This window comes from Tursiops truncatus, chromosome 13 (genome assembly GCF_011762595.2).
Source record: "Tursiops truncatus isolate mTurTru1 chromosome 13, mTurTru1.mat.Y, whole genome shotgun sequence".
NCBI lineage: Eukaryota > Metazoa > Chordata > Mammalia > Artiodactyla > Delphinidae > Tursiops > Tursiops truncatus.
Genome location: NC_047046.1, coordinates 65,438,168 through 65,582,346, shown reverse-complemented (window position 1 = coordinate 65,582,346; position 144,179 = coordinate 65,438,168). Strand labels below are relative to the sequence as shown.

The window sequence follows — 144,179 nt, the reverse complement described above, 5'->3', positions numbered from 1 at the left end:
AAAGTTATGGGAGAACCTCTTAAATTTATACTTTCCTCTATGTTTCAAAATTAGCATTTCTTTGTTATATAGCTCTTGTTCCCTGCACATCTTCCCAGCAGCCCCCCAAGCCCAGGCTCTTATGCCTTAGGTTAAGTTATTTGGGCCCTCAAGGCTCATGAGTGATAAAAGTTATTTTCCTCTGAATAGATTTCATTGTAGAACATTCTCTGGCTTTCCTTAAGAACAAATGAGGAACATGTTATTTGGCTGTCAGCCATCCTATTATAGTATTTAAATCTAATTCTTCCATAGGCACACATGGGCCAGGTGTGATATTCCCTGCAGCAAGGCAAGGGAAGGAACCCAACGCCAAGCCTGACATATCTCCCCTTCCTCCCATGACAAACATTTCCAGGTGCAAGTCACAGGGTGGTTATGGGGGTCAAATGAAATTATTAATATGCAGAGTATTTGTGAACCATGAAAAGCTGTATGAGTGTAGGTCATTGTTGTTATTATTGCTCTACAGAGAAGCCAAAGTCTAAAGTGGATACTCTGTCCCATTTCACTTTTCTTGACTCCAGGCCATTGAGAAACTCCTCAAGTAAAGCACTGATCCTGGAACCTGGGTATCTGAGAGGAGAAGCAGGGGAGAGTGAGCCGCTCTGGACTGTGGGCCGTGGTGGCTGAGGGCAGGAACAACAGCGCTGTCCTAGAGCCGCCATTGCCGAAAGGGGGATGGTTGATGAAAAAGAGCAAAGGGGCTCCAAATGCTGCTGGGACATGAGTGAATCAGGGATACTCTGAAGCCATGTGGTGAGGAAACAATGCAAAACAGCCTTGCTTGGAGTCAAAACTGTGTGACAGTGACCTTCTGTGTTCACTCACATGGCCACCACATCTTGAAAAGAGCAAGAGTTAGTTGCTCATTCATTCCACAGGTATTTCCTGGACCCTTGCTATGTACATAGTAAATTCTAGACACGGGTGAAAATAATAAAGCGATCTTCCGTTCATGGTTTCACCCTGAAGGGACTCAGAAGTCAGTAGAAAAGCTAAATGGTTTGACACAGCAGAATGATGAGGTCACAAGGCAGTAGGAGACAAGTGACAGGTGAGGTCTCAAGAAAAGCGCTAGAAGTTGAAAGAGGGAGAGATGATTTGGGGCTAGAGGTCAGGGGAAGCTTTTGTTCGGGAGATGCAAGCTGACCTTGAACTTGAAAAATGCACCAAAATTAAACAGAAGAGAGGGATAGTCCAGACGTAGGGGACAGGGAGAGCACAAGCAAAGGCAAGGAAGCAGGAACTACTCTGGGATGTGGAGGCAGTGGAAGGGGTAACCTTACTCTCCGAGAGGCTTTGAGTAGGGAAACAATGGACATCAAGATCAGAGAAATAACTGAGGTCTTGTTTGCCTCCTGGAAAGTGTTTTGAAATGCCGCGGCGGCTAACCCTGCACATTCAACCACGTGAAGCACGGACATGGTGCCCGTCTCTGGGCCACCGCGTCCGCTCTGTGGACGACATGTGAGAAGCAGCCTCTGGGGCAGCCTGGGAGCACCAGGTGGGTGTTTGCAGCTGTGGTCGGTGGGAACAGCCAATGCCACAGGAGCAACTGCAGGCAGGAACGTGACTTCCAGATTGGAGAGCACAGGTCAAGTCCTTTCAAATCCTAAAGAAGTCCCTGCAAATCCTAATGTTAATCACGTGACAGCAACCTACGTCCACCTCACTGCATCAGTTCCAGAACCATTTAAGGCAAATGAATGACATCTCATCAGCAAAATTAAACATGTCCTCTGAGCCCAGATGTAGTTTCCTCTTTCTTTGGTCTCCTAAACAGTGCCTAGCACAAGAGTTAAACCACATAATATTTAACAATCATTATTTATTAAGGTAGATGATGTGAAGGAGAAGTGAGGGGAAACAGTTGATCAAAGTTGGATCTTCCCATCCTTATTTCTTTACCCCATCCATTATGTGTGTACTCAATGAATCTGCTCCTCCTCTGTGCCCTGGTCATACCTCATGGACATTGCCAGTCCTAAGAAAGCTAATGACAATATTTAGCTTCTCTGTCTCTGTGTTTCTCATCAACCATCATGAATTCTGCCAACACTCAAAGCCTATCATTCTTTTAGGCAAAGACACACTGTTAAGATGCCTGTGAAATGGTGCAGTAGGAAACTCCAAGAGACAATCTCTCTACAAAAACAGTGAATAAACTGGGGAATATTGTCAAAATCAATTTTATTGGAACTCTGGGGACTCGTCAAAGGTTTATAGCAGCCAGCTGAATGCTTAAACAAAAAGAAGGTGGCTGAATCTTGGTAGGAAATCTTTGTAACATTTTAGCTTATCCTGGCTCCATCCCCACCTCCCTGGATCGGCTGCAGTCTTGAAGATGGAACCTTCATTGCCGGTGTGGGCTCCTGGGGCTGGATATAGAGCAGATGTTGTGCTCAAATAACTGTGGTTGTTTGGTTTCACCTGAATGGTGGCTCCCTGAACTGGCACAAAAGGCTTGCTTTTTTTTTTTTGCCTGGATTGGAACTCTCACAGAGTGGAGAGGCAGCTAAAGGGTATTTGTCAGAAACACTTAAAGGCAAATGGATTAGCCACTGCTGCCAGGGGAAGGGGTAACAGTTGGCGCACAATACACATACCAAAGAGCTTGGGAGGAAAGGATGGAGAGTGAGATACTTTAGGAATAAGGGCTTTGAAAAGCTCCCACATATTCCTGGGAATCGAAGGCCACACACATGCCCAGGGCAGGGCGTATGTTCAGAAAAGACCTGAGAAGGCTTTAAGCTTTCACCTCTGGTTGACCTTCAGGTTCTGCAGAAGCAGGAAGTGAAGGCTAAGGCAGGGTTGTAAACTGCCCAGTGCACAGTGGGTAGCATGCCCCAACACACACACACACACACACACACACACACACACACACACATACACACACACACACACACACACACACACACACCTGCAGAGACCTGGATATTTTTCTGTGTTTAATTCTGGGCATTTCAGGAAATCTGTTGAATCACTAGCTGACAATTAAGCTAATCAAACTTCAGTGGCCACACATGACAAACAATAGGGCTTTTTTTTTTTTAATTAGAAAAGTCACAAAACAAACAGTAACCACAAGTATCAACATGAAACCCTGTGAGGAAGGAAGAGAATCCCATTTCTAGAGTTGGCCCATTATGACATTCAAGATGTCTAGTTTTCAACAAAAATTATGAAGCATGCAAATAAACATGGGGAAGAGAAGATAGGGAGTGACTACTTAAAGGGTACAGGATGATGAAATGTTCTGGAATTAGTTAGTGGTGATGGTTACACAGCATTTTGATTTTACTGGAAACCATGGTATTGTACATTTTTAAATGGTTAAAATTGTGACTGTTATATGAATTTTACCTCAGAAAAGAAATAAATAAAAGGCTCATAACAAAATGGATTCTTAAGCAGTATGCTGGGGCTTTGCTTTGATACAGTTTAATGAAGTCATTTTTCTAAATTTCCTCAGCTATTCCCCTTTTGTCTTTAGACACACACCTCAGTAATCCCAGGTCAGCTAGGATCGCTATATAAACTGGTCTGTAGTTGGAGGCCTATTTCTGGGTGGCATTTGCCCATGGGTCCTGACGGCGGATTCAGACTGTCCCATGAAATGCATGATTTTTTCCAACATCTCCCAAATGCAACATGTCCAAAACCCACCCCGATTTCTTCCCATACTTGTCCTCCTCCATCACCCTACCTCAGCAAAGGACATTTCCCCATGCCATTTTGGATAGCTTGTTTACACCTTATCCAGTTAACACCCATGTCTGGATATTTAACCTCCTAAATGGCTTTCGGATCGATTTACTTCTCTTCATCACCACTACCACCACCTTCATTCAATATGTCCCCATTCCTTATCTGTACTGTTTAATAACAGATGCCCAGCTGGCCTCACCACATGTTCTCTTGACTCTTTTCAGTCTGTTTCCCCTACTCTATCCATGTGCATTTTTAAAATGCTAATCTAATTATTTCACTCCCCCATTTAAAGCCTTTAATTGGCTTCCCATTGCTCTTAGAATAAAATCCTCAAGTGTTGCAATGGTCTGCGAAGTCCTGTGTGACCTGGCTCTTGCCCACCTCACCAGCCTCCCCACTGAGTCACTGCACTCCTCATGGAAACTTCTCTCTGTTTCCCACTACCTCAGGGCAATCATATACATGCTCGTGTCTTTCTAGAACATTCTATGTCCTCTCCTTTCTGCACTTACCCAGTCCTACTCATTTTCAGAGCTCAGATGAAAGGTCACTTCCTGAAGGAAGTCTGCCTGGCCCTCCCAGGCTTGGAGGAAGTCCCCCAGTGAGGGCTAAGTGCCCAGGCATCCTCTTCTATAGTACATCATACTCCTACCATACCTGCGATCAAGTGCTCAATATCTGACCCCCCACTAAATATGAGACCCATGAGGACAGGTACTGTCTTATTCAGTGCTGTAGCCCCAGTACCAATCACAGTGCCATGTGTACGGCAGGGGGTTCCTATCTATTTGTGGACTTAATATTATGGAATGCAATTAGGTCTTACCAATAGCACCTTACTAATCAGTTGGCACCTTAGTAAGAATGAGCTGACAGCCTGCCAGGGAAAGAATGTAGACCAGGTGTGCTGCTAGCTCTATGCTACTTATCGCAGGACCAGGGTGGGGCCATGGGAATTGGGATGGGGCATCCATCACCAAGGAACCCTATTCTGAGCCAGCCAAGCACACTCAGGATCCTAGAGGAATGTACGTATGAGCAGTCCTTCACTCCTCATTTCATTTCAGTGTCCTATTACAGCACACACAGCCTTCCCAGGACAGTGGAATTTAGGGAGTGGATTATCCATTCTGTTCAACTTGACCTCCCAGACTGTTCAATCAACTCAGAGTCTTTTCTCTAGATTCTCAGGTTCCCCAGGTGGCCACCCCCTTGTCAGGGGCAGAGAAACATCTGGGCCTGGAATCCTCCCTGTTTCTCTCCTAACTCCTTTCCCACAGCCTCTGAGTCATTTTAAATTCCTTTGTTCCTCCTATAGTCCCCATCCATCCCCAGTCCACTCTGGAGTCCCATGTCCTCTTGGGGTTGGTTGCCAGTGTCAGCTGTCAATCATTCAGCTTCATCCACAATCACTACCAGGTGGGGTCCAGCAGATGAGAGACGTAGAGAGAGGAGGGGAGAGGTGACAAACCCTCATCATGATCTAACCTCAGGGAGAGATATGGGTAAGCAATCAGATCACCCATCCTACCAGGGTTAACCCCCTGCCAGTTTATTTCCTGGACATTATAATGCTAAAGAGAATGTCTCTTTTCTATCTGCCTCTAGTTCTATCACGAAAGACCTCTCTGTTATTTTAGCTTCAGTATGTGCCAGGCAGGGTCCCCAAAAGTGGGATAGAAAACCTGCAAAGACCAGGCACCAGAAGGAGTGGCCACAGTGAGGGGAAGTTGGAGCTAACACAGGAGATGGAGGGCAGCTACAGACAACCTTCATCAACCTCACAGGTTTTCTAAGAGTTTGACATAATTCTGGTTTTCTTGCAGAAAACAGGTATCAAGGAGGGGTACTGCAGAATTGTTTCCATAAGCTGTCTGAAACTAAAAATGATGTGCGGGGAATGGCATTGAGCAAATAGACTCCCAATTCTTCCCATTCGCTTCGATTTTCTCCATCAGAGAGAACAAGCCTTGGACTGCAAAGGGCAGAACAAACATGGGTGAGGCCAGGTAGTCAGGGATGAGTAAAGAGCATGTCTGGAAAGTGATGAGCTGGTCCAAGCACCTCGAGCCTCCCAGCCTAGGTGGGCTCCCTCCTGGGGAAATAAACGAACCCATGAACGAGATGGATCAGCCCCAGTCATAATTTCTGAGGACGTTTGAGAAGGGGAGAGGTGCTAGAAGACTAGAAACAGGCTGGGTTTGATGTCAGTTCAGACTGTTAAAGGCATGGTTTGTGGTCACTGAGTGTAAAGGAAGGAGTGATCGCAGGACCTGAATAGAAACCCTAACCTCATTTTCTTCCTTAGCAGGGATACTGGGCTGGAAAACAGGATAACACAGCTGGTGATGCATCTGGGTTTCTGCAAAGTATTGGACGCTATGAACACCTAAGAGCATCCACGCAAAACATCTGCACCATCGCCACCTGGAGGTAGAGTTCCAGAGACATTCATCAGGGCTCTTGCTTCAGCCTGCTCCTGTCCCCAAACTGTCACCATGAAATTTAGCTATCCTTGCACTGAGCCCATATTTGTTTATATTTCCCAAAGGACAAAATAGAATAAAATTATAGGATGAATATAAAGTCCTATACTTTGGTCTGAAATACCAAGTGCACATCTATAACACAAGAAAGATGTGATTTAGCTAGAGTGGCTCTTTAAACCTCTTGAGAGTTAATGATGATTTGCCTCATTCCGAAAGGATCCTCACAGCAAGTGCTACTGTTGGATGGCATCTCAGTGTCGCGTGACCTCTGCTCCCCCTCCAATAAGTTTCTATTAAATTTATCATCAGGTATCAAGGGATCTGCAACCTGCTCTCCATTCACGTACAAAGTGTTTCCCTGAAGAGCTTCAAAGTGAGCTGATTTCCTTTCTCAAGGACAGGGCAGGGGTACCTCTGCCTTTTGCATTTTGTCATCCAATGGCTGGATCAAAGTTAAACAGCCAAGACTTCACACCAGAGGGAACAATGGAGAGAAGTCACATCTAATTAAGCCCCTTGTATTGGTACCTGTCCTAAGAGCTTCAAAGTACACCCAGCTCACTTGAGCCTCCTCCGTACAATCCTGTGAGATAAGCCAACCAGGTGTCTCCAGCTGACTGATGGGGGATCAAATAGCCTGAGAGAGGCAAAGGCTCTCCAGCTTCTCAGCATCGGAAGGGGGCCTGGAAACCAAGTGGCAACGCCAAGTTCAGCTCACTACAAATGAAACTGTACCGCATGTATGTGTGCATAAAAACAAATAGTTAAGGGCTTCCCTGGTGGCGCAGTGGTTGGGAGTCCGCCTGCCGATGCAGGGGACACGGGCTCGTGCCCTGGTCCGGGAAGATCCCACATGCCGCGGAGCGGCTGGGCCCGTGAGCCATAGCCGCTGAGCCTGCGCGTCCGGAGCCTGTGGTCCGCAACAGGAGAGACCACAACAGTGAGAGGCCCGCGTACCGCAAATAAAAAAAAAAAAGGACAGCTTAAAATCAGATCTTATGAAAGCATTCCCCGTGTATTTAATTTGAAAGCTATTAATTATTCATATTTAACAACTGTTAGCTATTTATAAGAGCCTATTATGTATCAATCACCGCTCCTCGGTGGGGGAGGTGAAAGAAAAGGAGTAGATGGAACCTCAGCCTCAAAAGGCCCTCAGATGTCAGGAGCCCAGATGATAACCTTGCCGGGTCCTGAGTAGGTCCTGAGTAGAGGCTGTGAGCTGGCAGAGAACAGAGTTCACCCGTGCATGGTAGAATTAGGGTTGGACAAAACTTTATAGATATTATCTACTCTGGTTGAATTCTTTTTTTTTTTTTAACATCTTTATCGGAGTATAATTGCTTTGCAATGTTGTGTTAGTTTCTGCTGGTTAACAAAGTGAATCAGTTATACGTATACCTATATCCCCATATCCCCTCTCTCTTGCAACTCCCTCCCACCCTCCCTATTCCACCCCTCTAGGTGGTCAAAAATCACGGGGCTGAGCTCCCTGTGCTATGCAGCTTCTTCCCACTAGCTATCTGTTTTACATTTGGTACTGTATATATGTCCTATGCCACTCTCTCACTTTGTCCCAGCTTACCCTTCCCCCTCCCCATGTCCTCAAGTCCATTCTCTATGTCTGCGTCTTTATTCCTGTCCTGTCCCTAGGTTCTTCAGAACTTTTTTTTTTTTAGATTTTAGAATACGTTATCTGTTTTTCTCTTTCTGACTTACTTCACTCTGTATGACAGACTCTAGGTCCAACCACCTCATTACAAATAACTCAATTTCATTCCTTTTTATGACTGAGTAATATGCCATTATATATATGTGCCACATCTTCTTTATCCATTCATCTGTCGATGGACACTTAGGTTGCTTCCATGTACTGGCTATTGTAAAAACAGCTGCAATGAACATTGTGGTACGTGACTTTTTTTGAATTATGTTTTTTTCAGGGTATATGCCAAGTAGTGGGATTGCTGGGTCGTATGGTAGTTCTATTTTTAGTCTTTTAAGGAACCTCCATACTGTTCTCCATAGTGGCTGTATCAATTTACATTCCCACCAGCAGTGCAAAAGGGTTCCCTTTTCTCCACACCCTCTCCAGCATTTATTGTTGGTAGATTTTTTGAAAATGGCCATTCTGACTGGTGTGAGGTGATACATCATTGTAGTTGTGATTTGCATTTCACTAATTATTAGTGATGAGCAACCTTTCATGTGTTTGTTGGCAATCTCTATATCTTCTTTTGAGAAATGCCTGTTTAGGTCTTCTGCCCATTTTTGGATTCAGTTGTTTGTTTTTTTGATATTGAGCTGCATGAGCAGCTTGTATATTTTGGATATTAATCCTTTGTCAGTTGCTTCATTTGCAAATATTTTCTCATATTCTGAGGGTTGTCTTTTCGTCTTGTTTGTAGTTTCCTTTGCTGTGCAAAAGCTTTTAAGTTTCATTAGGTCTCATTTGTTTATTTTTGTTTTTATTTCCATTTCTCTAGGAGGTGGGTCACAAAGGATCTTGGTGTGATTTATGTCATAGAGTGTTCTTCCTATATTTTCCTCTAAGAGTTTCATAGTGTCTGGCCTTATATTTAGGTCTTTAATCCATTTTGAGTTGATTTTTGTGTATGGTATTAGGGAGTGTTCTAATTTCATTCTTTTACATGTAGCTGTCCAGTTTTCCCAGCACCACTTATTGAAGAGGCTGTCCTTTCTCCACTGTACATTCCTGCCTCCTTTATCAAAGATAAGGTGACCATATGTGCATGGGTTTATCTCTGGGCTTTCTCTCCTGTTCCATTGATCTATATTTCTGTTTTTGTGCCAGTACCATACTGTCTTGATTACTCTAGCTTTGTAGTATACTCTGAAGTCACGGAGGTTGATTCCTCTAGCTCCATTTTTCTTTCTCAAGATTGCTTTGGCTATTCAGGGTCTTTGTGTTTCCATACAAATTGTGAATTTTTTTGTTCTAGTTCTGTGAAAAATGCCATTGGTAGTTTGATAGGGATTGCATTGAATCTCTAGATTGCTTTGGGTAGTATAGTCATTTCTGCAATATTATTCTTCCAATCCAAGAACATGATATATCTCTCCATCTGTTTGTATCATCTTTCATTTCTTTCATCAAGGTCTTATAGTTTTCTGCATATAGGTCTTTTGTCTCCTTAGTTATGTTTATTCCTAGGTATTTTATTCTTTTTGTTGCAATGGTAAATGGGAGTGCTTCCTTCATTTCTCTTTCAGATTTTTCACCATTACTGTATAGGAATGAAAGAGATTCCTGTGCCTTAATTTTGTATACTGCTACTTTACCAAATTCATTGATTAGCTCTAGTAGTTTTCTGGTAGCATCTTTAGGATTCTCTATGTATAGTATCATGTCATCTACAAACAGTGACAGATTTACTTCTTCTTTTTCAATTTGGATTCCCTTTATTTCTTTTTCTTCTCTGATTGCTGTGGCTAAAACTTCCAAAACTATGTTGAATAATAGTGGTGAGAGTGGACAACCTTGTCTTCTTCCTGATATTAGTGGAAATGGTTTCAGTTTTTCACCATTGTGAATGATGTTGGCTGTGGGTTTGTCATATATGGCCTTTATTATGTTGAGGTAAGTTCCCTCTGTGCCTACTTTCTGGAGGGTTTTTATCATAAATAGGTGTTGAATTTTGTCGAATGATTTTTCTACATCTATTGAGATGATCATATGGTTTTTATCCTTCAATTTGTTAATATGGTGTATCACATTGATTGATTTGTGTATATTGAAGAATCCTTGCATTCCTGGGATAAACCCCACTTGATCATGGTATATGATCCTTTTAATGTGCTGTTGGATTCTGTTTGCTAGTATTTTGTTGAGGATTTTTGCATCAATGTTCATCAGTGATATTGGCCTGTAGTTTTCTTTTTTTGTAACATCTTTTTCTGGTTTTGATATCGGGGTGATGGTGGCCTCAAAGAATGAGTTTTGGAGTGTTCCTCTGTCTGCTATATTTTGGAAGATTTTGAGAAGGATCGGTGTTAGCTCTTCTCTAAATGTTTCATAGAACTCGCCTGTGAAGCCATCTGGTCCTGGGCTATTGTTTGTTGGAAGATTTTTAATCACAGTTTCAATTTCAGTGCTTATGATTGGTCTGTTTATATTTTTTCTTCCTGGTTCAGTCTCAGAAGGTTGTGCTTTTCTAAGAATTTGTCCATTTCTTCCAGGTTGTCCATTTTATTGGCATATAGTTTCTTGTAGTAATCTCTCATGATCTTTTGTATTTCTGCAGTGTCAGTTGTTACTTCTCCTTTTTAATTTCTAATTCTGTTGATTTGAGTCTTTTCTCTTTTTTTCCTGATGAGTCTGGCTAATGGTTTATCAATTCCTTTTATCTTCTCAAAGAACCACCTTTTAGTTTTATTGATCTTTGCTATTGTGTTCTTCATTTCTTTTTCATTTATTTCTGATCTGATTTTTATGATATCCTTCCTTCTGCTAACTTTGGGTTTTTTTTTTTTTTTTGTTCTTCTTCTTTCTCTAATTGCTTTAGGTGTAAGGTTAGGTTGTTTATTTGAGATGTTTCTTGTTTCTTGAGGTAGGATTTTATTGCTATAAACTTCCCTCATAGAACTGCTTTTCTGCATCCCATAGTTTTTGGGTCGTTGTGTTTTCATTGTTATTTGTTTCTAGGTATTTTTTTATTTCCTCTTTGATTTCTCCAGTGATCTCTTGCTTATTTAGTAGTGTATTGTTTAGCCTCCATGTGTTTGTATGTTTTACAGATTTTTTCCTGTAATTGATATCTAGTCTCATAGTTGTGGTTGGAAACAATACTTGATATGATTTCAATTTTCTTAAATTTACCAAGGCTTGATTTGTGACCCAAGATATGGGTCTATCTATCTATGGATATGATCTATCTTGGAGAATGTTCCATGAGCACTTGAGAAGACAGTGTATTGTGTCATTTTGGGATGGAATGCCCTATAAATATCAATTAAATCCATCTTGCTTAATATGTTATTTAAAGCTTGTGTTTCCTTATTTATTTTCATTTTGGATGATCTGTCCATTGGTGAAAGTGGAGTGTTAAAGTTCCCTACTATTACTGTGTTACTGTTGTTTTTCCCTTTTATGGCTGTTAGCATTTGCCTCATGTATCGAGGTCCTCTTATGTTGGATGCATAAATTTTTACAATTGTATGTCTTCTTTTTGGATTGATCCCTTGATCATTCTGTAGTGTCCATCTTTGTCTCTTGTAATAATCTTTATTTTAAAGGCTATTTTTTCTATTATGAGAATTGCTACTCCAGCTTTCTTTTGATTTCCTTTTGCATGGAATATCTTTTCCCATGCCCTCACTTTTAGTCTGTATGTGCCCTTAGGTCTGAAGTGGATCCCTTGTAGACAGCATATATATGGGTCTTGTTTTGGTATCCATTCAGCCAGTGTATGTCTTTTGGTTGGAGCATTTAATCCATTTACATTTAAGGTAATTATTGATATGTATGTTCCTGTTACCATTTTCTTAATTGTTTTGGGTTTGTTATTGTAGGTCTTTTCCTTCTCTTGTGTTTCCTGCCTAGAGAAGTTCCTTTAGCATTTGTTGTAAAGCTGGTTTGGTGGTGCTGAATTCTCTTAGCTTTTGCTTGTCTGTAAATGTTTTAATTTCTCCGTCAAATCTGGATGAGATCCTTGCTGGGTAGAGTAATCTTGGTTGTAGGTTTTTCTCCTTCATTACTTTAAATATGTCCTGCCACTCCCTTCTGACTTGCAGAGTTTCTGCTGAAAGATCAGCTGTTAACAGTATGGGGATTCCCTTGTATGTTATTTGTTGCTTTTCCCTTGCTTCTTTTTTTTTTTTTTTTTTTTTCGGTACGCATGCCTCTCACTGTTGTGGCCTCTCCTGTTGCGGAGCACAGGCTCCGGACACGCAGGCTCAGCGGCCATGGCTCATGGGCCCAGCCGCTCCACAGCATGTGGGATCCTCCTGGACCGGGGCACGAACCCATGTCCCCTGCATCGACAGGCAGACTCTCAACCACTGTGCCACCAGGGAAGCCCGAGCATCATACTCTTTGAAGAGCATATACTTACAGGTGGATTGATTTATAGATTTTGATATGTCTACATACAAAAGGACTATGAAGGCAACCATGAGTTCTGATACCATCCTGGCTCTCTCACAAGGCACTGTTGATAAGCCTTTATCAGTGCAGCCAAGACCATGTCCTGTTGGGCCAGTCTGAGACAACTGCTATATATGTGTGTCTGCTCAGTCTGCTATATTGAGATGCCTATTTCATGCTTTAGGCTAAGCCCTCAATAGTAAGTTTCCCACCAAGGCATGTGAGTAAACATCCCTTTAAGCTCAACCTTTACCAAGTGGTTTCTATAAAGGCTGTTTGCACCAATACCTTCTGTGAGATGCTGGCTGGCTGCTCCCATAATAAAGTAGTCCCTCTCTGATCGTCTACTATGGATGATTTGGATCTCTGTGTTCTTTGCTGGCTGCTTCCTTTCTGCAGGGCCAACGTTTTTCTGCATGTGGTCGTAAGGGGATGAGTGTTCAAAATCTCTCTTGGGGAGAAGAATTAACTGGATCGGAGAGGGATCCAAAATTCGATCCCCAGTTACTCAGTTCCAAGATACTTTCTGTGAAACACCATTAAATATCCCTAGGGGTAGCAATAGGGCAATATTGTTTAATTACTACCTGTCTAATATTATAAGGGTTCTATCGGATTCCTCACTTAGATAAAGAATCCAGGTCTAAAGATCCTATGGGATTTGTCCAAGATGACCCAGCTCACATGAGGCAGAGGAGGGTCCAAATCCACACTCCTTCGACTCGGACACACTGGCTCAAAACCTTGGTTATAGGAAGGCATCACTCTGCTCTTCCACCAGCTGAGCTCATCCTGCACCACTACCCTTTGACAACCAGTCCCACCTGGACCATTTTTACCTGGACCTCATGAAAGTCAGTATTCCTTCCATGTCCGTGGTATTCTCAGAGTGACTTACTCATTGGGAAGGCTGAGGTAGCACAGAGGTAAGTGCACAGAGGGTGGACCAAAACTCCATATGTTCAAATACAAGCTCTACTATTTGCTGGCAATGTGACTGAGCAATGTGACCTTGGACAAGCTAATTGCCTCCTCTGTGCTTTGGTTTCCTCATTTGTAGAATGACAACAATAATTGACCACCTATCTAATAACTGACCACCTAACTACCTTGTAGGATTATGAATTATAAATACCTTGTGTAGGTAAAGCACTTAGAAGAGTGCCTGTCACATAGCACATCACACACACATATATATTTCCTACAATTTATATAATTCCTACAATATATATATATATTTCCTACAATTTTTATTCATCATTTCTCCCCTTTGCTTTACCACCCTCCATGCCTTCTGTTCTAGGCCACTCTACTTCCTTCTTCTTATGCTCTCTCATTCACCTACTCTATCCATAGTATCTTCAGCCCAATTACAGTTGGAAAGACTTGACTCTGATCCTCTTCATTAATTGTGAATGCAAAGATAAACTCCCTTCTCTTGCCTATCTTTTTCTGTATCAAACTACTTTTCCTACATGATAGTGGGCTGGCGTGGACAACAGATGGGATGGTGAGACAGAAGACCTCAGTCCAGGTCTGAGATCTGCCACTTAGAGCTACTGGATCTTGGGTAAGCTATTTAATTTCCTCAACCTCTGAACTCAGGAAAAAGTAAAAATATCTCATTACCACATGACTGGTTGCTCAGGCTTTCTGCTGAGTTGATTCTAGCAGATCAATTTGACCAATGCTTAATAGTGGTCTTCTGAATAGCATGTCTTTGTCCAACCCCTTCCCAAGAATGTATCCACCCAGCTCCCTGAAGCCTCTGAAACCTGGCAGTGAGAAAGCCTGAGGGACACACCTGCCTTGCATTTCACTGCTGAAATCCTGCACACCAATGCTGCTTTTCACTGTGGTCTCATTTATTAGGATGTATTACAAGTGTTTATTCCTGACCTCCACTGGGTTCCCTGTAGGGAGTCACAGGCATGGTATTTGAGAGGTAGGGAGGAAACCAGAACCCTGTATTAAATTGCTTACCACACATCTATCCTTGTAGGAGTTCATCCTAATTTCTGTTTCCTTAATATCCAGCCAGAATTTGAAATCTGCTTTTATTGCCCTTTCCATGGAGGTGAGGTACCATTCGTGTTACCTGGAATGGTACGGGTAACAACTTGGTCCTCCTACAGCCTTGGAACCTTAAGTCACAGCTTCTCTCTGCTCATCAGTTTTCTCATCTGTAAAAGCCAGGAAATTGAAATGGATCATCCTTTCTTACACTAACAACCTCTTACTCCTATCTCTTTTTGCGTGTGGGGTTGCCAGATTTAGCAATAAAAATATATCCAGTTTTTTAAAATATATGTCCAGTAAAATCTGAATGTTAGATAAATAATTTTAGTGTACATATATATACTAAATATATATATAGGTATATACTAACATAGATGTTTATAAATATATGAAAATACATTTTTAGTATATATGTATACATATTTATTTGTACACATATGCATGAGACATACTTATACTAAAAAACTTTTGTTGTGTATCTGAAATTCAAATTTTACTGGGTGTCCTTATTCCTATTTGCTGAATTGAGCAACTCTATTTGAATGCCAAATTTAATCAGAGCTTACGTCAGTTGGAAGGGTCTGATCCAAACCTCTCCCAGAATGCAAAGGGCCCTGCAGCCTCGGAGGGGCAGCAGAAGGAGCCCTGGGTTGGGGGGAGTCCAAGAAAAGGATTCTGGTCCTGACCCCATCTCAAGTAAGTCATGTCGCCTCACAGGGCTCAATTATATCATCTGCACAGTGAGAGGTATTGGACTAAACTATCTCTAAAGTGCTGTCCGGCTCCAAATGTCAGTATTATTTTTGGCTTTTTCACTACTCTTTGGATCTGTGAAAGGCATTTCACTGGTTTTTTTTTTTTTTTTTTTCTGATGTTTTACTTGTGGGGAAAACAGATTAATCATGTGAAATTTAGAAAAATAAGTATTCTTGAGCTATGAGCTGAACTCCTTGAAAATGGCTTTGATAGGCTGAGGGACACTTTAAGAGCCTCATAATTTAGTTGTCATGATTTATTTAACATTTAACATCTGAATTACTTTAAATATCATGAGTAAGGCTGTAATGGCCATTGTTATCGCCAAAGATTTCACATGCACCTGATTATTTCATTAGACACAATCCCTGGAGTGGGGTTGTAGGGTCAAAGGTGAAGGTCTCTGGGGGAAGACTACTTCTCCTCGTCTCTCTCCACCCCTCCCCCATTCTCCCCTTACCCCATCCCCAAGAGGTCAAGAGGGATCTGCACTCATCAGATCCCAGGTCACCAAGGCGCCTTGTTTTCTGGGCCAGCACAGGTGGCTGGGGTGGGATGCCATGCAATCCCCACCTACAGCTGGGCCCAGGGCTACTGCCCACCAGAGCAGGGCTAGTCCAGGACAGGTGGCCCCTGTCCTGACTCTTCTCTCCCCTTGGCTCCAACAAGACATCACTCCCCTTGGGCTTAAGACCGGAGGCTCCAGATGGAGCAGTTTATAGTCTACTTCGGTTCAAAGCCATTTAAGCCCAATTATTTTCAGAAAAAGGAGGACTCCATGTGTTCCAGTGCACGTCCAGTTTCGGACATGGATCCAGAACCCCTCCTAGTAGCAAGGAGTCACCCTTCCTGATCTTGCTTCCTTTGTGGGTACCATGTAAAGAGGAAGATGTTCTAGGCTAAGACAACATTCATTTGCATCTGGGTCCTACAACCAAATGCACAATCAGGTATCTCCAACAAAGGGTTTTAGGGCTATTCATACGTTTTGCCAAGTTCTATAGTGAACATTTATTATTTTATAAAAAGGAAAAGTCATTATTTTTAAAAAGCCTTATAATTATTCCCAACTGTTCATTTTCCCAACTATACATTTTTGGTGTAACCAATCCATTGCTCTTTGATCGGCTTGCTTTGTGTAACAGATGGAGTATGTTATTATAATTGGGTTACTGATATTTAGACAACAAAGATAAAGAAATGTATAAATAGGTCATACTTGCTCTTCTTAGGAATGGGAAGAAGAGGAGAAAAGGAGTAAGCCCAAGGAAAGGACACATCTAAGAAAAAAATAGAGGAGGAACAAAGAGTAGGGCTCGGTTCTTTGCAAGTGCTTGGCCATAAATGTTAGGTGATAACTGTTGGATGTTCAAGAATGAGAGAATGGGAAACCAAGGTGGAGCCAAGAGCCAGCATGTGGCCCCCAGACTTAGCCATTCAGGCAGAACCAGTGAGTGCCTTGACAGGTGGGTAAGGAGCTTGCTCTGTAATTTCTTTGCTTCTGTGTGTGTGTGTGTGTGAGAGAGATATCAAGAACTTTATGGCTTAGATTGTGAAAGGATGTACTAATACTTAGCATTAAGAGTATATTTGTTGGGCTTTGCTGGTGGCACAGTGGTTGAGAGTCTGCCTGCCGATGCAGGGGACACGGCTCGCAGTCTTGGGTTTTATGGTGATGGGATTAGTTTCTATGTTGTCTCTGGCCAATCTGACTGAGGGTCCTTGCTGGTGACGCACACATCGCTCAGCCGAGATGGTTTCCAGCAAGGAGGATTCTGGGAGGTTGGTAGGACATGTTGACTGGTGTCTCCTCTCTCCTTTTGACCTTTCCCATTTTCTTCCATTTGGTGGTGGCTTGTTAGTTCCATATTCCCCACCAGGATCTCCTGTCATAAAATAACTCAGTGCAAATTGTTACTGTCTTTGCCTGGCTGGGGTGGGTGGTTTCAGTCAGTGTTTCCCCTAACAGTGTGGTTCCTTATCAGCCAAGGGAGCCCTGCCTCTTAAGAGCTAGAGTAGGTTTGCTCAAACGCCCACACCACAACTTGTAAAAAGTCTAAGCTCTTACCCCCAATTTTTGCAAATTCTCAGAAGACTATGGGTTTTCATAATCACATCTCTCTCTAATTTCTATCTCCTGATGAATTACTTGAGTTTATGAACTTCACATTATTCTATGCTGGATCCATCCTGATAGGAAACTTAACCTGTTTCTTTGACTCTCTTTACCCTTCTCCTACCAAGCAAACAAGAAATAAACAGTCTGATCATAAAGGCCTTTGTATAGCAGTGTTTAGGGAAACCAAAGTTATTTGCATTGCAGAAATACAGTTTTAAATTGTGTATTAGACCTCCCTCTTCCTAAAGGTCATTTTGGCCACTAATGCTACCAGATGTTTCACTGGCTGGACTCCCTACATTCAAGGCCTTATGCCAACTAGCTGGCTGCCTCTTTTCCTTACCCCTCGGTCTCTTTTCCTTACCACTCCACCCCCAATCCTGTCCCCAGGAACTACAAATTCTTGCTGTTTATTAAGACCTATACTTCAATTCTCTTCAGCCCCTAGTCCTTAACCCAGCACCAGGATCATATCAAGAGTCATCAGTTGAAAAATAGGGCTCATTAGCATATTAGCACAGAAGCCTGACAAAGACTCTGCTATGTCTGACCTTGAAGGCAGTTGTGATTTTGAAGAGTATTTTCCCCTTCTTTATACTATTATCTTCTCAAAATATCAAGGAGCACCAGAAGGTGTTGGACTCAAAAAGTTGGAAGTTAATGATTACCCTGAGCTTCTCTAAGGTTGTCAGGTTCACATATGACCTGCCAGGACATGACCCATTGAAGGTATTTCCAGAGACTGCATCTGGGATCCCTGGACCATAGGGTTATCTCAATATACCTTCTTTATCCTTACTTTGTTATAGTACCTACACATGAGGAGGAAGGTTACAGGAAGGTTTCTTTTTGCCTTGTTTGGCAAATGGCCCTCAAAATGTAATGAACCCTCCCAACCTATTAGGGACTAATCAGAAGTTAATTGGGTTAATTGTACATTGAGAGAGTATGTATGAAATGAGCCCAAAAGTGTGAAAAAATTAGACCTCATATCCATTTATCACACAAGACATTTTGCTTCTTATCTCATAACGGTAATTTGAAAAGAAGATTCCTGTTAACTTGCTTTATGCTGAGTTTTGAAAGTGTGAGAATATTAATGAGAAAAAGGAATAAATTATTTAAGCAGGAAATTCCAGGAATAAACTGTCGCCCAGAAATATTAAAGCAAGGAAACTTAAACTGCTAACTTAAGAATTTTATTTTTTTAAGTTTCTTAATCACAGTCCAAAAACTTATTTATATGCAGTATTCAAGACATTAAGTAAATATATTAAGTTGGAAGTCAGAGCCCTTAGTTAATCCAGTCTGTTTCTCCCAGTTAAAATATACATTAACACAAATCACATCCATATTATCAGCTTCAGTGTCTTTTATTAACTTTGTCAGTAAAAATTGGTAGAGTATTTTCTAACATTCTATGCTTGTGGTTACTATGATTTTAGCTAACAGGTTTGAGTGCTTCCTACGAGCAGAGGTGGATGCTTTACAAAGGCTGTCTTTATTTTTTAACTTTTCATTATGGAAAATTTCAAACCCACACAAACGTTGAACACCCCCTATGCCAAATCAACAAATTTCTGTTATTCTTTCTTCATGCATTCCCCCCAAAATAATTTAATGAATTATTTTAAAGTAGATCCCAGACATCATATCATTTCATCTTTAAATACTTCAGTGTGTGTCTCTAAGAGATAAGATAGTGTCATCTGGTGTCAGAAGTGAAGTGAAGCGTTGGTAGTGGTATGGGTGTAAAGAAGAGACACAAGCAGGCTTCCCGTTTATATAGCACCACCCAGGCCCATAAATAGAACATTGCCAGTACCCTGGAAGTTCACATGTGCTCCCTGCCCCGATTAAAAAGCCAGGAGAAAGAATTCCAAACGTATCAGTAATTCCCCAAAATATGAATGAGTTAAACTCATTTATTAAAATGTATATCAATTGAGGGGGTATTGACATCATTATAACATTGAGTCTTCCTGTGTAAGAATTAGCTATATTTTCCCTTTAATCAAGTCTTCCTTTATGGTCCCCAGTAGAGTTTTAAAGTTTTCTTCATTCCCTTGTGTCATTCTCATGGGGTTCCTATTCCTGTAGTTGATTTTTGTTTGTTTGGTGTTTTTAAAAATGTATATGTATAATAGTTGGCATTTATTCCTGTTAAATTTCAAGCTTTTGGTTTTTATCTGTAATTCCAGTCTGTGCTTGCTTCACTCCCATACCTATCTTCACACAAATCACTGATAAAAAATGGTGGCCTGGACAGAGCTTTATCTCTGTAGTATGCTATAAAGGATTCCCTCCCAGAATGACACATGACCCATTAGTCAAAAATTTAAGAATAACTGTATAAACATCTGTAGCTTTGTCCAACCATACTGTTATATAATCTGTATGTCTCCATTTTATCTTCAAGAATATTATGGAAAAAAATTAGAATGCCTTTCTAAAATCCAAATAAAGCATAACTGCCAATTGAAGACAACACAAACAGATGTGTCCTTGGACTGGAAGAATCAATATTGTTAAAATGATCACACTACCCAAAACAATGTACAGATTCAGTTCAATCCCTGTAGAAATGCCAATGGCATTTTTCACAGAACTAGAACAAGTAATTTTAAAATTTGTATGGAAAGACAAAAGACCCTGAATAGCCGAAACAATCCTGAGAAAGAAGAACAGAGCTGGAGGAGTCACACTCTCTGACTTCCGACTATACTACAAAGCTACAGTAATCAAAACAGTATGGTACTGGCACCAAAAAAAGACATAGGATAGAGAGCCCAGAAATAAACCCACGCACTTATGGTCAATTAATCTACAACAACAAAGGCAAGAATATACAATGGAAAAAAGATAGTCTTTCAATAACTGGTGCTGGGAAAACTGAATAGCTACATGTAAAAGAATGAAATTAGAACATTCTCTAACACAATATACAAAAATAAGCTCAAAATGGATTAAAGACCTAAATGTAAGACCAGATACTATAAAACTCCTAGAGGAAAACAGGCAGAACACCCTTTGACATAAACCACAATATTTTTTTGGATCCATTTCCTAAAGTAAAGGAAATAAAAGCAAAAATAAACAAATGGGACCTAATTAGCCTTAAAAGCATTTGCACAGCAAAGGAAAGCATCAACAAAATAAAAATACAACCTACTGAATGGGAGAAAATATTTGCAGGTGATATGACTGATAAGAGATTAATATCCAACATAGATAAACAGCTCATACAATTTAACATCAAAACAACAAACTACTCAATGAAAAAGTGGGCAGAACTAAATAGACATTTTTCCAAAGAGGAAATGAAGATGGCCAACAAGCACATGAGAAGATACTCAACATTGCTAATCATCAGGGAAATGCAAATCAAAACCACAATGAGATATCACTTCAGACCTGTCAGAATGGCTATCATCAAAAAGAACACAAACAACAAATGGCGAATATGGAGAAAAGGGAACCTTCGTACACTGTTGGTGGGAATGTAAATTAGTGCAGCCACTGTGGAAAACAGTATGGATGTTTCTCAAAAAGCTGAAAATAAAACTATCATATTACCCAGCAATCCTGCTCCTGGGTATATATCTGGAAAAAATGAAAACACTAATTTGAAAAGATGCATAACATATACCTCAATGTTCAAAGCGGCATTATTTACAATTACCAAGATATGGAAGCAACCTAAGTGTCCATCAACAGATGAATGAATAAAGAAGATGTGGTATATATACACAATGGAATACTACCCAGCCATAAAAAAGAAAGAAATTTTACCATTTGCAGCAACATGGATGGACTTGGAGGGCATTATGCTAAGTGAAATGAGTCAGACATAGAAAGACAAATACTGTATGATATCACTTATGTGTGGAATCTAAAAAATACAACAAACTAGTGAGTATAACATAAACGATGCAGACTCAGATACAGAGAACAAACTAGTGGTTACGAGGGTGGGGAGGGGCAATATAGGGGTGGGGGAGTAGGAGGTACAAACTATTGGGTGTAGGATGGGCCATAGGGATGTATTATACAACACGCGGAATATAGCAGAAAAAAAAATTTAGAGTACCTTTCTAAAATCCAAGTTAAGTAAAACTGCCATATTCCCTTGATTTGGTTGTAAAGCAAATCTAAGGGAGAAAAAAGATCAGAAATTAGATTGACCTGATATATTCTTAATGAAGTTGTGCTGAATCCTTATAGCCATCATTCTCCTTTTTAAATACTCAAGAACCACCCATTAAATAACCCCGTTTGAAATTTACTGGGAACCAATATCAGGTTTACTTCCCTATATTTTCCATAATCAACTCTGTTGTAGCTTGGATTATTGCTACTAATTCTCCACTCTCCTGTATTAAAATAATGTACCTAAGTCTTTTTCTGTGTGATGTTTCAGGATTCCCACAGGAGCTGGAAGCTTCTATTTTCCCCCAGCACTGACGTTGGTGTGGCCATGTGGTTGCTTTGGCCAATTGGAGGAAGGCAGCAGAAGAGACTGGGGGAGAGGCAGGCATGTAAAACATACAAGATGCATTATGCATCCACTCACTCCTCAGGTGCTCCTGCCATTCACCATGAAAATCACCTGTCCCAGGGATTGCTGGTCCACAAAGAATGAGAGATATATTGCTGATCTGAACCAGACCCGCAGCCTGACACAGAGCTGCCCCAGCTGACCTGCACGCCTGGGAGTGAGAAAAATAAATGTTTGTTGTTGTAAGCCACTGAGATTCTGAGGTTGCTTGCTGTGCAGCAAAAACTAATATGTTTTCCTTTTTGAAAACTAGTCCCTCTGCAGCCTTTCAACATTTCTAGTGTTTAACATGAATTCTTAAAGTTTACAAATAGTATATACGTACAATGGAATATTATCCATCCTTAAAAAGGAAAGAAATTCTTTTTGATAAGAGCCATCCTAACAGGTGTGAGGTGATATCTCCTTGTGGCTTTGATTTGCGTTTTCCTGATGATTAGTGATGTTGAGCATCTTTTTATGTGTGTGTTGGCTACCTGAACACACTGGGACTTTCTGAGGTGAGGTAAATATTTTATATCTTGATTTATGGTGACCATTCCACAACTGTGTCCATTTGTCAAAACCCATTAAACTGTATACCTCAAAAGGGTGAATGTTACTATATGCAACTTGTACCTCAATAAATCCTTAAAAAAGAATGTAATTCTGACACATGCTACAACATGGATGAACCTTGAAGGCATTATGCTAAGTGAAATAATCCAGCCACAAAAAAGACAAATAAATGTATGATTCCACTCATGCAAGGTACCTGGAGTAGTCAAATACATAGAGACAGAAAGTAGAATGGTGGCTACCAGGGGCTTGAAGGGGCGGAGAATGAAGAGTTGTTATTTAATGGGTGCAAGAGTTTCAGTTTGAGAAGGTGAAAAAATTCTGAAGATGGATGGTGACGATAGTTGCACAGCAATGTGAATGTGCTTAATGCCTCTGTACATTAAGGTGATGAAAATGTTCTATATCTTGACTTATGGTGGCAGTTCCACGACTGTGTCCATTTGTCAAAACCCATTGAACTGTATACCTCAAAAGGGTGAATGTTTCTATATGTACCTCCATAAATTTGAATTTATTAACAAAGGGAACGCAATTCCGACACATGCCACAACATGGATGAAACTTGTAGCCACTTAACCTTGAAGATACACTTAAAAATAGTTGAAATGGTAAATGTTATATTCTGTATTTTTTAACCACAATTTCAAAAAAATTACATAGTGGAGCCTCAGTTTGTGTCCCCAGAAAAGCAGATCTGGAGACAAGGACTTGGGTTTAGGTTGTTTGGGAAGTGAAGCCAGGGAGCTCAAGTGAGGAAACAGGGAAAGGGAGACCAAGAAAGCAAAATGCCCATGCAGGGAAGCATAAGCAGCAGCCTTCTGTGGGTAACTGCTGCCTGATCCTGAGTACCAGGCGGACCGTGACTTAAGAGCATCTCCCTGGAGGATGGGAAGGTTGCAGCATCTATCCTATTCCCCATTGGTCTGAAATTTGCCTCTGTGGGCATTAACGCCCCTCTTGCTTTCTGGGTGGTGTCTGGGAGCAGTCAGATGATGCCTGGCGGTGACAGAGAAACCCATCACACAGAGAAGAAGAGAGGGTTGGGTGCTTGAGTTGGGAGGCTGGCACATGCAGGAACTGCTCACTTCAGCTGCAAACTCAGGTGGGTCCCAGAGATATGGGACAAGGCATCGAAACATCTGCTAAGATGGTATGTCCATCTTAACTGCCTGGGAGGTAATTCATCAGGGCAACTAGGAGCTCTCTTAATTTCTTCTCACCTGTCTTGGGCTTTCGGCACAAAGGTATTGTTTATTCCATTTGATTCAATTTGGTTTTTCCATCTCCTTGATAAAAATGGTGAAAAACAGTAGAATTATGTCTTATTCCCATGATTTGTTCATATTATGTCATCCCCCCTCAAGCAGCGGGATCTTATTCTCCCCCTAACTCATACTAGGAAGTTCAGATGCTTCATCTTTTTGTGGCTCTTCTTATTCCTCCTGATTTCACTACCCCACCACGGCCACTTGTTTCTCGAAGCAAGAGAGGTCATTTAGAAAGTCGAAGTTGCTAATTCCAGTCTGTTTTGACAGCAGTGGTCCAAGCCTGGTGTGTGTGTGCGCCAGAAAATACTAAATGTTCCTGAGAATCCTCAACTCATTATCATTAGATAGACTTGGCTTCATAGAATTTTTAAGTTTTGAACTTGGGTTCTCTGATAGGTGAGAGGAAAGTCTTCACTTCGGAAGACTGTTCCGAGTTTGCTCACTCTTCCAGGGATGCATTTTGTGTGCAGGTCACTCACGGGGAAGGGGGTGGATCGAACAATCCAGAAGCCAAGAAACTTTCAATAGAATCAGCTGAGAGGGACTGGGTTGGTTTTTTAAAATTCAAGTGGAGCAATTCTTGTTCAGTCAGAACCAAAATCCTGTCTAACTTTATTTGCATCACACTCATTGGCACAAATAGCCTGGTGAGGAAAATAAAAGAGCCTGTGTAAAGGTCCGGGAATAAAAACAACAGACATAAGAGAAAAGGAAGAGTGAAAGGAGACAGCACAGGGGAAAACGGGCAAGAAGGGAGAAATGCGGGAGGAAAGGCAGAGAGGGAGAGGGTGTCCTCAGAGAATACTTGCATTGCAAGTTGCCTTAAAGAACAGCTAATTTAACCATTATTTTAATGGTGAGATCATGAAGACACTGTCACCCAAATAGTTAATGACAAAGCCTGTAGCCATGGTCTTCCAATGCTCGTTCAGTTTTCTTTTCTTCCATCCTTCCCTCCCCCTATGCAGGCTCATTCATTCATTTTTTTTTAACGTTCATTCATTTTTTAATTGCGTTAACTCATTGTGAGAATAGAAGCAATCACCTCCTAGGAAAGTTCAAGGAAAGATCTGGAGGCATTTAGGAGACTAAGAAAAACCCAGGGAATTTTCAGTCAAGCATCTGACTGACGTATTTGTCCATAGTGATTTACTCACCCGAAAACTGAACTTTGAGTTTTCTTCTGGTTGGAAGCTAGTCTCCCGGACACAGCTTATGTGTCCAGCACAGAAACCCCTTCAGGGCAGATTCCAAAGCTCCATCCAGTTGCTCTGGAAACTGGTTACTGTCCTTAGCCGTCTTGCTGTGATTCATCCCCAACCTGCACCCAGAGGTGTGCTGGGATTTCCAGTAGGGAAAAGAGTGAAGCTGGCAGGGGCTTCCATTCTAATCTTCTAATCTTGCATTAAGGTTTACGCGGGTCAACATCTCACACACACGGTCACGTAAAACACAACTTGCCCAGGGATTTTAGCCCCCTTCACCCTATATGCACCTCTTGTACCAGTAGTAATATGGCTGTAGGGGGGAAACAGTGCTATTCTAACTCCCAAAAAGTTTGGAGATCACTTCCCTGAAGAAAAGGTCTGTTTCCCAGAATTACTGTAATAGGAAGTTCTGAGGGTCTCTTCCCTGAAGTAAAGGTCTGTTTCCCAGAATTACCGTAGTAGGAAGTTCTGAGTGTCTCTGACACCCCATGACGGGTATTCAGAATCTGGTTATATCTAACGAACTGGTGGAACAGTGATGCCCAGACATCCTTCTGCACCAGTTGATATGCTTGGAGGCGATTGTTAGTCTGTGGAGAAGAAGTTGGAAGTAAAAGTTCAAGGAAGGAAATGTTAGAGGAGAGAAGACCTTGGGGTGCTGTTTGCATGAGGGGAAGCATGAAATCTGGGGCACAAGCATGGTTGCTGAAGGGCCTGGGAGCCAGGACCAGCGTAGGTGTGGGTTGTAGATTTCCGCCTGGGACGCAGTGTGGCTCTCGATGGACAGAGACGAGAGGGAACACAGACTGGAGTGTTGGCATCTGCAGTGCTCTGCTGTGCTTTGCCCAGGAAGCTGCAGCCTAAGCAAGGGGCAGTCATTGGTCTCAGAGTGCAGGCCCAGCGGCAGCTGCAGTGGTGAGATACTGCCCTCAAGTGGCTGGAGGGCTGGGGCACTCAATGAGGAGGCAAAAGACAACTTGGTCTGGGATGTATCTGAGAGCAGAATTAACTGGGGGACATTGAAAATCCTGCGGTTGTAAAGGTAGTAACTGTGAGCTAGCAAGCAGCCGCATAGAACAGGGAGATCAGCTCGGTGCTTTGTGACCACCTAGACGGGTGGGATAGGGAGGGTGGAAGGGAGGGAGATTCAAGAGGGAAGAGATATGGGGACATATGTATGTGTATAACTGATTCACTTTGTTATGAAGCAGAAACTAACACACCGTTGTAAAGCAATTATACTCCAATAAAGATGTTAAAAAAAAAATTCCTGTGTTAAGGTTAGCATCATGTGCACACGTGGTGGGGAGGCCTGGGAAGAGGCCATCCTCTCAGTCCTCGTCCTGCACCGATGCTCCATCTCTCTCCAGCATCCCCGGATTCCTGCGTCCACATCAAGCAGACCCCTTCCCTGTAGCACTCCTGCTCCCTACAATTGTACTGGGTGGGCCCAAAAGTGCCTTCGGTTTTTTAAGTAAAAATAAAAGACACATTTTTCATTTTCACCAAGAACTTTCTTGAACAACGTCTTCACCCTTTTGTTCCACTACCTTCTGCCGTTTTTCAGGCAGCTTCATAATTCCATCTTCCCAAAACTTCTTATCCTTTCGAGCAAAGACCTGTTCCAGCTGCCTTTTACAGTCTTCCAGGGAATTGAAATTTTTTCCATTAAGAGAATTTTGTAAAGACTGAAATAAATGGAAATCCGAAGGTGCAATGTCTGGTGAATATAGCAGATGAATCAGAACTTCCCAGCCAAGCTGTAACAGTTTTGCCTGGTCATCAAAGAAACACGTGGTCTTGCGTTATCTTGATGGAAGATTATGCGTTTTCTGTTGACTAATTCTGAATGCTTTTTATCGAGTGCCACTTTCAGTTGGTCTCACTGGGAGCAGTACTTGGAATTAATCGTTTGGTTTTCCAGAAGGAGCTCATAACAGAGGATTCCCTTCCAATCTCACCATATACACAACATAACCTTCTTTGGATGAAGACCAGCCTGTGGTGTGGTTGGTGGTGGTTCATTTCGCTTTCCCCACGATCTCTTCCATTCCACATTATTGTACAGTGTCCACTTTTCATCACCCGTCACAATTTGTTTTCAAAACGGAACGTTTTCATTACGTTTCAGTAGAGAATCGCATTCGGAAATATGGTCAAGAAGGTTTTCACTTAACTTATGTGGAACCTAAATGACAAAGCGATTACCATAACCAAGCTCGTGCAAATGATTTTCAACACTTGATTTGGATATTTTGAGTATGTAGGCTATCTCCCATGTGGTATCAACGTTGATTGTTCTCAATTATTGTTTCTATTTGATCGCTATCAACTTAAACTGGTCTACCCGACTGTGGAGCATCGTCCAGCGAGAAATCTCCAGCACAAAACTTCACAAACCACTTTTGACACGTTCAATCAGTCACAGCACCTTCTCCATACACTGCACAAATCTTTCTTTGCGTTTCAGTTGTGTTTTTACCTTTCTTGAAATGATAAAGCATAATATGCCGAAAATGTTGCTTTTTTTCTTCCACCTTCAATATTAAAATGGCGACACAAAAATTCACCAATTTTGATGTCTTTTTTTAAATGCACGCTGAGATGACAGCTGTCACATACAATCTAACAAAATTGTTTGGAATGAAGTTAAAGACAACTAAGTGCTACTAGAGCCATCTTATGGCAAAAACTGAATGAACTTTTGGCCCACTCAATACAAGTTGTACACCACTCATGGTTGTGCAAGTGTATATTGTACAACCGTGGGGGAAAATTCACCTCATAGATGTCATAGAGTTGTATCATTATTGTGAACATTTTGAGACCAATTGCTGTGAAGTGACTTGATGTTCAGGAGCTTTTTTCTAATTTGCACCAAGTTACCATGTTGGCTGGTAGAGGGCTTCCCAGAGTTCCTTTTGGGCAGGCCTCTGTTCCAGGACTAGTAGCCAAGGAGATAACCAGATGGATGGCCTCAGAAGAGACCCATCACCAAGACTGCAGCTAAAATGAAAAAATATAGACTTCCTGACGTTATCATTTAGGAGGATGGGTTGGGGAAAGTGTGGAGAAAAAAAATGAGTGGATTCTTAGCAATTGAACTTCAAATTATGAGATGGTCTATAAAGACAAACTTATCCCATACAGATAATAGTTCTGGACTAATAGCTCTAAGAGCAGAAATTTTATTCTATTCATTTCTGTTTGTGAGGTTTCTGGCTTGTTGGCCATAGGCTGCGCTCAGTTCTTGACAGTTGGGTCTCTCTAGCAGTGTATAACATGGCAGCTTGTTTCAATAGAAAAGGCAAGAGGGGAGAACCAGAAAAAGGTTTTGCAAACAAGATGGAAGTACCAGTTTTTTTTTAAAAATCTAATCCCAACGGTGATATTGTCTCAATTTTGCCATATTCTACTCATTAGAATACGAAAGACTTTAGGAAATTCAAAAATATGTGGAAAAACAATATACTCCTAAATAAACAATTGGTAAAGAAAAAATCAAAAGGGAAATCAGAAAATACTTTGGAGACGAATTAAAACAAAGATACAACCTACCAAAACTTAGGGGATGCAGATAAAAGCAGTGCTTAGAGGGAAATTTATAGCTGTAAATGCCTATATTAAGAAGAAAGATCTCAAATCAATAATCTAAAGATACTGGGAAAAACCTAAAGCCAGCAGAAGGCAGGAAATAATAAAAATTAGAGTAGAAATTAGTGAAGTAGGAAATAGAAAAACAACAGACAAAAAACCATGAAACCAAAAGTAGATTCTTTGAAAAAAATCCATAAAATTAAAAAATCTTTAGCTAGACTGACCAAGAAAAAAGACAGAAAATTCAAATTATAAGTGAAAGAGGGGACATTATTACCAAACTTACAAAGATAATATAGATTATATAGGAAATGTATGCAAAATGGATAGTCATATGCAAAAAAAATATTAGATAAACTGGATGAAATGGACAAATTCCTAGAAAGACACAAACTAACTCAAGAAGAAATAGACAATCTGAATAGACAAGAGACTGAATTAGTAATAATAAATATTTTTTAAACTGCCCGCAAAGAAAAACAGGATAGATGTCTTCTCTGGTGAATTTTACCAAACATTTAAAGAAGAATTCATTTCAATTCTTCACAAACTGGTGAATTTTACCAAACATTTAAAGAAGAATTCATTCCAGTTCTTCACAAACTCTTCAGCAGAAGAGGACAGAACAGCAGAAGAGGACAGAACACTTCTCAACTCATCCTATGAGGCTAGTATAACCCTGTCTTATCAAAACAAGGCAAACACATAACAAGAAAACTATAGATCAATAGCTCTTATGAATATGCATATAAAAACCATCACCAAAATGCTAACAAACCAAATCTGGTAATATATAAAAAGAATTATAAACTGTGACCAACTATGCAAGGATGGCTCAACACTAGAAAATCAATCAACGTAATTCTCATTAATGGAATGAAGAGGGGGAAATCACATGATCATCTCAATCGATGCAGAAGAAACAGCTGACAAAATCCAGTGCTTTTTTGTTCAACAAACTAAGAATAGAAAAGAACTTCCTTGACTCCATAAAGGGCATCTATGAAAAACCCACAGCTGATATCATACTTAATAGTGAAAGACTGGATACTTTCCCTCTAAGATTAGTAACAAAGCAAGATGCCCACTTTCACCACATTTTTTCCATATTGTTCTGGAGGGTCTAGCTAGGGTAATTAGGCAAGAAACTCCCCTCTTTAATCTCATGGAGTCATAAGTTCACCACTAGCTACAGGAAGGCTGGGAAAGTATCTGGGAAGAGGTATAGGATTACCATATCTGTCCAATCATGAGTTATCCCCGGGAGTGAAGGAGGGATCTACCTTACTGAGTTTACCATGCAATTGAGTAAATCAGGGTTCACTCAGCAGGAAATAGGTGAGTGGAATAGTTATTGTGTAGGCAACCAACCAAGTTCACCAGGCTATGCTCTCCCTGGGAAAGTGTAGATAACATATGACCCCACATGACTCAATGCAGACTTTCCTCTCTTGTGGTTGTAGGCCCTCTCCTCTGTTTCTCTGCTTCAATAGGACAAGACAAGACAAATGGCACAACCCCAAGTGGCCCCACCACTGACCACTGCCAATTTCCAAAAAGGGAAGACACTCTGAACTGGACTACAGTCATCCCTCAGCTGATGGGCAACCTCCTCACATCCATTCCTCCTGTCCTTTAGCACATTCTGCATGGAGCTGTCAAAAAGACCTTTCATAACATAACCATAGGAGGGTAATAATTTAACCCTACAACCTGCTCAAAACCCTACAATGGTTGACCTTTGTCTTAGGATAAAGAGCAAAATCCTTGACATAGACAACAAGGCCCTGCATGGTTGACTTCTGCCCACTTCTCCAGCTCCATCACACACTTCCTTGGAGATGGCTTCTCCCAAGAGTAGGTCAGGTCCTTTGATTATATATTTCTAGAACCCAGTGAACTTTTTCTTTATCTCACTTATCGCAGTGTGCAATTTTAGTGTTATTTTCATGATTGTTTGATTACTGTCTAATTCCCCTACTAGAGTATAAGCATCATAAGGACAGGGACTCTCTGTTTTGACTCCCATGTGTAGCAGAGATTGCTAATGATCTCCCAATATCTGGGCTCCACTTTTCTATTAGAAAAAGAATCCTAGATTTATTGAAGGCAGCAATGCACCCAGCTATATGTTCCAGCTTCCCTACATGTTCCAACTTTCTTTCAGGTCCCAGCTTCCCTTGCAGCTAGATGTGACCATGTGACTAAGCTCGGCCAATTAGATTTAAGCAGAGCATGGTGTGGTAATTCAGGGAAGTCTCCTAAAAATGGAGAATATGAGTCTCTCTCTATTCCTCCTTTCAGCCTGCTTGGATTTGGACATTAGAGCTGGAGCTGCAGCAGCTATCTTAGACCCTGAGTTGTCATGCCAAGGATGATAGGACAGCAAACTAGAAGCAGCCTGGGTTCCTGATGACTCTGGAGCTACCATACAGGTCCTGGAATGCTTACCTCTGGACTACTTTTTATGTGTGAGAGAAATAAACTTCTGTGTATTTAAGCCACTATTTTTTTTTTCTTTCTGTCACTTTCAGCCAAGCTTGATCATAACACAATATTGAATCATCTGTCTTGCACATAATAGAATCTCAATCAACTCCTGTGGAAGGAAGGAAGGAAGAAAGGAAGGTAGGGAGGGAGGGAGGGAGGGAGGGAGGGAGGAGGTGAGGGAGGGAGGGAGGGAAGGAGGGAGGAGGGGGGAGGGAGGGAGGAAGGAGGGGAGGGAGGGAGGAGGGGAGGGAGGGAGGAGGGGAGGGGGAAGGAGGCACTGGTTCAGAATAATAGGTGCCATGTATGATAAATGTATAAGCAAAAGCCTGTGAGAGCCCAGAAGACAGAAAAAAATTGATCCCAGTTACGGTGATCAAGAAAACTCCTCAGTTTAGATCTGGTAACTTGCTTCCAGTACTCACTATATATACCTCTTTGGTGGCACTGCCACAGTGTGTTGTTGTTGTTTTATTATATAAGTAATGCATGCTCATTGTAAAAAGTATGTTTTCTGAACATATGGAAGAGTATAAAGTGGAAAGTAAAATTCTCTCTCCTTGCCTATTTCCCCAAAGCCAAACCTCCAGAAATAACTAGTTATCTTCTATACTTCCAGAAATGTTCTCTGCATATATAAGCATATATGTCTTATATCGCTCTATATGTATAAATAACTCTTGTTACTCAGATGGGAGTGGGTATTAGGCTGGTCTGCTCCTGGCTTTTTTCCTTCATCATGGGTGTTTGGCCACCTCCAGTCTGCTTATAGTGGTCTGTTTGGATGTTTATCATATACAGGACAGCAAGGCTCAATAGAAATGAGTTCTGTGCTTGCTCACCTTTGAAGTTCCGGAACTTAAAACAGGTGCTTAATAAAAGTGCTGCTGGGGCTTCCCGGTGGCGCAGTGGTTGAGAGTCCGTCTGCCGATGCAGGGGCGCGGGTTCGTGCCCCGGTCCAGGAGGATCCCACGTGCCGCGGAGCGGCTGGGCCCGTGAGCCATGGTCGCTGAGCTTGCGCGTCTGGAGCCTGTGCTCTGCAAAGGGAGAGGCCACAACAGTGAGAGGCCCGCGTACCGCAAAAAAAAAAAAGTGCTGCTGAATGAACACTTGGATACTTGAATGGGCCTTGAAGTTGGCACAGGGCAGGTGGCAGAGGTGGAATTTTCCTCACTGACAAACTGTTCTTTTATTTTTTTTTACTTTTTATTTTATATTGGAGTACAGTTGATTAACAATGTGTGTTAGTTTCAGATGTACAGCAAAGTGATTCAGTTATACATATACATGTATCTTACTCTTTTTCAAATTCTTTTCCCATTTAGGTTATTACAGAATATTGAGCAGAGTTCCCTATTCTATAAAACTGTTCTTTTAAAGACAGCCTTGTGGTCACTGGACACACATCATTCTTATGTCCCTGAGTCTTCTCAGGACTTTTCAATGAACCACAGCAATGATGCTTCAGAATGGGGAGCAAAACTCAGCTGGAGCGCTCAGCACTGCCCAAGAGCCAGAAGGAAAAAAATAAAATTAAAAGAGCCAGTCTCTTAAATTAAACTGAGTGCTGGCTCCCTGCATCCCCAAAGCCATCCCTTGGGGTCTCATTAAAATGCAGCTCCAAAGAAGGAGGAAGGGGGAAGCCCCTTCCAGGCCAGCTGAGGAAAACAAACCAGATTTTTTTTTTTTAACCATGAAAAGGCACTAAAAAGAGATTCATGGCCAGTCTCCAACCTTTGAGCTGTGGGCACTTCCACTGAGAAAATTTGTGTCTGGAAACAAAACTGAGATGCAATAAAAGGGAAAATAGAGCTACTTCTAGTACCCTTTCCCAGAATCCTGTATCATTAATAGGTTTTTCCCACTTTCAGTTTTCATTTATTAATTAAAGCCCAGCTTTAACACACCTGATGGGAATCGGTTTTGCTTCATGAAATTCAAATGGGTTTGAATAGAAATCCATTACTACCACGTAACGGATTCAGGGGGTCCTGGCTTTTTGGGGATTAAAGCTGTTTTTTAACTCGCTGTTTCTGTGGCCATTGTTAATATAAAGTTTCCAGAAGGCTCATCCCAGAAAAGTGATTGCTAATAACTCCAAGCAAATGGAACCATTCATGGGCCATGGGGGAATTAAACCTAATTCCCCAAACACAAGCCTTGTTCTGTCTGCTCTGCTCCGATTAGAGCAACAGTTCAACTGATTAGAGCAAAATTGTCCTTGCCAGGAAAGCTGGACTGAGAAGTGAACCACAGCGAGTTTTCCCATAGAATACCGGTTCCCTGTATCCAGTGGATCCAGGAGGCAAGGAAAGGGTGACCCTCATCCCCGCTCAGAGTCACTACGTGCTGGACTTACAGAAGCAGGGCAACTCAGAGTGACTGATCTTTTTTTCTAAACTTTCTGATTAAATGGGGATGAAAGGGCTTATCTTAATCAACCCTTCTTCCTTTCTCTGTGCCTAAGAGCACGTATTTTCCCACTGGCTGGGGTTGTCAGTATAGTAGGTACATTAGGAGAACAGCATGAGGTGGCATTGCCCCCTGCAGTGAAAATTGCACTGGACAAGGGTCAGGAGACCTGGACTGCCATCCCAGCCTTGTTTACCAGCTGTGTGACCTTGAGAAAGCCACGATGCACATTTGCTATTGGGTGATCCAAGAAGTGGCCCAATGAGTCAACACAAAATCCCCGAGGATCTCTGAATGTGAATTTCTAGACCAGAGGTTGGCAAAGTATGGCCCACAGACCAAATCCAGCCCACCACCTGTTTTTGTAAATAAGTTTTGTTGGAACACAGTCATGCCCATCGATTGCATATTATTTCATGTCGCAACGGCAGAGTTGAGTAGGTGCTACAGAGACTGTGTGGCCCATGGTCGCTAGTTAGCCAGAAATATTTACTATTTGGCCTTTTATAGACAAAAGTTCCTGCTCCCTGTTCTAGACTCATGTCCTGACTCCTTTTGACCTTGGAATTCCAGTCCCCACATATAATTTCCTTATCAGAAAGTTTCGGATGGCCCAGAGAATAACTAAACAAGTGCTTTTGAAATAGGACGCCACCTAAGAGCACCATCTCACCATGTCCTTCCACAGGAAACCCACACTCCCTCAGCCTTGCAGAGCAGAGGGTGGGCACCTGCCTGCTGAACGGTCCTCATTTACTTCTTTTTAAAATTTTTTATTTTTTAAATTTTTACTGAAGTATAGGTGATTTACAATGTTGTGTTAATTTCTGCTGTACAGTAAAGTGATTCAGTTATATCTATATATACATTCTTTTTTTAATATTCTTTTACATTATGGTTTATCACAGGATATTGAACATAGTTCTCTGTGCTACACAATAGGACCTTGTTGTTTATCCTTTCTCTATATAATAGTTTACATCTGCTAACCCCAATCTCCCACTCCATCCCTCCCCCAACCCTCTCCCTGTTGGCAACCACAAGTCTGTTCTCTATGTCTGTGAGTCTGTTTCTGTTTTGTAGATAGGTTCATTTGTGTCATTTTTTAGATTCCACATATAAGTGATATCATATGGTATTGTCTTTCTCTTTCTGACTTACTTCCCTTAATACGATAATCTCTAGTTGTATCCATGTTGCTGCAAATGGCATTATTTCGTTCTTTTTTATGGCTGAGTAGTATTCCATAGTACAATATATATGTACCACATCTTCTTTATCCATTCATCTGTTGATAGACATTTAGGTTATTTCCATGTCTTGGATATTGTGAATAGTGCTGCTATGAACATAGGGGTGCATGTATCTTTTTGAATTATAGTTTTGTCTGGATATATGCCCAGGAGTGGGATTGCTGGATCATATGGTAACTCTATTTTTAGTTTTCTGAGGAACCTCCATACTGTTTTCCATAGTGGCTGCACCAACTTAACATTCCCACCAACAGTGTAGGAGATTCCCTTTTCTCCACACCCTCTCCAGCATTTATTGTTTGTAGAATTTTTGATGATGGCCATTCTGACCGGTGTGAGGTGACACCTCACTGTAGTTTTGATTTGCATTTTTCTAATAATTAACAATGTTGAGCATCTTTTCATGTGCCTATTGACCATCTGTATGTGTTCTTTGGAGAAATGTCTATTTAGGTCTTCTGCCTATTTTTCGATGGGGATGTTGGGTTTTTTGTTGTTGTTGAGTTGAATGAGTTGTTTGTATATTTTGGAAATTAAGCCCTTGTCAGTTGCTTCATTTACAAATATTTTCTCCCATTCCATAGATTGTCTTTTTGTTTTGTTTATGGTTTCTTTTGCTGTGCAAAAGCTTGTAAGTTTGATTAGGTCCTATTTGTTTATTTTTGCTTTTATGTCTATTGCCTTGGGAGACTGACCTAAGAAAAGATTGCTACAATCTCGTTTATTCTTAATGCTCTTGCAGAGCAGGTGTGCGAGCAGCACAGGGTGGCCCCAGCCAGCACGACAGTGGTCTTCTCTGCTGCCCTGCATTTTTTTTCCTGTTTTATTTCTCTGGATTTGAAGAAATCAACCAACGTGATAAAGTGGCTGAAGGGGAGCAGGTGTGCAAGGGTCCCTCTTGCGTTTATGGGAATAAGACACTTTTTCTATGGGACCTAAACAACGGGAAAACTTTCTTCACTAGTTCACGGTGTGAGTGAAAAAAATGTTGCCTGCCATATCAGTAAACAATGGATGTTGCAGTCATCAGGCCACTACAACCAGCCCTGAGGGAACTCAGGTTGGAGACAAACAATGGAGACAAACAGGCTGCCCGTTACCAAGCCCTCAGCCACTGCAGTCATGCCAGCTGTGCACTCTGAGGGGATTCAGGATGGAGAAAAGCAGGACACAGCTCCCAGATAGCTGAGGTACATATCAAAGGAATGATTTCAGTGAGCCCAGACTCTTGCATCTTCACATACATAGAAAAGTGCTAAACTCCTTAACTTGAGCTATTTGGTTTTCTTCAATTAACAGTAACCTTCTGATGTCTGACTGCCTAGTCTTTGTTGCAAAAACTCCTAAATATCCTGGCTCCTCCCTTCCCTCTTTGGAGCAGTCCTTCCGAGCTATCTGAGAGGCTGCGTCCCGTGGGCTTATGTTCTCAGTTTTGTCCATCAAATAAAACATAATTCTCAACTCTTAGGTTGTGCTTTTTTTTTTTTTTCAGTTGACAATGGCATGTTAGTAAGAGCTGGGAGAGGCCATGGGGCATTTCCAAGTTCAATCCTTTCATTTTATACATGAGGAGCCCAGGGAAGCAGAGAGCTTGGCCAGGGTCAAGGTTAAGGACAGAGCCAGATTAGAGTCCCCATCTCTCAGAGTCCAGGCCAGTGCTCTGTACTCTCACTTGCTTAGTCAACAGCCATTTATGAAGTGTCTGCTGTGGACCAGGAAGTGTGGTGGCAGCTTGTTGTAAGTCATGACAAGACAGATATCATGGGCCTTTCAGTTCACAGCCAGCTCTCCAATGAATAACATATCTATAATAATACATAGTATTAAAAATTGGGCTAAGTGCTGTGATGGGAGTGAACAAGGTACAATGATAGAGAATAACAGGAAAAACCTACTGGCCATATATCATTGATTCTAGACACGCTTTTTTATTTAACATTTTAATGTTTCTGAAATCAAGATGCACCTTATCATAGATGAGACCTTAGATGATAACGAGTGGCATTTTTACTTTCTGAGTGGTACATGGAATAATGGTATGTCTTACAGTTGGTGGTATCTTATGACCAATGATACAGAGTGGGTAAGGCAGTCTGGGAAGACCTTTGTTCATTTCAGCCAAGTACTGAGGCTGGGAAGGAGTCCACAGTGCCCAGAACAGGAGAAAAATCATTCCTGACGATGGGATTAGCATGTGCAAAATCCCAAAAGCTAGGTGCCCTTGAGAAACGGAGTGAAGGGCAATGCGGCAGGAGAGAGGAGGCGTCCCGGGAGTGTGTGGAACTGTGTGCCAGGTCAATTAGAGGTGTGAAAGCTGGGATCTAGAGTTTGGATTTAAACAGGAGAGTGACACAAACAGCTTTGTATTTCTAACAGATCACCTTCCCAGAAGGGAAATATAAAATCCAGGTTGTTTATGGGGCAAGATTAGAATCAGGAAGCCCAGGTAGGGGGCAGTGCAGGCAAGGGAAGGCCATGGCCTCCATCAGGGCAGGCAACAGAGATGGAGAAGAAAGGACTGATTTGCCAGATGCTTAGAAGGTACCCCAGACAGGACCCCCTCAACATCTGACCACAGGCCATGGAGATGATTACAATGTCGGGGAGGGGAGCCGGGAAATAAAGGACACAAGCCTTCTAATAAGTTTGCTCCAGGAGGTGGGTGTGGCTTTCCTGGTTTTCTGTAGTTACCTCCTCTGAGGATATTCTGCATTCTCCTTAAGTCTTTTTGTTATGATGTGATTTCTTTTGTGTTATGATTCCTACTCATCTTGTGTGAAACGTATGGGATTTAACCTGTGTTAAGGCATGTTAAGTGGTCCAAAATGGAGTCATGGTGATCAAGGTGAACTTCCATAGTAGTTGTTTTGAAATGTCCACTGTAGGACCGTGAGTGTCTTAGATGGATAAACTAAGAGCGTTAGATAAGAAATTTGATGGTTCACGTTATGTCACAGGAACAGAAGGAGCAACTGATTGAGCCAAGAACCCCTCCCCTGGGGTAACTTTTGCTCCTTAAAAAGAGACCACGGGGCTTCCCTGGCGTAGTGGTTGGGAGTCTGCCTGCCAATGCAGGGGACGCGGGTTCGCGCCCTGGTCTGGGAAGATCCCACATGCCGCGGAGCAACTGGGCCCGTGAGCCACAATTACTGAGCCTGCGCGTCTGGAACCTGTGCTCCGCAACAATAGAGGCCGCGATAGTGAGAGGCCTGCGCACCGCGACGAAGGGTGGACCCCGCTCACCACAACTAGAGAAAGCCCTGGCACAGAAACGAAGACCCAACACAGCCATAAATAAATAAATAAATAAATAATAATATCACCCCTGATTTTAAAAAAAAGAGACCACGGAGCCAACTAACTTGAAGGCTGTTTGCTGGAGGACCCGACCCCATGCTGCTGAGAGCTGTCAGAGCCCTGCTGGAGCATAAGGCGACTTTCCACTCATGATGGTCATGAGACCCCCTTGCCGGACCGGAGATCACTGCTCAGGCTGAGATACCTCCCTCCCGGACTTCTCCTTGAGGTGGTCCATTACTCCCTTTCCTCTACTTTGACTAAACTGTGTTGTGTGTAATACACCGAGTGACTCATGAATTGAATATTGGCTACTGTCTCGTGTATCTCCAATCCCGTGATTCTTACCTGCCCTTCCTGCTGGGCCCAGTGACAGACACTTTTCCAAGCTTTGCACCAGGGAGCCTTCTTTGGGGGAAAGGAGAGGGATCCCCAAGGTGAAGAGGTGAGGTTGCCTCTTTCCACTTCTCAGCGTGTCTTCCTCAGTCCATATTTCCTTCGGCTCATATCTGCCTGATTAACCACTAGACACAAATATTGCGGGGAAGGTAGAATTGTACCTAACGTGATTTACCTCAGCCTCTTCGCATCTTTGTCTTTCACTCCAAAATGGTCTTGGCCCAGACCGGTCTGGGGCAAATCCCTAGGAGTCCACTGAAAACCAGGCCCACTCCTGTCCTGAGGCCCCACGGAGGCCTGGGCAATTCCCAGGAAATGGTAAGGCAAGGACGTATCTCTGCTCAGGCCCCAAGCCCCAGAAGAGTCCACGGTTGGGGCCAGTGTGTAGGAAGCCGGGGCTCTGCTCCCGCTGCCCCAGCCCCTGTTCTCCATTTTCCTAAGCCTGCAGGCCCCAGCAGTTGTGAAGCCACCAGGAAACCTCGCAGAGCATGTACCAGCCTCCCTGACCCGGAAATGGCTCCTCTGCCTGCTGCTTTCCCAGGGATTTCAGGGCCCCGTGGGTGCAGCTGAGTTTACTTCGGATAATGGCAGGGAACTGCGTGAATGTTCCTGGCATCTGGCGTTCCTTCTGCTCGCCCACTCCTGCCGGCCTCCTGCAACCTCCACCAGTACCAGGAGGCATCCCCAAAGCCCTGTGGGCCCCGCCGGGCTGGCAGGGCACCATCTCCTCCTGCCTGCTCATTCCGCAGCATCATCTGGCTTTGCCTCCCCATCATCTGGCACTTGTGAGACCAGTGCCAGTGACGGGTTGATGCCTCGGGGGTGGAGCCCTGTGTGCTGTCTCTGAAAATATCTGCTCCTGTGTGTTTTGAATTCCTCCAGCACTTGTCATTCTCCCTGTTCATTTAGCATTTAGCTTATGATGCCTGGAGTTTTAGGTTCATCTAATGGCGCTATATGATATCTCTCCAACTGGCTAGTAAGCTCCTGGGGAAGCAAGCCTGTGTCACCTGGGCTGCACCCAGTGCTGTGGGGAGAGCAAGACTTCTCAATATATTGGCTGACCAAAGGCTTGATTGGGCCTCCAAATTCCCAGAAGCACAAACTCTCTCCATAATTCATATCTTGGAATTGTTGTGGCTCAGGTAGACTTGGCCTCAAGACATCCAAGTGGAAGAGAGAAACCAGGAGTAAGTGGACTCGAGACCAGATGAGGTCCCAGGAATGCCAACAACCCAAACTGGAGGATTGTGGTGAAATGGAAGTCACCCTGGATAGCATCAACATCCGAGGGGGCAGGGCCCTCCATGAAGAACGACAAATGGCCTTCATCTCGATGGCCAGTGCTAATTCTTGAGTGGTTTCCTGGAATACTGCCTAGAAACAATCTTGAAGCTGTCCCACGACAGTGGGAAAGATTGCTGGGCTCGCTGGCACTGCTCGCATGGGCCCAGGGGAGTGGGGAGAGAGCATGCATTAGCCATTCTTCTCTGGACAGTGCTGGGAGCTGGGTGAATGGCAGAACTCATGGTTCCAGGAGATCCTTCTGTGAGGAGCAGAATCATGTCCAGAAGTGAAGATGAGGAAGGATGTTCTGTCCTTCATGCCAGAGTGAGAGGGCCTAGAAAAGGCAGCTGGTCATACAGTAGATAGCTCAGGACAGCTCACCTTTGGACACCTGGAGCACATATCAGGAAACAGATACAGAGGTGGGCACAATCATGGAGATGAGGCAAAAAAAATGATGCACCCAGGGGAAGGTTTGGGCTCCCTGAACTCACCTTACCTACCCCAGACACTAAGCTCTTGGCAACTAGACCCATTCCAGACCCCGCTCATTAGTGGAGCTGAGTGTTTTAATATAATGGCAGCCAGTTCAGGTTTGCACGTGAGGCTGGGCCTCAGTTGGGAGCAGTGCTGCCAGGGGTAGAAATGAACAAACTTTGAGATCATGTTCGCATCTTTAACCAGATACGTACAATGGCCTCCCAGCCTCCAGGTTTATTCCACTCCAATTGTTCATTACTAACGCTGCCAGAATGTTCTGTCTGCAACACACATCTTTTCCTGGTAGCCCCTTGTTAAGATTCTTCAATGAATCTTCTCCATCTACAGAATAAAATCTAAGTTCCCTAGTGTGACATGGGCCCTCGATTAGACACCTTCTGCCTAACTCTCTGGCCTGATAAGAGTGTCCTTGTTTACCTGGAGGCCTTGGGCCATGCTGGATAGCCTTGGTTAACAATGTGATTTATGGTTGAGGGTTCTTAGGTCACACAGGAGCCACTCGACCTCTGGAGGGTCTGGAGACTAAAGTCAGCCATGCAGGTGGTCAGCTAGGTCTATGTGACCAAACGCCAACAAAATCTTTGAACACCAGAGCTCAAGTTATCTTCATTGGTTGGCAAAATGCCATGCATATTGCCACATACTGTTGCTGGGAGATATTGGTGTTGCCTGCATGACTCCACTGAGGAATCAGGAGGGAACACTGGAAACTGTGCTTGGTGTCTCCTGGACCCTGCTCTGTGTGCCTCTCCCCTTGGCTGATTTTAATCCGTGCTCTTCTGCTATGATAAATGTAACTGTTAGTGTAATGGCTTTGCTGAGTTCTGCAAGTCCTTCCAGCAAATTATTGAAACTGAAGGTGATCTTGGGGCTCTCCAAACCTGCAGTTGGTATCAGATCAGATGGTGGAATCGGGGACCCTTGAATATACAGTTTTGCACTCTAATAAACACTGTAGCAAGGAGCGTCCTTCTTCATATATATTTGGACAGTGGTATGTTTCTTTAGGATAAATTCCTAGAAGTTAGTTGTCAAGTCAATGTTTTTGAACATTTCCAATTATAGCAGATTACGCTACACTGACCCCATGCCCCAAAATAGTCTACCCAATTGACACTTCATCTTGCAGGTTGAGAAAGTCTGTTTTCTCATATTGTCAATCGTTCCCCCCAGTCTAACAGGTTTAAAAAAAAAAGATAATCCACAAAACAGCCTATTGTTTTGATTTGTGGGTTTTTTATTATTAGTGAGGTTGAGTATCTTTTCATAACATGTGTTGATCATTTATATTTCTTTGGTGAATTGTTGATTCGTGTCCTTTTCCTGTTTTTCTACTGCATTTCCATTTTTATCTTACTTATAAGAAAAACACTATATATATCAGGAATGCTTAACCTTTTGTCTTTGACCTGAAATGTTTAAAATCAGAAATCCTACTTCCCTTTGGGGAAGTGTTCTTTTCAAAAGGCAAAGGGGTGTTTCTGCATAGTTGAAAAGTGACTAACACATTTCTCCAAAGATAAAACGGTATTTCTGTTAAGTCTTAAAGCTCAAACCTAGATTGCCTAATAGAGTTTAAATACACACACAAGAAAACTCAATCGTTCTGAGTTTAGGGATAAGTAATTCCATGCCAAACAGTAATTTAAAAACTGAATTGTTGGGCTTCCCTGGTGGCCAGTGCAGGGGACACGGGTTCGAGCCCTGGTCTGGGAGGAATCCCACATGCCACGGAACAACTAAGCCTATGTGCCACAACTACTGAGCCTGTGCTCTAGACCCTGTGAGCCACAACTACTGAAGCCCGCACACCTAGAGCCCGTGCTCCGCAACAAGAGAAGCCACCGCAATGAGAAGCCCACGAACCGCAACGAAGAGTAGCCCCCGTTCGTCCCAGCTAAAGAAAGCCTGTGCGCATCAACGAAAACCCAACACAGCCAAAGGTTAATTAATTAATTTAAAAAAATATATATATAACTGAATTATTACAGCAAAAATGAGATCAAATCACAGAGCTCAATTTAAAGCTTTACTGTGGCTTCATTCAAATTCATCACCCCCAAATCACAGTAAGTTGTCTTTTATAAAGCGTATACTGTTTGAGCCATGCATTCCATTCAAAGAGTTAGATTTACGCTAGACCATCCCCTATGTCCCTTTAGGCCAGTACCACCCTTATGCCTGGACAAGAGGGACCCCAGCCTTGGGCCTGTGCTTTCAAGGACCCACATCACACACACAATCAAAATTATGTGCCTCAGTCATTCAACTTAGTCATTTAAAAGACTAAGGAGATTTATAGCTTTATACATTGTGGGGTGTTTTCTGATACCACTTCTAACACCAAATGTGTGTGGGTTTTTCCAGCACCAACAACCAATTCTCCAAGAATAACCAGATGTCCAACAATTCAATTCAATTCTTTCACTAACTATCCTGAATAAGTGCAGACCTCAAAGTTAAGGGCTCAGCCCCACAAGACAGTCCCCATTTCAGATGCCACCGACAAGTCCCAGGGGCCTATACTTCTGGCTGATAGGCTACTATTTGGGGGGCTCCCACAACCCCCTTCTCAGGTTCAACAATTCTCTAGAGTGACTCACAGAACTCAGAAAAGCACTTTGCTTACTATTATGGGTTTACTATAAAGGATAAACTCAGGAACAGTTAAATGGAAGAGATGCACAGGGCAGGGTATAGGGGGAGGGTCTCAGAGATTACATGCCATCTCCCATCACGGGACGCATCATCCTCCCAGCATCTTGAGGTGTTCACCAACCAGGAAGCTCCTTGAACCCTGTTGTTTAATGGAGGTTTCATTACATAGGCATAATTGATTGAATCACTGGCCACAAACCAAACTCAAGCTCCAGCTCCTTTCCACTCCCTAGAAGTCAGGGGATAAGCCTGAAAGTTTCCATTCTCTAATTATGGTGTGGTATTTTTGACCTGACGACCAGCCTCTATCCCGAAGTATCTAGCCCCTCCCCCCATCTCTGGCGCCATCTCATTAACATACAAAAGACCGTATATTTCAAGGCTTTCAGGGGCTCTGTGCCAGAAACTAGGAGCAAAGACCAAATAGTTATTTTTTATTATACCACATATGTATTATTCAGTTTCAGGGTTTATGAAGGTACATTTGTCAAGGCAGAAACAAAACTTTTTTTTTACATAAACTGTAGCGATTTTTTTGGATCTGTCTCCTAAGGCAAAAGAAATAAAAGCAGAAAATAAACAAATGGGACCTAATTAAACTTTAAAGCTTTTGCACAACGAAGGAAACCATCAACAAAAAAGAAAAGACAACCTACTGAATGGGAAAAAATATTTGCAAATGATTTGACCAATAAGGGGTTAATCTCCAAAATATATAAACAGCTCATACAACTCAATATCAAAAAAACAAACAACCCTATCAAAAAGTGGGCAGAAAATCTGAATAGACATTTTTCCAAAGACATACAGGTGGCCAACAGGCACATGAAAAGATGCTCAACATCGCTAATCATCAGAGAAGTGCAAATCAAAACCTCAATGAGATATCACTTCACACCTGTCACAGTGGCAATCATCAAAAAGATCACAGATAACAAATATTGGTGAGGACATGGAGAAAAGGGAACACTCGTGCGCTGTTGGTGAGAATGTACATTGGTGCAGCCACTGTGGAAACAGTATGGAGTTTCCTCCAAAAACTAAAAATAGAACTATTGTATAATCCAGCAATTCCACTCTGCTCCCAATATCCATAGCAGCATTAGTACAATTGCCAAGATATGGAAGCAACCTAAGCACCCATCAACAGATGAATGGATAAAGAAGATGTGGTATATATATTTATACAATGGAATATTACTCAAATATAAAAAGAATGAAATTCTGCCATTTGTAACAATGCGGATGGACCTAGAAACTATTATGCTTAGTGAAATAAGTCAGGTAGAGAAAGACAAATACTCTATGTTACAACTTATATGTGGAACCTAAAAAATAAAACAAACAAATGTATGGAACACAACAGAAACAGACTCATAGATATAGAGAACAAACTAACAGTTACCAGTGGGGAGAGGGAAGGGGGAAGGGGCACGATAGCGGTAGAGAATTAAGAGATATAAACTGCTATGTATAAAATAGATAAGCAACAAGGATATATTGCACAGCACAGGGAAATATAGCCATTATTTTGTAATAACTTTAAATGTAATATAATCTATAAAAATATTGTAATATAATCTATAAAAATCTATAAAAATATTGAATCACTATGTTGTACACCTGAGACTAATACTGTAAATCAACTATACTTCATAAATAAATAAATACACAACATAGCTTCTTTAACAATTTGTTAGCTGGATTTATAACTTTAAAATATTTATATATTTAGTCATGTGGGGCACCCTTTGCAACGTGTGCAACCCCACAAATGTTAGGAGCCAGCCTGCTTGAGGCTGGCCAGGTTAAGGGGAGATAGATTTTGTGCCTGTGGGTCTTTCCTACTGATTTCCAAAGATGGGACTTGAATCTCTAAATGAGAACACTTGGGAGCAGCAGAAAGTAGTGGCCAAGTAGCTTCAGAGTGAGACAGACTGATTTCTATCTTAGCTTTGTCATTTGCTTTGTATGACCTTGGGCAAATTATTTCACCTCTGAGTTTCAAGTTCCTCACCTGTAAAAGAGGGATAATACCCACCTCACTGGGTTGTTATAAGAATTAAATAAGAAAGACCGTGAAATGTTTAACACAGATCCAAGCACTTAATAAACATTCAATAAATGGCTTCTATGGTACTGTTGATATTACTGCTACCCACACCACTCTGAGAGCTTTTAGAATAGACACGTTAGTAAACGATGCCCACAGTTCCCCAACTAAATACAATCCTGGAAACCTCCCACTAAAAACCTGTTCAGAAAGGAGGATCCCTGGAGTTGATCCCCTACTCTCAGATCCTAGGGACGCTCCCTATCCATTTTGGGGTGTGCTTAAGACCCAAGTCACTGGAAACCGAAAAGTAGAGAATCCCATGTGGATCTAGAGGCCCCTCCACAGGTTCCCAGGAAGGGAGACTCCAGCTTGTTGGATGGAGACAGCAGGTTTCTGAGAGGACTGAAGATTCCTCAGTTTGTCTTGAGTCTGACCGCACCAAGTGTACTCAGCTGTGCCCACTTGGCTGATCAGGAAGCCTTAAGGAGGAAAGGAAGTTCTCTGAACTAATTTGTGGACTTGAATTTTCACACCAAGAGCCCATCTGATTGCCATAAACAGCTCACACTACTTACCATTCTGGCCCTTAATTCAAGAATAGGTAAAAAGCACAGTGTTCTCACCATCTCCTATGGTCTGAATGTTTGTCTTCCCACAAAATTCATGTTGAAATCTTAATGCCCAATGTGATAGCAGTAGGAGTTGGGGTCTTTGGGAGATGCTTAGGTCATGAGGGTAGAGACCTCATGAATGGGATTAGTGTCCTTATAAAAGAGACCCTGCAGAGCCCCCTAACGCCTTCCACCACGTGAGGATACAGTGAGAAGTCTAAATAACCTAATTAAAAATAGACAAAGGATCTGAATAGACATTTCTCCAAAGAAGATACACAAAATGCCAATAAGCACCTAAAATGATGCTCAACATCATTAGCATCAGGGAATTGCAAATTAAAACCATGAGATACCACTTCACACCTACTATGGTGGCTATAATCAGAAAGTCAGATACTAACAAGTATTGGCAAGGATGTGGAGAAATTAGCACCTTCATATACTGGAGGGCCCTCACCATGATGTCAGACTTCCAGCCTCCAGAACTATGAGAAATAAATTTCTGTTTCTTATAAGCCACCCAGTCTGTGGTATTTTGTTATAGGACCCAAATGGACTAAGGCATCATTGAATGGGATGCAGAGATGAACACTATGTGATGATGATGATGATGATGATGATGATGATGATGATGGTGGTGGTGGTGGCAGGACTTGACATTTGAAAAGTATCTGGACCTACCTAATGGAAAAAATTCAAACCATTATCATTGTCAATAATATTACAATAAACGAAGACAGAGCTTAATCTTGGGAATGCAAGAGGACCTGGAGCATTTTCTCCAAGAAAGCCTCTTGACTGTGCTCTTTCTTCCATCATTAATAAATGGGGATTATTTGTGTTTTCTTTTCTGCAGAGCAAGAAACAGTAGGTAACTGGTCTGTCAGCATTCGAGCTGTTTCAAGTTGTTCTCACTCCCACCGTCCTGTATGAGTGAACTTCTCTTTCACTGATATATGAGCCCATGTGATTTCTTTCCAGCTTAACTTCTGACATATTTGATGGAGGGGGAGAAATCTCCACCATGGAAGTAATTGGATTTTAGAGGAAAGATGACTCAGAGTCTTGTATAATTGATTAATGGGAAAATGCGATTATTCCACATTTCATTCAGCTGCACAATCTATTTGACACCAGCCAGTTTGGTCAGCTTGCAAGAGCAGAGCCTGGCTTCTAAAGAAAGTGAATGTGGAACAACAGCTGTGGGACTGGAATGGACCTTGGCCTTAGGCTTGACCAACTCTCTCTTTGTAGGTTAATGTGCCTATCCAGAATGCTGCACAGAGAAGATTCTGGGAGAAAAACATGACATCATTTCCCATGAAGGAAGATCATTTTATTATATATAAATGTTCAAAGCATAAAAAAGCTCAGGAAATATTATATAATGAGCATATCAGAAATTCTCAGCATCTGAAAACTTTCTCCTTTTAAGATTAGAAGTAGAAAAAAACAGAGATAGGAGAACCATCACCAATTTCTACAGTTTCTTAAAATGGTGTAGTGAGGGGAGTCCTGGATGGAGGCTGGTGGAGCTGAGTTATGTCACTTACTGTGTAGGATGTGGGCAAGTCATATCACCTCCTTAGGCTTCAGTTTCTTTTCTTGTAAAATAATGGTGTTAAACTAAATAATTTCTAAGGACTCCCACGACCATCCAAAGTTCTATGCAAAGCTACTCCTCTTGCAAATCCTCACCAGTTTCTTCCAATCTTATGAGAGCTTGGTTGATAATGATCACTTGAGAGAGTGCAGTGAGCCTTTATTCACTTTAATTAAAATCCTAGCCTGGGGCTTCCCTGGTAGCGCAGTGGTTGAGAGTCCGCCTGCCGATGCAGGGGACATGGGTACGTGCCCGGTCCGGGAGGATCCCACATGCCGCGGAGTGGCTGGGCCCGTGAGCCGTGGCCACTGAGCCTGCACGTCCGGAGCCTGTGCTCTGCAACGGGAGAGGCCACAGCAGTGAGAGGCGCACATACCACAAAAAAAAAAAAAAATCCTAGCCTGCCTGAAAACTATTTCTATCAAGCCAGGGACACAGAAGCCTATGTGAATTAACATAGATTGGCATTGCCAACATTCTTCATCAAATCATATTTTCCATCTTGGAGACTAATAATTTTGCAACTTCTTATTTCTGAGTTGTTTTTAATGCTTGACACAATTTTGGGTGGCCATGATGTGTGATTTATTCTCTTTTCCAGATCATTTAAGTTAAAAAGAGTTGGGTCAAAGGGTAGTTCTTCAGCACTCTGTCAGATGCCACCAACCAAGCCACCATATGGTCTTTTGCCCTGAGTGTGGCCTTTCAGGCAGAGACAGTCTGTTTAGAATTAACAGATTCTGAATGTCAAGTCTCAGTGTACCGACCCTTGTATTTTTCTGACTGCTTTCCTATTTTAATTAGAAACAATAATTTGTATCTTCAATCTACATCCCAGGAACCTTTGTCACTTGCAAGAGAATAGGCCTAACTCAAGAAGGTAATGGTGATGTTGATGATGATGACAGATGACATTTACTGAGGCACCAGGCACTATGCTAAATATGACTGTGGTATAGGAAGAAATATATGGTGCTTCCCTGGTGGTGCAGTCGTTGGGAATACGCCTGCCAGTGCAGGGGACACAGGTTTGAGCCCTGGTCTGGGAAGATCCCACATTCCACGAGCAACAAGGCCTGTGCGCCACAACTACTGAGCCCGTGTACCACAAATACTGAAGCCTGCACACCAAGAGCCCGTGCTCCACAGCGGGAGAGGCCCCTGCAATGAGAGGCCCACACGCCGCAACAAAGAGTAGCCTCCGCTTGCCTCAACTAGAGAGGGCCCACGCGCGGGAACAAAGACCCAATGCAGCCAAAAATAAATAAAATTTATTTTAAAAAAGAAAGAAAGAAATATATGTGGTCTATGTCCCCAGTTCCTGGCAAAGAGCTCCTAAAACAGTTGGAATTTCCTGAATGATAGTGAAACCGAGCAGGACCCTGAGGGGCTCCTGGGCATGGAAGCCTTTCCATGTCCCCCATTTCTTGTTTGTAGGGAACAGACTCCAGCCTCCACGACCTTTCCTGAGTTCCAAAGGGCAGATTCGAACAGTTGCTCATCTGGGAAGGGAGGGGATGCAGAGACAAGGGAAGAGCAGTTAAGAGACAATAGTGCAGCTTTGGGGCAGGGTCCTGGTTCCACCTCAAGGGATACACATAACAATATCTTGGAGCTCTGCTGCAGAACTAAAACCCCCACCAAATGGAAGATGTTAACCACTTGATGTTAACTTCTTTCTTCTTTCCAGAGAGGAGGGAGAAGTTCACAGTTCGATAACCTTGAGAACAACAGAAGCCAGATGATCCCTGGATTGGAGGAATGCAGGCCCTGCAGGCACCCTGATCCTTATTCAACAATCCCGACAATAACACTCCTCACAAACCACCCTCCCTCCCCCCGGGTCGGGACACAGTTTTGAGGGCATTAGCCTGCTGTGGCCCCCTTTGCCTGGCAAAGCAATAAAGCTACTCTTTTCTACTTCACCCACAACTCTGTCTCCGAGATTCAATTCAGTACTGGTGCATAGAGGCCAAATTTCCACTTCAGGACTAAACTCTTAAATCTGTGGTAGTTAGTGTCATAATTGAAGAATTATTGGGAACCCAGTTGGTGTCCGGAGAATTGGTTGTTAGTGTTGAAAAACACCCCAGAATGACACATATTATCCCATATTGAATCCTCACAACAGCCTTGCGAGGTCAGTACTATTATTACGCTCACTGGACAGATGTGGACCCCGAAGCTCAAAGAGGTGTCCCTGAGTGACTGTCCAAGGTCACACCAAACGTGGTGTAGGCAGGATTCAAAACCCCACCTTCTGACTCCTAACTTTTTCGATACCTCAAAGAATGAAAGGAGAATGGGATGGTCCCCATGCGTGTGAGCGCTCGGCGTAGCAGCAGCAGAAGAAAAAAGACTCCGTGGTTGAGTCGGTCAGCCTGCACTTGTGCAACAAGGATTTATGAAAAAGCTACCATGTGCTTAACCGTATGCAGCATCTTTAGCACCTACAGTGACCCGACAGAGTCTCTGCACTCGGAGAGCTTGCATCTAATGAAGGAGCCACTAAATGGGTAGAAATATTACAAAGGAGGAACAGAACGTGATAAGTGCCTGGAAGATTCAAAGTACAGGAGATTCAGCGCAGGTCAAGCATTTCGAGCTGGAGGGACCAACAGAAAATTGCAGGCTCTGTAAACAACTTTTCTTATCTGAAAAACTGACACCACCCACCTCAGGGCTTCCGTTTTTGTTTTTATTTGTGTGTGTTTTAACACAAATGCCTGTAGAGAGTCAAATGCCCGTGACCTATGGTGAGTGAACCAGCCGCTTTATGCTTTCTTCTTTCGGGTGGAACCCAGCAAGTTCTACCCCACTGATGGGCAGGAGGCTCTTCCTCTGGGGAGCAGGGTCTGCTGCCACCATAGCATCTAGCCCAGATGACCTGAAGTTACAGCATCTCCTTTTCCTGGTGATAAAGGAGGCTCTCCGCTGTTAGCCCTGCTCACCAAGGCTGCCCTCTTAATGGTAGATCTTAGCGGGTGAGACCCTTGAGCCCAGGCACCATGTCCGTTTTATGCAGAGCTGTGAGGCTCTTTCCAGGGTCATCCTGGTTTAGAATGCTATCCTGCTGTCCTAGGGTGCTCCCCTACTAGTCAGACACACTCCTACGTTTAATTTTATGAAATGTGGTTGCTGGAAACTTAACAAAGGATACTCTGAAGCAGGAGTCAGGAATCTGGGACCTTGGACCCAGCTCTGGTACTAACCTGGATGATCTTGGACAAAAGACTTCCTATCCTGGAACCTCAGATTTCTCATCTGTAAAATGTGACAGTCTAAGCTGAACACTACTGACCTTTTAGTTGGGACGATTCTTCTTGGGAAGAATTGCTCATTGTGGCAAGATGTTTAAGGTCCCTGAATTCCTGGGCTCTAACTGCCAGTTATAAGGCCTCACCCACAGTCATCATGAAAACCAAAACCACCTCCAAACATTTCCAGATGCCCCGTGGGGGGCGGGTAGGGGAGAGTGGGGTAATACTACTCCAGTGACTTCAGTCACTGAACTAAGTGATCTCCAAACGGGCCTTCCAGTCATGATTCTAGTTGATAAATGTTAGGATAGAGGCTTGTCCCCAGGCTATTCCTCTGAAGTATATGAGGTGTGCTGTGTCAACAGGGCTTGCAAGAGCGTTATCAATAAAGACCTACTTGGTTATCAGGTGTGCTGGAGTATTCGATGTTTTAATGTTGATGTTTTGTTCCATCCAAATGCCTATAGTTGTACAGAGTGCTGAACTGAAGCCATCTAGGCCTTGGGAAAAGGTTACTCTTGACAGCCCAGCTCTTGATTCTGACCAGGCAGAACATCCAGTTACGACATAACGAGTTTGCTGCTTCTTCACCTTCTCTAGTAGGTTTGCTATTTCTAATTTGTACCTCTTCTCAGCTATCAAGAAAGTTCAGATACTAAGACTTTCTGGTTTATCACAACAAATCGCACCAAATTAAGAAAAACCCAAAATGGCCCCAAATGTCTTTCCTGTGGCCAAGGAGGCCAGCATTTCCCGTATTCAATCAGTCACTAGAGCTTTGGGCCTGACAGCTAGCCACCTCCTCGCAGGCGTGCTCTCTACACCGGCAGCTGGCAGAATTTGTGCTGCAAGTGGTACCACTTCGCTGTTCATTGAAGCGAAGTGACATACTGCGTTTAAGGGACCCGAATGCCTGCGTGTGTTTATGAAGCATGAATAAGTTATGACTTTCTGTCTAAGAATCTCCTTTGAAAGCAGCTGCTCTGTGCTCCCGGCCGGGCCCCCGAGCTCTGAGATCTGTGGCGGTTCCGGACTGTGGCTTTGCTTCGTCAACACCTGTGACATGCAGCTCATTGTTTTGTCTTTTGAAATCTCTTCTTCTAGCAAGGGCTTGGGAAGGCAACCCGTAAAATGAAATGCTTGTCACATTTGCTTTACGACCCTCCCTCCTGAGCCACGAGCAGAGGACCCCGTGGCTGAAATTAACAAGCACTGATGGGGACCTCATTCAGCGTGTGGGGAGCCGGAATAGCTCCACTGTGTCTTGGGTTCCCTCTGCTCAGGCCAGCAGCCCCAGGGAGCTTTTCTCCAGCAGTAACTGACAAGATGAACCAACTCAGAGGGAATGCCAGGAAGCCAGCCTGAGGCAGGAGCCAGGACTTCAATGCTTCCCAGGCTGAGGAGGACGGGCCAGGCACAAACGCACTGTCTGAGCCAAGGCCAGAGCTGGCCTTCATCAAGGCAGTTAGAAAAGTGGCACTCTTGCGGGTATTACTGCTAGGCTGACATATTAAATACTCTGCTCTGTAGAGAATCAGTCTTAAAATGTGCCTTTCCTGAGAATGTCCACTATGCAGAAAATGGAAGCATTTTCATTTTTCCCTATCCTCAGCCACTGCAACCTCATTAAGTGCTGTTCTTTATCTCTAGTTTCAGTTTCTAGTCTCCTTGCTCTTTCCCCAACTCTGGCCAACACCCTGATCCAGACCCTGACTGATGCACCCTTCAGTTGCTGTTGTAAGCCCTAGGATAGAAACCAAGTAAAGAGGGCTATAAATGTTCCCCTTCCCATAGACCAAAAACCTTACAGGTTCCCAACAAAGACCATTTAATTCACTGATAATCATGGTAGAACAAGTCAAAAGCTCTGGTTATCTAGGATTATCTGAACACTCTCTGGGGAAAAGACATGGGAGGGATCCCCACTGTCAACTGAAAAAAAAAAAAAAGCACAACCTAAAAGTTGAGAATTGTTTTATTCAGTGGACTTGCTGAGGATTTATGCCCAGCACACAGCCTCTCAGATAGATCTGAGGGACTGTTCCAAAGAGGTAAGGGAGGAGCCAGGATATATAGGAGTTTTTGCAAACAAACAAACAAAAAACCCACGTAGTCAGAACATCAAAAGATTATTGTTAATTAAAGAAAAACAAGACATCTCAAGTTAATGAATTTAGCCTGTTTCTGTATATGGGAGGATGCAAGAGTCTGGGCTCATTGAAATCATTCCTTTGATATGCACCTTAACCAGCTAGGGCCCGTGTCCTCTTTCTCTCCGTCCTGGAGCCCCTCAGGGGGTGGCTGCAGTGGTGATGGCTTGATGGCTGCAACACCTTTAGTTTACTGATATGGCAGGCGACATTTTTGGTCCACACATCCCTCATCTGTTTCCCCACCCCCACTTCTAAACCACACCCACAGTGCCCTGTGCCACAAGCGCTCCCAGCTAGAGAGTATCTGTCTGAGTCGCTGCCTTAGGGGGATAGGGGAAGCAGTAGATGGAATCAGAGGGAAAGACAACCTCACCTCCCAGAATTCTCAGGCAGGCACCACGTCCACTCAGCCTCCCAGGGCTGCCTTTCCAAATACCCTAGGGCGCTTGGTCATAACCCTTCATTTGCGAACCTTTCTTACTTGCTCAGTATTTAGAAATCAACTCACATTATGTTGGCCCAAATCCTGCTATTGAAGGATATAGAGAAAAGCTTCCCAGAAATGCAACGCGGGATTTGGCTCTGTGTTGAAGTTTTACATTTTGTCGCAAACACTTAAATTAGACTCAGTCAATATTTCATACAATGACACTTGTAATGAAAACGTAGGATCTAATTCCAGAACATTTTACTCTGTTAGAGGGATGGGCAAACTACAACCCATAGGTCCACTACCTGTTTCGGTAAATAAAGTTTGACTGTCACACGTCCACACCCACTCATTTGCATATTGTCTATGGCTACTTTCGCTACAAGGGCAGGATTGAGTAATTGGGACAGAGACCATATGGCCCACAAAACCTAAAACCTTTACTACCTGGCCCTTGCCATCACCTGCCCTAGAACCACCAGGAGACGACTAATAAAAGTCCCAACGTTCCTTCTGTATGCAGGGCAACAGTCCGAGAATACGGGCTTTGCCTTCAGACCAACTTAAATCCCGGGCCTCTCACTTATTTGCTGTGGGATCTGGTATAAACGGGCACCCTTGTCCTCCTCTGCCCAGATTCTACCCACAGTAACAAATATCCCAACTCAAATAGGCTAAAAAGATTATAAAAGATGTCATCTCACATAACAGGAAATACAGAGGTAAACAGCCCCCAGGGTTAGCGGAATCAAAGACTCAACAATGTCTCCAAGGCACCCGGTTCCTGGCATCTCTCTTTCTCTGTCGCTGTCAGTGATGTTTACATGCTCAGGCTGACAGCAAGTGAGCTGTAGCAGAACCAAGTAACACATCTAGACTCAGATTTCCAGAGGAAGACAAACCATCTTTCCCTTTGGTTCTCTCTTGGGAGCAAGGACGAACTCCCCAAAGCCCAACAACTGGTCTCCTCTTGTCTCTCGTTGGCAGATATCAGGTCACATGGCCATAGCTCTAGGTTGTTGAATTACAACATTGGTTGAATTCCAGCCTCATTCATTCTTATGTAAAAATTTGGGCATATAAAATGAAATGGATATAACGGGAAGATCTGAAAGCCTCAGAAGGAGCCTTTCCTTTCCCTTCTGATGAGGTTATCCTTTCCTCGCCCAAGGATCCCTAAAGATCATGGCTGAGGCGGTGTTGACTAAAACAATATTCACAGCCTAAAAGTTGAGAGTTAGGTTTTATTCAGCAGAAATGTTTAGGACTTCAAGCCAGGGAGGCAGTATCTCAGGTAACCCTGACAGAGAACTGCTCCAAGGAGGTGACGCAGGGGAGCCAGGATATATAGTTTTGCAACAAAGGGCAGGTAGTCTGAATGGCAAAAGATGATTGTTCATTAAAGAAAACCAGGCATCTCAAGTTAAGAAATTTAGCACTTTTTTATGTATGGGAAAATGCAAGTGTCTAGGCTCACTGAAATCATTCCTTTAATATGTACCTCAGCTATCTGGGGCCAGCATCCTGTGTTTTCATATCCTGAGTTTCCTCAGGGCTCACCAGCTCACCAGCAGGTGATGGCTGCAATGGCTGATGACCGTGACATCCTTTGTTTACTGATATAGCAGGCAATATTCCACTTCTCAGTGGGTACCTTGCTAAGGGAGCCCATTCTCCTTATGATTCAGTTCTGCCACCCCTATTTGTTTCCAGGCTTTTGATTAGATTCCAGTTTTCAGTACCTGCATAGCCTAGGATGTAATTATAGTGACAAACCCAGGAGAAGATGAACACACCAAAAGGTATGTAAGATATTGCTAATTTTTATTTTCAAAACCTTGTAGAATAGGGGTCTAGACCAAGGAGAGGGAAACATAATGCTGCATCAGGCTGAAGTTACTGGTATTTGTGTGTACCCAAGGCTCTGAATTCAATATGCCAGGTCAAGCAGGTGGAAATGATTTTCGTTGTGTTTTCAGTTAGGTGACTGATACCTGGGCTCAGGGGTGGCCTAACTGCAAGATGCCGAGATGCCAGAAATTCGCTGGCATAACTGCAAGTTACTGCTTCCCAAGCTTTAACGTGCACACGAATAGCGTGGAGGTCTTGTTAAAATTCTGACTCAGTAAGGTCTGGGAGAGAGTCCAAGATTCTGGATTTCTAACAGGCTCCAGGTGATGCCAGTATTCCTGTTCCTCGTATACTTTGAGCTGTGAGGATACAGAGAAAGGATCCGATGCCTTGGGGTACAGGAATGTTGAAGTAGAATTATGATGGGCATCTCACTGATCCTTGGGGTACAGGAATGTTGGGGTAGAATTATCATGGGCATCCCACTCATCCATTTCCCATGTACCTCAAGAGAACCCACAATGTCCTTCCGTTACCAAGCTCTTGAGAATTACATTGGTGAAAGTATTGCCGTCATCTTCAAAAGTAATGGCAGGACCTATTCTCTACATGCTGAGGATGCTGGTGGGAGACGCTGCCATGGAAATGAGTTTCCTGATTTCAATGGCAATGCTGGGATTCCAGGGTGGATAAAATCTAGGAGCAGTGTTCAACTCCCAGAGACAAGGTAGAGGTGGTTATTGAATAGGATGTGGGACCAATGTAACAGAAGAGTCTGACCCATGGGGACCTTTGGCAATGGCCATTGACCATGAGCTCTTTAGAACTGAAATAAATGGCCAGTCCATTTAGTTCCTTCTTCAGTATGACAAACGAACAAACAAAATCGAATTCTGATAACAGAGACCTGAGCCACCAAAATTGTTATGACTCCTGTTTTAGGTCAAGTTCTTTGGAAGCAGACCCTGAAATGAAGATTTCTATGCAACTTATTTACTAAGGAAGTGCTCCCAGGAGAGACTGGTAAGGACAGAGAAAGCATAATAGGAAAGGAAAAGAAACCAAGCAAGGTGCAATTTCCGGCAAAGTCTCAGCCTCCGATCCCACTAAGAAATCTGGAGTTTAAATGATCTCAGAGTGTGTCCCAGCTCCAGGCAAGGAGGCTATGATTTCACACTCTTGCTCCAATCAGTCATTGACCAGGAGTCCCGGGGGGGGGGGGGTCATAAGCTCCCAGGCACTTCCGGCTCTCTGTGTATGTGACCAAAGTGGCTCCAAAAGCCGAAGGGCAGGTGTCTGAAGACAGTTGCAGATATGGACATCAGAAGCACAAGAACCCCCGAATCAGGGGAGGGTTTCACAGAAATGTTAAAAGGGATCCAAGGGGATGTGGGTAGACCCACAATGTCTACTAAAGCACCTCATCCCAGACTTTGTTCATTTAGACTTAGAGTGCCCGGAATGAAGGGGCGTTGTAAGGGAAACATCCTGCTGACCCTCCGAGTATACACTCCAATTGTTCCTTTTAGGCTTGGCCAAAGGGAACTGTGGCAACTTACTAGGGTAAATGGACTTTGGGGAATGGTAATTATCCAGACTTCCTGGGGATCATCAAACACAGGTTCTGAGCTAACAGTAGTTCCTAAGGTCCCAGAATACTACAGTGGGTCATCGATTACAGAGGGAACTTGTGATGGTCAGTTGATGAGTGAAATCTGGCCCAAGTTCATCTCATGGTGGTTCTAGTGGGACTCCAACACTGATTCAAGGTTTTTTGCCCCATTCTCGAGAGTAGAGTTAGAAAAAATATACTCTACAATGGGCAGAAATTCCACATTGACTCCCTGATCTGAGGAAGAAGGGCCATTATGGTAGGAAGAAACTAGAGGAAGTTCCTAGATCTCCCTGTCCTCCTAAAATAATAAACCCAAACCAATACTGCATCCCGAGAAGAACTGAAGATCTTTTGAAAGGTGCAGGGGTAAAAACTCATATTGCATCACCTTCTTAATCATATGTTGGGTTAGTATAAAAGACAGCTAAGTCTTAGAAAAATGATACTAGCTTAGTCAAGTGATATAGCATCTGTGACTGCTGCTCCAAACGCTGTTTCTATCAAAACATATTAACACAGTCTCCAGAAACCTGTATGCAGCTGTTGATCTAGTGGGTGTTATATAAAAATCTATCCTAAAAAACCCCAAGAAAACAGAAAATGCCTGAAGCAAATTCTTTCTCCTGTCAGTGGCTGCAATACACCTTCACAGTTTTTTTTTTGTTTGTTTGTTTTGTTTGTTTGTTTTTGCGGTACGCGGGCCTCGCACTGTCGCGGCCCCTCCCGCTGCGGAGCACAGGCTCCGGACGCGCAGGCTCAGCGGCCATGGCTCACGGACCCAGCCGCTCCGCGGCATGTGGGATCTCCCCGGACCGGGGCACGAACCCGTGTACCCTGCATCGGCAGGCGGACTCTCAACCACTGTGCCACCAGGGAAGCCCCACCTTAACGGTTTTGTAGAATGTTGCACTTTCCAGATTTGTCCTACGGTTTTCTTGTAGCTATGTTGCTCTGACCCATTTATATGCTCCAGCTCTGAGTGGAATCCACACTGAGAGAAGTCTCTTCAGCTGCTTCAGTCTGCTGTATCAACAGTTCTGCCATGTGGTACTTTTGACCAAGGAGATCTGAGTGACCATGGTAGATCGGCATGCCATAAGGAACCTATAGCAAGCCCCCAGTGGGCAATTTCAGCCACAGCTCTGAAAGGTTTTGAAATAAAACCACTCCCTCTTTAGAAAGTAACTTCTACATTTGAGAAACAGTTCCTGGATTTCTACTAGACACTGGTAGCGATTGAGTACCTGTTCGCCATGTGACATAGAGTGTGAGTTTCTCCTCATTAACTGGGGGTTTTCTGATATACTAAGCAATAATTTCAGATGTGCCCAGTAGCACTCCATTAGCAAGAAGAAGCAATATGTGGTAGTCAGACTCACCCCAATGATTCCACCTCTGGTATTCATGCCTTATGTAGTCCTCTCCCACATGGTATCAGGGTTGGTCTGTATGGCCAATGGAATACAGCAGAAATGATGGTATGTAACTTATGAAGCTAGATTATAAAAGACATTGGGGTTGATGCCTTGTTTTCCTTCCTGGATCACTTGCTCTGGGACAACTAAGCTGCCATGTCATGAAGACACTCAAGTAGCCTATGGAGAAGCCCACGTGGCATGCGACTGAAGCCTCCTGCCAACAGCTAGGGAGCAACTGAGACCCCCTGCCCTCTGCCGTGGGAGAGAGCCACCATGGAAGTGGGTCCTCCAGCCCCGGTCCAGCCTTCAGATGACTGCAGCCCCAAATGACACCTTAATTACAGCTTTGTGAGAAACCCTGAGCCAGAACCACCTGACTAAGATGCTCCCAGATTCCTGACCCTCAAAAACTGTGTGTGATAATAAATGTTTTCTGTTTTAAGTTGCTATGTCTTGGTGTAGTTTGTTATGCAACAACAGATAACTGATACACAGCATAGTGTATTTGAAAAGCTCTTAAAGTCACACGTAAGTGTCATGAGGAAGCTCACATTCCCAAGGGCTTACACCCATCACAGTGACACCCCTCCCTCAACAAATGGGGAGTTTGCTAGAGAGTTTGAATTTTCGGAACACTCTGTGTGTTGTGTAGGCACCAGTGGAATGACATGATGGGCTTTAAGGTCGGTACAGAAGGGAATTCCTTACAACAGGCAGAACTTGAAGCTGCACATCTCATCGTCTGCCTTGCTTTCTAAGCCTGCCTTGTGCCCAGAGTACGTACATGTAAAACCAGGCTCCGCCAATTAGACATACCAGAGTGGGTATTACTCAACAACTAATGCAAAAAAAGCAGGAATCTATTCTTGTGAGGGTGGTGGCAACAGGAAAGGCTATGTCCAGTTTCCAGTGGTTACAACATTGTCCAGGGCCCAGTATTGATGGTACCAGTGACACCAGTGTAAGTGGTAGCTTCTTGGCACAAGCTCCATGGAATTATTTTGGACATTGTTACTGGACTTGCTTCTACAGCACTCTAGGACTGATCTCTATTATTTTCAATTAAGAACCTTGAGTATGGGACCTAATTAAACTTAAAAGCTTTTGCACAGCAAAGGAAACCGTAGACAAAATGAAAAGACCACTTACTGAGTGGGAGAAAATATTTGCAAATGATAAGGCCAATAAGGGGTTAATATCCAAAATGTATAAACACCTCATACAACTCAAAAAGAAAACCACAAACAACCTGATTAAAAAATGGGTAGAAGACACAGATAGACATTTTTCCAAAGCAGACATACAGGCACGTGAAAAGATGCTCAACATCTCTAATCAAAGAAATGCAAATCAAAACTGCAATGAGATATCACCTCACACTTATCAGAATGGTTGTCATCAAAAAGAACACAAATAACAAACATTGGTGAGGATGTGGATAAAAGGGAACAACTGTGCACTGCTGGTGGGAATGGAAACTGGTGCAGCCACTGTGGAAAACAGTATGGAGGCTCCTCAAAAAACTAAAAATAGAGCTACCATATGATCCTGCAATTCCACTCCTGGGTACATGTCAGAAGAAAACAAAGACATTAATTTGAAAAGATATGTGCACCCCAAAATTCATAGCAGCATTATTCTCAATTGCCAAGATATGGAAGTAATCTAAGTGTCCATGCAACGGATGAATAGCTAAAGAAGATGTGGTATATACGTACAATGGAATACTACTCAGCCATAAAAAAGAATGAAATTTTACTATTTGCAACAATACAGATGGACTTGGAGTGTATTATACCTTGCAAAATAAGTCAGAGAAAGATAAAGACTGTATGATATCACTTATATGTGGAATCTAAAAAATAAAACAAACTAGTGAATATAACAAAAAACAAAGCAAACTCACAGACACAGAGAACAAACCAGTAGGGAGAGGGAAGGCGGGGAGGGGCAAGATAGGGGTAGGGGTAGGGGATTAAGAGGTATAAACTTGTATAAAATAAATAAGCTACAAGGAAATATTGTACAGCACAGGGAACATAGCCCATATTTTATAATAACTATAAATGGACTGTAACATTTAAAAATTGTGAATCACTGTTGTACACCTGAAGCTTACATAATATTGTAAAGCAATTATACCCAAATAAATAAATATTTTAAAAAGAAACGTTAAAAAAAAAAGAACCCTGAGTAATAGATTTGCTATAGTTTATTCCCTCATATCACTATACTTCTTTCTGCCACAGGACCTTTGCACGTTTTCTTCCATCTGCCTGGAACATGCTTTCTTCTCACTTTATGAATGAATTATTTCCTCTTCATTTTGAGGATCTCAGCTAAAGTATGCTTCTTAAAGAAGGCTTATCTGATTCACTATTAAATATTCTCATAGTATCATTTACCTCTCCTTCCCATTATTTATCATCTTTTCATGGCTATTTGATTAATATGCATGTCCCCTCTAGCATATAAACTCCCTCAGAGCAAGGACCATATCTGTTTGGGTCAACATTGTATTTCAGGGACTAGTCCTATGCCTTGAGTGTAATAAACACATAATAAATATTTGTCAAATGAATAAATGAAAGAAATTGAAGATGTTTCTCCAGCTACTCAAAGGATCACCATGAGGAATGAAACGAGCACATATGTAAAGCAGACATCAGAGTTTATGGCATAAAGAAGTAGATCAGTACATGTTTATTCATTTCCTTGTAGCTTTTTTTCCTCTATTCTCCCAACTCATGTCTGATCCTTTCTTGGTCTTCAGCTATATCATCTAAACAGCTAAAGGATATTTTATAAATCCTCGAAACACAGTTGGTGGCAACTACTGCAGCAACTAAACTGTGAAAACTTTAGTTACTCCGAATCTTCTGTAATCAAAACTAAATTGCTAAGTTGAAAAAGACTTTTCAATTTTGTTCTACCTGCAGAAAGAATCAAATCACTCTCAAAGGCCAGGCTCTAAGCTAAGAAGTGCCTTTTTGTTCTTAGGTTCATTCACACAGCGTAGGCTTGTCTGCAGACTTTCCGTCCCCCTCACTGATAAATTTATTCGGTTTCTCTCCTTGTTCTTAGCTGGAAGTACCGATTCGAAGCTGCTTTGGGGTAGCTGATATAAGCATATGTGACAGATTACATATGGTTACATGAGGCTTTACCAGGGAGGGTGATGCGTGTGAAACTCACGAGCACACACACGGGGTGAACTTGCACTTGACACAGGCCCATCCGCCCACACGCAGCTTCACAGACACGTTGCCATGGCATTTCTCTGACAATGAGAGAGACTCCCTGCCTGCATGCTATTGTTCTTCTAGAGATTCTCCGGCACCTGTAAGGACTGTTTAAATGTCAGACCCCAAAACAAGGCCCTTACTACTTTGCTATTCACTTTTGCCCAAACGGAACACAAAGGCACCAGCACCCTAGGACGGGCTCATCGACGGCTTCAGGGGGAGATGCTTTCCATTCAGAAGGTTTTAATGGCTGGGTTTTATGCATTCACTTAATCTTCTGTTAATTCAAAAAGGGCAAAAAGCTATTGTTTTTAAATCCACTAATTTCTAGTTCTCCATTCAGTTTCACTTTGAAGGCTAAGATTAGGCAGAAAGTCTAAATTACCTTTGCAAAGAAGGCAGCTCAGTTCAAATTACATTTTATGTAACTCACCCTAATTAGACTGCAAAAGCGCTCAGCAAGGAATCCAGCTGTTTGCTGCAGTGATGCTCTCCTCTCCTTCTACTACTGAAATTAGAGCAGTCACCCATTTTTCTGTCACAAAAACCAGACATGTAACACTCTGGAAATTATTCTTCCTACCAGTGCAGGAGGAAAATATAATAAAAGGAAGTCGTTTAGGCAGTAAAGAACATTCTAGCAACATTGAGATAACACTCACCTAGATTAATCCTAATTCAGTTTCTTTATCCTGGAAAATCAGTGAGCAGCATCAGGACCTCCCCCCACCCCCTTACAGATCCAGGGATGGATGCAGGGCCTGCCCCAATCATGGCGTCATAAAACTGTTGGATGTCAGCCTCTCGGAGATGCTGTCCTGAAGTTTTATGAGGTGTGTGGGTTTTTTCTTTTTATATCCACTTCATCTGTGACATTTACTTGCTGCTGTAAGCCAAACCAGGACCTTACTGAACTGAGACTGAAAACAGCAATTGAAAAAAAAAGAAGAAAAACAACAAAAATAAACCCCCCAGCAATTGAATCTGCCTTGCTTCCAGGAGCACAACACACTTTTCTTTTGTTTTTTTAGGGGAAAGGTTGGGTGAGGGGTGTGGAGGAGGATTTATTTTTCTTAAAACAGGAGAGTAAATTGACTTTGGATTTGTCAACTTGAGTTCTATCCCAGTGGCATCCACTGTCTAGCTGGATCCTGTAGTCAAATTACTTTCTTTCTCATTTGCAAAATTGGAGTTGGATTAAATATTCTCTAAATATCAGAAATCAGAATGGAATTCTGTTAAATCAAACCTAATAAACCTAACCTACTGTAGTAAAACAGGTATTAATCAGAGAAACAATTGCAGAAAAAAACGTAAATAACAGAAATGCCTGAATGTCCTTTGCCAACAGATCAGCAAATATTTAGTGATGACCTGCTTTACGCTGGGCACTTTCATAAGTGATTTTAGTTCGGCTTGTTTTCTTGATGGCCCCAGGAAAAGGACTCCGGGGACCTAATTTTGCCCATGGCACTTATTACTGTTAAGCTACACAGGCCTGGCTTCTCTAGGAAGTCTTAGTGTGGAGCAGCTCTCAGCCTAAATATGTAACATGGGCAAGAGTCTCTGGGTTCAGTTGTCTTTCCTCTGGCTCATGTCTCTAGTTGGGCTCAAATGTGCAACAGCCTAACTGCCTGAGGCTAACTGGCCAAAGGGCATTCAGTGGAGATGATTTTAAAATATTTAACAAGTGGTAAGGCCCTTGCTCTCACCAGTCAGAATGAATACTGACCATCTTGATGGTCTGACCAGTGCAAACAGCTGAAGGTCAGCCCTGAGTTGATGCTAACCAGGATGTAGCACAATGCCACAGGGCTTTTGCACGTGCTGTTCGCCCTGCCTGAAATGATTTCTCTCCCCTCTTCACCAAACTTGCCTCTGAGTCACTCAGGTAAGCTAATTCCAATCAACCTATGCACAGAGGTGCCCCAGAACCACTAATTTTCTATGCAGACCCAACAGTCCTTGGTCTTGCTACTTCAGCAGCAGCATCGATTAAACACTAGCAGTATGCATCACATTGAAGCATTAATATCTGCAATTCTCTACGTGGAGTGAGAATGACAGAAGTTTAGCAAAAATTCCCACAGTAATTCCTTAGTTCCCTCGTCTCTACCCACCCCAACACCACCACAATCCCCAAGAAAGGTATTAGTTTGGCGAGGCCTGATCTCGTATGTCCATGAATTATATGCATAGACCAATAGAGGCTATTGAATTCAGGTATGCTTCATGTAATAACATTGGCCTGCTCTTGAAAGTGGTTTGTAAGACAAAAGTTTCCATTATTTCCCATTGGTCTTCATTAGAATTTCAAAGTTAATGTTGCCACAGAGGAAACACTTGTCTTCAAGAACAATTAAGAATACTGTTCAGCAATTAAAAGGCCACAAACTGTATGATTCCATTTATATGACATTACGGAGAAGACAAAACCACAGGGACAGAAGACAGATGAGTGGTGTCTCAGGACTGAGGATGAGGGAAGGAGACTGACAGCAAAGGGCCAGGAGGAAACTTCAGGGGTGGTGACAGAAATGTTTTATGTCTTGACTATGGTGGAAGTTACATGACTGTATGTGTTTGTCAAAATTCAAAGAAGTACACATCTTAAAAGGGGAAATTTTTACCATATTTAATTTTCACCTCAATAAACCTGACTTACAATAAAAAAAAGAAAGTGCAACTAAAAGTGAAATAAAACTCCAAAACTTAGCATGTTAAGAATATGTGTGACTTTCTGGACAGAATAATAGCTGGCTCAGGTGATATCGCCCTTTCTTTTATGGCACAAGTGTCCCTAAGTTTAATAAGCAGGACATTTTATGTGACACCCCTGACAGGGTCATGTCTGAGAAGGGGTGGGGTCTGGGATTGAGGGGCATGTCCCCAAGGCCAAGTCGAAGGCCTCATTGCTTTGTTGCCAGGCCGTATGTGCAGGGCAGAGATGAGGGAGTAACTTCTGAGCTGAACAGTGGGAAGCAAAGTAGTGGGCCAGGCTGGACAGAAGCACAGAGAATCCGGATGCCGGCTGGACAGGGGGCAAAGCATATAGAACTGGTGGAATAAACTGAGGCCAACATGGGACTGGGCCCTAAAGGGGTGGAAACCAGGGAATCCTGTGGCTCAAAACAAATCCTTGCCCCCTTCATTCTCTACTTCATTAGATTCACACAAGCACACACTCCAACGAGGGCAGTATTCCCTGCTGTATCTCTGTCACCTAGAAGAGTCTCTGGCATATGTTAGTGATTTAATATATATTTCTTCTTAATGGGATGAATCTTACATACCCCCTGGTGGGCAGTAACCACGGACTTTGAGTCCGAAAGAGCTGGATTCAAATCCCAGCTGTGGGACCTTGGGCAATTTATGTCAGTTCTCTGTGCCTTTTGCTCATCTATGCAATGGGGGCTAACCACCCTGGGGCCATATTATAAACTGAAGCGGGAATTGTATGAAAGCCTTAGCACAGGGCCCAACTGGCCATAAGCACCAATAAACCAAAGGTCACAAGTGAGCAGTTATTGCAGCCTAAATCCAGCTCATGGAAATGTTACGGCCCACACATTTTTTTTTTTTTAAGCTAATTGTCTGCACTGAAAAATTGGGACCTTTTACCTAGATAGATGGATCTGGGGCTTTTCTTTAACAACTGGGCCTGCCTGCTCCCAGGCAACCAGAGGCTGAAATCCACTGGAAGCTTCTCCTTTTAGACGAGTGCTGTCCAGTTTCGTGTTGTCCCAGCCCACATCCCCATGACGTCGCCCATCTGGTCGCTGTGGACCTGTGTGTCTGCACACAAGCAGTAAATGGTAGCGGCATGATTCATGCTTTTCTGATGGCACATAATACACAGCTGCTATTCCACTTGCTATTCCATTTCCCTTTTTACATTTTCACGGCCACTGGAGAGCAATGCAGATGCAATGTTTTCAAAAACAGCAAAGTTAATATTTTTTTAAAAAAACATTTTACACATGTAATGAGAATAACTTTTTTTAAAACAAGAACAATGTTGGTAGAGGACACACTGCTTTTATTGTTAACATCGTCCAATATAAAGAGTAGGTGAGACGCCATCCATCCTCAGCAGGGACCAGAGACCCAGGTAACTGAGACTCACCCACCTAAGCAGCACATATATTCTTCCAACCTCCCAGAGCGTGAACCCTGGCCTTGACTCACATATCACAGGCCAGCGTACGGGTTAAGAGCAGAAACTACAAGGATAAATCACCCAAGTTCAAATCTCAGTTCCGTGGTAACTGGCTGGTAACTCAGCCTTTCAGTGCACTGTTTTCCACGTCCGTAAAAGGAGGATGAAATGAATCTACACATGCAGGACCAGCTTCACTGGTTTGTGACCAGTACAGTCTCACAGACCCCCTTACCTCTCCTCAGAAAGGCCTCGTTCTTGAGGTTTAATGCCCACTCACCCTCCCCCATTGCCATCTTGGAATTCTTAACGATTTTATCTTTGATTTTCTTGTGGTTTGTAAGTGAAGTCTGATGGGACAGGGGAGCACGTGCCAGGGACTTGGAGCCTCAGCCCCCATGGTCGTGCCTTCCACTGTCACCCAGGATCGACCCTCTGCCACCTGCTCCATGGCTCCGGGCCCCGGGGGCAGTGACAACAGTGAGGCCAGTGAGAAGGTGTTCTGTGGGAACACAAATCTCTGATAACCAGCCCAGCCTTCAGGGGATGGAGAGACCTCTGTGCTGAGTCTGAACAGCCCACAGAGGAGAGAGGGGGAGGGAGGGAGGGGGAGAGAGTGGGGTGGAGAGAGAGAGAGAGAGAGAGAGGAGTCTGGAAAATAGGATAGAGAGGAAAGCAGGGGCCAGCCTGGAATCAACCTGTAATAAGCCGGCTATGACTGCCAAACAGTCCTATTAACTCCAGCAAGAAAAACTGTGGACCCAGATAGAATTATGAAAGGTTTAGCACTTCCTTCAAAATTAAGTACGTTATATGGCTTCTTGGTAGGTGCTTCTAGATGATCAAATATCTATGTTGCAAGAAATTTTCTTTGATCTAACTACTAATGATCTCAAGGTGGTATAAACCATATTGGTTCTTGGAGGAAACAGAGACTTAAGAGAAATTCAAAATCAGGTGGACATTAACAAGATAATAATATTTCAGCTTTTTAAAATTAACATTTTAAAGGATTCATAAATCCCTATGACTTAACTGAGAATTCGCCAATGACTATAAACTCACATTATCAGTGATAGTATTATAATAAGGAAAGCAGTAATAAGTTTAAGTAGCTTAAAATGCCTTAAATAACTAATCTGGGACTTCCCTGGTGGTGCAGTGGTTTAGAATCCACCTGCCAGTGCAGGGGACATGGGTTCAAGCCCTGGTCTGGAAAGATCCCACATGCCGCGGAGCAACTAAGCCCGTGCACCACAACTACTGAGCCTGTGCTCTAGAGCCCGCAAGCCACAACTACTGAGCTCATGAGCCACAACTACTGAAGACTGCGCACCTAGAGCCCATTCTCTGCACAAGAGAAGCCACCACAATAAGCCAGCGCATTGCAACGAAGAGTAGCCCCTGCTCGCCGCAACTAGAGAGAGCCCACACGCAGCAACAAAGACCCAACGCAGCAAAATAAATAAATTTATATTTTAAAAAAATAACTAATCTGATCTTAGAAGGGGTTCAAGCCCCCCTTCCCCTGAATTTACGTGAAGTATTAGTCTTCTACCAAATTTGATTACAAGTTACGAAAGCAATTTTCTTTAATTATCCCCTTACATTTTTTTTTGTTTATTTTGTTTTTTTTGTTTTTTTTTTGCGGTACGCGGGCCTCTCACGGTTGTGGCCTGTCCCGTTGCAGAGCACAGGTTCCGGACACGCAGGCTCAGCGGCCATGGCTCACGGGCCCAGCCGCTCTGCAGCATGTGGGATCCTCCTGGACCGGGACACGAACCCACGTCCCCTGCATTGGCAGGAGGACTCTCAAACACTGCGCCACCAGGGAAGCCCCCCTTACGTTTTTGATGGTAAACATTTTAAGAAAACATTATGATTTTAATTGTATGCTTAAACCCATTATCCATGGCTTTTCATTTTATTCCTCAAAGTTCTATAGAAACTTGGTAAATAATATCATCAACAAATGTTAAAGTTGTCATGCAGACATAGATTGAGAACCTTATCTAGATTTATGAAATAGAAAATCATAATGCTTCCTTTAATCTTGCAGCTTTCACAACCAATTTTTCTCAAATTACAAAAAAAACTCTTTTGTTGTATCACTCACCCCATTGTATGATGAGTGAATCTCACATTTAACTTAAGAAATGGAAGAATCACTTTATAGAAGTTCCAAAGCTAAAAAGATTTAGCAACATAGCTTACAGACTTTTCTGAGATACTATAATGTTGTTTAGAAAAATTTGGAAGCACCCCAAATGCCAAACAATACGGAACTCATTAAATAAATGCATCATATGAAAGAGTACCTAACTTAAATGATGTTGTAGGATAGTATTTAACAACATTGGAAAATACTTATGATCTAGTCAATAAAAAGGACCAATTATACATATATTTCACAAGACTCTTTTATACACTTAACATATAGCTGGAAAGAAAAAAATAACTGGAAGAATGTATCCCCACTCTTAACAGTGTTTATCTTTGGGAGGGGGTGCAGTTTCTAATGACTTTTGTTGTTTTCTTTACTAATTGCTATGTGTAAGGCACCACCTCTGGTACATTAAACCATTTCTGAAGTACATTTCTCAACTATGGATCATACCTGGACTCCTAGTGAGCAGGCGGTTTGTAAATAATTTATGATTTATCTTTTTAAAAAGAGCAGATTCTGATTTATCCCCACAATGACTTTACTGCTCCCCTTGTAGTCTATGTACTCTCTTAAGCAGGACAGAAAAGGGTGGGTAGAGGAGGTAGCTGGAGATTAGGCATTACCCCTGGATCCTTCATGGGCATGTGTCCTACATGAGGATGTGCATGATCCTTCTGCTTGGATCCCTCTCCTCCTAATCACCCTTGGGCCTTGACCTAGATATCACTCCTCCCAGAACACTTCCTTGATCCCTATACATTTATGTTTGGTGTTTCTGTGTGTCCCTACAATATCCTGTACATGCACATCAAAGCATTCATTGCACTAATATTTTTCACTTACTTAGCTGTAATCCCTCCTAGAATATAAGCTTCACGGAAGCAAAAACTCATATCTTTTTTTTTGTATCACTGATCTCCAGGCTCTAACACATCTGAGTCAAAGTAGATGTTCAATAAATATTTGTCAACTGGAGAAGCGGATCTATCTTGTCTATCAGACTGGGAAAAAAAAGATGGAGGACCACTGTGCTAAAGCTTCTCGCAGGATCTTCCATAGAAGCCATACTGGCTGAAAGGGGCATGAGGGAGCATACCTCAAGAGGCTAAGGGTTCAGACCACATGCAGCCGGAACAGGCTGAAAATAAGGTTGGGTTTAGGAATAGATGCAGAGTGAGCGAAAGGGTAGATACAAAAGATGATTCAGAGATGGCCAAGCTAGGAGATCCAATCAGATAACAAAGAGAAATTAGTAGCTAGGAAAACTGGGCAATCACTTTCCATCCTCATAAATAATCCACACGATCCACTATGGCAGGGGACCTATTTTACCATCTAAGATTATAGTCACCTAGAGGAGGTCCACCTTTTATAAAATTAAACATTATACTCCACCAAGTTTCTTGGGGTCCGATCTCTTAATGTTGTGAACAAACATTTTAAAAACACGAAGATTGTTTTTATCATTGTGTCCTTGCTCTGGTGGTATACACAAGCAGAAAATCACATCTGACTCATGAATTCCCAACCTGTAGGGTCAGAACACGGCTGTTAACTCATCTCAGAACTGGTGCTCTGGGCTTCAGAATCTTGGAAACATGGCAGTTCACGTGGCATGGAGTCTCTTCTGACTCAGAGCAGGTCAAAGAGGCAGAAAGGGTAAATGCCCTTCTCACTACTCCCCCAAGACAGAAGTCAGCTCACACTCACAAATGGCAATGGTGTTTGTGAATAAGCGTCTCTGAATCCAACCCCACCTCCGAGGAGAACCTCAGAATAGAAGAGAACGCCCACTTCCATGCCCTGCCCACACAAAACAGCAAGGCTTGGGTGTTCCAATTTAGGGAAACAAATGATTGTGTGATCTATCATGGTCTCCAACTTGGAAAGGATTAACAGAAATGAATCATTATTTCTAGCTTATTAATACCAAGAGCTGCTTCTGATAACACAAAGGACCAGAGAAGAAGAGAGAGCTGGCAAATGTACATTCCTCAATTATTAGAGTTGATAATAAAAGTATAAACAGAAGCACACTTCTGTCAATATTCTTCCAAGCTGTAGAAACAGGCCAGGATTAAGTCTAGGTATATGTGTCCTGCTGGAAGAAATTCCTAAATCCAAAATACACATGTCTAAAACAGAAAATTGTGGCTCTCATTACTCTTTACTCTCAGTAGGAAAATATTAATGGATCCTTCAGAGCACACAGCAGGCACATGACATTTTTTATTACTAGTGATCCAGGGAAATAATACATGTAATATGTCTATATCCTAGAAGGTTACCTTGCTGTTCTCATCAAAAAGGTCGAGACAGCTTCCTAGTTTCTAGTTCCAGTAATGGAGGAATAAAATGAACTAACTCTCCCACAGATAACAATAGTCAACTCTATTCAAGTTATTTAAAGAAAAACAACAGTTTGAAGGCTCTGGAAAATGACCAAAAGCAGGGAGAAGTGGAAGGACTAGGCCCCTTGGAAAAAAGGAATTGCACTGGGTAACTTCCATATTTAGAGAGGTTTTTCCCCAAAGGTATTCCCCAGCTGTGTGCAGGTAAACTAAAATTCACATAGAAAGCTGCAACCTTTTCTTGATTCAAGGTATCAAAGGAAGGAATTTGGGAGTGCCAGAGGGGCTGGAAATAAAAGGGTGAAATCCCAGAAACGAAGGAGCCACAGAGGGAGAAGTCCCCAGATCTACTCATACATTTCACTCAAGCACTTGCTGTGCACTGAGGAAAGGAGGGGTCTGCGAGGAGCACGTGGGCAGCAACAGCTGAAAGGATGAAAAAGTCGAGTAAAGCTATCAGCTGCTGCTCATAAAGGGGAGACAGAGCTGGATATTGAATCTTCCCGGGTTAGAGGGCTTTACTAAACGTTGCTAGCTTTCCATTGAAATGGCAAAAGGGCCTTAGGAGTAAACAGCCTATGTCCCAGGACTAATGAGTGAACGGATGGGGAACATACACATCGTGGGAATACCAGAAGGGGAAGAAAGAGAGAAGAAATATTTGAAGTAATAATTCATGAGAATTTTCCAAAATTAACGACAGATACCAAACCACAGATCCTTGATCCACAGAGACCATCAAGCAGGATAAATACCCAAAATCTATACCCAGGCACATTACATTCAAATGGCAGAAAACCAAAGAAAAAGAGAAAATCTTGAAAGGAGTCAGAGGAAAAAATACCTCACTTAGAGAGGGACAAGGATAAGAATTGCATTGAACTTCTCATCAGAAACCAAGCAAACATGAAGAGAGTGGAGTGACATATTTAAGGAGATGGCTTAAAGAAAAAAAAAAACACCAGTAAAAATTATCCTTCAAGACACGGGTTCGTGACCCGGTCCGGGAAAATAAAGACTCTTTCAGACAAACAAAAGCTGAGGGAATTTGTTGCCAGTAGACCAGCCTCGCAAGAAATGTTAAAAGAATTTCTTCAAGGAGAAGGAGAATTATACAGGTCAGAAACTCAGGTCTGCATAAAGACAGGAAGAGCCTTTAGAGAAGAAATAAATGAAGATAAAATCTTATATTTTTCTTATTTTTAACTGATCTGAGAGATAACTGTTGGTTCAAATAAAAATAGCAATATCAAAAAACTATAAATAGAGCTACCATATGACCCAGCAATTCCACTACCGGGCGTATACCCTGAGAAAACCATAATTCAAAAAGAGTCATGTACCACAATGTTCATTGCAGTACTATTTACAATAGCCAGGATATGGAAGCAACCTAAGTGTCCATCAACAGAAGAATGGATAAAGAAGATGTGGTACATATATACAATGGAATATTACTCAGCCATAAAAAGGAATGAAATTGAGTTATTTGTAGTGAGGTGGATGGACCTAGCGTGTCATACAGAGTGAAGTAAGTCAGAAAGAGAAAAACAAATACCGTATGCTAATGCATGTATATGGAATCTAAAAAAAAAACATTCTTCAGAACCTAGAGGCAGGACAGAAATAAAGACGCAGACGTAGAGAATGGACTTGAGGACACAGGGAGGGGGAAGGGTAAGCTGGGGTGAAGTGAGAGAGTGACATGGACATATAGACACTACCAAATGTAAAATAGATAGCGAGTGGGAAGCAGTTGCATAGCACAGGGAGATCAGCTCGGTGCTTTGTGTCCACCTAGAGGGGTGGGATAGGGAGGGTAGGAGGGAGATGCAAGAGGGAGGAGATATGGGGATATATGTATATGTATAGCTGATTCACATTGTTATACAGCAGAAACTAACACACCATTGTAAAGCAATTATACTCCAATAAAGATGTTAAAAAAATAACAACAATGTATTGGGTGATTATAGCTTATGGATAAGTGAAACGAATGACACCAATGTTATAAGGGATGGGAGGGAGCAATTGGAAATATTCTCTTATAAGCTACGTGCACTACCTGTTACAATGTTATTTGAAAGTGGACTTCAATTAGTTGCAAATGTATGTCAACAAATTCTAGGGCAATCGCTAAAAAAAAAAAATTTTAAGAAGTATAATTTACAAGCTAAGAGAGAAGAGAAAATTGAATCATATGAAACACTCAAAACCAGATAAGGCAGGAAAAAAGAGAAGATTTTTTTTTAAATGAAAGACAAATGTAGCAAATAGAAAACAGTAACAAGTACAGCAGATGTTAATCCAAATATATCAATAATCACTTTAAATGTGAATTGTCTAAATATACCAATTAAAAGATAGAGACTGACAGGGTAGATAAAAAATCAAGACTCAACTATATGTTGTCTACAGAAAATCCACTTTATTATAAAGACAGATAAAAGTAAAGGAGTAGAAAGAGAGATGCCTTGCTAATAATAATCAAAGCAAAGGTGGAGTAGTTATATTAATTTCAGACGAAGCCAACCTCAGAATAAGGAAAATTACTAGAGATAAAGATGGGCATTAATGGGCTTCCCTGGTGGCGCAGTGATTGAGAGTCCGCCTGCCGATGCAGGGGACACGGGTTCGTGCCCTGATCCGGGAAGATCCCACATGCCGCGGAGCAGCTGGGCCCGTGAGCCATGGCCGCTGAGCCTGCACGTCCGGAGCCTGTGCTCCGCAACGGGAGAGGCCACAACAGTGAGAGGCCCGCGTACCGCAAAAAAAAAAAAAAAAAAAAAGGCATTAATGATTAAGGGGCCAGTTCTCCAAGACGATATAACAATCCTTAATGTGTATACACCCAACAACAGAGCAGCAAAATACATGAGGCAAAAAGAACTGCAAGGAGAAATAGACAAAGCCATTATTATAGTTGGAGACTTCCAACATCCCTCTCTCAGTAATCAACAGATGCAGCAGGCAGAAAATCAGTAAGGACATAGTTGAGTTGAACAGCACCATCAATCAACTGGATTTAATTGACATTTATAAAATACTTCATCCAACAACAGCAGACTACATATTCTTCTCAAGCTCGCATGGAATAGTCACCAGGCTAGACCACATCCCTGGCCATAAATAACACCTTAACAAATTTGTAAACTAGAAATCATACAAAGTATGTCCTCAGACTAACATGGAATTAAACTAAAAATCAATAACAGAAAGATAGCTGGAAAATCACAAAATATTTGGAAATTAAACAACACACTTCTAAATAACACCTGGGTAAAAAAGGAGTCTCAAGAGAAATTCTGATGAACTTTTAAAGATTTTGAAGGAAGAAAAATAAAAATACAACTTACCAATATTTGTGGGATGCAGTGAAAGCAGTGCTCAGAGGGAAATTTAAAACAATACAGCCACGTTGGGAGACAATTTGTCAGTTAAAAAAAAAAACTAAACTAAGAAACTAAGCATGGGCTTCCCTGGTGGCGCAGTGGTGGAGAGTCCGCCTGCCAATTCAGGGGACACGGGTTCATGACCCGGTCCGGGAAGATCCCACGTGCCGCGGAGCGGCTAGGCCCGTGAGCAATGGCCGCTGAGCCTGCGCGTCCAGAGCCTGTGCTCCGCAACGGGAGAGGCCACAACAGTGAGAGGCCCGCGTACCGCAAAAAAAAAAAAAAAAAAAAAAAAAAGAAAGAAACTAAGCATGCAGCTACCACAGGATCTAGCAATTGAACTCCTGGGAATTGCAGTCCCAGATAAATGAAGATTTACGTTCCCACAATAACCTGTACATGAATGTTTGTAGCAGCTGAATTCATGAGAACTATGAACTGGAAACAAGGCAGCTATACTTCAACAGGTGGAACGATTAAGCTAACTATGGTACATCCACACGTGGAGCACTACTCAGCAATAACAAGGAACAACTGTTTGGTTTTTTTTTAAACTTTTTTTTTTTTGTTTTTGGCTGTGTTGGGTCTTCGTTGCTGCATGCGGGCTTTCTCTAGTTGCAGCGAGTGGGATCTACTCTTCGTTGCAGTGCGCGAGCTTCTCATTGTGGTGGCTTCTCTTGTTGCAGAGCACAGGCTCTAGGCACATGGGCTTCAATCGTTGCAGCACATGGGCTCAGTAGTTGTGGCTCACAACTACTGTGGCTTAGTTGCTCCGTGGCATGTGGGATCTTCCCGGACCAGGGATCGAACCTGTGTCCCCTGCGTTGGCAGGTAGATTCTTAACCAGGGAAACTGTTGATATGTGCAACCACCTGGATGAATCTCCAGAGAATTATACTGAGTGAAAACAGCCAGTCTCAAACAGTTTCATACTGTATCCTTTCATTTATATAACATTCTTGAAGTGATAAAATTATAAAAAATGGAGAACAGATGAGTGGTTGTCAGGGGCTAAGGAGGAGGTGATGGTGGGAGGGGAGTGGGTGTGGCTATGAAGGGGCAGCGTGAGGATTCCTTGTGGTAATGAAAATGTTCTGTGTCTCCACTGTATCAATGTCAATATCCTGGGTCTGATATTGTACAAAAATTGTACAAGATGTTACTATTGAGGTAAAAAGTATAGGGTACAGGGTTCTCTCTGTATTATTTATTACAACTGCATGTGATCCTATAATTATCTCAAAATAAAAAGTTTAAGAAAAAAACAAAAAATGATACAGGTGTAGTTTTTATGGGTATATGCACTGGTCGATACTGATCTGTATCCTTAAGATCTGTGCATTTTACTGTAGGTGAATTTGATCTCAATTTTAAAGAAATCATGTAGCCTCCTAACCACCTAATTTACTACTTTTTAATACAGCAGAGCAAAAGGGTGCTCACAGTAAAGAATTTGAGGTACAACTTGCTAAATACCATAATTTCCTTTTTTAAAATAAATTTATTTTATTTTTGGTTGCATTGGGTCTTTGTTGCTGAGTGCAGGCTTTCTTAAGTTGTGGCGAGCAACGGCCACTCTTCATTGCTGTGCTCGGGCTTCTCTTGTTGCAGAGCACAGACTCTAGGCACGGCACACAGGCTTCAGTAGTTGTGTCTCGCAGACTCTAGAGCGCAGGCTCAGTAGTTGTGGCGCACGGTCTTAGTTGCTCCACGGCATGTGGGATCTTCCCGGATCAGAGCTCGAACCCGTGACCCCTGCATTGGCAGGTGGATCCCCAACTGCTGCGCCACCAGGGAAGCCCATACCATAATTTCTGATAAATATTTCTCGTGTGTGTTCCTTAGAGACTTAACTTGAACAAACTCCAACTGATACTATATTAAATTATTTCTACTTTCTAATCATGCATATAGTCTTGGAACCAGTTTGAGTAATACTGTTTGAAATATATCCAGGAAGAGTCCTCAATATCTTGAGTAACACTTCTTGTATGCCACTTGTATTAATACATATATTTATGGAACAATGGCAATCATTTATTAGGAGATGGAATGTTTCATAAAAGAAATCATTTGGGAATTCCCTGGTGGTCCAGTGGTTAGGACTCTGCACTTCCACTGCAGTTGGCCTGGGTTCCATCCCTGGTTGGGGACATAAGATCCCACAAGTCACGTGGTATGGCCAAAAAAAAAAATTAAAAAGGGAGAAAACTTTAAAAAAAATTTTAATATTATGAAGCAAAACTGCGTTCTATAACATATAGGTCTATTCAACATACCACAGAAGTTTCCATTATGATTAAGTGTAATATTTATAAATTGTGAAATCTTAAAACTATTTCTAATAAGCAAAATTAATTAGAAAACTAAAGATGTTGGCCGAAAAAATTTTAATAAATTTCCTTAGTCAATGGAAGCTTCTTTTTATTATTTAACTAGTAACTTAGAATTTCAGCATTTCTTGAAGCTTAATACTTTACAGATTCCTTGGGTAAAAGATGAGCGTTCCATGTACTTATCAGCAGAATTTTTTTTTTACAATTTTTTATAACCCTGTCAGAGAGAAGGATTTCATCATAAGTGTATTTCCCAGAAGTAACTGGGAATATTAGAACCATAGAATATTAAAACTAGAAGGTCCTGAGAGAAATTTTTGTTCAACCATCTCAATATATACAGGAGAAAACTGGAGCCTGGAAAGATGAAATCACTTGCCCATGGCCACAAACAGTGCCAGTTACTGTGTGTTCAGGAAATGTTTATTTAGCGCCCTCTACTGGAAAGCCCTGTGAAAGTGGCTGAGGACACCACAGTGAATAAAAGGGACAAAAACTCCTAGCGTCTGTAGTTTATATTCTAGTGGGAAGAGAAAGACAAATAAATTGGTAAAATATATAAACCGTGAGATAGACATTCGTGCTAGGAAGGAAAATAAAGCAGGGAAGGAGAGAAAGTGCTGCAGAGGGAGATGTAAATATAAATGTAAGGTAGTCCAAGAAGCCCTAAGGGATCAAATGACATTTGAGCAGATATAAAAGAGGTAAGGGGGAGGGTCACATGGGTGAAGGATGAGGAACTTTCCGGGCAGAGGCAACAGCCAGTGCAAAGGTCTGGGGAGACTCATGCTGGGCCTGTTCCAGAAAGAGCATGGCAGCCAGAGTGGCTGGAACAGAGTTGGGAAATGGACGAGTAGGAGACGGTGCCACTGTGCTGACGAGGGACCCATGAAGGGCCTCATGGGCTTTTGTGAGGATTCAGCCTTCGCTCTGTAAGAAATGGGGAGCTACTTAAGGTTTCTGAGTAGCGGAGTGACCTAATCTCACTTTGGTTCATGTGGAGAATAGACAGCAGTAGGGCAAGAATTAACACAGAGACCAGTTAGGAAGCTTTGAATTAATCCAGGGGAGATGTTTGGAACCAGGGTGGTAGCTTGTGAGACGGGGTCAATTTTTTTTTTTTTTTGAAGAATGATTATATCATTTATTTATTTATTTATGGCTGCATTGGGTCTTCGTTGCTGCGCGCAGGCTTCTCATTGCAGTGGCTTCTCTTGTTGCAGAGCACGGGCTCTAGGCATGCAGACTTCAGTAGTTGTGGTATGCAGGCTCAGTAGTTGTGGCTCGCAGGCTCTAGAGTGCAGGCTCAGTAGTTGTGGCGCATGGGCTTAGCTGCTCCGCAGCACGTGGGATCTTCCCGGACCAGGGCTCATGTCCCCTGCATTGGCAGGCAGATTCTTAACCACTGCCCTACCAGGGAAGTCCCTGAGAAGGGGTCAAATATTTGAAGGTAGAACCAAGAGAGAGCAAATGGCAGAGGTAGGACTAGAACCAGGTTTCTGAGGCTTAAGTTTTCTTTTTGATGCACCATGTTGCTGAATTATTTGGTAAAGTTAAAGAGAGTATCCCCAAGAAATAATCTGATTTCTGAGTCACGATTAAGGATTAGAGTTGTAATTTTTAGTTTACAGCTGAGGCACAGCTCACAATCACTCTGCCAAGAAAACTTTTGTAATTAGAAGTGTCCACATTTGTCATGTTGACCCATCAGAGGAAGGGAATTTTAATTACTTGAGCTTTGTGAGTTGCTGCATTGATCCTCGATTTAAAATATGAGTCTGAAACTGCACTACAGTTGTTAAAAAGACAGGCAAGTAGGTTCATCGAGTTAAACCTGCATTAGAAATGAACATCTGTCCATGTTCATCACAGCAGAGCATACGTCCTGCCTAAGCTTATTTGAAAACATGGTTCACTAAAAGTGACACATTTCCCAGGTATCAAGCTTTGTACACTGTGCATCATTATTACTCAGTGCAGAAGTTAGATGCCCAACACATTGCTTTGTGTGTAAACATAATAATATTTACATCCAGCATAATTCAAGAAATTTCATCTAACGCATCAAGTTCAAACACCCAGCCTGGGCTCAGTGAGCAGTGCTGGGAAGCATGGATACAGGAACCTGAAGTTCACAAGTGCCTGAAGGGGCACATGAGCTCATGACTGATGGCTCACAATCCTTCCTTCCCAGCTTCACGTCACCAGCCTGCAAGTTCTGACCTGTGTTTTCATGAAATGTAAATATCTACTCAGTACATTTGTTTCACAAGTATTCTAAATTTTATTAGGAAAAAAATGTTAACACATAAAATTAGAGAGAATAATACAACGAATGCTGTTCTAACCATCAGCTAGATCAAACAACACTTGACCATATCCACTCTATGTGTGTATGTATCCAATTATATTGCTTAGCCATTTTAAAGCATATTGTTTTATCCCTAAATAAATACCTCAGATGCACCTGCAGAAAATAAGGATACTCTCCTTCATAACCATGACTACTATCATAACTAAGAAAATGGATACTAGTTCTCTCACAGCATGTAATACACAACCTATATTAAAATTTCTATAATTGTCCATCAATCTTTTTTTCAAACGGAATCAAGGTTCACGGTTTATATTTGACTAAGCTCTTAGTCTTTTAATCTAGAACAGGAGCCCTTTATTCTTTTCTGTTACTGACTTGTGTTTAAGACATCACCTTACTTATGTCATATCTGGATTTGTCTGATTGCTTCTTCATGATAACATTTAACTTTTTTCTCTATTCCTTGTGTTTCCTACAAACCAGATGGTACAGCTAAACCAAATCATAAGCACTGGAATCAGTGGACTCAGTGAAATAGACTACCCTCCCCTGTGTGGGTGGGCGTCCTCCCATCCATCCACGACGTGAACAGAACAAAAGGTGGAGGAAGGAAGGAGGAATTTGCTCTTTTTTCCTGCCTCACTGCTCAGCTGTAACATCTCGTCTCATCTGCTCTGGCCTGGCTCCCCTGGTTCTCAGGCCTTCACGCTCAGACTGAATCACATCACCAGCTTTCCTGGGCCTCCATAATCCATAAGCTTGCGGAGAGCAGACCTGAGGGCCTCTCAGCCTCCATGATCACATGAGCCAATCCCTCATAATGAATCTCCACAGATAGATAGGCAGATAGATAGATAGATAGATAGATAAATAGAATGGATAGGCAGAGAGATAGATAGATTGGGGAGATAGAAGAGATAGGAGAGAGAGAATTAGATAGATAGAGATAGAAGAGACAGTCAATAGATAGATGATAGATAGATAGAAAGACAGATAGATGATAGATATAGAGATAGATATAGATAGATAGATAGATATAGAGATAGATATAGACAGATAGATAGCCTTTTGGTTCTGTTTCTCTGGAGAACGCTCACTAAGACATAGACTAACAACCTCCCTAAGCGCGCAAAAGAAACTCCATTAAATTCTTACAATCCAACCACTCATTTTCCATGACCTTACACGTCTTATTTTATCATCTTTTTCATCTCAAAATACTTTTATTACAATTTCATTACAGGCCAATGTTTACAGACTGATTTATACTGAACGCATTTCCGGTAAGCTGTTCCTTAACCACACATGGGAAAGCAGAATAACCACGTGGATGGGCTGCCTCCAAATCCAGCTTTTGCCTATAGACTGAAATATCATTAGTGGAATTTAGACACTAATGACCTTTAATTCCAAAGAGCCTGGATATCCTTGATCTTATCTTCTTGAACTTTGACTTTTATTATCACATTTGCAACCGTCTTACTGGGGTCAGCAGCACTGTCACTAAGCACAAAAACTAAATATGAACATTTTTATGCCTAGAACAGAGGCTCACATGGTAGGTGATTAAATATTTACTGTAAGGAAGTAGATTTTAAAATATACATGCTTTATTTATTTTTAAGTTTTATTTTTACAAGAAACAAAGAAAATGAAACGGCTAAAGAAATTATATATAAAGAAATTACATATAAGGAAACTATAGGAATAGCCTCTATCCCCTACTGTTGGCTGGTTCAAAAGCTCACAGGGCCTTATGTTATAACATATCGGGTAAGTCCTCCCCCTCGGACCTCTGATAGCCTCCGGCAGTGTCGTAAAATATTCAGTATCACGTGAAATCTCTTGTCAACTTTCAAAGCTGTGAACTCCTTTATGTCAGCTTCCACTACAAAATAATGGCCTGAAAATAAAGATATTAATGCTAATTTTTATTAGGACAACTTTCAAGATGAGTCTTCAGTGTATTACATTATGACTATGAATGGCATTAATCACTTTTTCCTATCATTATCCAAGCACAGTGAGAACTGGTATTCTTGCTAAAATAATAATTATTCTTTAAACTGAAGTTGCATAATGTTTACTGTAGCATTTCAGAAATGTAGCCCTGCTTATTATATCACTGGCTATCTGCTGGTATCTTTTGAACAATTCACTTTTCAAGACGCGGTATGGTAGTGGTTAAGAGAATGAAACCCACAGCAGCTTTATCACTTAACTGAATGACCTCGGGCAAGTAACTTAAGCCTTCTTTGCCTACTCTGAAAAACAGTAATAATAATAGTACACAACTCATAAGGATGCTGTGAGGACTAAAGCCCTTAGTACACTATCTGGCACACAGTAAGCGCTATAGTATAAGCATGAACAACCGTCATCATTACTATTCTAATTCTGAAAATACTGGATATCATTCCATAATAGACTCTAATGCCGTATTTCTCAGCCTCGGCACTACAGACATTTTAGGCTGATAATTCATTTTGTCAGGGCTGTCTTGCGCATTATAGGGTACTTCAGCTGCATCTCTGGTTTCTGCTCACTAGATGCCAGCAGCACCTCCAACCCCAGCTATAACAACCAAAAATGTCTCCAGAGATGGCCAAATGTTCCCTGGTGGGAAAACTGCCCCTGATTGAGAACTACCTCTCTAGAGTTAGAAGTTTCTGGAATTAATCTTGTTTCTCATGTTTAGTTACATTCCAAACAGTTGACGTGTACACATATATATACCCTCATTTTACCTTTGGTTTCCTTCGTTTCTTCATCAATAAATCTGTGATAGAGATTTCTGGCCACAGAACTCATAGACTTTTTTGGTTGATGTAAGATCTTATATTTACTAACTACTGCCTTGTTGATTTCTTTAATAACGTCATTAATTTGACAATAGGTTAAGCGTGATTTCATGTACCTGTAAAAAAGAAAATGATTAATTTTTCTAAAGAATCATCATACACAATTGTTTTCTTTGCAAAACATTTACATATGATGACTTTATACAGTAGCAAAGCTATTAGTACTCTATATAAAAAATTGTATACCAACTTCCAAATAAACCAGACACATCTCAACCGTTGAAAAATTAGAGACCACAATATATTAGTGCTTATCTTCCCTAGTTATGTCTGGATACATAAATTCTTATTCTCCACCTACAGAATTAACATTACAATTTAAAATAGGTTTTCAAACTCTGATTCAAATAGACTGATTAATTGCAAATAGAAGTTTATTTAAATATTTTTAAATGTTTGTGAGCAAGGGAAAGAAAAATTTAAATATTAATAAATTATATAACTCATACCACTCTAGTTTCCTGCAAAAATGGATCTGTTCAGAGAGAAAAAGAAAAAAGGAGGAGGAAGAGGGGGAAGAGGAGATGAAGGATGACAAATGTGACAACAAAGATGACCATGCTGATCGAGACGAAGAAGAACTGATGGTACAGGGGCTGCAAAGGGACAAAAGGGCCCAGAAGTTAAGCTGCACAGTTGGCCAGCAGAGGAGAACTACAGGCAGCCTCCACGGACAGCTCACTATTCATTCTGAACTCAAATGCCCTTAAGCATTGTCTCTTTCACGCTAAAGCCCACTCTTCCAATCCAATTTCCCTCCTGCCCATCCTCCCAGTCATCAGGGTCTTAGAATATAAGAATAGGAGACCCTTGATTCTGAGTGGTCTGTACAGACCAAAAACAAAATTTTCATGATCTGCTTCAATTTTTCCCTTCAATAAATCATGGATTCATTATGTTAAACTCTGTCCCTTGCCTCTATTCAAAGGGGCAGTTTTCTAATCGAAACTTCCTTAAGATAAAATAATATATAAATATGTTTAAAGGAAAATGTTCATATTGACCAAAACCCATTCATTTTCATTACTCCCTTCCTTTCTAGATTCATTTTCACCACTCATTTTTCTAACCACAATTTCCACAGTTGATGCCACAGCTCAACACAATGTAATTCCTTTAAATCATGTGAACTATTTCCTAATTTCCTCAAAACAAGTTCCAATGTTTTCTACTTTAATTCCATCTCAGTATTAACTTTTTTTGTTGTTGTTTTGTTTCTTTGTTCGTTTTTTGCGTTACGCGGGCCTCTCCCTGCTGTGGCCTCTCCCGTTGCGGAGCACAGGTTCCGGACGCGCAGGCTCAGCGGCCATGGCTCACGGGCCCAGCCACTCCGCGGCATGTGGGATCTTCCCGGACCGGGGCACGAACCTGTGTCCCCTGCATCAGCAGGCGGACTCTCAACCACTGCGCCGCCAGGGAAACCCTGTATTAACTTTTTAAAGATAAATAAAGTCCTATGCTTGGAACACATTCTTCCTTATCCTAATCTTCTAACTTCTCTCATTCGTTAAATAACTCCTTAGTTTAAAAATGAATACTCTAGGGCTTCCCTGGTGGTGCAGTGGTTGGGAGTCCGCCTGCCGATGCAGGGGACACCGGTTCGTGCCCCGGTCCAGGAAGATCCCACATGCCACGGAGCGGCTGGGCCCGTGAGCCATGGCCGCTGAGCCTGCGCGTCCGGAGCCTGTGCTCTACAACGGGAGAGGCCACAGCAGTGAGAGGCCCGCATACCGCAAAAAAAAAAAAAAAAAAAAGAATACTCTACCATGACTATTCTAATATCCTTCCTTCAAGGAAGCATTTTCTGAAGACCCTTCTATTCCAATGTTCTCACAGCCATTTGTTCTTCCCTTTAGCTCAGCCGATGAGCAACAACAATAACAACGACAATTTAAAAAACCGAATAGCATCAAACAGAATTTTAGCGACAATAAAGCTGTCAATAAAGGAAAGGACCAAGTGACCAAATCAAACAAACAAACAAAAAAACTAAAGAGAATTGTCAGCCTCATTCCTAGTCTCAGAACAGTGAAATTGCCAGGTATTTTTCAAGTGGCTACTATGCATATGAAGAGATGGTCAACATCCTATGTCATCAGGAAACTGAAAAGTAAAGCAATCAGGTACATTATACTTACTAGAATAGCTAATAGAAAAAAACTGACAAAACTAAATACAGCGGAGTATGGGGAACAACAGGAACTCTCATTCTGCTGGGAATGCAAAATGGTACAGCCACTATGGGAGACAGTTGGACAGCTTCTTACAAAGTTAAACAGTTTTACCATAGGATCCAGCCATCATACTCCTAGGTGTTGACCCAAGTGAGGTGAAAACATGTCCACACAAAAACCTGCACGTGAATGTTCACAGCAGCTTCAGTCATAATTGCCCCTAACTGGAAGTAACCAAAATGTTGCTCAACAGATGAATGAATAAACAAACTGTGCTACATCTACACGATGTAATATTAGTCAGTGATAAAAAGAAATGAGCTATCAGGCCATGAAAAGACATGAGGGGAACCTTAAATGCATATTACTAAGGCTACAGTGTATGACTCCAACTATATGACACCCAGGAAAAGGGAAACTATAGAGACAGTAAGAAGATCACTGGCTGCCAGGGGCTCAGCGGGGAGAGATGAAAGGGTGGCATACAGGGTAGTTTTAGGGCAGTGAAACTATTCTTATCATGGTGGACACATGACATTACGCATTTGTCAAAATCCATAGACTGTACAACACAAAGAGTGAAGCCCAATATAAACTACAGACTTTAGTTAATATCTAGTTAATAGTATCTAGACTGGTTTATCAATGATAACAAATGTACCACACTAATGCAAGATGTTAGTAATAGGGGAAACTGTTTTCAGGTATGAGAACAATGTACTATCTGCTCAATTTTTCTATAAACCTAAAACTGTTCTAACAAATAAAGTCTATTAATTAAAAAACAAACAACAAAATCCAGATGGACAACTCTCAGACAAGTAAAATAATCATGCCCTTTGCCCCAGGGATTCTCCTCCTAGGACACCATCTCAAGGAAATAAGGAATTATAAAATAGACTTGTCCAAAAGAAACTTCACTGCACCATTCTTCATAACAATGCAATCAACCCAAATACTTAATAACTTTTATAGAATAACTTTTATACTTAATAACTATTATACAACTATTAAAATCCAAGTTTTCCATGATAGTTAATGATGGAAAAATGCTCATGATTAAAAAAAAGTAAGTAAACTATATTCACAGAATAACTACATTGTTGTAATGACAATCAGAAACAACTTGTTATGTAGGTGAAGTTAAAATATAGAAGGAAATACTCTCTCTTGTCTGAGTGGTGGAATTACAGATGAGTTATCTTCTAACAACAAACATTTTCTAACAACGTGCATTATTTGTATAAGAAAGTAACAAGGAATGTAATAATATAAAGCCAGAAGTTAAGTAAAGCCCTGGAATTATGAGAGTTTAAAAACACGTATTTCCATAATTGGTTCCCCATGTCATCTGTGAAGAGCAAAGGAGCCCTCTCTCAGGGGAGGCATCTTGTCTTATTCACCCTGTATTCTTTTCCTCAGCACAGACTCAAACAAGTGTGTGGCATAAGTTAATGGACAAATGGAAACCGAACAAACACAGCACTCTCTGTTCTAATTCTCAAACCTATACAACACACTCACTTTCCTTAAAATTGCAGCAAAACTGAAGCTACTTCCGAAATGTAACTGGATAAATCTGTATCATAAAATGACCCTGAGAGGACTCAACAACAAATTGATCCATCTCTAGATCTCTCTATGAAAAGGTTTTACAACTAAACAAAAAACATAGGTGTTTTTTTTTTTTTGCGGTACGCGGGCCTCTCACTGTTGTGGCCTCTCCCATTGTGGAGCACAGGCTCCGGACGCACAGGCTCAGCGGCCATGGCTCACGGGCCCAGCCGCTCCGCGGCATGTGGGATCTTCCTGGACCGGGGCACGAACCCGTGTCCCCTGCATTGGCAGGCGGACTCTCAACCACTGTGCCACCAGGGAATCCCAAAAAACATAGTTTTAAACATCTTCAACAAAAGATTTCCTGCATTTTCACAGTACAATGTAAAACTATTTTAGAAAAGATCGATGTTGGAACACAGCATGTTACAATTAATATAATCAAGGCTTATACTTATCAACATGTATGTTGATTATTAAAGAGTTGACTTTATCTTAAAATGTATCTTAAATACTTACGCAGGAATGCCACTAAACTCATCAGACGTTACAAATGGCATTTCTTTAACATGTTTTTGTTCTTTGGAGGGCTTCTTTGTGGGTGCAGCTTCTTCAACTTTGACGGGTTCTTCAGGGTCAAGATCTGATCCATTAACACTACAGAATAGAGATGCACAGATGTACAGGTAATCGTCAGAATTCTGCAGCATACCAGAAAGCTTTGCAACTGAAAATGATCAGTATCAAACACATGATTCATCTTGTTATAAGTTTATAGCCAACCTTTTTTTCTATCCCTACCCCTAATGCTCATGAAGATCTGAATAGTGAGAATGTTAAAAAAGCAAGTCCCTAAATCTTCAGTAATATAATTGTTGTTTACACACTCAAAACATGGTGTAAGTAGAACATGCGCCAAACAGCTTCATCAGTTACCCCACTGGTTCCTCAAAGTCAATATGCGTAAAGTTGAATTTAACTTCTAAATGGCTTTTCTTCCTGACTTCCCTATTTCTGGACATGGAAACATCAATCACCTTACATTTCTATCTTTCTAATTTATCCCATTGGTTGCTAGTACAATAAGTCCCCTACATACAGATGAGTTCCGTTTCAAGAGTGCGTTCCTAAGTCCAATTTGTTCCTAAGTCCAACAAGTTAGCCTAGGTACCCAACTAACACAATCAGCTATATAGTACTGTGCTGTAATAGGTTTATATACTTTTCACACAGACAATACCTAAAAAACACACACAAAAAATAAAGAAAACATTTTTAATCTTACAGTACAGTGCCTTGAAAAGTACAGTCGTGCAGTACAACAGCTGACGCTTCTCAGCAGTACCAGCTATATCACCGCTGCTTTTACTCTTGTTTCTGGATATCCCGGGCTTGAAATAAAGATACTGTACTACTGTACTCTATACAATACTGTACAGCAAAGTACACAAAAGCACAACCACTTGTAGAGGATGCACGCATGTGACAATGCACACATGTGGCAATGTATGCCAGACACATGAACTAACTAACATGACTGGACATGCGAAAGCATGTTCACATCTTTGAAAGTTTGCAACTTGAAGGTTCGTAAGTAAGGACTTACTATATCAATCCTGCCTGCTACAGACTCATTTTAGTTGCCAGCAATGAGCATGGGTCACGCTTGGCTCAGTCCTGCCCAATTTCTGGAGTCAATGAGAAGCCTAATATAGCTCCTACCCACAAGCAAATAGAGTCTACAAATAGCCTGTATCTTTAGGTTGTTTAACTGCCAAGGAAGGAATGGAGCCCTGTTGCCAGCAGCAAGTCAAGCGATAAATGGAGATGGAATACAGGAAAGAGAAGATCCAACCCAGGAGCAAGGGAAGGGAATTCCAGGAAAGACAGGGAAGTGAGATCCCAAGACGACAGCTGAGTACCAGACACAGAGGGCAACCAGGCCTGACTGAGGTGGTGTGATGAGGATACGGCCACGTGGTGGGTTGTCAAGATGAAGATGCCCAATGTTATGGTAGCACGATCCTTACATGAATCCTAACCTGAGACTCCACGGTAAGCCTGGCTGATTCTTACCTGTACTTGCTTATCTTTAGGCCCTGCTGTGTGTATCAACTGAAAATAACCATTTCTACCTATAGAAAGGTTCTGCTGTGGCCTGGCCCTAAGAGCTGACGCTAGGCCATAGTGAGTTTAGAATAAAATTCCTCCTATTCCTCGGGCCATATTCCTGCTGGGTAGCCAATGTTCAGTCCAACAACCCTGGCAGATATCCTATGATGACCTCTGTTCCTAGCATTTATTCATGACCTTGCCCACTAATTTTCTCTTCTTGGAGTGAAATTCCAAGGTACCCTGACATACAAGGGACTCTGTTGAGCTTATCTGTTCCTGGAGACCTTCAACTATCAGCAGCAACATGGCTCTTTTCCTACACAGCAAGGTTCGTGCCTTCCTTTCAGTTTTCAAACTTAAGCAGTATGTTGTTTGTGGAAACACATACACAAAACTGTGATTATCATAAACTCCAGGACGATTACCTCTTTGATAGAGAAAGGGTCTGCAATAGAAAAAGTGCTATAGGTACTGGAGTGTCCTATTTCTTAATCTGACTGGTGGATACACTGATGTTTATCATGCTTCTTTAATTTACACTAATTACTTTAATTTACACTAATTACTTTAATTACTTTTCTGTATATATGATACATTCGAAAGTTAAAACGTTAAGTTAGCCATGGAATGTTTTTACGTACTTGGAGCCCCCTTTTAGAAATACAATTTTGTAAATCAACTATACTTCAATAAAGTTAAAGAATAAAAGAAATACAGTTTTGGGCAGAGGACTGGAGAGATGGGAGTGGAGAAATACTGGAAAGACAAAACACAGGAGCTCCCCAATCATGAAGACAAAAGATGACGGAAGATCTCGCGTAGCCAGACAATCAGAGGGAGGGCAGGGACAGACAAAACCCCGCAGAGGCCAAATGGACGCTGGGGCTGCGAGACAGAGAGACAGGTTGAAGATGCCGAGTTCCTGTCTAGGTGATGGGTGGGTAACAAGGAGACAGTTTAGTCTTAGACACGCAAAGCTGGAGGAGAGAACAGCTCATTCATGAGATTCCCAGCAAGCGATTAAAACAGAACTAGATGCCATGTCAAGGCCAGAGTTGGACATTTGAGAGCATTAATAATGGTGTTAAGTTTAAGCGTGAGTAAAACAGAGCTTCAGGACACACTTGTAATTTAAAAGAGGGCAGAGAAAAAGGAGGCAGCCTAGTCGAAGATGTAGGATGACAACTAAGAAAGCACAGTGGCAGTGCAAATAACAGAATTTCAAAAAGATGGGCAGCAAAATAAAATGTGAGAAGAATCAGGGCAGAAGAGGTATTTTTTACCCCTTTGTGACCTTCGAGCAATCATTTTCATAAGTATGGTAGTAATTAACAGCCAAAGGCTAGGTTTTAGGGGCTTCAGGAAAAGGGCAGGCACGAACATACACTGGCAGTGAACAGACAGAGGTAGGACAGTACTTTGAGGGTAAAAATAGAGCTAGGTTTTTGTTCCTTGAGCTGTTTTTAAGATGGGAAGCTCATTAATTTTAGTTTTACCCTAAGGCAGTGGTTCTCAAGGGTCAGGGGAAATTCTGCCCCGCAGAAGACATATGGCAATGTCTGGCAACATTTTTCATTGTCACAACTGGGTGGAGGGGTGGAGGTGGGAGGGGATAGAGGAGGCTACTGATACTTAGTTGGAAGAGGGCAGGGATGCTACTAAACATGCTATTTTCACAAAAAAGAATTATCTGACCTAAAATGCCAATAGAGCCAATGTTGACAAACTCTGCTCTAAGGGAAAGAAATGAGAAAAAGTAGAAAAAGACAGTCTAGAGGAGACTTACCCTTGGGAAAGAGGGGGGACAATTTTCCCAGAGACTGTGGGATAAGAAAACTGGTAAAGATGGGGGAAAGACTATTTCTTGTATAAGTAACAAAACAAAACAAAACAAAACCCTGGATAATCACTAACAAAATTGCAAGTATATAGAAAAGCAAAAAGATTTGAAGTGTTTGTTTTAATAGTTTGATAAAACCAGATAGTAAAAATAATTACAAACATACTTACATGTTCTGGGTTACTGTTACTTGAGGCAAATGGGGAGGTATGTTTTCTTTGAGATGTTCCACATCTTTATAATCTTCTTCAAGACATTCAAAGAGTTCCTAAAATAAAAAAAGAAAAAGCTCACAAATAAGCATCTGTCCTGCCTGTGTGTGTTTTAACATGTTAGATAGAACATGAAAGGGTCTTCCCTGGTGGTCCAGTGGTAAAGACTCTGCACTCCCAATGCAGGGGGCCCAGATTCGATCCCTGGTCAGGGAACTAGATCCCGCATGCCGCAACTAAGAGCCCGCATGCGGCAACAAAGATCCTGCATGCTGCAACTAAGACCCAGCGCAGCCAAATTAATTAATTGATTAATTATTTTAAAAAAGAGCATGAAAGACTACGTACCACAATCACAATGGTTCTGAGTATTCAAAACGCAGAGCGGTGAAAAAGCACTGAATACAGCAATATTTAAAAAGAGCCCTTTGGTTCTCGAGCTGATTTTGGATGGCGATATATTATTTTTCTCTACTGGATTTTCTCAGAGGACAATTGTTAGAATAACATTACAACAGGCAGGGTTGACATTCATGTCTTTCTAAAATAACCTTGGGAAGCAACTGAAAAGTATATGAAAGATTTATGTTTCTCATTCTGGTAAAGTGCTTTTGTTGACTTAGCAAACGTTCCCCAGTACCGGAGTGAGAATGCATTCCCAGAACGCAACGATGAGATACTGCTTGGAATGGCTTTCATATATTCCAGCTTAATGAAAATTCCTACTTGATCATAACCGCTTTCATTTTGTGTTGTCTTTATTTAACTTTCTCTAGAACTTGAGGTTATGAACTCATGCAAATTTAATAAGAAAAATACTCTGTACCTTCGGATTCCCGTCATCTGATTTTCAATCATAATGTAAACAAAAATTCCAAATAGTCTTTAATCCTGAGTTGAACATTCTCGAAACACACACCTAACCCCGGGCATTCTTGGGCAGGGTAGAAGTGAAACCATTATTGGTTGCTGTTTTGAATTTGTATAACATCTTTCTTTTAAAGAGATGAATGATGTTCAGAGATACTAATTTCATTTCAACTGATAGTAGGATAGGCACAATCATGCCCAGTCCCAGAGCTGAAAAATCTTTACAGACATTGAAGATTATAAGGCTTAAAAAGGACCAGAGAGGCCACCTTGACCATATCAATGGCTCTAAGAGCATGAGGTAATTATGGTACAGATTGAATAGTTTCCCATCCCATCAGAAAGTACACTAGCACTTTGATTAGGTGAAGGCTTATTTAGAATAAAATGTGTATGTGAATGAGGCTCAAGTTTTTCTTTGCTTGAGAATCCTTATACTATATTCTATAGAAATAGAGAAATGCAGAATAGAAGGGACCCAAGAAATAGTTCAGTATGACCCATTACTTTTCAAGTGAGGACACTGAAACCCCAAGAGGAAAAATGACCTTCTCAGGGTGGCAGGAGGTGCTTCGGGGAGCCAGGGTGAGAATCCACATCTCCAAACCCCAGGGCAGGCATTCCTCCTACACCACACTCCCAGGAGATCATTTATTTAAATTAAACCTACCAAGAATTATTTAGGAGAGACTTCTCTGGTGGTGCAGTGGTTGAGAATCTGCCTGCCAATGCAGGGGACATGGGTTCAATTTCTGGTCTGGGAAGATCCCACATGCCACGGAGCAACTAAGCCCATGTGCTATAACTACTGAGCCCACGCGTCACAACTACTAAAGTCCGCATGCTCTAGGACCTGCGTGCCGCAACTAATGAGCGCTCGTGCTGCAACTACTGAAGCCCGCACGCCTAGAGCCCGTGCTCCACAACAAGAGAAGCCACCGCAATGAGAAGCCTGCGCACTGCAAGGAAGAGTAGCCCCCGCTTGCCGCAACTAGACAAAGCCCACGCACCACAACAAAGACCGAACACAGCCAAAAAAAAAAGAAAAAAAGAATTATTTAGGAAATATTCCTTTTTAGTAAATAGACTGGCTACCAGCATGGAGGAAGAAACACATCTGGAACTCTGGAGTCCTTTATACTGGGAAAATAAAATGCAAATGGCACTCTTTACCGTTAATAATAACTTACAAAGCTAAGAACATTATAAACTTAAAGAATCCTTAAGAATTCCCTGGTGATTAGGGAGTCTGTATCTATTGCCTTTTTATTTTGTTTTTTTCACTAGAAAACCATTACCTTGAGTGAACTGTTGGTTTGTTCTTGATACTGAATTTCCAATTCCAATTTATTTAGAAGTTCATTTACTACAATGATCTCATCTCCTATTTTATTTAATATAGTCTTCAAGGTAGGTTCTTGCCCTATTAATAAACAAAGATAAAATGGAAAATAAAATGTACAGAAAAGCAAAAAACATACATGTATCCAACTGAACTCTTGGGACAGAGCTCTACCTTAAAGAGACACTGAGGGTTGAGAAAGAACTATTGTTTCAGCCCCTAGGAACTGTCTCTATGGATAATCTTAAGAACTCATTTCTAAGTAATATGAAAAAAAAGGAAGGGAGAGATAATTACACTGTTTCCCCTGAATCTTTTGCTTCTGGAGAACTGTTCCACTAATAAAACACCTAGAAATGCTAGATAAAATACACACCCCTTTACATGCATAATCGAGCTCTTATGAGAAAAAGGTAAATCACCAAGGGCTTCCACATGAAGAGCGAACCACAGACCAGGCAGTACGTGTCAGCTGATGCTGCAGCAGCCCTAATGGTGGTGGGGTGGGGGACGAGGTACAGAGGAATGCTGGAGAGAGGAGGCTGTCACTCTCAGCAACCTAATATATTTGGTTTTAATGGGGATAAGAGCCAAGGCTTTGGGACTTCAAAGCACAGGATGCTGAAAGTGAGAATGCCTAACGAGGCCAGGATCCCTCTTCATGGGCTATATCTTCAGTGAATGTGTAAACCTGAGAAATTCTAATCACTGGCCAGGAAGATAAGCTTATGTTTGGACTGGCCTGCAAGAATGGGTGGGAGGCGGCGGAGAGTAGCCTGCTCTCAAATTCCCAACCCCACCTCCTAATCCCTCTCTCTAGCTTCCTAGATACGAGGATGGGAAAACCAGAGTCCCCTCCGCCCTAGAAATAAGAGAAGTAGTAAAAAAAAAAAAGAATTCTTAAGGGCAGATCAAAAGCACAAAAAGGAAAACTATCCTCACAATCAAATCTTTCCATCTTCACTTCTAGCAACCAAATCATGAAATACACATAACTGAAAACATCCTGTGACCACATCTATAGATTACAGATGCAGTAGAGAGAAATGGCTAAAGCCTCCAGGCCTAAAGTCAGAGACACCAGTACCTGCCCTCAGAGGGTTACTGGGAAGTAGGAAAGTACATATAAGATGGGTGAGCACTGTGCTTGGAACCTAGTAAAGCACTCAGTAAAGGCAAACTATTATTAATTGACGTAATCTAATAAAGCAATGCAAATTGCATTTGACAGTAGGTTCATAGCAACTAAAAGAAATTAACAAGTAAATTAGAGTATTGATGTCTCTGCTGAGATTAATTGCAGGGGGTAAAACAACTAGCTGGATATACTGGTATCTCAAATAACTTCGTCATCGAAATTTTAGGGCCTTGTTTGCTGATTTATAGTAAAATAAATTCACTACTTTTGATAGTAGTGATCTAGTAAATTACAGCAGCCAAAGTGGCAAACAAATTACTAGGCTTTCCTAAATAGGCCATGGAACCAAACAGACAAATTGTTCTCTCCACGTACAAATGATGGTTACCCAGTGTGTAGTTATCTAACAGGTCAGACTGCTTCATCCAGGCTTCATGCTTTGATGGGGTCATTTGAATTCAAGGTTTGATCGTTAACAGATCACTAAATTATATTTTTCCAATAGTAATCATGCCCTCAGAAAGAGAATCTAAAGAAGACTACTTATTAAAAACCTAAATGTCCTTTTTCAGATTTTCAATAAAAGTGGCATAGAAGTAGACAAGTACGACACTGGGAATCGGGACACAAAACCTGTAGTTCCAACTGACTACCCATGAGCTGGGGGACCGGGGCAAGTCACCTGACTTCTGAGCCTCAGTTTCCTCATGTGCGAGACCAGGGGGCTTGAGAAGATGAACCCACAGTCCCTTCAGCTTTAACTTTCTACAGAATATGTCAGCCACCAACGGTAAAATGGATGAGGCTCTTTATCAGTGGTTCCCAACAAGAGACGGAGAATATCAAAGTCTCAGAAGGACATGTATAATTTGAAGGGACATTCCAACAGTATAATTTCATATTTGAATTTTTTTAAATTATCAATTCATAATACAAACTACAATAAAAGTTCAACAGGATCTTCCCAGCAGATGGAATTTCACCTATCAATAAATCTTTAGCTTTCCTAGATACGGCTGGGAAGTACATCATTTTTGTAAACAATATTTTTCCACACTTCACAAGGATCTCCTACTTCTCTGCACTTCCATTGCATCATCCACTTTCAGCACTTCAAAATATCTTGGAAGATGGTTACAATTGACAAGTTTCTGGATGTTCAAAAAATTAACTTCATTTTCAATTAGTTGTTTCCTAGTGATATATATTGATCAGCTTCCTCCAAAGCAGTCTGTAAGATGGGTTATGGGCTACTTCTAGCTCTGTGGATCTTTTCCACTTCTGGTTTTTTCCTTGTCTTTTCGTATCTCTACTTAGCTCTAGAACTAGGAACATTAAATAACCTTCAAATCTTACTATTCTGCCTTGTGTGTCTCAGAAAAACATAAGTAAATAAATATAATTAATAGCTAGTTCATTGTTCAATGTAACTTACATTTTAGTATCCTCTGCAATATTCAAAATACTGAGGGCAGACTGTTTTAAGAATCACCATTCAAAACTTAAAATTACCTCTCTAAGATACATTCACTTAACCAGGCATAAGATATCAAAGTGGGACAATAATCATAATGCATTTTGTATGTACAAAGTCAGTGGAATCTGTTTTACTTACCACAATTTCTTAACGACAGAGTTTTTTTAATATTGCCAATCTTTTCATTAATATGAGAGCATAATTGTTCCAGATCCGAGGAGGCCATCCTTTAAGCCTCTGAAGAAAAAGATATACATTTATAAAAAAAGGGAAGCCAGACAAATTTATATTCACTTTCAAAATCCAAGAATGGTAAACACCCAGTAAGTCACATGTCCTTGAAAAGAAAGTACAAAAACTCAAGAGAAATATCTTTCAATTCTACAAAATTCAGTTTCTGTCCAAAGTCCAGCACTGACTTGTCTTAGAGCTTTCTGTGGTTAATGCATCCCAAACCAGGGTACAGGGGATAAGCCTGTGTCATTTCCTTATAGATTTAAGGGGACAAATGCCTTTACTTACACATAAAGACAACATTGGCATTTTCTTTGAAAACTTAAAGACCCAAGAATTTTAAGGAAAAACACAGTAAGTTCAAAGAAACGGGTCCAGGTAAGCATTTCTCCCATGCTGTTGGGTTTGGGGCTTTACTATTTGGGGTCGGTAAGGACGTGGAGGGAAGAGAGGAAAGAAATCAGGTACTATTCACTCCGAGGGTTTATGAGGTCTAAAGCATCCACCCCGGCTAACCGGGCGAAGCAAGGTCAAGCCCTCTCTTCCGCCCTACGCGGCACCGCCCCGAGCCCCCCACCCCGCCCAAGCAATGCCTTCCGCCCGCTTCCGAAGGCGGGATCCTCAACACCAGACTCCAACCTTTTGCGGATCCAGGAGCAAAGGGCCCACTCACTGCGGTCGCGAGGCGAGAAGACCCCTCCAGTCTCCACCGGAAGCCCAGGATGGCGAGACCCGGCTCCGGGAGCGAAATTCAAACTGCCCGCCGGGTCTTGGTACCGCGCAAGCGCACATCAGCGCTCGCGGAACACTGCTTAGAGGCCTCTTGCGTTTCCAGGTTTACCCAGGGCCGCAGCTGAGCGGGGCCAGGGGCGGGGCAGTGGTGCGGGGCCGGGCCGGGGAAAAGGCGGGGCTGGGTTGGCTCGGGCGCGAAAGGCTGCCGCGACAAATGCCCCTCCTACTCCGTGCCGTAACGGGTGATTTCAGTCGGTCACCCAATCCTGACCGTCCAGCAGCCAGGGCCAAGCGCTCGGGGGATCAAATCGCGAGCTTAAACTGGGTCTCCAAGTTGGCTACACATTAGAATCACCAGGGCAGCTTTTACAAATTCCAGTGTCTAAGCCGTACCTCAAATCAGTGAATTCAGACACTCTGTAAGTGTTGATTTGTTTGAATTAGAATCCAAGCAATATTTACACATTGTTATTTGGTTGATACATTTCTTAAATCTCTTTTAATTGCAACAGGCCTACTTATTTAGAGCTAAATTCTTTTAGCAGGAACGAAGCCTTTCATTGTAGGACTAAATGTAAGGCTTAAAATGTCAACATTCTATGAAAAATAACATAATAACAGAAATTCACCCTGCAGCATCAAGGACAAACATTATCAGATTACTTCCCATGAGAAAATAAACAAGAAGAAGAGAGCGTAAAGGCACTGAATACAAGACGAGAGGGGGGAAATGTGGAAAAAATACAGAAATGAGCAGTTGGATCACTGCCTACTTCTTATTTCCTTCTGGGACTGGTTTACTTGGCAGGACTTCTTCAGCTGCAATGACAGAAACTCTATCCAAACTGACTTAAGCAAGGAAAAAGACTTTATATGGCGTATAAAACTGTAAAGTGTGTGTGTGTGTGTGTTCAGTTACAGCTGAACCCAGGTACTCAAGAATACTATTAGGAAGCCATCCCCATCTCTCAGTTATGCGTTCCTCCCTGTTGGTTCCATTCTCAGGCGGCCTTTTCCCTATGGTAACCTCTGGTACCTCCAGACTTATACCTCAATGGTTAGCAGTTCTTGCTTTCCTAAGAGATCTAGCAAAAACCCCAGGATGGAATCTCAACAGCCTGACTTGGGTCATCTGCCCACTCTGAATCAATCAGTCTAATTTGGAGGGGTGAAATGGTCTGATTCACTAGGTAGCCTGGAGCTGGAAGCCAGGACAGCCCTACCCAAAACACAAAGTCTGAGAGTAGGACACAGGTAGTTTCTCAGGAAAATCTAGCTGCTTTTATGAGACAAAGGGGACAGCGAGAAGTAAAAACAAAACAAAAACCTGCCTTCTTCAGGGTTATGACTCATTCAAGGTGAAGGAGACAACTTGCCTCACAGAAATTATGTTATGGGGAATTAAAATTTATTGGTATCCCATCTCTTTCCACAGAGAAGCTATGTTCCATTGTCATCCACAAATTACAAGTAGGAAAGAGCTATTCTGCATTGGAATGATTGTATTGCTGATATAATTCCTTGGAAAAATTCCAGAACCATTGCTACAATTCACTATTCACTTCCATAGTGTTCTGAGAAGGATTTTACTTATGATACTGATATTGTCAAGTTCTAAATCCTTTATATATTCATCCATTCTCATCTCCATTTCTTTCATTATGTCAAGAAGATTTATTTTTCATTCTTTTTCAAGCTGAGATGGTCGGTTGAGAGAAAGTTATTTGTGTTTGGAATCTCAATAATTTATTTCTTCCAGGATAGCAATGTCCTGACCTGCACCTATCTTCCCTTTCCTGTTGAAGTACCTCTGGACAGTCATATGACGAGAGGGAAAAGAATGAAAAGAGCAAGATGTAAGAAATTGCTGGACTGTTCCTTGCAAGAAATATGAGCAAAAGTAATGTGAATCCTAGTCTTCAGAGAAAAATAGTAATAACAATAACATCAATTAACATTTATTGGGTACTTATTCTAATTCAGGCATTTTACATAAATTATCCTGTTTAACCTTTGTAATAAATTTATGAATACTTAAATTATGATCTGCACTTTACAGATGAGGAAACTGAGGCTTATAATTAAGTAACTTAATTATAAGCCCAAGTCAATAAATGGCAAAGTGGATCCCTGACCTCAGAACTGTCCTCTTTACCATGATGCTCTGCTGCCTCCCCAGGAGAAAGGGGTCATTTGCTCCCGTGTTTTGTGTTTCTGAACCTATAGACTTCCATCATCATTTAATTCCCTCATGACATATCACAACATGAGCAATTTTAGATTACCTATAAATTTGAAGTTTTTGATACCCAATTGACTTTGACAGAAAAGACTTTATTCATACTTTTTGTACTTCTCTTTGTCTTTCTCTTGTAGCTAAATGTCGAGCTTAACCTCTGGATGTCCCTAAACTGTCACTGTAGACTAGAGATCAAAGATCTCGTTAAGCAACAGGCCTCTGCATTTCTAGGCAACTTGGGAAATATTTATTCCTCTGGTTTTGACCGATGACTAGTGACCAGTGGGTCCAATAAGTTTTGGGACAGGTTCATAGCTCTCTAGCGCTGATGGGTCTTCCTTTCTGAGATGCCTCACTGATCACACAGGATAAGTCTGACCTTTTAAGGAGTTATAACATCCAGACAGATTATGTTTTTACATTTACCTATTAAAATACTCTCCTTTAGCTTGTTTTATTTATTTATTTATTTATTTATTTATTTCTGCCCTGCGTGGCTTGCAGGATCCTAGTTCCCCAACCAAGGATTGAACCCAGGCCACGGCAACGAAAGCACCAAGTCCAAACCTCTGGACCACCAGGGAATTCCCTGTTGCCTTGTTTTTAAAAGCCATTTTCTAGATGAAAAAATTAAAATCCAAAGCATGTACTTGTAATACAGATCCCACAGGGACTATTTCTCAATTCTCATTAGCCGTCATAGCAGCTGAGGTCATCCCAGAAAATCAAAACTTGTCACTTTTACAATGTTTCATACCCTAAAATGATTTATAGGGGAGTTTTTTTTTAAACCAGAGAGGAGAGGAAACAGAAAAAAAGCTTACCCTTTCCCCCAGTGGTCTTTCTTAACTTTATTGAGTCTTTATCTTATGTATAATTTTTTAGTTTTATAGTCAAGCCGCAATTTCTGTGCCAGAAGGCTGCTCTTAACAAAGGCCCAGAGGCATGTAATGTGATTAGAGGCAGGAAAGGAAAGTCCCCAGCAAGAAAACTTCCCTCTCTCTCTCATCTAAAAATTCCACCCAATAGTAAGACAGAGGAAGATACAAAACAAAACCATCAGGAGACCTTTTCATAGTCCCAGCTCAGTCATTAACTGGCTCTGTGAACTTGAGAAATGAACCACTTCTGAGATCACATCTGGCTCAAAGCATCAGACATTTTTTTCTTCAAAAAAAGTTTCTCTCTTTCTGTAACTTGCTTTTTAAATATAAATATGACTAGGTAAGGATAATAGACTTTTAAGTTAGAAAAGAGAACTAAGATTGTCCCATGGATTTTCCTTTCCTTACTTATTAACAAATGTACCTCAAATAAGTTTTTTGTTTTTTTTTTAAAAAAACCCTTTCCAAAGAACCACTAATAACTGTCGACAAAGAAAGAGAGATAATGTAAGGTAATAAACATTTAAAACTGATGTCAAGGAGGGAAACAAGATTCTGGAGCAGAGAGAAGAAGCAGAGCATGGCCTGGCTTCTAATGACACCACCACCCCGGAAATCATATTGGAGAACCTACATATCTGAGAATTGAAGGAAATCTGAAGATTACCACCTGAGGGATAGTCTTCCTTTTTTCCCTCTTCTCGGCCATGGCTCTCTTTCTAACTGAGTCTAGTTTCCCATTGGAAAATGATCCAAAGTTTGAGCTATTCCTCAAAGCAATGGACTATTACTTGAAATTGCGAAAAGCAGAACATTGGTTTAGGATGTCTAACAATGAAAGAAAAAAGGGAGAAAGGAAGGCAAGGAAGGAAGAAACCATGCAAAGAAAATAAAGAAAATGACCTACAGGAATACATATTTAAAGGAATGGAAGAAATTTTATATCCATATGAATTATATATATATTAATTAATTAAAACTAAGACCTCATAGAAAAGAGAATAAACAGAAACAAAAGAAAAAGATGTAAGGAAAGCATTAGACTTAAAAATATAAATTGAGAGTCCAAACAACACCATTACAGAACTAGTATACTGAAGTACAAATAGCAAGAAATAGAAAAGACACCATTGAAAATTAAGTTAAAAGAGAAGTTTAAGATGATTACAGTACATGCAGTTGAAAAAGCAAAGAAAGTAAAGTACATACAGAGAAGCCCACAGAAACAGAAGATAGAAATGATCCAACATGAGGATAACTGGTGTCCGAAATGTAAAGTTCACCAAAAATGGGCCAGAAGAATCCAAAAGATGTAATAAAGGTGATTACCTAGGGGGGGAAAACATTGAGCCTCTAGATTGCATTCCAGGAAAATTTACTAAGAGATACTCTACAACTAGAAATATTCAAGTTAAGTTATTCAACTTTAAAGATAAAGAGTTCTTTAAGCATTAAGGTAAAAAGCAAATTGGCTACAAGAAGGGAAAATATCAGGGTGCCTCAGATAACTGCACTTAACTTTTTATTTTGAAAAATTTCAAACATACATAAAAATCGAAACAGTTGAGCAACAAACACTCATATATCCTTCACTTAAATTCTTCAAATGTTAATATTTTGCCATATTGTGATATATATGTACTTCAGAAATATTATTGTATATTGCAAAATCTAGGGAAACCACTTGTATTTGGCCGTACTGCTCAGCTTGCAGGATCTTAGTTCCCCAACCAGGGATTGAATCTGCACCATGGCAGCGAAAGCACCAAGTCCTAACCATTGGACCACCAGGGAATTCCCCAAAATTTTTTAAAAGAAGAATAATTGTTTACTAATAAAGAATGCTCAACTAAAACCAGAGAAGTTAGGAAAATAAGCCTCTGGTGACAAATAGAAAATAGTTACAAACATTGTTAGTATTAATCCAAATATACCAATAATCACTTTAAATGTGAATGGGTCTAATTACACCAATTAAAAGATAGAGATTGTCAGACTGGATTTAGGAAAAACACCACACACACACAGGACCCAACTATATGTTGTCTATAAGAAACCCACTTTATATATAAAGAATCTAATAGATTAAAAGTAAAGAGAGAGGTAAAGATATACCATGATAACACTAATCAAAAGAAAACTGAAATAGCTATATTAATTTTGGACAAAGTAGACTTCAGACCAAGAAAAATTATCAGAGATAAACAGAGACACTACATAATAATAGAGGGGTCATTCTCCAAAAAGACATACAATCCTAAACACATATGCACCTATCAACAGCATCAAAATACATGAGGCAAAAACTGATAGAAACGAAAGGTAAAATAGACAAATCCACTCTCACAGTTGGAGACTCCAAAACCCTCTGTCAAATAACCAATAGATCAAGCAGGCAGAAAACATTAAGGATGTGGTTTAACTGAACAACACTATCAATTTGATCTAATTAGCATTTATAGAATACTCCATCAAACAGCAGAATAAACATCATTTTCAAGCTTGAATGGACCATTCACCAAGAGAGACCACATTCTGGGCCATAAAATATACCTTAACTAATTTAAAAGAAGAGAAATAATACATAGTATGTTTTCAGACAACAATGGAATTAAACTGGAAATCAATAGTAAAAAGATAGCTGGAAACTCCTCAAATATTTCGAAATTAAACAACAACCTTCTCAGCAACACATGGGTGAAAAAAGGAGACTCAGGTGAAATTACAAAATACGTGAGAGTTTCACTCCTGGGATGGCAATGTGGGGAGCCCCTAGGACCTGCTCCCCAGCGGAACAAACATAACTAGTGTAGACTGTGAAGGGAAAAAAAGCCATTTAAAATGTCTGGAAGTTGTCTGAAGGGCATACAGAAAATTAAGAAATATTTATTCATAAAGGCTTCTAATACTTAGTTAAGACCAGTGAAAGTCTGTGGGCCTTGAGCCACCACCTCCTTCCTGTCTTTCCAACTCCAGCTCAGCTTGACGGAAGCTCTACTCCAGGCAGTTGTGGCCAAGAAGACAGTGGCCACAACATTTCGCTCTCCCCTCGGGTTTCTATCAGGGAACACAGTATCTCACCAGCAGGGCAAGCCACCAGTATTGCTCATTCCCTCTAACTCTGAGTTGAAAAGCCTGAATTTCTGGTGAGAGCGACCAAAAAGTCGGGGGATCCCCTTCCTCTACGCAGCCCCTCCCTACGAAGAGGCTCCACCCCAGGCTTGGCAGGCTGAGACTACTAGGGCCCCAGTGGCCCTCCCTCCAGCTCATTCACAGGGCAGAGGGTCCATGCTGGGAGGGGCCAGCCGCGAAGACCCCACCCAGCACCCAGAGTAGTGGTTCGAGATTTTGCCCTTTGGGTAACATTTTAATTTTCACTTTTGCCTTTTGATGTACTCTTTAAATCTTTATATGTAAGCATCTGTCATTTTAATGAAAAAGTAAACCAGTATGGGCTTTCTTTAAACGGGGTGAGGGTGGGGTTTGGACTGGAAGCAAATATGTCAAGTAGGCTAGCAGTGGTTATAGCCACTGTTACTGCTGTGATAGGATTTTTGTCCCTGCATTTTCAATACACATAAATAAAGGACGCACGGTCTTAGCTTGAGCTTCTTTAACAAAATTTATAGTCTCGGTGTCTTAAACAACAGACATTTACTTCTCACAGTTCCGGAGGCTGGGAAGTCCAAGATCAAGGTGCCAGCTGATTCGCTTCCTGATGAGAACCCACTTCCTGGCTTGTAGACAACCACCTTCTCTCTGTGTCCTCCAGTGGCAGGAGTGGTTGGGTTGGGGTAGGGCGGGGATGGGGAGAGAGGAAGAGAGAGAGAGAGAGAGAGAGACATCTTGTCCTCTTCTTATAAAGGCCACCAATCCTATCAAATTAAGCTCCCCAGCCTCATGATTTCATTTAACCTTAATTGACTCCTAAAAGTCATATCTCCAAATAGTCACAATGTTGGGTTAGGGCTTCAATATATGAATTTTCAGGGGACACAATTCAGTCCATAGCAAGGTTGGCAGTCTCCAACTGAGGCTGGGAGGCTAATCTTCTATATCTCTGGCTTCTAGAGTCTAGCATTTAAAAAATTTTTTTAATTATTTTTTTTTTCAGCTGCGGCATGTGGGATCTTGGTTCCCAGACCAGGGATCAAACCCGCGCCCCTTGCAGTGGAAGTGCAGTCTTAACCACTGGACTGCCAGGGAAATCCCTCGATTCTAGCAGTTTAATGTGACAGAATGTGTATATGTAATAGTAGGATAAGATGAAAGGATCAGCTGCCTATTTAGAGGAAGGGACAAGGACACAAATGAAAGGTATTACTTAATAATTTTTCAATAATAAGAAAATCCATCCTCTTTCTCATTCACATATTCTAGAGAATGGTTGCTGCATACAGGGGTATAAAATGTCCAATGCAAACACTAGCAATGTATGAATAATCCCTTGAATCCTGGTAGGCTGTGGGTGACCTGACCTCAAGAGAGACTCAGAGCTGCCTGGAAATTGGAGCACTGGTTTCTATCAGTACTTAAAAGGAAGAAGAGAGAAATATTAATAGAGCACATTTGTAGTACACAATTTCTCCAGTTTTTCACAATTAGAGGTTGTGTTTTAGCACTTTTTTGGGCATATGCTTAGTTCACACAGAGGAGGAGAATAACCACATTGTATCATTCAATACCTTGGCAAGAATCAGACTGAAAATTCAAACGGGATAATTGGAGAAGAATTTAATTAAAAAGCTACCCACAGGGCTTCCCTGGTGGTGCAGTGGTTGAGAGGCCGCCTGCCGATGCAGGAGACACGGGTTCGTGCCCCGGTCCGGGAGGATCCCACATGCTGCGGAGGGGCTGGGCCCGTGAGCCATGGCCGTTGAGCCTGCGCGTCCGGAGCCTGTGCTCCGCAACGGGAGAGCCCACAACAGTGAGAGGCCCGCGTACCGCAAAAGAGATTACAGAAGGTAACAAGTGATGGCGAGGTTCCCTGGCGTTCACAAACTCAAGGACCAGTTATTATCTCTAAGCACGAATACTAATGGTCACATGAACCTGGGGAGACAGTTCTATGGAGGTGCCACCAGGCGGGAGCTGTGGCCTCTGGTTAGGTTCAGAGCACACCTGTCAGGAACGTAGCAGGAAGGAAGCTGGGAGAATAAGTACCTGCCTCTACTGTCCTCCCACCTGTGGATCTTCCCAGTCCCATTGGCTACATCCATCCTGAAGTCAGAAAGCAAAGGAAACTCTTGAAGTAGTCTGTATAGGTCAGGCCCCCTGGTCAAGGGCTGGATGGAAGGCCATGGAGAGTGGTTACTGAGGGGCAAGCGGAAGGCAGTCAGGACATAGTTAGATTACGGCATTCATATATTGACATACTTTGTGAATTTGGTAAAATATTTCTTAGAACAGGCATCAATATTTATATATAAATATTTGAAATTGGGTACTGTAGTGTTACATAACTGTATCTTTTATTTGATAGACACTTTTCCCAAAGCACTTAAAGGATATTATTATATTGATATTTACAAAGTGGGCAGTTGTCCGATTCTTGAGATAGAGAAGAGTAAATCTGGCCACATTTTCCAGAATCAATCAATTGTGGAAATGGCTGCCGATCAGATCTCTAATAACAGGGCACAGGAAAGCCAGAAAAGACTGTTTGGGTATCATTTATATCAGTGTGTTCATTTTGCTGAATATGTTCTAATTTCCTGGAACTAAGGTGTTTTTCTTGCTTACCTTCTGAAAGTTCTTCTCCTTAAGAAAAACGTAGCAATGGAAAGGAAAACTCAGTTAGAATTTCATTTTATTAACTGTCATTTTGATGTCCAAGTCTGTATGATGAGGTAATTGCCATGTTTTGGAAAACTTCTGTCTGCGTGGATGCAACCAAACATACTGAAGTACCTTCTGTATAACAGGTACATTTACAAATCTTGTGTAAGCCTTATTTAAATCTAAATTAATAATAACTCATGCATTTCAAAGGTGCTTATAATAAATTGCAAAGTTTTCAATCTTTGCCTCAAAGATTTATCAGAAATCATCAGAGCACTCTTAGGATTTACTATATCCCCCAAACCTCCAGATAAACTTCCTGGATAATCTAGAAAATGGTCAAATTACACCAGGAATCTCTCACTCAGGAGAGAGAGAGGTCACTCAGGAGTCTGAACTGCAGATGAGGGCTCCCAGCCGCACTCACAGCAAGCAGCACAATCACGCCAGCCCACGTGTGCCTGCGCCACGCCAGTGCCTGGAGCAGCAAAGCTCGGCCCTCCAGAGCTTAGCAGTTGTGCATTCATCAGTGGGGTGGCTCTACTCCCCTTCACCACATCCCAATGAAGCTACTCCCAGGACCTTCACTAGACCAGACTTTCCCCTCTGCCTTTTCCCTTGTACCCAGCATGGGTCCTTATCATGTCTTTAACCTCAATGCCTGGACCCAGTTGTTCACCTCCCTTCTCCCCTCCACACAATGCATTTCTGCACTATCAACCCCATTGTTTGTCTGGGTCCAGATCTCCCCATCATCCATTATGCTCCATGAGTCTTGCCCAGCTGTTGTCCTGCCCCTTCCACTCTACCCTGACTCACTGCCAACCGTGGCACCTTTGGATGTGGCAACAGCATTCTTCTTCGTATCTTTTGACTCACACTTGTTATTGTTTACAAAAGTCGAATCAGAGCTGTGATTCAGCTGACAGGAGGGCAGCCAAATAGAGGAGGCAAGGACGGGATGGTCAGGAGTGAGCGCAGTGATCATGGTGGGTCTCAAGGCTCCCTTTCTGAAATGCTGAAATTGATGCACAAGTCCACACTTGGGCCCTGCCTGCCTCCTCAGCTTCATCTCCCAGTACCTCTTGTTTGTAGGGATACACCCATGCCCCTGTGCATGAGCCCTGCCAAGACATCCACAGACCCTGCCAGCCCATCCGTGTTATTTGACCCCTCTGTGTCTTTGCTCACGATGTTCTTGGCTATGTCCCTCTATTTTCTACCTCAAGCATTTCCATTCATTTTTCAAAATTCAGCAGATAAATCCACTTCTATCCGAAGTCTTCCTGAACCCCTTCATTTGGGTTAGGTTTCCTTGCAAATTTCCTCCAGCAATTCTGATTCAACTGATCTACGGGTAGCGTTCATGATTAGAATTTTTTAAAAATTCCTCAGAAAATTTTAATGTGCTTCAGGGTTAAACACTATTGAGGGAGAAGAAAAGGAAGAGGGGAAGAACCAAGGAGCTGAGGATTTGCAGGTACCAACCTGAGGCTAACCGGTCTCCTTCTGAAATGTAACATTGGGAGGTATTATGGGTTGAATTGTGTACCCCACCCCTCAAATTCATATGTTGAAGTCCTAACCCCACTACCTCAGAATGTGACCTACTTGGAGATAGGGTCTTTCAGAGGTAACCAAGTTAACTGAGGTCATTAAGTGGGCACTAATCCAATATGACTGATTTCTTTATTAAAAGGGGGAGATTTGGACACAGATCCCTTGAAAGGGAAGATGAAGTGAAGAGACACAGGTAGAAGACGGCCAGCCACAAGCCAAGGAGAGAAGCATGGAAGGAATCCTTTCCTCACAGACCTCAGAAGGAAGCAAACCTGCCAACACTTTGATTTTAGACTTCCAGCCTCCAGAACTGCGAGACAACAGATCTCTGTTGTTTAAGCCACCCAGCCTGGCACTTTGTTATGGCAGTTCTAGCAAACCAACACAGGGCGTAACTGTAAGAAACTGCTACAGCCATGCCCTGGATTTACTGATTAGTTACAACTAAGCCTGGGTTCTTCCTGATGATGGAGCTATGTATCATTTCAAAAGACCATGAACTCCAGAGGATAGGTTGTTGTGTCCAATATATTCAGTTTAAGAATTGAGTGAGAATGTTCATTTAATGTTTATGTAGTAATGTAGAGTTAAGCTTTGAGTGGAAAACTGTATTCCCAGATGATGCAAAAAAGATGAGATATTGTCACGAAACAGAATACTTTATCTGTGTTTGGTACCACTAAGGCTTCAACCAAATCAAAGCTTTACCTAGAACACAGTATATTTGTTGTCTTCTTCAAACTTGATAAAACAGAGTTTGGCTTTACCGATATGCTGGTTGGAAGGCTCCCTTGCCACATGGTCACTAGATGTCAGGGCACACCATTCTTTTGAGGGCATCAGCAAAACATAATGCAAACTTAGGGAATCTTGGCCACAGATGGGCAGTCAACATGCTCTAAAAGTTTATGAAATTAAACTTCACTATCTTCTTTTTTAGCACTCGCTTTTTCTACTATAAGAGGAGCACATGTTTTTAATTGAAAATTTGAAAAACACAGAAGAGTATAAAGAATAAAATGAAAACTCTCATTACTCCACCTGTCAGAAACAAACGTAGGTCCACGTGCTTACTCCTAGGATAAAATGCATAAATGTGGACCATTTCCAGCATTCTCTGTAAACACCCTCTGCTCATGGTTTCCTCTTCTCTCACTTATTATGACTTTTACCCAAACCTAACCATAATCCCAGCTCTGATCCAACCTTACCTAAACCATAATCTCCCTTTTAAATGTATAATGGCTATTTTTTGAAATTTGTTGGCACTGTGGGTGAAAGGATACATTCACCATTCATAGTACTCACCATGGATACCAAATCTTGTGACAACAACAGCAGTACATACCAAACGAGGAAAAAAATTTTTTAATTTTAAAACAGTCATTTTAAAATACAGGTGAAACACTGACACCTGAGGAGATGTCACAGAGAAATTCAACTTTGGTGAAATGTTTGTTCAAATCTATTGCCTGTGTTTTAAGATTGGGTTGTTTAGCTTTTCTTACTTTTGAGTTTTGAAAGTTCCCTATATATTTTAGATAGATGTCTTTTGTTGGATATGTGTTTTTAAAATATATTCTCCCAGCCCTTCTTGTGTTTTCATCCTCTGAACAATGTCATTCACAGAGCAAAAGTTTTGAGTTTTGATGAAGTTCAGTTTCTCTACATTTTTATTTAATGGATCTTAATTTGATGTCATGTCTAAGTACTCTTTGCATAACTCCAGGTCATAAAGATTTTCTCCTATGTTTCCTTCTAGATGTTTTATAGTTTCATGTTTTACATTTAGTTGTATGGTACATTTTCAGTAACTTTTTGCATAAGATGTGAGGTTTGGGCTGAGGTTCTTCTTTTTTTGCATGTGGATGTCCAACTGTTCCAACATCATTTGTTGAAAAATACTATCTTTTCTCCATTGAATTGCCTTTTCATCTTTGCAAACAATCAATTGGCTGTATTTGAGTGAGTCTATTTCTGGACTTTCTATTCTGTTGCATTGATGTATATGTCTATCCCTTCACTAATGCCATCCTGTTTGAATTACTATAGTGTCATGTCTTAAGATGAAGTCGTGTGAACCCACCAAATTTCTTCTTTTAAAAATTGTTTTGGGCTTTCCCTGGTGGCACAGTGGTTGAGAGTCCACCTGCCAATGCAGGGGACACTGGTTTAAGCCCTGGTCCAGGAGGATCCCACATGCAGCAGAGCTGCTGGGCCCAAGCGCCACAGCTCCTGAGCCCGCGTGCTACAACTACTTAAGCCTGAGCACCTAGAGCCCGTGCTCTGCAGCGAGGGAGGCCACCGCAGTGAGAAGCCCGCACACCATGCAGCAACGAAGACCCAATGCAACCAAAAGTAAATAAATTAAAAAAAATTGTTTTGGCTATTCTAGTTCCTTTGTTTCCATAAAATTTTTAAATAAATTTGTGTATATATACACCAAAAATTCTGCTGATACTTTGATTGGAATTGTGTTAAATCTGTTGCTCAACTTGGGAATGACTGACATATTAAATATATTGAATTATCTAACCCACGTATCTGACATGTTTCTCCATTTAATTACATCTTCTTTTATTTTTCTCATTAGCACTTTGTAGATTTCAGCATACAGATACAGCACATATTTTGTTAGATTTATACTACGTGTTTCATTATTTTGGAGTTATTTAAATGGTATTATTTAAATTTTTTTGCTTTCAAGTTGCTATGATGTTCATATGGTCACACGATCAATTTTGTCTGTTGACCCTTTATCTTGTAGTGTTACTAAACTACTTATAAGTTATGGAAGCCTTTTTTTAAAGTTATTTTTGAATTTTCTACACAGAAAATCATGTTGTTTGAGAATAAGGGAAGTTTTATTTCTTTCTTTCCAATCTGTATGCCTTTTACTTCTTTTTATTTTCTCATTTTACTGACTAGGCTGTAAGTATGATGTGTAACAGGAATGGTAAGAGCAGATGTTGAGCAAGTGACACCTGTTGGCTAGCAGCAACAATCCCAGGGTGTCAATCCTTCATGGTTTGCAAAAGTCAGGATAGCAGAGAAAGACATGACTCTCATAGGCGCCGGATGGAACAATGCTTTCCTCACGTAGAGAAGAGACAGAGCAAGATCAGCTTCAATAGTAAGTGTCTGTCCCTCATGGCCAGCAGGGCTTGCCCAGCAGCTGACACAAGGAAATGGTCTGCATGCACCCCTCTTGTGCTGCAGGTAAAGGAATCCATTACCTCCCCGCCAAGAACAGATATAGCAATGGGGTTGGCCAGGTGCTATAGGACACACACCCATAAGCAGAACAAAGATGTACGCATTAAGCCTGGAACAGGGAAAGATATTCCCAAGCAAAGAGATATGCCTAGCTTGGGCTGTGAGGGCTCTTTATCTCTTTGCTAGGAAATGTTCCAGGTCAAAGGCCTCTCTTATACAACTGTGCAAGGGGCAAGAAGCTGCACGTGACTGCGTTTCCCAACAGCAGACATCCTTGCGTTGTTCCCATTCTTAAGGAAAAAGCATTCAGTCCTTCACTATTTAAGTGTAGTGTTAGCTATAGATTTTTTTTTTTATGGATGCACTTTATCAGGTTAAAAAGTCGATCCTGTACCTTGTACCTTGCAACTTTGCTTAATTTGTTTATTATATCTCATAGTTTATTTTTTGTGAATTCTTTGGTATTTTATGTATATAACATTATATCATCAAAGAATAGAGATGGTTTTACTTCTTCCTTTCTAATCTGGATTTTTTTTTCTTGCCTAATAACTCTGAAATTCCAGTAGAATGTTGAAAACAGTGGTGAGAGTGGCCATTTCTTGTCTTCTTCTTGATCTTAGGTGGAAAGGTTTCAGTCTTTCATCATTTACTATGATACTAGCTGTGGATTTTTTTCAAAGGTATGTCCTTTATCATGTTGAGGAAGTTTCCTTCTATTCCTAGTTTTCTGGGTGTTTTTACCATGAAAAAGTGTTAGTTTTTTATTTTATTTTATTTTATTTTTGCGGTACGCGGGCCTCTCACTGTTGTGGCCTCTCCCGTTGCGGAGCACAGGCTCCGGACGCGCAGGCTCAGCGGCCATGGCTCACGGGCCCAGCCGCTCCACGGCATGTGGGATCTTCCCGGACCGGGGCACGAACCCGTGTCCCCTGCATCGGCAGGCGGACTCTCAACCACTGCGCCACCAGGGAAGCCCAAAAAGTGTTAGATTTTGTCAAATGTTTTTGTTCATCAATTGAGATGACCATTTTTTCCTCTTCATTCTATTAATGTGGCATATTACATTGGTTGGTTTTCTTTTGTTGAACCACCCTTGCATCTCTGGAGTAAGTCCCACTAGATCATGGTGTATAATTCTTTTAATATGCTGTTTAATTTAGTTTGCTAGTATTTTGTTGAGGATTTTTTGCATCTATATTTTTAAGGGATATTGGTATGTAGTTTCCTTGTGATGTCTTTTCCTGTTATACTTTGGTATCAGGACTGCTGCCCTCATAAAATGAGTTATGAAGTTGCTATAGACTGAATGTGTCCCTCCTAATGGTCATATCTTGAAACTTAATCCCCAATGTAACAATATTTGGAGATGAAGCCTTTGGGAGGTGATTAGATCAAGAGGTGGTGCCCGCACGAATGGGATTAATGCTCTTAGGCTCCAGAGAGTGCCATTGCTCCTTCCACCATGTAAAGACACGGCGTGGTGACTGTCACCTATGAACAAGGAAGCAGGCTTTCACCAGACACAGAATCTCCTGGTGCCTTGATCTTGGACTTCTCAGTCTCCAGAACTGTAAGAAATAAATTTCTGTTGTTTATAAGTCACCTAGTCTATGGTATTCTGTTGTAGCAGCACAAATAACTAAGACAGTGTTCCCTCTTCTATTTTTTGGAAGAGTTAGAGAACAATTAGTGTTAATTCTTCTTTTAAGTTTGGTAAAATTTACCAGTGAAATCGTGTGGTCCTGGACTTTTCTTTGTTGGGAGACTTTTAAAAAAGAATTTTCACACTTTCTTTGTGTGGTAAAATATGCATAACATAAAATTTACCACTTAAACCATTTTTAAATATAGAGTTCAGTGGCACTAAATACATTCACATTATTCTGTGACAATTACCACCATCATCTCCAGAGCGTTTTCATCTTCCCAACTGAGACTCTGCATCCATGAAGCAATAACTCACCATTCCCCTCCTCCCCAGCGGCTGGCAACTACCTGGGAGATTTTTTATTATTCATTCCATTTCTTTAATTATTATAGTTCTTTTTAGATTTTCTATTTCTTCTTGAGATATTTTGGTAATTTTTGTGTTTGTAGATATTTGTCTAGTTCATACAGATTATCTAATTTGTTGGTGTAAATTTGTTCATAGTATTTTCTGACAACCCTTTTTATTTCTGCAAGATTAGAGGTAAGGTCCCCACTTTCATTTCTGATTTAGTTATTTGTGTTTTCTTTCTCTCACACACACACTCTCTACCTAAATTTTGTTAATCTTTCCTCAGAACTAACTTTTATTTTTGTTGATTTTCTCTATTATTTTTCTATTCTATATTTCATTTATCTCCACTCTGCAAGCCAGAAGGGAGTGGCAGGACATATTTAAAGTGATGAAAGGGAAAAACCTACAATCAAGATTACTCTATCCAGCCAGGATCTAATTCAGACTCGACAGAGAAATTAAAACCTTTACAGACAAGTGAAAGCTAAGAGAATTCAGCACCACCAAACCAGCTTTACAAAATGCTAAAGGAATTTACCTAGGCAGGAAACACAAGAGAAGGAAAAGACCTACAATAACAAACCCAAAACAATTAAGAAAATGGTAACAGGAACATACATATCGATAATTACCTTGAATGTAAATGGATTAAATGCCCCAACCAAAAGACATAGACTGGCTGAATGGATACAAAAACATGACCCGTATATATGCTGTATACAGACTGAAAGTGAGGGGATGGATAAAGATATTCCATGCAAAAGGAAATCAAAAGAAAGCTGGAGTAGCAATTCTCATTATCAGACAAAATAGACTTTAAAATAAAGACTATTACAAGACACAAAGAAGAACACTACATAATGATCAAGGTATCAATCCAAGAAGAAGATATAACAATTGTAAATATTTATGGACCCAACATAGGAGCACCTCAATACATAAGGCAAATGTTAACAGCCATAAAATGGGAAATCGACAGTAACACAATCATAGTAGAGGACTTTAACACCCCACTTTCACCAATTGACGGATCATCCAAAATGAAAATAAAAAAGGAAACACAAACTTTAAATGATACATTAAACAAGATGGACTTACTTGATATTTACAGGACATTCCATCCAAAAACAACAGAATACACTTTCTTCTCAAGTGCTCATGGAACATTCTCCAGGATAGATCATATCTAGGGTCACAAATCAAGCCTTGGTAAATTTAAGAAAACTGAAATCATATCAAGTATCTTTTCTGATCACAGTGCTATAAGACTAGACATCAATTACAGGAAAAAAAACTGTAAAAAATACAAACACATGGAAGCTAAACAATACACTACTAAATAATCAAGAGATCACTGAAGAAATCAAAGAGGAAATAAAAAAATACCTAGATACAAATGATAATGAAAACACGATGACCCAACACCTATAGGATGCAGCAAAATCAGCTCTAAGAGGGAATTTTATAGCAATACAATCTTACCTCAAGAAACAAGAAACATCTCAAATAAACAACCTAACTTTACACCTAAACCAATTAGAGAAATAAGAAAAAAAAAAAAAAAAAGAAACCCAAAGGTAGCAGAAGGAAGGAAATCATAAAGATCAGATCAGAAATAAATGAAAAAGAAATGAAGGAAATGATAGCAAATATCAATAAAACTAAAAGCTGGTTCTTTGAGAAGATAAACAAAATTGATAAACTATTAGCCAGACTCAGAAAAAAGGGAGAAGATTCAAATCAATAGAATTAGAAATGAAAAAGGAGAAGTAACAACTGACACTGCAGAAATACAAAGGATCATGAGAGATTACTACAAGCAACTCTATGCCAATAAAATGGACAACCTGGAATAAATGGACAAATTCTTAGAAAAGCACAATCTTCCGAGAAACCAGGAAGAAATACAAAATATAAACAAACCAATCACAAGCACTGAAATTGAGACGGTGTTTAAAAATCTTCCAACAAACAAAAGCCCAGGACCAGATAGCTTCACTGGTGAATTCTATCAAACATTTAGAGAAGAGCTAACACCTATCCTTCTCAAACTCTTCCAAAATATAGCAGAGGGAGGAACACTCCCAAACTCATCCCACGAGGCCACCATCACCCTGATACCAAAACCAAAGATGTCACAAAGAAAGAAAACTACAGGCCAATATCACTGATGAACATATATGTAAAAATCCTCAACAAAATACTAGCAAACAGAATCCAACAGCACATTAAAAGGGTCATATACCATGATCAAGTGGGGTTTATCCCAGGAATGCAAGGATTCTTCAATATACACAAATCAATCAATGTGATACACCATATTAACAAATTAAAGGAGAAAAACCGGGGCTTCCCTGGTGGCGCAGTGGTTGAGAGTCCGCCTGCCGATGCAGGGGACACGGGTTCGTGCCCCGGTCCGGGAAGATCCCACATGCCGTGGAGCGGCTGGGCCCGTGAGCCATGGCCGCTGGGCCTGTGTGTCCGGAGCCTGTGCTCCGCAACGGGAGAGACCACAACAGTGAGAGGCCCGCGTAGCGCAAAAAAAAAAAAAAAAAAAAAAAGGAGAAAAACCATATGATCATCTCAATAGATGCAAAAAAAGCTTTTCACAAAATTCAACACACATTTATGATAAAATTCCTCCAGAAAGTAGGCAGAGAGGGAACTTACCTCAACATGATAAAGGCCATATATGACAAACCCACAGCCAACATCGTTCTCAATGGTGAAAACTGAAACCATTTCCTCTAAGATCAGGAACAAGACAAGGTTGTCCACTCTCACCACTATTATTCAACATAGTTTTGGAAGTTTTAGCCACAGCAATCAGAGAAGAAAAAGGAATCCAAATTGGAAAGAAGTAAAGCTGTCACTGTTTGCAGATGACATGATACTATACATAGAGAATCCTAAAGATGTCACCAGAAAACTACTAGAGCGGATCAATGAATGTGGTGAAGTAGCAGGATACAAAATTAATGCACAGAAATCTCTTGCTTTCCTATACACTAATGATGAAAGATCCTAAAGAGAAATGAAGGAAGCACTCCCATTTATCATTGCAACAAAAAGAATAAAATACCTAGGAATAAACCTACCTAAGGAGACAAAAGACCTGTATGCAGAAAACTATAAGACACTGATGAAGGAAATCAAAGATGATACAAACAGATGGAGAGATATACCATGTTCCTGGATTGGAAGAATCAACATTGTGAAATGACTATACTACCCAAAGCAATCTACAGATTCAATGCAATCCCTAACAAACTACCAATGGCATTTTTCACAGAACTAGAACAAAAAATTTCACAATTTGTATGGAAACACAAAAGACCCTGAATAGCCAAAGCAACCTTAAGAAAGGAAAACGGAGCTGGAGGAATCAGGCTTCTGGACTTTAGACTATACTACAAAGCTACAGTAATCAAGACAGTATAGTACTGGCACAAAAACAGAAATATAGATCAATGGAACAGGATAGAAAGCCCAGAGATAAACCCATGCACATATGGTTACCTTATTTTTGATAAAGGAGGCAAGAATATACAATGGAGAAAAGACAGCCTCTTCAATAAGTGGTGCTGGGAAAACTGGACAGCTACATGTAAAAGAATGATATTAGAACACTTCCTAACACCATACACAAAAATAAACTCAAAATGGATTAAAGACCTAAATGTAAGACCAGACACTATAAAACTCTTAGGGGAAAACATAGGCAGAACACTGTATGGCATAAATCACAACAAGATCTTTTTTGACCCACCTCCTAGAGAAGTGGAAATAAAAACAAATATAAACAAATGGGACCTAGTGAAACTTAAAAGCTTTTGCACAGCAAAGGAAACCATAAACAAGACCAAAAGACAACCCTCAGAATGGGAGAAAATATTTGCAAATGAAGCAATTGACAAAGGATTAATCTCCAAAATTTACAAGCAGCTCATGCAGCTCAATAGCAAAAAAACAAACAACCTCCCCTTAAGGACCAACGTCCCCCTCATTGTCCTGGACTTTGCCCATTAGATTCTGCCCTCTGTTTCCTATGTAATTAACCTCCTCCCCCTTGAATTTAAAAAACAAACAAAGAAAAACAAAACAAAAACCCAGCTCAGATCAATTAATCAGCCAATCAGTAAATCATTCTATACAACTAAATATCCCAGCCTTTAATCATTTTGCTTTTAGCATTGTTTTCCATGAACATTTTTCCCAGTGCATGTTTTAGACCCTCAATAAAGCCTCTTGGTGAATTTTCTAACAACACTACCTGCAGCTGGGGGAATATGTCCCACAGGGCAGTGCAATACAGGATCCGCTATCCCTGTACATTCTATTGCTAAGCTATTTATCATCCAAAATGAAATGTCTGGATTATCTGGCCCATGATCTACTGTGCTGTTCTGTTCTTGACCAGCTCCTGGAGGTCCTGCCCTTTCATCTGGCCTGCCGCATAGATGTTCATGACAAATTTGGAATTGACAACAATATCCTCATCACACTCAGATTTGTTATTGATTAGAAAAACAGGGTCAGGGACTTCTCTGGTGGCACAGTGGTTAAGAATCTGCCTGCCAATGCAGGGGACATGGGTTCGAGCCCTTGTCCAAGAAGATCCCACATGCCGCAGAGCAACTAAGCCCCTGCGCCACAACTACTGAAGCCCGTGCGCCTAGAGACCCTGCTCCGTAACAAGAGAAGCCACTGCAATGAGAAGCCTGAGCACTGCAAGGAAGAGCAGCTCCTGCTCACCGCAACTGGAGAAAGCCCTCAGGCAGCAACGAAGACCCAATGCAGCCAAAACTAAATAAAATAAATAAAAAAAATTTTTAAGTGAAAAGAACGGAAAACAGGGTCAGAATTGGAGTTCAGCTGACAGGAGGGGAACCAGATCAGGAATGTCTGATACACAATGGTCATGGGTGAGCACGGTGATTGTGGCAGGACTCACTTTTTTTTTCCCCCTGAAAAAAGTGCCTTCATGGCTCCCTATCATCTTCAAAGGAAAGCCCAGGTTCCTTGGTATGACATACCGGTTGCCCTGGCTCCTGCCTACCTCAGCAACCAGCCTCTCTAGCCAAGCAGTTAATCCCACCCGAACAGCTGTTTCTGGAGGTTGCCACTTCTGTGTGCCTCCAACCGCACCCTACCAGTACAAGCATGCTCTTTGACACCTCTGAGTTTCTGTTCATCACGTTCTTCTGTCCAGAATATCCTTCGGCCCACAAAATCTTTTTATCCTCTGTGAATAATTCGAATCATCTTTCAAAATTTAAGTCAATAATTACCTCTCAAGGGAATCTTCCTTGATCCGTTTAGACTAGGTCATATTTTTCTGAAATTTGCGTTCCTTTATTATTGATGCGCTTTTAACAATTTAATGAAAGTGTTTGCTTTTATATCGTCTCTCCAACTACATCGTGAGTTTCTCATGGGAAAGGACTGTTATGGTAGTTACCATAATCGATTTCCTGAGCGTCTGCACCTTTCCATCAGAACCTGAGAGGAAGCGAGGAACGGAGCCTATGGGCGTGACCAATGGTGAGGTGAGAACTGCGCAGACTCAGCCATTCAAGGAAGTCCTGAGTCCTGGAGTCTTCGGTTCCCATGGAGACAGAGCCGCTTCCGGTCTCTTACTTGGAAAGTATCCCCTCTGAGCGCAGGGCGCTGATAGGCGTCCTGCAGCGGGAGGTGTAGAGCCCCACTCCCAATGGTTATCATGGTAAAACTCGGGGGTTGGCGGGAGTGTGCGAGACCCTTAGATTTCTCCGGCTTTCCCCATCCTTAGGCCCAACCTAGCGCACCCAACTGGATCGCAGTCAGGGCTCCAGTTAGGAGGGGACTGTGCTCTGGTTCACTAGGGCGGTTTGGCAGGTGAGTTCACTACGTACCCTACTCCTAAGAAATATACCCCACTAGTCAGACTCAACATATAAATTATGTCTCTGGAAAATCATAATTTGAGGTCTTGAATGTCCTTCAGTGTCCAAGGTACATCGGGGAGGGGGGTCGGGGATGCTGTCCACTTGTGATAGGTTATGTCCCAAGAGACAGGGCTGAGAGGTTATGTCCCAAGAGACAGGGCTGAGAGGCAGGAGATCTGGGCTCTGAGCTGGCTGTTAACCAGCTTGAGATATGGAACTAGTTCTGCATCTCTTGGAGTGTGGTCTGTGGTATGTGATGGAGCTGTGGATTTCATGCCTATGTCCCTCAGCCTTCTATGACTGCTTTATGTGACCAGTTCTACCCTGAGAGATGCTTGGCGGAACTGACCCTGCAGACCTGGAAACTGGAGGAAGGAATGCTGCTTGCCATAGAATATTGATAATTTCTGCATAGCACTGTAGAATTGTTGGTATAAGCACCCAAATTCCTTTGTTTCTGCCTAACCAGTACAACACTCTAGTAACCCCTCCATTTGCATTTATGCAATTACAGACATACTGATTTAGCCCCACATTGATTCTGCAATGTGTACAGTATGATGGAAGACACAGGAGGTCACAATTATCCCATGCATTGCTGGTGCGAATGTAAAATGATGCAGCCACTTTGGAAAACAGCCTTGCAGTTCATCAGATGATTAAAGGTAGAGTTACCATATGATCCAGCAATTCCATTCCCAGGTATATACCCAAGAGTAATGAAAACATATGTCTATGTAAAAACTTGTACACAAATGTTCATAGCAGCACGGTTCATAACTGCTAAAAAAGTGGAAACAACCCAAATGTCCATCAACGAATGAGTGGTAAAATGTGGTAATCCAAATAATGGAATATTATTTGGCTATAAAACGGAATGAAGTACTAATACATGCTACCACATGAATGAACCTTGAAATTTTGCTAAGAAACCAGTCACAAAAGTCTACATATTGTATAATTCCATTAATATGAAATGTCCAGTCTAAGCAAATCTATAGAAACAAAAAGTAAATTAGTGCGTGCTTAGGGATGGAGAGGTTGAAGGGAAGTGGGGAATGTCTGTTAATGGGTACAGAGTTCCTTTTTTGAGGTGATGAAAATGTTCTAAATTGATTTTGGTAATCGTTGTACAACTGTGAATATACAAAAAAAAACATTGAATTGTACACTGTAAACAGGTAAATTTTATGACATGTGAATTATATCTTAATAAAGATGTTTTCCAAAAAACAATGAGATAAATAAAATACATTGCTCATGAGACTGGTACAGCCACTCTGGAAAAGTTGGCAGTTTTAAAAAACTTACCAAATCACCCTACAATCCCAAGTAGGTATTTACTCAAGAAAAATGAAAATTTATGTTCACGTAAAAAATTGTATGCAAATATTTATAGCAAGTTTATTCATAACCACCAAAACCTGAAAACAACCTAAATGCCTTTCAGTAGATGGATAAAATATGGTACATTCATACAAAGAATACTAACACAATTAAAAAGAAGGAACTATTGATACATGCAACAACTTGGATGGATTTCAAAAGTATTAATCCAAGTGAAACAGGCCCATGTAAAAAGTTTCCTTTTATATGACATTTTGGTAAAGATGAAATTATAAATAGTATAATTATTAACATGTTGCAACAAAGGAGTTCCAAACACCCTAAAAGGAAGGGTCTGGCCCAAAGATTCTTCCTGATGGATTGAAGAAGTTGCTTGTACAATGCTGAGATTAAAAACAGTTACCTTATCAAGGAAGAGTTGTAACTAATCTTAAAATACTATAATGGTAGAAAAAAAGTCAGTGACTTCCCTCCTCTCCCGTTTTTGTCAGATCAAAGGAAAATATTTATGAAATGAAAACAGTAACCTTTGTATTTGCCATTCTTCTTTGTAGTATTACAAATGATTTTTCAAAAAATCCTTTATTTAATGAGCAAATATAAGCACATATATTGTAAATTCATAAAGATTACATAATACATTTAAGAATAAACAATACAATGTTTTATAGCTACATTTGTTTTTTGAAATGCAAACAAAAACACTATCTATATTAAGATAAAACAGTAAAAACTGTTCCAAACTATTTCAAAGAAATTACAAGAATTTTTTTTTTGTTCTTTGTTTTGTTTTCACACAATTCCCTGTTATGCTTGAGATCAAAAGAATGTTGGGACAATTACACTTTTTAAAACAGCGCAAAGCAGAGACATAACATGGTAGCCTACCATAAACATTCTGAAACTTGCAAACATTTGTTTTATCTTCCTAAATCATCAAGAGAAGAAAAGGGTCAGTCGGGGACACAGGAGGGAAACAAAGTCATATCACAATACTAGAAAAAAAAGACAATCTGGCAAGTGGTGATAGTAACTTTTAATTCAGTTGTGGCGTGAAAGGTGGTGCCTGGGAGAGAATAACAATTATCACACAGCGGCCTCCAGCAGATCTCCCACTGCTGATGAGATTCCTCTTTCTATCCTAGTACTCATGGCCCACAGAAGGTAGGGAGGATGGAGGCTGACAAACGCAGTCAGATACCCAAGGAAGCAGCCTCACGTCCCCTGTCCAGGTGACACCTATCCCTGATGGGCTGCAAACTCCAGCCAGCCAGTGATGCAGGTTTTCTGACTCCTGCTTCTCCTTGTGTCACGGTCCCCAGGGACCAGTGATGCACTTCCTGGCTTACTGAGGTCAACCCAGTTCCCAAGCCACATGCTCTTCATGCCGCCTGTCGCCGGATCTGAACTGGTTGGGCCAGGGCTCTGTGATCTGGCTCTCCCTAGGCAGCGGCAGAGGGGTGAGTCCTTGAGGGGGGTGAGAGTGGCACTGTCTTGTGACTTTGTTAAATTAACATTTGTTAAGTGAGGCACAGGGTGCAGGTTGGTGACAACAGGACCACAAGAATAATTAGAGAAGTTTATTACTCACAGGTCCTGGAGAAAGTACACTTCATCTCTACAGCAGCTGTCAGGTCAAGGCAGAGTGCAAGAAGGCAGGACACGGGGGCACATGCCCTTGCTAGGGTCCCTGGGTGGAGTGCTTTGGGCTTCCCAGGCTAGGATCCGATAGGTCAATTCAAACCAGAATTTTGGTAAGCCGCAGGAGTTCTATCTAAGGGGTGCATAAGGCATACAGGCGCTGGGAAGCGGGGGAGACTGTTGATCAAAAGAGCTGTTGGGGAAGGCATACCAGGAACTTCTGTTTGCCTGTGACTCTGTGGCTGCCATGGAGGGTGTGCGCTTGCATGAGGGGGCTAGTGTCAGTTTAAGGTTCCTGCAAACCACTTGGCCAAACAAAATGGATGAGGAGGCAGCAATACCCAGGAGTAGTAGCTCAGTTAAACTCTCCGTTATGTCGACATGGGTTTCTCCGTAAGAGTGAAGGGCGCCCGGCGGCCGGCTGCAGACCCGGCCAGGAAGACGCCCGGCCTCCACCCGGTCCTCGGGGCTCGGCTGAGAGCTACCCTGCCGGTGGGTAGTGTCTGGAAGAGTCTCCCCAGGAGAGTACCGGGCTCGGGCACAGCCCGGGCCTCCTGTCGCTGAGCCGAGGCCCCTCCAGCTCCAGGTACGCGCTGATCGCCGGGGGATGCAGGATTTCCAATATGAAGACCCATCCTCCCAGGAGCGGTTTCAGACGTTGGACAAACCTGCAGAGGGCGGACGGACCTCACGCGGGACTCGACTTCCGGGGCTCCCTGGCGGGTTGTGGAGCTCTTGGAGTGCCCGAGGTCTCCGGTTGGGGCCCCTCCCGCCGATGCCAAAGCCGAGGCACCCGCAGGGAGCGGAGGGGACCCGGCGGGGGGCGGAGCCGCGGCTGCTGTGGGAGGCGGGGAAGGGATGCTACCACGACCTTCGCTCTCCTCCGCCTGATCCGGGAGGGGCACTCCTGCCCGCCCACCCCCATTTTAAGACAGTACAATAAACAACAAAATAACACAAATCTTCCCGACGTGCTAAGAAAGCCCGAACTGTGCACTCCTGGTACCAGGTGCGATCTAACCAAACCTTTATACCTATTATAAGATACAATTAGTTGTATAAATTGGAGTTGTATTTAGACCTTCGACTTTGCCAAGGGGAAAGACGTACTAGAACATGGTTTGCCTTCCGGGCAGAACCCCGAAAATATCCAGAGAGGTGGAGGAAAGAATCTCGAAGCCTCGAGCCAAGAGGAAGTACCTGGTCTCGGCGTTCTAGGTTCCCATGGTCACGCTGCCCATTTCCGGCCAGACGCAGACACAGCGCCACACACCTTCCTCTTGGAGCTGGTAGCCCGGGGCAACCAGGACGCCGAACCTTGAAGCACTCCTCACTGGTCGCTGCAATTTCTGACATCCTGCCAGTGTGGCGGCGGTTGACGTACCAGGGGCTCTGAAGATGTAAAGATAACGTTTTGGCTTTCTGGGGCACAGGGGGGTGAAAGGCCTGACACTGCCTACTTGGCAACCCTGGCAATTGAGGAGTTGGGGGGCAGGGAGCTGGACATGGGAAGGGAAAGGGGAAAGAAGGGAGTTAATGACCTGGGCCCTAGACCCTAGAAAGTTGTCCAGCTGCCTCCAATTCCTGGGCCCAGACTAGCCCAGCTGGACCTAAAGTCAGGGCTCACGTTAAGGGGAAAGAATGACATCCCATGTTTCTAGATGGAAAAATTTAATATTGTTACTATGATAGTACTGCCCCAAATTGATCTACAGATTCAACACAACCCCTATCAAAATCCCAGCTCACTTCTTTGAAAAATTAAACAAGCTGATCATAAAATTTGTATGGAAATTTAAGGAACTCAGAATAGCCAAAACAATATTTTAAAAGAATAACAAGTTGGCGGACTCACACTTCCTGCTTTCAAAACTGTCAGAGGCAAATAATCAATAAACAATCTACAATAGTGAGACCATCACTTCAAATAAAACAGTTGATGGCATTTGTTGCCAATGGTAAAATTAGAGCTTTCGTAAGCATGATCATTGTCAACAATACCCACAACTGCTCACATTCGGACAACATAGCCAACTGGTAAAGGAAGCACCAGATCTGAGTCCTCACCCACACCTTGCTCTTATTTGCCACGGTTAAATTCCGGTAGCCCAGTTTCCCAGGGGTAAGCATGGAAAGTAAAAGAAGAGTGAGTTAATAATGTGGTTTGGGTCTCTTAGAGCCAGCTTGGGTCTTTTATTCCCCTACCCAACCATGAGGCTGAGCATTCTATCAAACTGGAGGCATGCTTCCTAGAATTTCCACATTACTGCCTATCTTATTGTGTTCTTTACTGGAAACTGAGTTTTGATTGCCCACTTATATAGTTTTTCTTTTTAGAGTCCATTACACTCAAATCAACAATGTAGATTTTCAGATTAAAATAAATCGAAAAAGGAAAGCAAATTAAACCCATAGTGATCAGAAGGAAGGATAATAAAGATTAAAGTGTAAGTTAATAAAGATGCAAAATCAAAGAGCTAGGTCTTTGAAAAGATTTGTTGTTTTTTTTTTTCACCACACGGCTTGTGGGATCTTAGTTCCCCAACCAGGGATTGCACCCAGGCCCTTGGCAGTGAGAGCATGGGGTCCTAACCACTGGACTGCCAGGGAATTCCCATGAAAAGATATCTTTAATGACAAATTAGCTAGAATGACCAAGAGAAAAGTGATTCAAATTACTAAAATCAGAAGCGAAATAGCAATGTTACGGAAGTAAATGATTATTTTAAAAAATAGTATAAATCATTGCCAATAAATTAGATAATTCAGTTGAAATAGACAAATTCCTAGAAAGACACAAACTACCAAAAATGACTATAACAGAAATAGAAAATCTGAGTAGACCTATAACAAGCAAAGAAACTTAGTAATTTTTAAAACTTCTCACAAAGAATAGCCCAGTCCACATGACTCCACTGGTGAATTCTACCAAATGTTTAAGGATTAAGTAATGTCAATTCTTCACAAACGCTTCAAAAAAAAATACAAGAGGAGGTAACAGTTCCAACTTATCAAAAGAGGCTAGTATTACTCTGGCACCAAAACCAGACAAAAATATCACAAGAAAATAAAGCTATAGATCAAGATTTCTTATGAATATAAAACACAATATCCTCAATAAATTACTGGCAAATCAAATCCAGCAACATATAAAAAAGATCATACACAATGATCAAGTGGGTTGTATCCCAGGAATGCAAGCATGGCTTAACATAAAAAATTAATCTTTATAAATCAATACTTATAGAATATTAATCTTCTCAATAGACACAGAAAAGAATTTGACAAAATTCAACAGCCCTTCATGATTCAAAAACAAAGCACTCAACACATTAGGAATAGTAGGGAACTTCCTCAACCTGATAAAAGGCATCTACAAAAAAACCCACGGCTAACATCATACTTAATAGGAAAATACTGAATACTTTCTTTCCCTCAAGACTGGCAACAAAACAAAGATGTTTACTTTATGTCTCTATAGATTTGCCTATTCTGGACATTTCATATAAATGGAATCACACAATATGTGACCATTTGTGTTTGCTTCTTTTATTTAGCAATGCTTTCAAGGTTCATGCATGTCGTATTGATAACATGGTGTATGAGTACTTCATTCTTTTATGTAATGGTATAATATTACATTGTAGAGCTATAATACATTTTGTTTGTCTATTCATCAGTTGATGGACATTTCGATTGTTCCCACTTTTTGGTTATTTGTTGCCATGAACATTTATCTACAAGTTTTTGTATGGACGTACATTTTTTTTTTTTTTTTTTTTTTTGCGGTACGCAGGCCTCTCACTGTTGTGGTCTCTCCCGTTGCGGAGCACAGGCTCCGGACGCGCAGGCTCAGAGGCCATGGCCCACGGGCCCAGCCGCTCCGCGGCGTGTGGGATCCTCCCGGACTGGGACGCGAACCCGCGTCCCCTGCATCGGCAGGCGGACTCTCAACCACTGCGCCACCAGGGAAGCCCTGGACGTACATTTTTAATTATCTTGGATGAGTGGAATTGCCAGATCAAATGGTAGTTCTATGTTGAACTTTTGAAGGAACTGCTAAAATCTTTTCCAAAGCAGCTGCACCATATTACACTCCCACCAATGTATGAGGGTTCCAATTAATTCTTGGGCCAAATGGTATGGCTAGAGTTGGCTGATTAGACTGGAATCTCACTGTAAGCTGAAAAGTGTCAGGAGTGGTGGGTCATCCTTGGTATCCCTAAAAGCGGGTCAAGAGTTCTATGTAGTCAATCCATCAGGAGCAGATGGGGCCAAAGTCTTTTTCTTTGTGCCCATCCCAGATGGTGGGTGCACTGCAGTGTCTGGTGGTGATCTGAGCAGTGCAGTTTGATCAGCAGCTTGATTACAGTCAATCTCATCAGAGAATAATTCCTTACTGTGAGCATCTACATGAGTGATCAGAAGGTCTGATTAGCAGCTGCAGTTTGTTCATGGCCCCAGAGAAGAGTGTCTTACTCTGCCAGTCTGTACTCTTAAGTGGCAGACCAAACAGCCCAAGAATCAGTAAACAAAGCAAAACAAAACGGGTTCCTGAAGGGAAGTACTGGTTGCAACTATGAAAATGCCTTTTGAGTTCTTCTCATGGATCACAGTGACGACATCTGCTTTTGATTCTACATAGCTGACAGCTTTAACAGCAGCTGTAGCATAGTTGCCAGGTTTTCATGCAAAAGTGAGACTTTCTTTTCTTTTCTTTTCTTTTTTTTTGCGGTACGCAGGCCTCTCGCTATTTTGGCCTCTCCCGTTGCGGAGCACAGGATCCGGACGCGCAGGTTCAGCGGCCATGGCTCACGGGCCCAGCCGCTCCGCGGCACGCGGGAGCCTCCCGGACCGGGGCACGAGCCCGTGTCCCCTGCATCGGCAGGCGGGCTCTCAACCACTGCGCCACCAGAGAAGCCCAAAAGTGAGACTTTCTTGACACTGAGACTTTGATTTGCCAAACAACAGGTTATCATCTATTAAGAGAAAGCTTTGGAATCGGGATAGAAGCACTTGTGCTATACCCTGACCTTGCACTGGTGCCAACGGCAGGGGAATTTGTCCCATAATACTTCTCTACCTTTAGCTCTACCCCAAAGGGGGGAATGTTTCCTGGAAGTTTATGAGCATTTATAGTTAAAGCATATAACACATCAATTTTATTATGTATTTGGCAGAGGAAGCTATAGCAACAGTAGATTAATTGTCCCAGGGCCCTCACCTATATGGTAACTTTAATTTTTTTTCCCCTTTTCACTGTAAGTTTCGCCCAAATTCTATCAGGAGATCATGTTACATTCTGGCTGAGAGCCTGAGGATTGCTGGAGGGTGGTGGAGGCTAGGCTGTAGAGCTTGGCTGGAGCAACTGGGGAGCCTTTTTATGCTTTGGCTCCTCGCCCACTGGATGCGTCCTCCACCCCTGCGTATCTCCCAGTGTCTGGAGAGCACCTGGGTTCCGAGGCTTGCTCTTTCTTCCTCCTCACATGCCACAGCTTAGTCCTGCAGGCCTTGGTACAATCAGCTACCCCTGTGCCTCAACCACCACCCACCCCCATCCACCATGGTAGCATGATGACTTGGGCACCTGTATCCAACAAATCCAACTCAGTAAAAATTTGAGTCCTTCCTCTACCCGGAATTCCCCAGTTTACTTGACATTTTTCCTTTTAAAGCAACTAAGGTCGGAGTAAAGCAGAGATCAGGGAGGGAGAGAGTAGCTCAGCACCAGTAAGCAAGGCTGTGCGTATACTTGAAGCTTCTTGCAGCTGCCCGCTCACGCTAAGCATACAAACTCATAACATTTTTAGTCTACCCGAAGCTCTATATCCTCATTGCAGACATTATTTATTTTCAGTTTTTCAATCCCCTAATTCACTACCCATAGCCTACACTGCCTTTTGACCTAGGCAGCAGGGTCTGCTCTCCCATTATCCTGATGACATTGCTTTCTTCTCTTGCACTGGAGGTGAGTGAACAACCACCAAAGCACCAGTCAGGTGACTTCTTTCAATCCTACTTCTTGCTGCCCAGTCTGTAAACATTCATTAACAGGTTGGACAATGGGGGACACTTAATCCCCCATCACCCACCACTTAGGCAAGAGCATTTGTTACTGGATCCCAGGGAGTCTTAGTGTTCACTGCCCCAAACTGTCAAGTGGACAAGCGTTCCTTAAGCACTAGTGTGGTGGTTAATGAGGTTCCATGAATCACTACTATAGCTGTTCAGTTGCTTACCATGCTTCCATAGACTCAGTTGGTTAGGACACAACAAGCCCAAATACATTCAGACAGTTCATTGCAGTTAGCAAAAGCACAAGCATCATGATATCAATTTCCTGCATCCCTAGTCCCATGGAAAACATTAAAACAGAGGAGCCATAGAATGGGTAATTAGAACGGTGGTCATTCTTTCACTGAAGAGTCAGCTCTAAACTTAAGCCAAGGGCTTCTATAACCTGCAGCCATATCCAAAGAGGAGGTGAAATGAAGTCTTGAAGTCGACTGCAACTGAGAAGGTGGATGAAAAATGGTCTTTTGGCAATTTCTGTTAAGGCTGCTTGTCTCCCTTGGTTTGGGGGAATGCAGGGCATTCTACCAAGACTCATTTACACTGCAGTTAAGCTTTGCTTACGTGGCCTGTATGGAGATGTAGAAGGTAAACAGGGTGCCGTGGTATAACTATCCCTCCAAGAGACTTCAAATCTTAAACCAATCTTGCATTCCTGGGATCATTCATGGCATAAATACAGTTGCTCATGGTGTGTTATCATTTTTATAAATTGCTGGATTCAATTTTCTTATATTTTGTTAATGACTTTTTCACCTATGTAGTAAAGAATTTAACCTTGGCCAGAGAGAGGTCTGCCCTTTGCCCTCCTTGGCTTAAGGTGGTAATATCTAACGAAGCCTGTCAATGCTGTTCCTCACAGGAGTCTCTTTGTTTGCCTGTGGACCTTTAGTCACTCGACAGTCAATGTGATTTAGGGTTGTGGCTGGCCATAAGTCTAACAGTGTGATTTAGGGTGAGGACTTCGGGTCACATGGTATCAGCTTGACCTCCTGAGGGGCTAAAAACTGAGATCAGGCACACGGGCAGTCAACAGTGCCTATGTAATGGAACCCCAATAAAGATTCTGGACACCAAGGCTCAGGTGAGCTTCCCTGGTAGACAGTTCTCCATGCATATTGTCATACATCGTCCCTGGAAGCAGCTAACCCTGTCCATGATTCCTCATGGAGAGGATAACTGGAAGCTCTGCATTTGGAGCCCTCCCGCACTCTGTCCTATGACTGATTTTAATCTGTATCTTCTTCCTGTGGTAACAGTGGATATAACAACTTTCAGTGAGTTCTGTAAGTCCTTCTAGCAAATTAGTTGGGGACCCCCAGACTTGCAATTGGTGTCAGAAGTAAGCATGGTCTTGGAGGCCCTTAAACTCTGCCATGATGTGAGAAGTAAAGATGGTCTCTTGGAGGCTGTTCCTCAAATTCTGCAGCATCTATATTCATGGGGTATATTGGTCTATCATTTTCTTTTCTTGTAATGTCTTTGTCTAGTTTGGTATTAGGGAAATGACTCCTAAAAGGAATTGGGGAGTATTCCTTCCTACTCTATTTTCTGAACGACTTTATTTAGGATTGCTATATTTTTCCTCCTTAAATATTTGACAGAATTTACTAGTGAAGTAATCTGGACTTGGAGTTTTCTTTGTGGGATGGTTTTTAATCAGAAACTCAAATAATTTTGTATCTATATGGCTACTCAAAGTTTCTATTTCCTCATGTGTTATTTTGGTAAATTGTCTTACTAAAGACAAGGAATTTGTCCATTTCATCTAAGCAGTCAAATATATTACATTAAGTCAGTATAAATGTGTGAATAATATTCTCTAGTCAATATCTGTAGGATCTGTAGTGATGGCTCTTTTGCGTTCATGATTTGGGTAATTTATGTTTTGTCACTGTTTTTTCTTAATTAAATAAATCATATTTAATTTAATAAATTATATTTCAAAAATATAGTAATTGACTATAAATTTAGTTAACTCAGTGTAATTAATTACATAATAAAATTTTAGTTTAATGAATTAAGGTGAATTTGAATTAAAATTTAAATATGTAAAATTAAATGAACTAAATTAAACCATATGAAATAAAATGTAATATACTAAATTAAACCAAAATTAAATTGAAATTAAAAATACACAAGACATTGAATTTAATACATTAAATTAATATTAAATTGTTTTAAACCAAATTAAATTTAATAAATGCAAATTCAATTATGTTAAATTAAATTTAATTTGAGTAACTAAATTTCAGTTAAACTTGAACTATATTGCCTTAAACTTATTTTCCTACATCAAACTGTAATAAAATTAAAAGTGAATTATATAAAATTCATTAATTGATGGTAATAAAATAAATTTATCTAAGTACCTTACCAACACATATTCAACTATACTAAAGTTAATTTAATACATTAAATGAAAAACTAAACTAAAAATTAAATTATATTAATTAAAATAAGTTACAATCCAATTAAGATTAATTCTACATTAATAAATAAAAATGAGGCAAGTCTCATGCTGTATCTGAAGGTCTCTGTTTAGTGGGTTAAAAACCCCTTTGGGGAGGAGGTCACAGAACCCATGTTGTAGCCTCTGTGTCTTGGTGTCTGTGACAGTGTGGAAGAGACCATGAGTAAAAATGTTTAGGAAAGGTGAAAATAAAATCAAGTCTAAACCACGAATAGCAAAAAAGTTGCTACTATGTCCAGAGCCAAGAAAGCCAGAAAAACTCTCAGCCAAGGGTAAAAATTTTCATTTTCCCCAGACCCTTCTCCTCAACCTGAAAGAAAGTCATTTTGACTTTGAACGTGGACATGTGGACATTTATAATGACCACAACTTCCGTATCCAGTGTGTGTGTGGAGGGGGGCAGGTGTACTGACGTTTTGTACCCCACTTGATTTTCATGGTTGCCCAGGTTAGAACATTACCCTGAAGAGATGTCTAGCTCTCTGATCTGTACAGATTTTTGCTTATACATAACATAATTTTTAAAAAAAATTTAAAAATTAACTTTATAGGAGAGAATACTAAATACATATGAAATAAGAGAACCAACGGGGACATCACCAGGAATTGAGGAAATCTATGCTCCGGTAGTGGTGGGTGTCAGCTAGGCAACAGTAGGGATGAGATGGGGTTAAACCAAAGTGTGCTTTGTTTTGCAGAAACTAGCCATTAATTTGCAGAAAGCTGCAGACACCAGATGTTCCAAAAAGGTTACAGTGCATTCCAGTCAACAAGATACCACAGTGAGAAAAAGTAACCAAGCACCTACTTACTTGCAGTTTTGGGCAACCTAGAGTAACCTTTGCCTCATTATCATGATCATGCCTTCCCCAGGCTTAAAACTCCCCAGCGACACAGTGATTTTTTTTTTTTTTTTTTTGCCACACCGTGTGGCATGTGGGATCCTATTTCCCCAACCAGGGATAGAACCCATGGGCCCTGCATTTGAAGCGCAGAGTCTTACCAGCAGGCAAGTCCCTTTTTTTTTTTTTTTTTTTACACAGTGCTTTGAGAGCTATCTCCCTGTCTCCTTACTTGTTGCTAGTAATAAACAAGTAATAAATGCTTCTGCTTTAATTGAAAGTTCTTGGTGTGTTCATTGGCTAAGCACCCCAAGTGACAGACCCATTGTGTGGTCAGAGGAAGACTTGGTGAAGCTGGTGGTCCCTGATTTCAAAGTCTACTTTGGTCCAACCATTCTCACCAGAGATGGTCAGGTCACCATCATTTATGGCCATCGATTGTTGCTCTGGACTAATTCTGATGGATGAATGCTGCTGTAGAGGCCCAGAGGCTGAATCATCTTGCGAGGCCTGGCTAAGGAGTGTGACAGCTGGAAAGAGTGGTGGGAGGTAGCAACACAGATATCAATAAACAATCTATATTAAAGAATATAAGAGAGTTTTATTTGCTCCAAGATGAGGACTGGCCCAGGAGTGCAGCCTCCACCGAGGAAGAAAACACTCCAGAGAAGCATGGTTTTCAGCAGTTTTTTTTTTTTTTTTTTTTTTTTGCGGTACGCGGGCCTCTCCCGTTGCGGAGCACAGGCTCCGGACGTGCAGGCCCAGCGGCCTTGGCTCATGGGCCCAGCCGCTCCGCGGCATGTGGGATCCTCCCGGACCGGGACACGAACCCGTGTCCCCTGCATCGGCAGGCGTACTCTCAACCACTGCGCCACCAGGGAAGCCCATTTCAGCAGTTTTATACCGTGTCAGAACAAAGAACATATATCAGACATGACAGAGGTACATTCCTTCAAGGTTTCAACGGAGATGTATAGTTACAAATTATCAGATACACAGTGAGTGAGCATGACCTTGGCATCTGGGACGGGAACTTTGTCTTCCAAGGAATACTAGCATCGGTGTCATAGGAAGGGAAGCATTTCCCCCTATTGTCAGAGTGGGCATGCTTTACTGTAATGGTTAAAACAAATGTACAACATATATTTGACAGACCGTAAGTCAGGCTGTTCCAGTTTACATAAAGTTCAGGCCACATCAGGTATAAGCCTGACTGGCTTCCCCAGCCCCCAATATACAAAGATTTCTTCAATCAGAGGTAATGTGGGAGGCATATGACAAAGGGACTGCTTTCCTTCCCAGCGTAAGGCACACAGTATGCCGGCGCCGATTAGTACCTGCAGAAGGGAAAAATGATTTTACGGTGATATGAGAGCGACTTAATCCAGGTAGTGTTCCTAAAGCGGGCCCCTTTCCCTGTGAACATCTAGGCAGTACCAGCTGCTGGCGCCGGAATCGACCGCCAAGATGGCGGCGCCCTCTCGGAAGCCGATTAGCACGCTGCCATGTGTTGCCAGTGAACGTACGGACTACGCCATCTTACGGAATCAGACTCCAAGATGGAGGCGTCCAGAAATACAGGCGTGGCCATGTTTCCTGAGAATGTATGGACTCGCCGCCGTACGGTCTCAGTAGTCAAGATGGCGGCGCCTGAGAGACTGTCGGAGCTCTAGGCGGGCGACCGACTTGTTTGTCGCGGAGCCGACGCACTGGGCCTGCGCAGTAGTGCCTGGGAGGCGCGACGAAAACCGGAAGTGCTGGTGGGCGCTTTTGCAACGGCCGGGGACGACGCTGAGGGACTGTGTAGGCTCGCGGGTCGCTGGCGGGGTTCGAGAAGGGGTGCGCTGGGAGCGAAGAGATGGTGAGTACGAGGTCCCAGGAGGGAGTCGGCGGTAGAGGTCAGTGGGGCTGGAAATGGTGGTGTCCATCGGCAGACGCATGGGGGTTTGTGGCGAACCATAACGGGAGTCAGTGGGCAGAATGGGGCGGGGGACTGTCGAGCCTTAGAATGATGGGGGTCTGCTGGTCAGGTTTTTTTACTCGTGTGTGAACCGTCTGAGAGTTATGTGATGAGCCATTATGCGAGTCCGTAATGGAAGTTTAGTGGTAGTTTCTTGGGGGTCCGAATGGGGGGTTCTTTGTGCGGAGTGATGAGGGGTTTGCGAAGTGTTGTATTGGGCAGTCTGGAGTGAGCCGTGATGAGTCTGTATCGGGGGATCTAGGGGGGCGGGGTTGTCTGTGAGGTTAGTAACGGAGGAACTGAGGGGAACCGTGCTGTCTTGAGACCCGGTGATGGGGGTCTGTGAGATGCCATGACGAGGACAAAATGTGGTGAGCGATGCGGTGTCTGTAACGGGCAGCAGCTGGCTCAGTGGGTGAATAGAATGATGGGGTGTCAGTGGGGTAAGCGATTGGAAGTTCAGAGGCAGAGTGATAGGGGTTTATAAGCAGGCTAAGGGGGTGTCAGCGGTGAGTGAGGGGGGGTGGTCTGTGGGGACTATGGTGGGGAGATTTATGAGGAGCCATGGTGGGAAGTCTATTGGCAGACTGTTGAGGTCTGTGGTGAGCCGTGATGGAGCTGTACTGGAGGGATGAGGCATCATGATGGGGGTTCTCTAAGGAGCCATGTTGGGGGCTCCCACAGGAGGCGGACGCTTCAGACCCAGAGCCTCCAGATGCCGGGGAGGACAGCAAGTCAGAGAACGGGGAAAACGCGCCCATCTACTGCATCTGCCGCAAACCAGACATCAACTGCTTCATGATGTGAGCCGCGGAGCGGTGGGCGGGATGGACACCTGGCCGGGTGGGGAGAGGCCGATGGGTCTGGCCCCTCGCATCTCCCTCACTCGCCCCATCCTCCGCAGCGGCTGTGACAACTGCAACGAGTGGTTTCATGGGGACTGCATCCGGATCACTGAGAAGATGGCCAAGGCCATCCGGGAGTGGTACTGCCGGGAGTGCCGAGGTGAGGGACCGGAGTGGACAGGGCAGGCAGCTGGGGCTGCCAGGGAGGAGAAGGAGAAGCCTTAATGGGAGGGTGGTTCACGGGGAGTAGTGATCTGCATCTGTGGGCAGAGTGATTGTTGGTCAGTGCTAAGCCGGAATGGAGGCTCCATCGTGAGCTGTGATAGAAAGCTCCACCGGCAGGGACAGCTCTGCTCTGGAGTAGGGAGACAGAGCAGGCGGGTGGGACCGAAGAGGAGAGAAGAGGAAGAAAGAGTTCTCGTGCCATCCACATCCCCCGGTGCCAACCCACGCTGGCTCCACCCTCTGCCCCGCAGAGAAGGACCCCAAGCTGGAGATCCGCTATCGGCACAAGAAGTCACGGGAGAGGGACAGCACTGAGCGAGACGGCAGTGAGCCCCGGGATGAGGGTGGAGGGCGCAAGAGACCTGCCCCGGATCTGGACCTGCAGCGCCGGGCGGGGTCAGGGACAGGGGTTGGGGCCATGCTTGCTCGGGGCTCTGCTTCGCCCCACAAATCCTCTCCACAGCCCCTGGTGGCCACACCCAGCCAGGTGAGTGGCCGCGATGGCTGGGTTAGGGGAGGTGATCCCATCTCAGGCCCTGCTCGGTTCCTGAGCTGTGTTGCGGGCGCCTCTTGCTAGCATCACCAGCAGCAGCAGCAGATCAAACGGTCAGCCCGTATGTGTGGTGAGTGTGAGGCCTGCCGGCGCACCGAAGACTGTGGCCACTGTGACTTCTGCCGAGACATGAAGAAGTTTGGGGGCCCCAACAAGATCCGGCAGAAGTGCCGGCTGCGTCAGTGCCAGCTTCGGGCCCGGGTGAGCATGGGCAGAGCTGGGCAGGGTCAGGTGGGGGGCCAGGATGTCTGGGAAGAGCTGATTGAGGCTAGGATGGGTGGGCCGGGTGAGGTGGGGCCTAATCGCATACGGACAGGTGGGGAGGGACCTGGCTGGTTCAGACGAGTGAGTCGTGACCAGATGTGCTGGGCTAGCAGGGGAGTCCGCAACCCCAGATGCACGGGGTAGGGCCAGGCGTTCCTAGGTGGTCAGACGTGTCAGCGCAGCTGGAGCAGGGCCGAGCATGTCCTGGCGATGGGGGGCGGGGTGTGCTGGTGTGTCTAGGGAGGCGAGGCGGGGCTCGTTGGTGGAGTCGGGCACTTGTGGGAAGGGCTAGGGCAGGGTCCCCTCCATCCACCTGGGGCTGACCTGGGCCTTCCTCCTGCCGGCACAGGAATCGTACAAGTACTTCCCTTCCTCGGTGAGTCCAGCCCCCCAGGGCGGGCGGGGCCTGCGGGCAGGGCGGTCAGGGCCAGTCCTGAGATTCTGCCCTGCAGCTCTCGCCGGTGATGCCCTCAGAGTCCCTGCCAAGGCCTCGCCGGCCACTGCCCACCCAGCAGCAGCCACAGCCGTCGCAGAAGCTGGGGCGTATCCGCGAGGACGAGGGGGCAGTGGCAGCAGCAGCAGTCAAGGAGCTGCCTGAGGCTACGGCTACACCCGAGCCACTCTCGGACGAGGACCTCCCACTGGACCCTGACCTGTACCAGGACTTCTGTGCAGGAGCCTTTGATGACCATGGCCTGGTGAGCAGACAGAGCGTCCCATGTGGAAGGGTAGTGGTTGCAGAAGCAGAGAGTGTCCATGATGAGGAGAGAGGAGGCAGAGGGTATGGAATACTGACGTGGGGACCGAGCAGGTGCTAGGGAAGTCACGAGTGGAGTAGGCGAATCAGCGTGTGCCTCACTTGCAGCCCTGGATGAGTGACACGGAGGAGTCCCCGTTCCTGGACCCTGCGCTGCGGAAGAGGGCGGTGAAAGTGAAGCATGTGAAGCGTCGGGAGAAGAAGTCTGAGAAGAAGGTGACCGAGAGGGTGCAGTGGGTGTGGGGAGGGAGTGCGAAGGTCAGGGGCTGAAGGGCTGGGGTGCAGGGGGAAACAGGGGTGCGGGGCTGACTTCAGCTGCGCCCTGCCCTGGCCCATCTTGTCCCACAGAAGGAAGAAAGATACAAGCGGCATCGGCAGAAGCAGAAGCACAAGGACAAATGGAAACACCCGGAGCGCACTGACGCCAAGGACCCTGCGTTGCTGCCGCAGTGCCTGGGCCCTGGCTGTGTGCGCGCTGCCCAGCCCGGCTCCAAGTATTGCTCAGATGACTGCGGCATGAAGTTGGCAGCCAAGTGAGTCATTGCTGGAGGGTTCAGGGGAGTCAGGGAGTATAGGGTGGGGCATGGCCAGAGCCCCCTGTGTGTCTGCCGGTCAGTCACCATTCAGTCACCCAGCACCCACCGGGCCATCCACCTGCTCCCGCATCCGTCTGTCTGTCCGCCCAGCCATCTGCCCTTCAGTCACCTGGTTCCTTACCTTTCACCACTGAGTCACCCATCTGCTCTGTGCCCTTGGATCACATTGCTCACCTTACTGCCTTGCCTCCTTCTCTGCTCACCCAATTCACTGCCTCCCTGCAGCCGCATCTACGAGATCCTCCCCCAGCGCATCCAGCAGTGGCAGCAGAGCCCCTGCATTGCTGAGGAGCACGGCAAGAAGCTGCTCGAACGCATCCGCCGGGAGCAGCAGAGCGCCCGCACCCGCCTTCAGGAAATGGAGCGCCGATTCCACGAGCTCGAGGCCATTATCCTGCGGGCCAAACAGCAGGCTGTGCGCGAGGACGAGGAGGTGAGCGGGCATGGGTGCAGCAGCGGCGCAGGGCCCAGTACCTGCTCCCGCCTGGCCTCATCGTCTCCTCTACCCCGTGCAGAGCAATGAGGGTGACAGCGATGACACGGACCTGCAGATCTTCTGTGTCTCCTGCGGGCACCCCATCAACCCACGTGTTGCCTTGCGCCACATGGAGCGCTGTTACGCCAAGGTCAGGGTGTCGGCCTGAGGGGGTGGACGGTGTGGGGACATCCCTGGGTCCCTGGGGGCGGGGGTGCCGTCTCGCGAGGGCACGCGGCGCACATCCACAGTCCCTCCGTTTGTGCTCACCCCTCCAGTACGAAAGCCAGACGTCCTTTGGGTCCATGTACCCGACCCGCATCGAGGGGTGAGTGTGGGCACTGCGGGGGTTAGCGGGGCCGGGCCTGGGCGCCACCCTCCGCTTCCTCTGCTACCTTCTCTGCTACCTTTTCTGCTCCACACCCCCAGGGCCACACGACTCTTCTGCGACGTCTACAATCCTCAGAGCAAGACATACTGCAAGCGGCTCCAGGTGCTGTGCCCCGAGCACTCACGGGACCCCAAAGTAAGCTTTTCCCTCAGCTTTCCCCATTCTGTCCTCCTCCCTTCCCCCCCGGGCCACACTTCCTTCCTCCCTCTCCCGCTTCCCTTCTTCCTGCCGGCCCACTTCCACAGCCCCCACTTGCCCTGCCTCCTCGCCCTCCGTGCCTCTCCTTTCCCTGTTGCATCCCCTCCTACTCCCCCCACCTCGCCTTTCCTTCCCACCCCCCGGCCCCCACTCCTGTCCTCCTCCCGGCCTCGCCGCTCCGCACTCACGCCCACCCCGGTCTCCCCGCAGGTGCCAGCTGACGAGGTATGCGGGTGCCCCCTTGTACGTGACGTCTTTGAGCTCACGGGTGAGTTCTGCCGCCTGCCCAAGCGCCAGTGCAACCGCCACTACTGCTGGGAGAAGCTGCGGCGTGCCGAGGTGGACCTGGAGCGCGTGCGCGTGGTAGGTCTCGGCGGCGGATGCGGGGGGAGGGGGGGTGGCTCGGGGATCCCCTTGTCACGGCTCCCCCTGCTCCCCCGGCAGTGGTACAAGCTGGACGAGCTGTTTGAGCAAGAGCGCAATGTCCGCACTGCCATGACCAACCGGGCGGGCTTACTGGCCCTGATGCTGCACCAAACCATCCAGCACGACCCGCTCACGACCGACCTGCGCTCCAGCGCCGACCGCTGAGCCCCAGCGGTCCAGATGCCCTCCCGCCCTGCAGCGCGGGCGGGAGCGGCCCCGGAGCCCCCATTTGTCTGGTCTGCCATTCATGTTCCTCCCACGGTCCCTGAGTTTCTGCCTGTGCCCGTGCACCGTTTGACCGCCTGTTTGCCCTTACCACAGGGCCTCAGAACTTCCTCACATCCTTGTCTGTTCTTCTGTCTCTCTGTTCTCTGTGCCTGGGAGGGCTTGCGGACTCTCCGCACCTTTGCCTCCCCCACTCTGGTTTTGTTAATAAAATTTTGATGAACCAAGAAAGCTAACTGTGGACGGTCTCCAAATTTTTTTCCATTGCAACTGCTTTCCTGCGCCCCTAGAGTAGAGTGGCACACCTGTACTCTGGAGAGGCTGCAGTACAGGTGTAGGCTGCACATATCCAGTCGGCGCCCACTCTGTGCTCTGCAGGCTCCGCCTTGGTCTGTGGGGATATGAGGTGCTGAGGGAGAGTCCAGGGACCTACACTGTCAGCCTGTCCTCTCATTGTGTGACAGTGGGTATACAGTCAGTGCTCAGTCTGTGTATGGCTGATTCATCATTCCTGTGTGAGCAGCAATTTTCTTATTTACTCTTATTGATGGTCTCCAGACCAGAGTTGTATGAAATGACGGACACAAGGCCCTCCTCTTTCCCCAGAAACCCCTGTCTCGGGACGAGTGTACAGCAGGAGCCCACTGGGTTTCTGTCGGGCGCACCAGCCTGTCCTCTCGTTGTCAGGTGCAGTGAGCCGCACAACGCTACCTTTCCAGCCTGGACCCGCCCTCACGGGCCTCCTGTTTGCCTGCAGAGCAGCACCAGCCCTCCCCTGGTGGAAGAAGCTCTGGCCATTGCCAGGCATGACATGTCCCTAGGCGCTCTAGTGACTCCAGCGGGAAGAGAGAACGGGACACAATAGCCCTGGAGGAGATCCGATGTTTTAAGGCAGGATAAGAAAATTTAAGCGTAACATACTCCCTACCCGTACTGGGCCCTCCCCAATGGGCAGTGTGCATCTGCATTATACATTAACCAGACGTCCTCTGTAGTGGAATAACTGAGGACATGGAAAGGAGACATGACGCATGAGCCCCCCCCCCCCAACAAACTGGGGGCTGGCGAATAAGCCAGAACTACAAACAGTCCTGATTGCTTTGAGCCCCGCCCCCCCCCCCCCCCCCCCCCCGCAAACCGGGGGCATGTGAATAAGCCAGAGCTGTGAACAGTCCTGAATGCTTTGAGCCCCCCCCCCCCCCCCCCCCCCCCCCGGCAAACCGGGGGCCTGCAAAGAAGCATTGAGTGCTTTGGGCACTGATCCATGAGATGTCCTCAGTCTAATCAGAGTGGTGGGAACGCAAGGAAACGTCCTTGTGCTACTTCAGTATAATCAAAATAATGGTGGGAACTTTGTGCTGCTTTTGCGCTCAAGGACGAAGCATGGCAGGTTCTCAAGAAAGCCAATTATTGCTTGTATAATTAATAAAAACATAGGTTGCTGCTTTAGCACTTCTGAAATGTTAAAAAAAACAAGTTTTAAAGTGTAAACCTAGATAATGCTTTAATAAAAGGTACCACAACAGGACAGACGGCGCTGTTTTGCCTGAGCGAGCGGCAGCCCTCTACTGCTGTGCTTCGGCACAATTCATCTCGTGTGATGAGCTTACTTTCGGCCCTGTCATAAGATAAAGTACAACATTTGGCGCCCGAACAGGGACCTGAAGGTAAGTAATCGCGTGATCGCGGGACCGAAGGGGAAATTGGTCCGCTAGAGTAAGCAAAACCTTCGGCAACAGTAGAGTAACTGTAATGGGGAATTCCCATTCAGTAGAATTTCAATACATTAAACTCCTAAAACAGTTATTACGGAGTTCAGGAGTGAAAGTGAAACCAGAATCTTTTGATGAATTGTTTGCGCTGGTACGTAAACATTGTTACTGGTTTCAATCTACTGGTCATAACCAGTTAAATTTAAAAGTTTGAAAACAGGTTATGCGAGCCTTAAGAAGAGCTCATCAGCATGGAGACCCTATATCTGTCCGTGTTTGGTCTCTTTGTAAATTAATTTCCCTTGCCCTGTAACCGTTACAATCTGAGACGGAAAATGAAAATGGGGTGCACCCTCAGCGTCCGAATTCTGCTCCCGATCATTCTGCTGCTTTTCGTACTCTGTTTCGTGAGTCTCCTATAGAGGACCTTCCTCCGCCTCCTCCTCCCCTTGTGTCTAAGACAGGAGAGGATTTTTCAGATTCCAGTATGAAGGGGCTTTTTCTGACGATGATAAAGGTTAGGAGCAGACTAACAAACAAAATGAGATGCCACTTTCTCAACAGAATGAGATTTCTGATATACTTTCAAAGTTAAAAAAATTTGATGGTTAAATTGGAAAAAAATAAAAATAATGCTAGCACTCCGTCATATCAGGAGCCATGTCCTACTATTCCTTCAGCTCCTCCCTTTAGAATTAGCAGCTTATCCTGTTGGAGCCTCTCGTCAGTTTCACTTTCCTCTAAAACCTAAATCTAATAGACTATTGTTGGAAGAAGAGATGAATACGGAAGAAAAGCAATATTCTGAATCATTTTTTGCTTTCCCTATTGTTAGACAAGCTATGCCTGCTAATGGTCAATTTCCGAATGGATATATGAACGTTAAATATAACCCTCATAATGTAAAAATTTAAAAAATGCTAAAAGAAGCCATTAATGCATATGGGATGCATTCTAATTATGTTCAAGGTCTTTTGTTTAGGTATGCTTCCAAAAACATATTAATTCCTCAGGATTAAAAGGCGCTTGCCAAGACTACTACTTGGTGGAAAGAAGAAGGCACCTCCATTGACCTGGGGGCAAATAAAAAAGTTTGCAGACACTGCCAAAAATCTTGTCATTTCACAGGGTAAACCCCACTAGCACCAATCTTTTTGTAGCCATGCTGGCAATGTTGTCTGCAAAAGTAATAAACATATCAGCCAATGAGGTAAATTGTACTAACCATACTTATTGGACTTATATTCCTAACCCTCCTCTTAATATAGGGGTTACCTAGTGGGATGCCCCAATTCTTGTATATGTAAATGAGTCTGGATGGTTGCCTGGTCCTTTTGATGATAGAGGCCCTTTGAAGCCGGAAGAAGGAAGGGTAATAGAAAATTACACGGTGGGTGTTAATGGACCTCCTATTTGTATGGGAAAGGGAGATCATTGCCTTAAAATGAATTATCAGACATAGTTAAGTGTTGTCAAAAATAAAAGGAGATATCATGGGTTATATCTTTTGAGTGCTTATAGTTTTGAAAGTTCTAATTCCACTCTTAATAGGAATGTTTCCGCACCTTATTTGCCTCCATGCCAGGTGCCTCTTGTGGATCGATTATCGGATTGGGTCCATTGGACTCGATGCCGAGGAGATATGGCTCGGGTTCTTGTTAGTACTTCTTGGGGAAGCGTCATTGATTGGAGTCCTTTTGGCTCCACCCAAGGAAAAAGCGGTCTGAAAAATTTATACTGGCATAGAAAGGATAACACTATTTATAGCAATACTATTAATGATACCATAGTATGGCATGCAGGAGGGTTTTCTCCTCCTGGTCCTCATTTAAATGGATATCCTATCCAAAAGGATTTATGGAAGCTATGACAGCTTTGAAAAAGATTAATGCCTGGGTAGGACATATGGTTAACAAATCTGGAAATCATAGTTTGACTTTTCATAAAAATGTTACTCGATATACTCGTAGTTGTGTGAAATTACCTTATATATTGTTAAAGGGACCAGCTGTATGGAATGAGACTCAAGGTATTATAATATGTAAAAATTGCTCTCTGTATACCTGCATTAACTCTAGTACATCTTTTTTTTTTTTTTTTTTGCGGTATGCAGGCCTCTCACTGTTGTGGCTTCTCCCGTTGCGGAGCAACAAGCTCCGGATGCGCAGGCTCAGCGGCCATGGCTCACGGGCTTAGCCGCTCCGCGGCATGTGGGATCCTCCCGGACCGGGGTGCGAACCCGTGTCCCCTGCATCGGCAGGCGGACTCTCAACCACTGTGCCACCAGGGAAGCCCTCTAGTATATCTTTTAACATATCTACTGAAAGTTTGTATATCTTACGAGCTCGGACAGGTCTTTGGCTTCCTGTCAATCTTGGAAGGAAATGGCAAAAATCTCTTCCTATGACTGTTTTACAATATTTAACTGATACATTAAAAAAAAGTAAAAGATTTATAGAAATGTTGATTGCAGCTGTCATGGGTATTATAGCCATAACAGCTTCTACTACAGGATTGCTAATGCTCATTATAATAATAATCATATGTTTAATTATAGTCCGACGACGATTGAAAGTCACCCGCCATACAACATCGCAACAAGCTGCTGTGTTTTCCTTGATGCTGCACAAGCTGCAAAATAATTCCATGTAGTTTAGCATCGAGAGTAATGCTGCCGCGTTCTCCTTGATGCTGCAAAAATTACAAAACAAAAAGGGGGAAATGTAGTGGAATAACTGAGGACATGGAAAGGAGACATGACCCATGAGCCCCCCCCCCGCAACAAACTGGGGGCTGACGAATAAGCCAGAACTACAAACAGTCCTGATTGCTTTGAGCCCCCCCGGCAAACCGGGGGCATGTGAATAAGCCAGAGCTGTGAACAGTCCTGAATGCTTTGAGCACCCCCGCGGCAAACCGGGGGCCTACGAAGAAGCATTGAGTGCTTTGGGCACTGATCCATGAGATGTCCTCAGTCTAATCAGAGTGGTGGGAACGCAAGGAAATGTCCTTGTGCTACTTCAGTATAATCAAAATAATGGTGGGAACTTTGTGCTGCTTTTGCGCTCAAGGACGAAGCATGGCAGGTTCTCAAGAAAGCCAATTATTGCTTGTATAATTAATAAAAACATAGGTTGCTGCTTTGGCACTTCTGAAATGTTAAAAAAACAAGTCGTAAAGTGTAAACCTAGATAATGCTTTAATAAAAGGTACCACAACAGGACAGACGGCGCTGTTTTGCCTGAGCGAGCGGCAGCCCTCTACTGCTGTGCTTCGGCACAATTCATCTCGTGTGATGAGCTTACTTTCGGCCCTGTCATAAGATAAACTACAACACTCCTCAAAGGCAGGAATGTCTGCTCAACCATAAAGATCAATTTTTTCCTTCTCGATGCCAGCAATGTAACTCCTTAGACGATAACATTCTTAATTCTTTCCTAATTTTGTAAGGGGTCATGGTGACCTGGTGCTGCTTCCTATGTGCAGATCTGGACTATGTATCTTTGGTGAACTTTATGTAAGATGTCAGTGTGTCATTTTGATGTACGACCCTTTGTCTCAAAAATGTATATAACTTCTAACAGGCGGAATAGTCCTCAGAGTTTTCTGAACAACTTCTGTGGTTCTAATCCTCAGGTTGGCTCGAATAAAATTCTCTATTTCTCCTTTAGATTGACTGTTGATTAATTTTTCATCAACATAGGTCTTATTCTGTTCAGTACCTCTAGTTGAAGTGGGTATTGTTGAATATTAGGCGGAGGCTTGGAGTTGTCAACAGTCATTTAAATAGGAGTGGCTGACACAGAGGTATATAGTGACAGGGAAACATTTCATAGGCTATACATGTTATCAATCATATTGACTTGTTGCACAAACACTGTACGTGTACTTTTAGCAGTAGGATTTAAGCAAGCAGTGATACACGCCATGCGTAGCTTGATAGCTAGGAAAAGGATAATAATACATACAGTGAAAATAATAATCATCTGTAAAACAGAGCAAAAAAAATTACCTAATCCTGAGGAGAGCCAACTAAACGGATCGTTAAAAGGGTCTTTTTTTTCTTTTAATGTCATAACCATTTTGCCTCTTAAAAATTTTATCTAGGAGCATCTCTACTTCTGCACAGGTATTGATATAAGTGCAACAAGTAGTGTGAGCAATAGCACAACTCCTTGTTTAGCTAGTAGAAAATCAAAGGTAGGGAATTCCCTGGTGGTCCAGTAGTCAGGACTTCATGCTTCCACTGCAGGGGACACGGGTTCGATCCCCAGTCAGGGAACTAAGATCCTGCAAGCGGTGAGGCCAAACAAACAAAAAAAAGATTAGAAAAAAGAAAAGGATATCGAAGGTAACTATTATCCAATACTACTTAGGTTAAGGAATTGAGGGATGTCTCTTGTGCTGCAATGCTTTTTGTAGTCTCTTCGGCTATTTGACCAACGGGTGGCTGATAGATTTCTGACCATATCTCTCTTTACATATACTCCTTCACTAGGAATCAAGATTCTCAAAAGACTTTGCTACCAGGTATCTTAATAACATTGATCTCTTCTGTAATGGAGAGAGAAAGGAGTTTTATCTGTCTCTTTTATATAGACAATGGGATAACATAACATCCCAATAAGCATAAACCTTCTGCCTGTCAGCTCTTAAGATATTTATGTGCCCAGTTTTGGGAAGGTGGGTCAATTCCAATGCCGTATATGAAGACAAAACCTGAGGATGCAAGTGATCCCAAAGTTGCAAGTCCAACAATTGGTTAAATGGCCCCCAGTAGCTATACTCTTTGACAACTTTACTAAAGAATTTTCTTTCCATCCTAAACACTGGGTCAAAAGTATAGCCAGAAGAGAAACAATAACTCTCAATGTTGACAGAGAGACAGACAGTTGGTAAACAGTACAACTGAACCAGTAGGATGGGTCTTAAAGAGCTGGTCTGGACTCTTTGGTTAGCTGTCTGCTACTGTTGTCGATTTCTTCTCATCCCAGCTTGGTGAAGCTTGTCTTAGTTGAAGTCAGGTGTCAGAAACAGGGGTCACGGTCCATTTAGGAGCAGAAGCCTTTTTAAAAAATGAGAGATAGGAACCTAGGAGTTTACTCCTTTGAGCTTTGCAGCACAGGGGTTAGTACTAATACCTGATATGGCCCTTTTCAACGCAGCTGCAAAGCATCTTGTATTTATGCCTTTTCCAATGGACAAAATCTCCAGGTTGCAGTCCATGATCCATAAGGTCTTCATCTCCTGGGAGCTCGCGGTGAAAGGAATGTTGCCAGCTTTTCATTTTCTTTAAGTGCCTTAACGAGTCCCTGACGATAATGCAACATATCACGCCCTTATGCAATGTTGGTTCATACATGCCTTCATCTGGGCACATAGGTCATCCAGCGGTTATTTCAAAAGGACACAGTTGCTGCTTACCAAAAGGAGTGGACCTAAGGTTGAGAAGCACCAATGGGAGAGCTTCTGGCCATGAAAGATGAAAAGCCCCTGAGAGTTTTGTCAGTTGGGTTTTGATAGTGTTGTTAGTTCTTTCTAACAGTCCTGAAGATTGAAGAGGGGGGTGATAAGTGCATTAAAGATGCTGCATTATTGGCTAAACGTCATAAATAGATTTAATTATTTGTCTGGCAAAGTGAGTCCCTGGTCACTATGTAACTCAGAAGGAATTCCCCAAACAGGAATTATTATTTCCAATGGTGATTTACCTACTGTTATACCCGTTGCTCTCCTGCAGGGAAAAGCTTCAACCCAGTGTGAAAACATACAGATCATCACCAAGATTATTTATATCCTCGAGGTGGTGGCATTTGGACAAAGTCGAATTGCCATACCTCAAAGGGTCCCTTAGGAAGAAGAACGTGGCCTTGTGCCCCATGAAGTGGTTTTCTGGGATTATATTTAAGACACAGAGTACAGCGAGTACATACTTTATGAGGCACCATGGGAGAATGTTTCCAAAACTATAGTTTCCCCCGTAAAACCATGTTTCAGGTGCCTAATGAGTTAAAGAATATACGTGCTGGAGTAACAGCCATTGTGCTCTAAGAGACACTATAGGTTTTTAAAATCAGGTCCAAAGCATATTTGTGTGATGGGCTCAAAAATTCCCCCTTTTTGTAGCCACATCTGTTTATCTTCTTTAGTGGCGATTTCTTGAGCCTGTGGAAGCAAATCTTTTACTGGGTTAGCAGGGTTCACAGAGAGCAGTGGAAGTTCTCAAAGCTGAACAGGATGAATTTTTAAAGTTGTCTGTTTTTCTGCAGCATCAGCAAGCTGATTTCCTTTAGCTTCCTTAATGTCAGATTTGGGATGCCCCAGTGTTTTAATACTTGCCAACTGTTTTGGTAGTGGTATAGAACTACAACCTGCAGTTAAGAACTCTGCAACCTGTTTCCATTTTTCATAGGCTGCCTGAGTTAAGATGGATTTTAAGGTGTTTATGGCCTCTTTTCCTTTTGGCATCCGCTCAACCAGATCAAGCTGGTCAGACTTAAGTAATGCATATAAAGGTTGAGAAATAAGTGGAAAATTAGGTACCCAATTGCTACAATATTCAGTCAGACCCAGAAATCCCCTCAATTGTTTCTTATTTTGGAGAAGTGAGAAAGCTAAAATCTCTTTAATTCTTTTAGAGTTGACTAATAGTCCTTCCTTAGATATAAAGCGGCCCAAATGTTTTACAACAGATCAGCAAATTGGAGTTTATCTTTAGGCAACTTGTGTCCCTTAGAAGCTAGTTGTTGTAACAGATGGATGGTGTCTTTTTGAGAATCCAATTCATTTCTAGAACATAAAAGCAGGGGCTTCCCAGGTGGCACAGTGGTTAAGAATCTGCCTGCCAATGCAGGGGACACCGGTTCAAGCCCTGGTCTGGGAAGATTCCCACATGCCGCGGAGCAACTAAGCCTGTGTGCCACAACTACTGAAGCACACGCATCTAGAGCCCGTGCTCTGCCACAAGAGAAGCCACCGCAATGAGAAGCCCGCGCACCACAAAGAAGAGCAGCCCCCGCTCGCCGCAACTAGAGAGAGCCCGCACTTAGCAACGAAGACCCAACGCAGCCAAAAATAAATAAATAAAATGAATAAATTTATTTTTAAAAAAAGAACATGAAAGCAAATCATCTACACATTGAATTAAAGTGGAGCCACCAGGAAAGTCTACATCAGCTAAATCAGCTTTAAGCACTTGAGAAAAGTAAGTGGGGTTCTCACTATAGCCCTGTGGCATGGCAGTCCAGGTATATTGATGATTTTCCCATGTGAAGGCAAAAACGTACTGACTGTCCTTCTTTACTAGGATACTAAG

At 42.6% G+C, this 144,179-nt stretch overlaps 2 protein-coding genes and 1 long non-coding RNA gene across 8 annotated transcripts; 2 read left to right on the top strand and 1 right to left on the bottom strand.

Moving 5' to 3' along the window:
• Nucleotides 1-79,286: 79,286 nt before the first annotated feature.
• SKA1 (spindle and kinetochore associated complex subunit 1) lies at nt 79,287-111,055 on the bottom strand. Of its 3 annotated transcripts, none has more exons than XM_073790735.1 (7): nt 111,034-111,055; nt 93,423-93,521; nt 90,626-90,750; nt 88,416-88,513; nt 84,810-84,947; nt 80,446-80,615; nt 79,287-79,601 (listed from the first exon to the last, which is right to left on the bottom strand). In XM_073790735.1, exons 2-7 carry the CDS (start codon nt 93,508-93,510, stop codon nt 79,453-79,455), a joined length of 768 nt encoding a protein of 255 aa, XP_073646836.1. In that variant the 5' UTR covers nt 93,511-93,521; nt 111,034-111,055; the 3' UTR covers nt 79,287-79,452. The 3 variants fall into 3 exon arrangements, with proteins under 3 accessions (XP_073646836.1, XP_019791990.1, XP_019791991.1); XM_019936431.3 differs by lacking the exon at nt 111,034-111,055 and adding an exon at nt 94,158-94,372; XM_019936432.3 differs by lacking the exon at nt 111,034-111,055 and adding an exon at nt 94,192-94,372.
• An 18,770-nt stretch (nt 111,056-129,825) lies between these two features.
• On the top strand, nt 129,826-135,383 carry CXXC1 (CXXC finger protein 1). Of its 4 annotated transcripts, none has more exons than XM_033837762.2 (15): nt 129,827-130,098; nt 130,858-131,000; nt 131,102-131,202; nt 131,519-131,754; nt 131,845-132,021; nt 132,434-132,460; nt 132,537-132,782; nt 132,950-133,057; nt 133,190-133,374; nt 133,663-133,870; nt 133,953-134,063; nt 134,191-134,240; nt 134,342-134,438; nt 134,712-134,864; nt 134,946-135,383. In XM_033837762.2, exons 1-15 carry the CDS (start codon nt 130,096-130,098, stop codon nt 135,090-135,092), a joined length of 1,992 nt encoding a protein of 663 aa, XP_033693653.1. In that variant the 5' UTR covers nt 129,827-130,095; the 3' UTR covers nt 135,093-135,383. The 4 variants fall into 4 exon arrangements, with proteins under 4 accessions (XP_033693655.1, XP_033693653.1, XP_033693654.1 ...); XM_033837763.2 differs by having other exon boundaries at nt 129,829-130,098; nt 130,882-131,000; XM_033837764.2 differs by lacking the exon at nt 132,434-132,460 and having other exon boundaries at nt 129,826-130,098.
• Nucleotides 135,384-136,352: 969 nt separating this feature from the next.
• Nucleotides 136,353-140,533, top strand: LOC141276204 (uncharacterized). Its single transcript, XR_012325413.1, has 2 exons — nt 136,353-136,819; nt 138,978-140,533. It is a non-coding gene; the product is annotated as an uncharacterized lncRNA (long non-coding RNA).
• Nucleotides 140,534-144,179: the final 3,646 nt, after the last annotated feature.

Bases quoted from the DNA above. Each gene is read 5' to 3' on its own strand.
- SKA1 (XM_073790735.1), bottom strand. From the start codon at position 93,510: ATGGCCTCCTCGGATCTGGAACAATTATGCTCTCATATTAATGAAAAG. The intron at 88,514-90,625 runs GTAATGGTTTTC...TTTTTATTTTAG, and splicing joins AAACCAACAGTTCACTCAAG to GAACTCTTTGAATGTCTTGA. The intron at 84,948-88,415 runs GTAAGTATGTTT...TCTATTCTGTAG, and splicing joins GTAACAGTAACCCAGAACAT to TGTTAATGGATCAGATCTTG.
- CXXC1 (XM_033837762.2), top strand. The intron at 131,001-131,101 runs GTGAGCCGCGGA...CATCCTCCGCAG, and splicing joins GACATCAACTGCTTCATGAT to CGGCTGTGACAACTGCAACG. The intron at 134,064-134,190 runs GTCAGGGTGTCG...TCACCCCTCCAG, and splicing joins TGGAGCGCTGTTACGCCAAG to TACGAAAGCCAGACGTCCTT.